The sequence below is a fragment of the Setaria viridis genome, chromosome 7, assembly GCF_005286985.2.
Source record: "Setaria viridis chromosome 7, Setaria_viridis_v4.0, whole genome shotgun sequence".
Classification (NCBI taxonomy): Eukaryota; Viridiplantae; Streptophyta; class Magnoliopsida; order Poales; family Poaceae; genus Setaria; species Setaria viridis.
The window spans coordinates 18,290,354-18,415,134 of record NC_048269.2 but is presented as its reverse complement, the minus strand read 5'-3'; the positions used below and the strand labels follow the sequence as shown (position 1 = coordinate 18,415,134).

At 49.8% G+C, this 124,781-nt stretch overlaps 11 protein-coding genes, 1 long non-coding RNA gene and 1 pseudogene across 19 annotated transcripts; 7 read left to right on the top strand and 6 right to left on the bottom strand.

The window, feature by feature from the left end:
- Positions 1–3,502: 3,502 nt before the first annotated feature.
- LOC117862827 (uncharacterized) lies at positions 3,503–4,902 on the top strand. Its single transcript, XM_034746347.2, has 4 exons — positions 3,503–3,983; positions 4,188–4,298; positions 4,472–4,552; positions 4,672–4,902. The coding sequence occupies exons 1-4, from the start codon at positions 3,741–3,743 to the stop codon at positions 4,744–4,746; spliced, it is 510 nt and encodes a 169-aa protein (XP_034602238.1). The 5' UTR covers positions 3,503–3,740; the 3' UTR covers positions 4,747–4,902.
- A 20,251-nt stretch (positions 4,903–25,153) lies between these two features.
- LOC117862709 (cytochrome P450 77A4) lies at positions 25,154–27,226 on the bottom strand. The gene has a single exon (XM_034746210.2). The coding sequence runs from the start codon at positions 27,152–27,154 to the stop codon at positions 25,550–25,552; it is 1,605 nt and encodes a 534-aa protein (XP_034602101.1). The 5' UTR covers positions 27,155–27,226; the 3' UTR covers positions 25,154–25,549.
- Positions 27,227–35,313: 8,087 nt separating this feature from the next.
- On the bottom strand, positions 35,314–37,156 carry LOC117862887 (uncharacterized). Its single transcript, XM_034746437.2, has one exon. It carries the CDS (start codon positions 36,655–36,657, stop codon positions 35,605–35,607), a length of 1,053 nt encoding a protein of 350 aa, XP_034602328.1. The 5' UTR covers positions 36,658–37,156; the 3' UTR covers positions 35,314–35,604.
- A 10,623-nt stretch (positions 37,157–47,779) lies between these two features.
- LOC117865254 (arogenate dehydratase/prephenate dehydratase 6, chloroplastic) lies at positions 47,780–49,354 on the bottom strand. The gene has a single exon (XM_034749411.2). It carries the CDS (start codon positions 49,241–49,243, stop codon positions 47,966–47,968), a length of 1,278 nt encoding a protein of 425 aa, XP_034605302.1. The 5' UTR covers positions 49,244–49,354; the 3' UTR covers positions 47,780–47,965.
- A 5,295-nt stretch (positions 49,355–54,649) lies between these two features.
- LOC117862892 (uncharacterized) lies at positions 54,650–57,048 on the bottom strand. The gene is made up of 4 exons (XR_004642082.2): positions 56,720–57,048; positions 56,485–56,627; positions 55,206–56,181; positions 54,650–55,096 (listed from the first exon to the last, which is right to left on the bottom strand). It is a non-coding gene; the product is annotated as an uncharacterized lncRNA (long non-coding RNA).
- A 4,251-nt stretch (positions 57,049–61,299) lies between these two features.
- LOC117864400 (uncharacterized) lies at positions 61,300–65,627 on the top strand. 2 transcript variants are annotated; one of them, XM_034748497.2, is made up of 4 exons: positions 61,300–61,552; positions 62,360–62,549; positions 64,630–64,766; positions 64,860–65,627. In XM_034748497.2, the coding sequence occupies exons 2-4, from the start codon at positions 62,373–62,375 to the stop codon at positions 65,332–65,334; spliced, it is 789 nt and encodes a 262-aa protein (XP_034604388.1). In that variant the 5' UTR covers positions 61,300–61,552; positions 62,360–62,372; the 3' UTR covers positions 65,335–65,627. The 2 variants fall into 2 exon arrangements, with proteins under 2 accessions (XP_034604388.1, XP_034604389.1); XM_034748498.2 differs by having other exon boundaries at positions 62,357–62,549.
- Positions 65,628–70,817: 5,190 nt separating this feature from the next.
- On the top strand, positions 70,818–73,424 carry LOC117863185 (uncharacterized). Its single transcript, XM_034746800.2, has 2 exons — positions 70,818–72,169; positions 72,884–73,424. Exons 1-2 carry the CDS (start codon positions 71,713–71,715, stop codon positions 73,066–73,068), a joined length of 642 nt encoding a protein of 213 aa, XP_034602691.1. The 5' UTR covers positions 70,818–71,712; the 3' UTR covers positions 73,069–73,424.
- Positions 73,425–74,181: 757 nt separating this feature from the next.
- On the bottom strand, positions 74,182–78,399 carry LOC117863184 (uncharacterized). 4 transcript variants are annotated; one of them, XM_034746796.2, is made up of 7 exons: positions 77,581–78,399; positions 77,364–77,493; positions 77,222–77,275; positions 77,049–77,140; positions 75,088–75,323; positions 74,775–74,948; positions 74,182–74,556 (listed from the first exon to the last, which is right to left on the bottom strand). In XM_034746796.2, exons 1-7 carry the CDS (start codon positions 78,339–78,341, stop codon positions 74,408–74,410), a joined length of 1,596 nt encoding a protein of 531 aa, XP_034602687.1. In that variant the 5' UTR covers positions 78,342–78,399; the 3' UTR covers positions 74,182–74,407. The 4 variants fall into 4 exon arrangements, with proteins under 4 accessions (XP_034602687.1, XP_034602686.1, XP_034602688.1 ...); XM_034746795.2 differs by having other exon boundaries at positions 77,364–77,508; positions 77,581–78,397; XM_034746797.2 differs by having other exon boundaries at positions 74,417–74,678; positions 77,364–77,508; positions 77,581–78,392.
- Positions 78,400–90,142: 11,743 nt separating this feature from the next.
- Positions 90,143–93,556, bottom strand: LOC117862531 (UPF0496 protein At3g19330). 3 transcript variants are annotated; one of them, XM_034746022.2, is made up of 2 exons: positions 92,202–93,556; positions 90,143–91,853 (listed from the first exon to the last, which is right to left on the bottom strand). In XM_034746022.2, exons 1-2 carry the CDS (start codon positions 93,398–93,400, stop codon positions 91,832–91,834), a joined length of 1,221 nt encoding a protein of 406 aa, XP_034601913.1. In that variant the 5' UTR covers positions 93,401–93,556; the 3' UTR covers positions 90,143–91,831. The 3 variants fall into 3 exon arrangements, with proteins under 3 accessions (XP_034601913.1, XP_034601911.1, XP_034601912.1); XM_034746020.2 differs by having other exon boundaries at positions 90,143–90,528; positions 90,805–93,555; XM_034746021.2 differs by having other exon boundaries at positions 91,975–93,555.
- A 202-nt stretch (positions 93,557–93,758) lies between these two features.
- LOC117862529 (uncharacterized) lies at positions 93,759–99,562 on the top strand. Of its 2 annotated transcripts, XR_004642009.2 has the most exons (11): positions 93,759–94,080; positions 94,181–94,250; positions 94,354–94,478; positions 94,943–95,051; positions 95,122–95,185; positions 95,302–95,357; positions 96,417–96,524; positions 97,400–97,549; positions 97,910–98,080; positions 98,184–98,481; positions 99,064–99,562. XR_004642009.2 is itself a non-coding variant. In XM_034746019.2 (10 exons), exons 1-10 carry the CDS (start codon positions 93,818–93,820, stop codon positions 98,415–98,417), a joined length of 1,350 nt encoding a protein of 449 aa, XP_034601910.1. In that variant the 5' UTR covers positions 93,759–93,817; the 3' UTR covers positions 98,418–98,643. The 2 variants fall into 2 exon arrangements, 1 of the variants encoding a protein (XP_034601910.1); XM_034746019.2 differs by lacking the exon at positions 99,064–99,562 and having other exon boundaries at positions 98,184–98,643.
- Positions 98,739–107,996, top strand: LOC117862532 (uncharacterized). The gene is made up of 3 exons (XM_072295122.1): positions 98,739–98,942; positions 99,040–99,154; positions 105,549–107,996. The coding sequence occupies exon 3, from the start codon at positions 106,543–106,545 to the stop codon at positions 107,671–107,673; it is 1,131 nt and encodes a 376-aa protein (XP_072151223.1). The 5' UTR covers positions 98,739–98,942; positions 99,040–99,154; positions 105,549–106,542; the 3' UTR covers positions 107,674–107,996.
- Positions 107,997–119,606: 11,610 nt separating this feature from the next.
- Positions 119,607–121,059, top strand: LOC117865076 (momilactone A synthase). The gene is made up of 2 exons (XM_034749158.2): positions 119,607–119,929; positions 120,101–121,059. Exons 1-2 carry the CDS (start codon positions 119,886–119,888, stop codon positions 120,882–120,884), a joined length of 828 nt encoding a protein of 275 aa, XP_034605049.1. The 5' UTR covers positions 119,607–119,885; the 3' UTR covers positions 120,885–121,059.
- A 553-nt stretch (positions 121,060–121,612) lies between these two features.
- On the top strand, positions 121,613–123,139 carry LOC140223463 (glutathione S-transferase T3-like; annotated as a pseudogene).
- Positions 123,140–124,781: the final 1,642 nt, after the last annotated feature.

The following is a 124,781-nucleotide window of genomic DNA, read 5'->3' as shown; positions in this document are numbered from 1 at the left end:
AGAAGTAATTCGGCCTCTCTTCTTTTCTGAATGTAAATGGCTGGTTCCTCTGGATCTGGAGGAAGATATGTGTTGAAGTGGTGCACATACTTCGCATAATATCTAAATATTTTGAACCGGCGAGCCATCTCGGCATGGTCACCCTTCATGTTGAAAGCCTTGCACCAGCGCTCATATAAGGCCCATACAGCTTCATCCGACTCAACGTCCTTGTCTGACAGGGACTTCGCATCATCTATGACAGTTTTGTAAGCGTTAGTAGTGTCAAAGCATGCACAACAAATTGCATGCAATTTGGTTTGTCACGAGCACAAAGAATATGAGATGGATGGATTCCTAATCCCTATCTATGAAACATGGGACCCTTCACCAGGAATAGGACGGGATTGGTTTGCCTGGCAAGCGCTCGTAATCAGCGCTGGAAAAGTACTCCAAGGAGCGGCTGGAAGCGTCATCACGGGGCTTCGTGGACGCATCGCCACGAGTTAGGCAGCTCATGAGGGGAGCTATGACGCCTAAGCCTGAGCAGGCGGCCGCACGCGATGAGCGGAAGGCCATCACGGCGGCCACACACGACGAGCGGGGGACCATCGCCGCGCTGCCGTAGCGATGTGAGATGCGAGGGATGCACCATGGGCGGCCTGCAGGAACTTTGTTGCCGCAGTTGGCATGGCGAGAGATGAGGGATCTGTTGGTGTTCCTCCTCGATGTTGCTGCAGATCTGAGAATAAGTAAACCCTAGACTGGCCGAGTGCTTTGTAACTAGCCTGCTAATGGGCTGGTAGCTTGGACTGACCGTTTTGGGTGGGTGTAGAGTAAAACACAAATGCACTAGCCTTGGGCAAATTTTATCGAGAACCGAACCGAAAAAATTAAGAACCGAACCGAATTTACCAAGAACCGAAATCTCGATTCCCTGTTCGGTTCTCATTTCCTAGGAACCGAACTTTGTTCGGTTAATTCGGTGCTTCCCCTCGGTTAACCGAACTAACCGAGGAACCGAGGCCCAATAAGCCCAATAAGGCCTACTAACTGCGTAACCCTAACTCCCTCTCCCTCCCCTTGGTCAATCCGTCACCCGCGCCGCCCTCTTCCTCCTGGATCCTCAGCCTCACCCACCTGCGCCTTACCCTCCCTCTCGGCTCCTCAGCCTTACCCACGCCGCCCCTCCCTCCCGGCCGTCGCTGCCCCCTCCTAGTCCCATCCCTCTCCCCGTCGGTCGCCGCCTCCCCAGCCGCGGCACATCCCCGGCGGCGGCGCGTCCCCAACCACGGTGAAGCGATAGCCGATGAGTCCCCACTCACGGGCCACGGCGCATCCCCCACAGTGGGCCAATGGCGGCTGGCGCGTCCCCAGCCGGCAGCCACGGCGCATCCCCGGCCCGGCGTCCTCCCATGGCGCCAGCGTCCTCTCGGCGGCCGGCGCGCCCTCCCGCCTCCCGGAGATCCGAAGTCCCAGCACCCCCCTGCGACCTCCCGTAGTGCCGCATCCTCGCCCAGAGTCCGGCGCGCCTTCCCGAGTTCCGGCGCGGCAGCCCCCTGCGTCGCTGATTTTTTTTGAAGCCGGAGTTGGTCGGTTAGTTCGGTTCGGAACCGGTACCGAACCGAACTAACAAAAACCGAACTTCGTCGGTACCCGATTTTTGGAAGAACCGATCGGTACCGACTTTTATGGGTACCGAAGTACCGAGGAACCAAGGAATCGGTTCGGTTCGGTTCAGTTCGATTCGGTAATACCGAATGCCCAAGGCTAGATGCACCCTCGATATTTTGGGCCTCAATATAAAACGGGCTGTTACCTTTTCCAAGGTACGCCTCAGACCATGAACCTTGCTTACGCGGGTGCAATTGTTAGTATTTCTTATAGCTTAAAAATTAATTCAAGATTAATTCGGTCCTTTAAAAAAAATTAATTCTGCAAGCCTACGAAATAACGGCATTAACATTTCATCCGGAAACATTTCAGAATGGGAACGACTATGCAATATCCGAGTGTTTTTTGCTTTTTGTCTCACTTGGTTTTTGAACCAATAAAAACATGCCACATATCAGCTTTCAGGTAATAAAAATTGAGTGAACAAGGACCATTTACTAAACCAACACGCAACAAAAAAGAATCGAGTGAAAAAGCAAACGGAAATCAACACGATACACACAATTGGAACAATAAAAAAGAAACTAAAACAACCCATAAATTGGAAAACAGAAATAATCGAGAGGAAACAGCATATAGAAACAATAAAAAATGGAAAACAGAAATAATCGAGAGGAAACAACATACAGAAACAATTTAAAAACACGTTGGGACTGGAAATAACATATGTACTGATTGTGTGGTGTGCAACGTAGTTCGTGCATTACACTAGGCCATATACGATTTGTGCTGGTAAACGGAAATTAACGTGCTAGCGGGTGCTAGCGGGCACATATGATTGTTCACACACTGAATAATTAAAGTTTCTAATTTTCTTGTTGAGGTATGGTTAAGTTATCAGATTTTTTAAACTAATTTTTTGACAATGGAAACATTTTCCATCAATTCCACTTGAATAGGTAGAAAAAAAATGAACTTGAGCATTCCATTTTATTAATTAACGCGAAATGCGTACTATCACTAATAAATTTAATTATCACATCTACCATTATTCCTATTGGATTAGAAACAATTGTCCAGCAATTGAGGTATCCTTATTAAAACAATCTATGCCCCGTCATTCTTTTTCTATATATACGCCTGGGAGAGTCAAGCCAGGCGGTTCCGGGCGTCCAGCTTCCGAGTTCAAGGGGCAGCAGGGTCATGAGAGATGTGCCGACTTCCGGTGGCGCCATCCGATTAGTTAGGGCATGAAGCCCATAAGATTGAGGGTCGGCTGGGTAACTAGCGATGCGCCTACTTCTGGTGCCACTAGCCAAGTGGTTTATGCCATCAAACCCCTGAGCTTGAGGGTCCCGCTTCCCGCGAGACACGATAAGGGCGGTACACAGTTCAACATCCACGGAATGAGTGTGTATTAAAGGTATGTTATTTACATGCTGAATGATTCAGGTTATTATTTTCTTGTTAATATATTTTATAAATTATTTTCTGCACATGCACTTTACAAGTGTACAGAAGAAAGCCATGTATTATAGGATCAGCTTCAGTTTCACTCCAGCTGTCTGATCCGGACGAGGCACCGGCACACCAACCCTCGGAAAGGATCGCCTCACCTCACCGGAGTGGCTTCCCCGGCACGGGCGAGCAGGGGAATACTCGACCTCTGATCACAGGCACGCTCACCAAACGACAAGTCGGCAACCATACAATACTACACGGCGCAGTGACCGCCATCGCCGTCGGCGGTGGTCTCCGGCAGAAGCAACCGTGCGGAACGGGGATGGAAATCATGCAGCTTTCGCCCTGCTTTTCTTGTGCGACACAGCAGCAGTCAGTCACCAATCACCATGCATGTCCGGCCATGCCTTTCCGTTCGGTCTCACTGAACCGACGGGATTGGCTCGCCGTCGCGGGCATGTTACTCGCCACCACTGTTTCCCGGTTGCTTAGACACCCAGCATCGCAAGAAAGAAACGGGTGCCACGACGCGTGACATCGTGACGGCTCGCACCGGCGCTATAATTGGCGGCGAGGTGGGAACAGAGGGAAGAGAGAATACGCCGCGCTGAACCGAGCGAGCGAGAGGTAGCTGCCGTGTGCTCGAGAGAGATAGAGAGCTGCGTGTAGGAAGAAGATCGGAGGAGATGCAGGGGGGAGGGGTTGAACAGCCGATGCAGATGGTGCTGCGGATGAAGCACCCGTCGTCGCTGGGCAGCAGCGTGGCCGGCGACGAGGAGGAAGGCGAGGGCTCGTCGAGGTCGGCGCTGTCGGTGTTCAAGGCCAAGGAGGAGCAGATCGAGAGGCGCAAGATGGAGGTCCGGGAGAAGGTGTTCGCGCACCTCGGACGCGTCGAGGAGGAGTCCAAGCGCCTCGCCTTCATCAGGCAGGTAGGTTGGTTCCGGTGCTTGCCTCCTGACATCGTCTTGAAATCTACTGGACCTTGACTGGATGTTTAGCAAATTCATTTAGCAACTACAGTTTTGCACCTTAGCATTTCGTACAGATGTTTGCTGATGCTAGATATTGCAGTTGCCAGACACCATTTTGCACCTTAGTATTTCGTAAAGATAGCCTAATAGTTTCGTTTGTAGGAACTGGAAGGCATGGCGGATCCGACGCGCAAGGAGGTGGAGTCGATACGGAAGCGGATTGACACGGTGAACCGTCAGCTCAAGCCTCTCAGCAAGAGCTGCATCAAGAAGGTAAGGACTTACAGTCCCACACGTATGTGTACGTGGCATATTGGCATGGATTAACTAGAACATGGTGTAATTGAGATGTCTATATGAACGAAAAGAAGCTTGGTACCCTCTGTTCACATAGTTTGCTCATGAGTTAACATGTGGGGTTTTTTTTTGGTCAACTAAAAATAAAGGAGAAGGAATACAAGGAGGTCCTGGAGGCGTACAACGAGAAGAGCAAAGAGAAAGCGCTGCTAGTCAACAGGCTAATCGAGGTAATCTCTCTGAACAAAGAACAAGTAATAGCTCATTGTAATCACCAGCTCATGATACTGTAACTTCTGAAACACTAAAAACTTCTCTTGCTCTGCAATCGCTGGAATTACTGATGCAGCTGGTAAGCGAGAGCGAGAGGATGCGTATGAAGAAGCTCGAGGAGCTCAACAAGACAGTCGACTCACTCTACTAGATGCCAAGCTGATGCTCACTTCGTACGTCCTCCACCGAGAGCCCACTCGCTCGCTCTCTCTGTAATCTCAGTGTGCCATAAGGATTCGTGACTTGTTCAGGGTGTTGCTTGTAACTGATAATGTTTCTCATCGAGTGATTCTTCCTCTTTCTTTTCCTTTCGTTTCTTTTGTTTCATCAGATGGTTGAGTCTTGTTGCGGCATCACTGTCGAGTAAGACTGACGTATTTAAGCAACAGAGAAGTACCAGGAACAAGGCTGAAAAAGCGGAGGGTGGCCTGTCGACCGTACTAGGACCTGTAATGTCTACTTGAGGTCCCGTTTGTTTCTTTAGGACCTCTTAAAATTTCTATCACATTAAATATTTAGATGCTAATTAGGAATATTAAGCATAAACTAATTACAAAACTAATAGCACAGATAGAGGCTAATTTACGAGACGAATCTATTAAGCCTAGTTAGTCCATAATTTGACAATATGGTGCTACAGTAAACATGTGCTAATGATGGATTAATTAAGCTTAATAGATTCGTCTCGGAAATTAGCCTCCATCTGTGTAATTAGTTTTATAATTAGCTCATGTTTAATCCTTCTAATTAACCTCCGAATATTCGATGTGACATAAATTTTAGTCGGGACTAAAGATCAAGCAACCCCTCGCTATCCCTCTCGTTTTTGTGTACTGGTGATGCAAAATAGCCACTCGGTTAGTGTTTTCCGTGCAGCTGCTGAGGTCACCTCTCACCTGATAACAGAGGCACTCTGCTCACCAGCGGTCAGGGCTAGATTCAGAGTTCTGATTCTGAACCAGTTCCATGCCACGATTGACAAGCCTTTCTTTCCATCTCTGAACATAATCATGGCATATTGGCATGGGCCTGATGGATCAACCATGAATGGAACCCTCCAATTGGGGTTAGACAGCAGCTCATGCTTGCTGTCTTCGTCCTCAACAAGAGTAGTAGATGACAGGCTGCATTTGTCGCTCTAGAGTACGCCCTGCTCTACTAACACCCAATTGAGCCCTTTGAAATGATACCAATTGCCGCTGGCTGCATTCAGGTAGGTATGGTTGGTCCTCGGCCATGATGCCGGAAGGTAGATGATGCTGGCACAGAGACCGCATGATGCTGATTGGATTGCAGTTAACTGATGAGCACGTACAGAGGTCTGGTCCAGGCCATGAGACGGTGTTTCCGTGCATGCCATGAGCGCCGGATCGTGGACCATGTAATGTACGTGCTACAAGGTGGATGGGGCTCGACACGTGAGAACAGACGAGTTGCTGGCCTTCCTACACTGTGCTGCCATAACAAAACAAGTGCATCCAAAGGATGTTGCTTGGTGACTGAAAAAAGGAAATCTCAATGCAATCATCTCACCAATTGCGTCACCTTGTTCAAAAAAGGCAAATTTTATTGAGAACGCAGCAGAAACGTGTTGCACACCCGTGACTTTGACGAGGCGGACATGTAGTACGAGGATTTTACAGCCGTAAATTTTTTTATTTTTAACCATTTTTTAAAGATATTTTGAAAAATAACCCGCACTAACTTTATTTGCACTAGGTGATCCTTTTGGTCGCGCCACGGGCCGTGGCGCAGCAGTGGCGCAGCAGTTAGCCGCTGCCGCACCACATGCACTGTCGTGGCAGTGCTGCCACGCTGGCGCGGCGAGGCGCCAGCACCGCGCTGATTGGGCGAGGCGCTGCCGTGCCAGACCGCCTGGTGCGGCAGTGCCAAGCCTTGACAGGCGCGTTGGCCCTTCCTCCTCTCTCCCTTCTCTCTTCCTCCTCTAGCTCGACCTGAGGCACCCTCTTTGCTCGCCGCCGGCTGCCCCCCTCCCCCTAAATCCCCCCAAATCTAGCAATTTAGGGTGGGAAAAGTGGGGGAATCAATCCTCGCGTCGTTGGGAAGATACCCCACACACACACACGTTTTACCTTCTTTTACCGTTCTATTTTGTAGATCGGAGGGTGTTTAGGTGAACTAGGTTTAGAATTTCATTTTGAAATTTTCATGATTTACAAGTTTGTTATGTAGTAATGGATGCTTAGTTCATAAGCAGTCGACTCTCCGCGCAGCGATTTTAACGTGTAGAAGTAGTTGCATGCATCGATTTATATAGTTGTTGATGTGTTGGTGTAGTGTACATGGCATATGTAGGTTTATTTGTCTAAAATATCTAATTAATGTAGTTTATTGTTGTTGTTCGTAGTAAAAGACCTATATTTTGTATTTTGTAGATGGATCGTTTAGTTTGAATGTTTCATTGTGGGATTGTGAAAGAGAACGGGGAGTTTGAGAATATGAATGAGGTAGTGAGCAAACATGAATTTAGATTTTTGAATAATACCATTGTGTTGCCAACGAATAGGTCTAACTATTGAAAGGATCTTGATGTCGCCTAGAGGGGGGTGAATAGGCGTAACCTGAAATCGTCGCCACTTAAAACAAGTTTATTAGCAACTTGCGGATCATTCCGAAAATACTCCCGGAGATTCCGTAGATAGGAAACACACGCCTTAAGCAGCGGACTAAAATTATCTGCTTGAAAACCGAAACTTCCGGTTTACAGAACCAGAACTTCCGGTTTTGGCTTGGGCAGAGAGAACCCCAAAACCTTATGCGTAGCAAGTGATGTAAAGATCAAACCAGGTTTAGAGAGTATGCTCAGATGGTGTACCTTAGTAGGATCATAAAGTTCTTGCACTTTACAAACACTAACACCCGAGAAGATCAACCAATATTATGAGATCAACAATGAAATGGAAGTGCAATGCAAATGTAAGCAAACAAGTGAGGAGACACAACAATTTGTTCACCGAAGTTCAGATTCACCCTAGGCGAATCCTACATCTCCGTTGGGTGCTTCCAAAGAAATCGGGTTGCACTCGACCCTTTCCCTAATATACTAGTTAGCTTCTTTCTTTTTAAAGGTGAAGTTCGACCTGCACAAACTGTCCCATGACTCACCACACCTTGGGAGCTCTTGGGCAATGCCTAGCCGTCTAGGAGGCACACCTCCAAGAGTAACAAATGCTTCACTTGAAACTTGACAAGGCAAACCAGTGCTCAAGCGTATGAGTGCTCTTCTAGTGCTCTCAAATGGCTCCTCTCTACAACCCAACTCACAAGATCTAGCAAAGACCACATCACCTCACAAAGAGGGGTTGGGGAGAGTTATTTGGCTTTAGTTCAGCTTAGAACAGGCAGAAAGCACACCAGCAACTGCAAAAACAGCCACCAGCCACTGAGGAGGTTGTGGGGTATAAATACTCCACCCCTCAAAAATAGCCGTTAGAGTTGTCAGATCAAAACTGGTTTTCTAAAACCAGAACCTCCGATTTTTCAAAAACTAGCCGTTAGTGGTTAAGTTCCGGAGTTTCCAGGGAGTTTTTTGGAACTTTCTCCGGAACCTCCGAAATCTTTCGGAACTTTCTCCGGAAACTCAGGAATCTCTGGAATATTCCAGAACTTCTGGTTTTGCCACTTCCTAACCTGTTAGTGTGTACGTATGACTTTTGTGACTCTCATCCCTCACATAGGATACTTGAACATTGAGACTTTGTCAAATGACCATGTGACGCATCCCTCTTGATAGTACAGCACACCTATACTCAAGATCAAAATATAAATACAATATTCATCCTCTTGAGCTTCATTACCATGAACTATGCCATACTTTTTCAACATATCTACTTGAGAGTTGCATCCAACTTTGTCTCTTTGGTTTGAGCACTTCAACCTTGAGTTAACGACTTGGATCAATATTCAATCACATATGAATGAAACCCAATTTTAGATCACAAGTCATTTCTTCATATGACTCAATAAACATTTGATGCATCCCATTGCTATACTCGGTAAGACCTGACTTGATACCGCAAAATCCTCCAAACACTAGCCGCTTCACCCTAGCAAAGCTCATGGCCCAAGTCACCACTTGACCAAACTTTGCTTAGTACTTCGTTTCTAATTGCTTGCTTGATTCCTTCATCCAATTGCTGTTGCATTGAGTCTAGCTTTGTTTTGACATCAAGAATGAAATCCACTTGAGATCATATCTTCTTTGACTTCTATATCCCATTTGTTCATGTTGGCGCTAGAAATCGGTCAACCGAATCCCAACGACCGACACACGACCCGGGAGAATCTGCTTAACTCCTGTTCGGGTGAATGCCCTGGTGCGGTTCGCGCGGCGTGCCAGCCAATCTGACCTGTTGATTGGCAAGGAAGAATACGTATTAGATTCAGTAACCGCGATCGGCTAAGTTTCCGATCGAGATAGCTTATCGGCAGATCGGCCGATTTACTGTGATGATGAAATCGGCTATAAGATGGCACGATCCCTGCAGCCTCGTAGACAGATAAATACTAAAGTAATCGGTACAAAGCTCATGAAAACAGTACTAGGAAAAGATCTAATCGGCAACGAACGAATCTAACAACAGAAAATAATGAAAGCCGATACTGCCGATTCCTAGCAGGATAACTGGTGATAAAAACTAGAAAAACAGGTAAAAACCTATGAATCTAGTCAATATCGATAACTGATGAATAAATCTAAACGAAACAACAGCGATGCGCCGGAAGTTAAAGCTTAGATATTACTCGATAAACGGAACTTACAGAATCGGCCGGAGATCAAGATGATGCAGCCCCGCCAACCCGCACGAACTCGTGAGAAGGAAAAATGATGACGAAGTCGCCTGCTCGAAAGTAAGTATGAAGAATAAAGTAACTTGTTGTATTGATTGATTGTTGTGTTTACAGATTTACAAAGGTAGCTATTTATAGCCCCGTACAAATAATCTTCTTAACCGACTAGAACTCTATCTCTAATTCAAACAGGAAACAAATATCTACAAACACGATCCGTGCTTAACTAATTACCCCACGCTTCGTGGGCTGAACTCCACCTTATCCTTCCATCTTTCCAAGCCCATACAGGCCCACCTTAGCCCACTTTCCTGATCGGCCGATCCCTCATCAGCAAAGGTTTGCCGATTGAGAACCTGGCGCATTCACCCGGAAACGGAGTAAAAGCTACTGACCGATTCCGTACTGTAGCACCTTTTGGCCGATTTCCATCCGTACTTCCTCGCCTTTTTCCTTCTTTGGTACCGATTCTACTGATGACGAAATCCGGCGTCAACACATGCCCCCCAGTTTCGGAGTAAAACATAGTCTTTACTTCGAAATTCTTTACAACCTCCTCTTCGAAACGGCCGCAGTGAAAATATCCTTCCGTTTCGCGGTCTCCCGGCTGATCATTGCAATTTTTTGAAACGGGCGCCCACGACAGCCAATACCCCGAAAAACTCGACGCGCTGGTGCAGTGAAAATTCCATTTTTACCCTTTCCTCAGGCACCCTATAAATATCACTCCACCGCAACTCATCTTCAAGCTCACATCACTTTTCCAGCGCGCGCACTTCCTTCTTTCTTCAATCTTGCCATCGAAGTCTTCCAGTTTCAGCTCCAATCACTTCTTCCCCTTTTCCCTTCAATGGCGACTCCCTCTGGCAACTCCCCAGCACGCAATGCTCCAGGGACAATACCCCCGGTGGAGGTAGCGACGGCCGTCACTTCTTCAACAGATGCAAGGGCTTCATCAGAAATCCCAATGGCGGTTCCCTTCACAGCCCCATCATCTGCGCCAACGTCGGCGGCCACGCCGATTACTCAGAACTTTATTCCGGAGGTAAATACCGAATCCCCTCCTTATCGGCAATATTTTAGATCTACTCCTTACATTCCTATGCCCTCTTTTCCTTTTTAGGCGGTTAGAGATAGAATTACCATTCACCTCACGGATAGTCCCGGCCTTGTTTGTCTCGGTCCCATGGGAAATCCAGATCCGGCGATTCTTATAGATTCGGAAACCGACCGGATACCTTTCAAACGGTCCGACATGAACTTAAATCAATGGGCAAGTACTTTTAGATCCTGGCCGAATGAAACCCCTGGTTGGAGGGAATGGTACCAACGGGTGGCCGCATCAAGGAGCGTTTCATGGGATGAGCTTAAAATCGGCCAATGCATCAACCTTTCTCTGTCGCAAATGGAGAAAAATGAGCCGCTAGTGATGGCAGCTTCCTATTTCTGGTCTGACGCCCTTAATGCATTTCTATTTGGTCATGGCCCTATGACCCCCACTCTGGCCGATGTGGTCCTCTTGACTGGTTTAGACGTATCCTCCCCTGACACGCCTTTCCAACTTTTGACTGTTCCGTCGCATCGGCTGGACACAAGAGGAATCGGTGGCTGGAAGGGCTTTATTAGTGATAACAAGAAGACCGGTACTGTTGATAATAGGGAGCACACCGCTTTCCTGATAATGTGGCTCGAGAAACACTTCTTCTGTGGAAGAGCCGCTGGCCCAACAACCAACACTCAATCTTTAGCTGAAGCACTGTCGAAAGGAGACCGCGTTCCTCTCGGGAAACATCTTCTGGGTGCAGTATACCACATGCTCCACCAAATCGGCACAAAACTTTCCAAGGGAGAACCAATCGGCAACCCAGGTGGGCCGTGGTGGTTTGTTAATCTATGGTTGAACCTCTATATGAGCAGGATCACTCGGCAGCCAGTGGACCGCATGACATTTCCCAATATTGAATCAGCAGAAGACCCTACCGAGCGTCGCCGATGCATGTCTTATGGCGAAGCAGCGTCAGCTTTTCCAGGTTGTGCATATTCTGCTACAAAAGTAGCCGAGTACTTTCGGTGCTTCTACAATGGATTCAATGAGGACGCTACCATCTGGTTCCCATACCAGCGAGACATCCCGGTCTTCGAGCTCCCCTCCTGCTTTGACTCGACTTCTGGCCGGTTTGATGAGGGTCTTTATGAAGAATTGATCAAACCAGGACTTTTACCGGCCAACTTCTTCTCGGGGAAAAATGCCCCCACATATGAGTTCTACAACCCATCTACTGCTGCTCGACAATTCGGCATGGGTCAGCTGCCGATACGGGTGTATTTTGCTGGCCGAATCAAGTTCAGAGAAGCGCTTAAAACCGGCCTGGATTATTGTCGGTTGCGAGACCGAATTCCGGATTCCAGTACGATCAATTTGAATGAGTGGCTATTATATCCATTTGCGATCCAGCCTTTCAAGCTTTGGTGGGCCGAATGGAAGCAGTTCTTATTCTGCAATTCAGCATCGGCGTACTGTAACCTTCTAGATCCATCCAACATTGATCCTAAAGCCGAGGTATTTCTGGTTACCGACTGTATTCTTTTCACCTTAATTGAGCACTAACGATTTCATTTCTTCTTTAGGCTGGGAATCAAGCTCCTCCTACGCACAGCCGCAGTGGTAGGCTAATAGAGAGTTATCCGTACACCACTTACCCTCTCCTCGGCTATGACGCCCCATCAGTCGATATGATTGCTGGCCGATCGAAGAGAGTTCAGAAGAAGGTCGTCAAGAAAACCAGTCGCCGAGTTCGAGCTCGTACGGAATCGGCGGACCCTCCTGTGCCCGCATCGGCAGAGGTCTTGACGGCACCGCCCCCGGCCACACAAAGTGCTGATACTCAGGCCATTACACAAGCCGGAGCGGCTGCCGCCTCACTATTGCTGGAAGCTTTACAGGTGAGTTCAAGCCTTACCACTTCCGATTTGTCAACTCAGTATTAACTCTTGTTGACTTTGTGCTTCTTAGGGTTCTTCTATGGAAACACAATCAGTGACAACTCGACCGGATGCCAACACGCCCATGCCTTCATCCATTGAGGTACGGTACTTGTCTTATGGACTCCCTTCGGGTATTTGCATAGCATATTTAACCAATCCCTCGACGTAGACCATCGGCACACCAAGCGTTCCTCAACAACCGATTCCTTCCCAGGGAGCCGGTCCAAGCACCGTGCCGATTGTCGTAGAGTCTTCTTCATCGGATGAACCCATGACTCAGGCCACTGAACAAGATACAACGGCTCTACGAGCGCAGCATGAGGAAATCCGTTTTAAGATGGTAAGTTCTTGAACCAGCCTCACCAGCCGATTTACTCTGCCCCCCTGCCGATTTACCCTTTTTTCTTTATTCTTTTCAGGAACAGGACTCTCCCAACAACAGTCTCTTCTCTTTCGCAGTCGCTCTCTCTGATGATGAGGAGACATCTTCTCGCCAAGTTGCCTTAAGTTCCGTTCCTGACGACGTCCGGGCTAAGCTTACCAATATCCGATCCCTCCTTCAAGGGGATATCGGCCGATTGGTAGAAGATGCTTCGCCGATTCGGAAGCTTTTTAGTGACGTCAGCGGACGGGTACCAGAGGAAGCAGAAGAGGCGTTGGCGCCGGCAGCTTTTATTGAGTCCATGAGGATTCCCGTTTTTAGAGCTCTTCGCCATATGGCCGATCGCGCGAAACTGGCCAAGATCCGTGAAGATGAAAATGCTTTCAAGCACCAGGCTCAAGAAGCGAATCGGCGGATCCATATCTTGGAAGATTCACGGCCGGCGATCATTAGTGAAATAGATCGCCTCAAACGACGGAGGGCGGACCTTGCCAAAGAGATGGAACAAGTGACCAGGGCCATCAGCGCCGAAGAGAGCAGGCTTCAAGAATTACCTTCGGCTATTGCCGATTTGACACGGGAGAGACAGCGTCTTGCTCAGGAGGCTCTGAGACTCCACCGCACCGCATCGGAAGTCCCTGGATCGGCGGAAGAAGACCAACGAGTTCTTGATTCTGCCGATCAGATCCGGCGTCGGGCCATCACGGCTATCGATACCCTTTTGGGTAATCTGTAAAACACTGACCGTTTTGTACGAACATTTACTGCCGTCTTTGATTGACCTTTCGTGATGCCTTCTATTTACTGCCTCCCTTATTACCGATGGGACGTGGCCTCATCACATTTCACTGTATTTCCCCATAAATATCGACCCCGGCGCTTCCTCCCGATAACACTGATTTGGCTCCCATCTCATTTTTCCTCTTCCTCTCATCGGCGCAACCACTTTGTTATGGCTTCATCATCGTCCTCTTCCGTCAACCAGGTGACGCTTCGCCTTCTCCTTCCAGATCTTAGGAAATGAATGCGCCAACTTATTCCCTCTCTGTTTCAGCCTCAACGCCTTAGTTCGGAGCTTGTACGCGCTATCGAGTGCATACATTCTGAGGACCCTCTGACCCCGGAGGACAAAGTTCTGATTTTAGCTCATCAGGCGGAGCTCCAAGACCATGTCACCGCAGATGCTCGAGTAGTCCTGGACGCCGTGGTGAACGAACACCGCCATACGCCTCGAGCCATGAGGGGTCATCGCCGCAACGTTCCTGGTGGTGACATCACTTCGTCAACCTGCACGATCCTCGATTTCCTGGAAGGGAACGGCAACTCGCGGCTTCCTGCCGATAGGGCTCGTCCGCTTCTTCGGAACCTGCGGCCCTCCACTGATGGGGTCCGCATGCTTCCTCGGCCCGTCATTCTGGCGGCGGCGGAGGCTTCGCGCCTTCCCGTAGATCTCCCCCGTCAAGTCGAAGCGGAGAGTTCAATGAAGGCCATAGAAGAAGAATACGTTCGACTCATGATAGAGTTAGGTCGGGCTGAGAGGGAGCGTAAAAAGGAATGATTAGTTGCTGTATTTTTTATTCTAAGGGCGACTTAGTGTTTTGTCGGCCATGTAATCGGTCGCCCGTACCGAACGAATGTAATCGGCCCGAACAAATGTGACCGGCCATTATGAATGTAATCGGCCGTTCCGGTCGATTTCATATGCGTCTTAAAACCGAGTCGTGTCGGTCATTCTTGACTGTGTTTATCCCTTTAGGCCCCGACCCATATACTCGGGTAGTATCTTTTTAAGTACCTCCCATTCAGAGCCCTAGTGAATTCTTCCCCCTCTGTTGTTTCTAAAATATACGCATTCCCTGGAGCGCATCTGCCGATTTTATACGGCCCTTCCCAGGTAGGAGACCATTTGCCGAATTTGGGATCTTTCGACCCGATCGGTAATACCAACTTCCATACCAAATCTCCAGGGGAGAACTGCTTGACTTTGACCTTTTTATCGTACCACCTGGCTACTCTCTTTTTATTCTCTTCGATGCTTATTAGAGCTCTCAGTCGTTGGCCGGCCAAGTCATCAAGTTCTTCCTTCATTAGAGCTGAGTAGTCATCGGCCGACAACTGGTCTTGCAGTGAAATGCGCCTTGATCCTGCCCTTGACTCCCATGGAAGTACTGCATCGTGACCGTATACCAATTGATAGGGGGATAACTTGGTCGCCCCATGACAGGCCATTCTGTATGCCCACAGGGCTTCGGTCAAACATAGGTGCCACTTCTTCGGGCATTCTTCAATCTTCCTTTTGATCAACTTGATTATTCCTTTGTTGGAGGATTCTGCTTGACCATTGGCCTGAGCGTAATATGGAGAAGAATTTAGCAATTTGATGCCCATATCGGTCGTGAATTCCTCAAATTCTCCCGATGTGAACATTGTTCCTTGATCGGTTGTTATGGTTTGAGGGATACCGAATCGGTAGACGATATGATCCCTTACGAAATTGGCCATGATAGCCGAAGTCACAGTTCTTAGCGGGATTGCCTCCACCCATTTGGTGAAATAATCGGTGGCGACCAGGATAAACTTGTGCCCCTTGCTCGATGGTGGATAAATTTGGCCGATGAGGTCTATTCCCCACCCTCTGAATGGCCATGGTTTGATGATGGGATTCATGGCCGATGCGGGTGCGCGCTGGACATTTCCAAACTTTTGACATTCTTGACAACCCTTATAATATTTGAAACAATCTTCGAGGATCGTAGGCCAATAGTACCCGTTGTTTCTGATCATCCACTTCATTTTATGTGCCGATTGGTGAGCTCCGCACACCCCTTCATGGATTTCTCCCATTAGAGTCTTGGCTTCTTCTGTCCCAAGGCATTTAAGAAGAACACCATCGATCGTTCGGTAGAACAGATCATCTTCGAGCAACACGTACTTGGTAGCATGAAAGCGCACTCGTCGCTCCACCTTTTTGGACGGATCTTTTAGGTAGTCGGCAATTTCCTTACGCCAATCATCAGCTGCAAGTTCTAAGGCCATGGCGCCCGGAATCGGCCGATACCCAGATGCGTGTTGAGCGAGTTTGTTTGCTGCCTCGTTGCGGTCTCTTGGGACGTGCTCGATTACTGCCGATCTGAATTCTTTCAAAAGCTGTAAGCAATCTTCGTGATGGATTCGCAATATGTCATCTTTGCACTCAGCTCTTCCGGTTAGTTGATCCACAATTAGCATCGAATCTCCGAAGACCTCGACAGAATCGGCCTTGACTTCTCTCAATAATCGTAAGCCTTTTAATACAGCTCTGTATTCCGCTTGATTGTTTGTGGCGGCGGTTTCTATCGGCAGAGAAAAATCATATCTTGCCCCCCGAGGCGATATGAGAACAATGCCGATTCCCGATCCGACTCCGCATGATGACCCATCAAAAAATAACTGCCAAGGCGCTAGCTCCACGAAGGCGATCTCCGGCCCACAGTGCTGTGCGACGAAATCGGCCATGACTTGACCTTTGACGGCTTTTGCCGATTCATACCGTAAGTCAAATTCTGATAAAGCTAAAATCCATTTACCGATTCGCCCTTTCAATATCGGCAGTGACAGCATGTATTTCACTACATCATCTTTGCATACGACTATACACTCTGCCGACAGTAGATAGTGTCTGAGTTTGGTGCACGAGAAGTAAAGACACAAACACAAACGCTCTACTGGAGGATATCTTGTTTCGGCATCCAGGAGTCTTCTACTAACGTAATAAATCACCCGTTCTTTGCCTTCAAACTCTTGGACTAGAGCCGACCCAATAGCTTTTTCATCGGCTGATAAATATAGTTTAAACGGCTTACCCGTTTGAGGGGGAACCAGAACTGGGGGCGAGACCAAGTATCGCTTGATGTCTTCTAACGCCTTGCGCTGTTCTTCTCCCCAAATAAATTCTTGGTCTGGCTTCAACTTCAGAAGTGGTGTGAACGCTTGGATTCGCCCAGATAGATTAGATATAAATCTTCTGATGAAGTTTACCTTGCCGATCAGAGACTGTAGCTCAGTTTTGTTCTGCGGGGCGACGACTTTGTTGATAGCCGCTATAGTCTTCTGATTGACTTCAATGCCTCGTTCGTGCACCATGAATCCTAAGAACTGTCCGGCGGAGACGCCGAAAGCACATTTGTTGGGATTCATCTTAAGACCATGTTTTTTGGTACACTCTAGGACCCTTCGCAAATCGGCTAGGTGTTCCTCGTGGCTTTTGGACTTGACCACAACGTCGTCGATGTAGATCTCCACCAGGAGGCCGATGAGTTTGTGGAAAATGTAGTTCATGGCCCTCTGATATGTAGCACCAGCATTCTTCAAACCGAAAGTCATCACCACCCACTCGAATAGACCAAGATGGCCTGGACATCTGAAAGCCGTTTTGGGTATGTCCTCTTCGGCCATAAGTATTTGATTGTATCCGGCGTTCCCATCCATGAAGCTAATAATTTTGTGCCCCGCGGCAGCGTCGATCAGTACATCGGCCGTAGGCATGGGGTAGCCATCCATTGGTGTGGCCAAAGTATCGGCTTTTATGTCTGGTAAAATTTTAGGATTGCATCGCCGTGCGGGTTGTTGGTACGGCCGATACTCTGGTTTTATGGGTAGCCGATGTTCAACAATAGATCGATCTAATCCGGGCATCTCGTGATACTCCCACGCAAAACAATCCTTGAATTCTCTTAATAAATTTGTCAATTTACACTTGTACTCTGGATCTAAACTTGCACTAATAAAAGTCGGCCTTGGTCTGGTTCCGTCACCTAAGTCTACCATCTCCAATGAATCGGCCGACGTGAATCCGTGTCCCAGCTTCCCGTCTTCTCGGGCGAACTGATCCATTTATTGCGCTTCTTCGGAGCCGACTGCTCGGATCGGCTGTAGGCCAAAATCGGTGACCTTTAGGAAATCGGTTTCCCATACCCTACCTGATATGCACCTGACGGTTTCGCAGCTCCATTGCTGTGCGTCGGCTGCTGCGATGCTGTACGCGGAATCGGCTTTGACCACTTCGATGTTATCGCCGACCCACTGTACAAGGCATTGATGCATAGTTGACGGGATGCAGCAGTTTGCGTATATCCAATCTCGGCCAAGAAGCATATTATAGGACCCTTTGCCATTAATGACGAAAAATGTGGTAGGAAGGGTCTTACTGCCGATGGTGAGGTCGACGCAGAGGGCACCGCGAGCGTTTGACACCTTGCCTTCGAAGTCCTTGAGCATCATGTCCGTCCTGGTTAGGTCGTCGTCGCTCTTTCCCAGCTTTCGGAGCACGGCATATGGCATGATGTTGACGGCAGCTCCCCCGTCGACCATCAATTTAGTGAGAGGGCGACCATCAACATGCCCTTTAAGGAACAACGCCTTCATATGTTGTCGTTCGTCGTCTTCGGGCTTTTCGAACGTGGCCATCATTGGTTCTAAAGCCAACCGTGCTGTTTGTTCCTCTATTGCCGACACGTTCTGTTGATCGGCAGGGGTCATAAACTCCATCGGCAATATGAAAACCATACCGATCTCAGCTGCCGATTCATCACCCGCCGATCCGTCGTTGCCCTTGTCGTTTCTTTTGGGGCGCCAAACCTGAGGCCTCCCTTCCTTCTTGTCCATCGCGCTCTCTTCTTCCTGTTGTTCCCATTGGCGGAGGCGTTGGACTCTCCGTTTTTGTGATTTGGTTAAACCATCGGGACACCATCTGGGGTTTATTGGCCTCCCTTCTTTCCTGGCGCGTTCCCATTCTGGCTCGCGTCCTAACGGGTTCTCGTCTGTTACCCGAGCATCGGCCATGTCTTGGAGCCGACTGTGAACGCTGGCTTTGCTACTTGATTGATCATGTCGATCGGTCCTGCCCCCCCCCCCCCGCCTATTATAGCTTCCACCTTCTGACCGATCATATCGGTCACTTCTGCCCCCCAGCCGATCACGCAAGGAAGGGCGCTGATCATCTGGGTTGCGCCGACTCTTGCTGATCGGCTCTGGCCTTCCATCCCTGGAACGAGACCTGGTGAACGGCCGATTGCCTCGATAGGGACCGTTGCACTCTGGGCAAGTATCGGCTGATGGTAGTCTGAGGTTATTTTCCCAGCAATGGATGAAGAATGGGCACCTCCAGTGCTCCTCATGCCGACGCATCGCTTCCTCTCGGGACCTCGAACGTTCTTGTTGGCGTCGGTACTTTTGGAGCAGGAACTGGGAAGTAATACGTGGTCTATCAGACTCACCATCGTCGTCCTCCATTCGTCGTTTCCCTTTGACGTCTTCGGGCGTAACTTGATTTCTGGGATCGACAGAGCCACTCCTTTTTGCCGACTCGGACGTCAGCACTTTTGTTTGGAGGGGATTCTTACCCGTATCCACCATGTTGGTAGGAAAAGGGTGTTGATCAATCTTCATTGGTTTGGCCGGTTTTGCCGGCACTTCAAATTTGAGTCTGCCTTGTTCAATGGCCGACTGTATTTGTTGCCTGAAGATTTTGCACTCGTTGGTATCATGTGATGTGGCATTGTGCCACTTGCAATATTTCATCTTCTTCAATTGTTCGGCAGAGGGTATTGTGTGGTAAGGTGAAAGTTTGATCTGTCCTTCTTGGAGTAAAAGATCGAAGATTTTGTCAGCTTTAGTTGTATCGAAACCAAATGCTTCTGGCTCCTTTTTGCCGAACGGGCATGATATCGGTTTCTTTCCTTTAATCCACTCTGCAAGTCCGATGTCGGCGTCTCCCTCGTCTTCTAATTCTTCCAGGAACGCCACTTTCTTCTGGAAATTCCTTCTTGGATCGAATGGACGCACCTCCTGTCCGGACAATCGGTGGACAATCTGGCTCAGGCTCTCGAACTCCTGTGAAGCATATTTCTCCTTAATGTGTGGCAGCAGGCCTTGGAAAGCTATATCGGCCAACTGCGCATCGGTTAGAGCCAAGGAGTAGCATTTGTTTCTGATTTCCCGAAACCTCTGTATGTACGAGGGTATCGGCTCATCACTTCGTTGCCGGAGGCTAGTTAAATCAGACAACTTCATTTCGTGGACTCCAGCATAGAAGTACTTGTGGAACTGCTTCTCTAGATCGGCCCATGTGATAATCGAGTTTGGTGGCAAAGTGGTGAACCATTGGAAAGCCGATCCAGATAAGGATGACGAGAACAACCGTACCCGCAGGGCATCTTGCGTAGCTGCCTCCCCGCATTGGATGATGAATCTATTCACATGTTCCACGGTAGAAGTATCATCCATTCCGGAAAATTTAGTGAAATCCGGAACTTTGTACCGATGGGGAAACGGCAACAAGTCGTATGTAGATGGGTATGGTGTCCTGTAGGTATAAGTTTGCACCTTCGGCTTCAGGCCGAATTGTTCTTGCATTACCTCCGCGATTTGCGCCGTCCAATCCGGTTGTTGTTGGGGAATAATTGGCGGCGGAATCGGCACATGTTGATAAATCGGAGGTTGAATAAAAGGGGTTTGATGAAAAGGTGGTATCTGAGTATAAACCGGCGGTGTAGTGAAGGACGGCTGCTTGTAGGCACCACTCGTTTCATCATATAGCATGAGCTCTGACGTTTTGTTGACCTCCGGAACAATAGGCTGGTATGGTGGTATGATCGGCCGAGTGGCCGTTTGGGAAGGTGTCTGGAACGGAGGATTTCCTTGGCTGACCGATTGATTCAAACCGGTCGTGTTTAAAGGTGCCCCCCAGGGTAAAGGGGTGACTGGAGGGAGTGGTGCAGTGGACGGCTGGGTGGAGCCGTATCCCAAAGGAATTGATGACGTGGAAGCACCAGATCCCCCGACAGAGGATTGGATCGGCTGTGAAGCCTGATAAGCCTGATTTGGTGGGATCGGCTGAAAATACGTAGGCCCCCTGTACCCCTGTGGTATACCTCCGGCGAAGGAGTTGACAACAGCATTGTGCACCATGTTTGAAAGTACCGAGGATTGGTTGATGAAGGCGTGATGAAGAGATTGCTGAATCATATCGGACATTTTGTCCGAATCCTCTGAAATTGTGATCTGGCGAGGAGTAGGGAAAGGAGACTTTTTAACAGTTTCCCCGCTCCTGGAACGACTGAAGGATTTCAAGCAAGTTTTACGGACTTGCTCCAAATATTGATTCAAATCTTCTTTTTGGTCGTCCTTTAGATCTGCCTCCGTCACGTCGATGATGTTATCTTCAGAGACGTCAGCAGCTTTCGACATGACAGTGGTTGTATTGGTCCCACTGGGCGTGCCAAAAGTGTGTTGGCGCTAGAAATCGGTCAACCGAATCCCAACGACCGACACACGACCCGGGAGAATCTGCTTAACTCCTGTTCGGGTGAATGCCCTGGTGCGGTTCGCACGGCGTGCCAGCCAATCTGACCTGTTGATTGGCAAGGAAGAATACGTATTAGATTCAGTAACCGCGATCGGCTAAGTTTCCGATCGAGATAGCTTATCGGCAGATCGGCCGATTTACTGTGATGATGAAATCGGCTATAAGATGGCACGATCCCTGCAGCCTCGTAGACAGATAAATACTAAAGTAATCGGTACAAAGCTCATGAAAACAGTACTAGGAAAAGATCTAATCGGCAACGAACGAATCTAACAACAGAAAATAATGAAAGCCGATACTGCCGATTCCTAGCAGGATAACTGGTGATAAAAACTAGAAAAACAGGTAAAAACCTATGAATCTAGTCAATATCGATAACTGATGAATAAATCTAAACGAAACAACAGCGATGCGCCGGAAGTTAAAGCTTAGATATTACTCGATAAACGGAACTTACAGAATCGGCCGGAGATCAAGATGATGCAGCCCCGCCAACCCGCACGAACTCGTGAGAAGGAAAAATGATGACGAAGTCGCCTGCTCGAAAGTAAGTATGAAGAATAAAGTAACTTGTTGTATTGATTGATTGTTGTGTTTACAGATTTACAAAGGTAGCTATTTATAGCCCCGTACAAATAATCTTCTTAACCGACTAGAACTCTATCTCTAATTCAAACAGGAAACAAATATCTACAAACACGATCCGTGCTTAACTAATTACCCCACGCTTCGTGGGCTGAACTCCACCTTATCCTTCCATCTTTCCAAGCCCATACAGGCCCACCTTAGCCCACTTTCCCGATCGGCCGATCCCTCATCAGCAAAGGTTTGCCGATTGAGAACCTGGCGCATTCACCCGGAAACGGAGTAAAAGCTACTGACCGATTCCGTACTGTAGCACCTTTTGGCCGATTTCCATCCGTACTTCCTCGCCTTTTTCCTTCTTTGGTACCGATTCTACTGATGACGAAATCCGGCGTCAACACATGCCCCCCAGTTTCGGAGTAAAACATAGTCTTTACTTCGAAATTCTTTACAACCTCCTCTTCGAAACGGCCGCAGTGAAAATATCCTTCCGTTTCGCGGTCTCCCGGCTGATCATTGCAATTTTTTGAAACGGGCGCCCACGACAGCCAATACCCCGAAAAACTCGACGCGCTGGTGCAGTGAAAATTCCATTTTTACCCTTTCCTCAGGCACCCTATAAATATCACTCCACCGCAACTCATCTTCAAGCTCACATCACTTTTCCAGCGCGCGCACTTCCTTCTTTCTTCAATCTTGCCATCGAAGTCTTCCAGTTTCAGCTCCAATCACTTCTTCCCCTTTTCCCTTCAATGGCGACTCCCTCTGGCAACTCCCCAGCACGCAATGCTCCAGGGACAATACCCCCGGTGGAGGTAGCGACGGCCGTCACTTCTTCAACAGATGCAAGGGCTTCATCAGAAATCCCAATGGCGGTTCCCTTCACAGCCCCATCATCTGCGCCAACGTCGGCGGCCACGCCGATTACTCAGAACTTTATTCCGGAGGTAAATACCGAATCCCCTCCTTATCGGCAATATTTTAGATCTACTCCTTACATTCCTATGCCCTCTTTTCCTTTTTAGGCGGTTAGAGATAGAATTACCATTCACCTCACGGATAGTCCCGGCCTTGTTAATTACTTTTTAATTTCATCTACATTTAGTACTCCATGCATGTACCGCAAGTTTGATGTGATGGGGAATCTTCTTTTTGCATAGTGTCAAAGTTGGAAGTTGGGAGTAACTAAACATGGCCTTGATCATCTTGTGGATGGAACAATTTTTGGGTGCATTCATGCCCAACCACTCCTGGCGCACCGGCCGGCTCCAGAGCGCACGCAAATAATACCAGAACACACAAAGGGCGTGGACCTGGGTGTTCGTGTGGCGTAGGCGCCTAGCTGGATGCCTGGATGGCGAATGCTGCTCTGTTCTGTTCTGTCAGCGTCTGAATGGGTCTCGGCGATCTAGATTCTTTCCTACCACTTTGGTTGGCCGACGTTGGCTCATGATTGATCTGTTAAGAGTACCGGCGAACCTACCTCTACCCGCACCTGAAACTACAGCATCTATTCACTGCTTGCTCCAGTTTACTACTGTCCTACATTCCTACTGCAGGCAGAGTCTCTGCCACTGCCAGCACGAATGCTCACATCGCTAGCGGAGTACTACGTTAGTCGATAGCCATAGGCCCACCATTCAAACACAAAATGTGGAGTCGAATTACGCCATGTTCCGGATTACTGTTCAGTTTCGTTGCAATGTACTTCAAAACTGCACAGTTGTCGTCACTGCACACCACATGCTGTCAAGCTCTAAACTCACGGACACTCGAACTGCGCCGTGGGTTCTTGTTGCCGACAACTGCTCGAAATTCATTCGCCGTCCAATGTCCACGCAACAGATTTCAGGTAGTACGTCTGCTAGCTGCCGAGGCTGCAGGACACGAGGCCCCGGGCGTGATCCGGTATTCGGATCAGAGCTAGCCGTGCAAATGGACTGCGGTACTTGCTGCTGCACATGCATGTGTTGTTGCACGAGGACTATCACGAGTGCGAATTATGACCGCGGCAGTTTCCACCTCCGATGATCTCGGACAAACGACACTCCTCAACTCACGCTGATGCCTTGGCCATCTTATTTAAGAGGGGCCCGGGGCACACCGCAAGTGCACGGCGTCCTAATGTGATGCTACTGTTCTGAATTTCTTCAGGTCGCTGTGGTTGCATGAAAATATGGTTGGCACGTAGTAGAGGGGATGGCTGGCATTATTGTGGAGAGATGGCGATCTCACCAAGCTTTGCGACCTAGCTATGCTACGACGACGACGACGGTGATGATAGCGATGATACACGCATGATAGTACTTCCTCCTTTCAAATTGTAAGGCATTCCAACTTTCTTAGAAAGTCAAAGTATCTCAAGTTTGACCAAATATATACAATAAAGTACTAATATTTATGATACCAAATAAGTACAGCTAGATTCTTCACTAAATATATTTTTATAGTATATCTATTCGGTGCTATAAATTTTTAGAATCATATCTATAATTTTGGTCAAATATAAAATGGTTTGACTCTCAAGAAATCTAGAATGACCTATAATTTGGAGGAACGGACCGAGTAGCCTGCAAATTATGGGCTGAAGTCTTGAAGCAACCATATGCATTCATATGGAAGGTCGTCGACTGCTGTAGTGGATGTGTAGTAGCTTGCTCGTGATAACAGCTGGTGGTCGATCAAGTAGCTACTTCTACAACAAGCTTAGATGAATGATGCAGCTGGTAACACAGTGCGAAGCCTAGGAGGAAGAGGAAAGAGGTCATCTTCCATTCCCAACACTTCCAAACATGCATGTAGAACGTGCTACTGTGCAGCTCTGTGGGGATTACTACTAATTTGGTGAGCGGCACAAGTACTAAACAGCTCGATCTTGTGGGTTGTTCGTGTAAGGTTCAGTTGCCTGAAAACGGATAAATTGTTGGTCAACTTTCTTAGTCCCTACTCAAATAATGGCTCTCAAGCATATGTCCTCCATTCAACAGAGCGTTGTCTGAAACAGGATACGGTCCTACAGTGCCTGCCTGCTTTCCCTCTGTCAGCAACCACCATGTTACTTGGAACCCACACTTCTCCTTCCCCATCTACGATGGCTTTGATGCTACTGGGTCTACTGCTTTTGCCGTATAATCGTATCCTCACGCCTCCGCCACCACGCTAAGAGACGATGCTATCATTAATTGCTGCGTCGTGGACGTACAAGAACAAAAGAATTATGTGCCATCTGCTCCAATGCATTGGACTCGCCCGGGGCACATACAGGAGGACATGTACCCTCACCCTGGAGGTGTGGTAGACTTGAATTACGAACTGATTGAAACGAGTAGCCGAAAGTACACGTCACAAAAAAATGCTTATGCTCCTGCATGCGATGCACGGCCACGAAGCACGAGCCATGTTGGTGGTTCCGGACAGTGATGGCATCACGAAAACAATCAGAAACGCCCATGGTGCTCAACTGTTGCATATATTTGGAAATAGAGAGAAACAAAATATTCATTCTTATACGTTCGTTAACTACTACAGCTACTACCAACATGGCAACATGTAGCATTTTTTCGCGTATATATGCTACATCGCTCGTACATCATACGACACACGACAAGCAGAGACCCGCACACCTGAAGGCGTTCACAGCTCATGATTCATGAACGACAACTACTTGTAGGAGGGAGAGCAGCTAGCTACCCAAGTACCCATACGCATACGCCACGTCTGCCTGCGTCCTCAAGGGAGATCAAGGCAGCATGCAGCCCACGGCCACGGCCATGCATGTCCAGCTGCGCGCGTGCACACGTACGCCAACGACGTCGTGGTGACATGCGCACGCGTCCGACCCGATCATCAGAACGCGAGGCTCCGGGGCTTCACGGCGGCGAGCAGCGGCCGGTCCATGACCACCGTGAACTCCACCTTGTCCTTGAAGTCCGGCGGCGGCTGCGACGGGTGCGCGCGCCACTCGAACGCCTGCACCATCCGGGCCACCATCAGCGCGATGTGCGTCGTCCCCATGGCCAGCCCGGGGCAGATCCTCCGCCCGGCCCCGAACGGGATCATCCGGATCCCCGCCGACCCCGTCATGTCCGCCGCCTCGCCGCCGGACAGGAACCTCTCCGGGTCGAACTCCGCCGGCCGCTCCCACAGCTTCGGGTCCTCGGAGATGGTCGGCAGGAAGATGTCCAGGTTCGCGTCCGCCGGCACGTCGTACCCGGCGAGCTTGCTCCCCGGCCGCACGGCGGCGTGGGTCAGCGAGAAGTACGTGGGCGGGTGCTTCCGGAGGAGCTCCTTCACGAACGCCTGCAGGTAGGGCATGGCGTCGGTGTCCTTTTCGTCCACGGGCCGCGCGTCGCCGACCTGCCGCGCGATCTCCTCGTGGAGCCGGGCCTGGATGGACGGGTTGTCCACGATGCGCGCCATGCCCCACTCGATCGCGGTCGCCGTGGTGTCGGTCCCGCCGTTTATGAGCTCCGCGCAGAGCGTCACCAGCTCGTCGTCGCTGGGCGCGCCGTCGCGGCCCTCGACGCGGAGGTCAAGCAGGGAGTCGAGGTACGAGAAGGGCGCGGCGACGCTGGGGTCCGGCGGCGGTGACGAACCCTGCATCTCGCGGAGAATGGCGCGGCGCCGGTTGATGAGCGGGAGCAGCGTGACGACCTGCTCTGCGCGAACGGCGAGGGCGCGGCGCTGGTGCCGCCAGAAGAAGGGGCGGAGGAACGGGAGGTAGTCGTCCATGCGCACGCCGACGGCGAGCAGCACGCGCTTCATGACGGCGTCGATGCGCACGATGTGCTCCTCGTCGAGGTCCAGCAGCCCGAAGGTCATGTCGAGGAGGATGCAGAACACCGCGAAGCGCGCGTTCCGGAGCACCCAAACGGACGCGCCGTCCGGGGACGCCGCGGCCTCGGCGCGCATCCGCGCCACGAACCGGTCCATGGCGCGCCGCCTCGCGCGCCCGAACTCCCTGAGCCGGGACGCGCTCAGCATCCCGGACACCATGTTCCGGCGCAGGGACCGCCACTCGGGCCCGTACACCGCCGAGTTGACGGTGAACTTGTTGGAGGAGAAGATGTTGCGCGTGGTGTTCTCCCGGGGCCGGCTGGCGAACTCGGCGCCCTTCTCGACGAGCGCCTCGTGCGCGACCTCGGCGCCGCTGATGATCACCAGCGTGCGCTGCCCCATGCGCAGCGTCAGGATGGGCCCGTACTCCCGCCGCAGGTCGCGGATGTAGTGGATGAAGAGCTTCCCGGAGAAGGCCACCTGGAAGAGGTTCCCGACGACGGGCCACCCGGGCGGGCCGGGGGGCAGCCGCAGGCCCCTGTACCGCCGGTTGTACCTCGCCACGGCCACGGCGGCGGCCAGCGCGGCGGTCGCCACCGCCGCCGTGAAGGCGAGCTGCAGGAGCGAGAGCGACGACGCCGCCGCTTCTTCCATCGTCGGCTGTTGCATGGACATGGACGTGGCGATAAATGCAAGGACCCGACGAGATGATCTATCAAGCACGAGTTGGTTGGAGAAGCCGGTGCCGCGCTGCCGGCACTAGATATAGCGCTCCGGTGACGCGGAGCGGAGTAAATGGGAGGTGGAAAATGTGGTTGGAGCATTCAATGGCGATCGCCGGCCGGCGCAGCTGACCGACCACACTCTAGCTACTCGATCGACATGCTGCACCGGCACACACCGTTTTGGCCAGGCCGGGCCAGTGCAAGAAGCTAAACGGTGAACGCTAAGCTAGCTGCTCTGGTTTACAACTGCTCACGGTACACTATACCAGTTGTGTCGACAATCGTACCATGCACACAGGAAGGATGGCCGAAACCGCACCGTCGAGCAAAAGAGCGCAAAATGATTTGAGTTCTACTCCTCATCCACTGGTTGAGATATTGCTTCTCCACCAATCACCGAAAATCTTTACTGTAAATTGAACTGAGGATGGAAATTGCAGTTACGGTTTGAGGGTTTGGTGTTACCTATAGCTCACGGGTCTAGACATAGCTCGCAACAATAGAGGCGGGAGAGATGGTGAGAGCATCGCTAGAACTAGGTTGGGGGGGGGGGGGGGGGGGGGGGGGGGGGGGGGGGGGGGGGGGGGGGGGATTCCTAGTGGATGGGTGGAGGACTGGAGGGGGCAAGGCCATCTTGTCTCTTGACGGGTTAGGATCGGGCAGTGGAGGAGGACAGAGCTAAGCAGAAGCGGGGGCGATAGGGGAGCTCAGGTGTCCACCATGGTGTTGGATGGGGTACAAAGCACAGGTGTCGGGAGGAGAGAGGGTGAATGGATCCGGACCATTGATTCAAGATCTAAGGGTTGGGAATGGCGATTGATAGATAACAACAAAAACCAATCATGTCTTATCATGAGATAGACTCGTATGATTTCTATTTTTAAAGGAAGTTGCTATATATTTTAGGTATCTTAAATTTAACATGAAAACCCAACTTTTGAAACATATAAAAAAACAACAAATGCAACATTATGTTTGATATCCATGTACGCCATCGAGAACACATCTACATTTATAGAGAACATCATCTGCAATATTAGACAACAACGTTGGAACATACAATACATCGCCTAAAACAATCTACAATATCATACACCTAAAGTATAAGAGGTGTTTTTTTTTCTATAAACAAAAAAGCAAAGTGTCTCGTTTTGTAAATTACTAAGTTGCTTATCCCAAAAATTTGATGTGAAATCAGCAAGAACTACAACAGCCGATGGTAATGCAAAACTTTACTCGCTGTTCCTACAGAGGTGTAACTAACTAGTAGGTTCCAAGGTTATAGCATTGGAAGGAGGAACATCAACATCAACTATCCGTCTATCCCTAATGTTTTAGAGAGAAAAAGGGGGCAGGTGTCAAGCGGGATTCGGAAAGGTTGATAAGCGCCACACTCTTATAAATTGCAAAGCTTCAACGTCTATTTATCAATCCAAAGCGATGTAGCTCCCGACATCTACTTCAAATGCATTTATCTAATGTTTGGATGCATGTTGTAAGAGTATAAAGGCCACGAGGAAGAAGTCTATTTCCATTATTATACCTTACCTACATGCATGAGTAGCTAGTTTTCTTGAATCACTCACATATTCCCATCGCTTTTCGACTTTCGACCTCTATTAAGTTCTCTTGCGTCCTAGTTCATTCCCCCGTCAAGAGAGATGAGGCATTATTAGGTTAAGGAGAACCATATGCATGCACCCATGAGGCCATTATCCTCCCTGACCTACACTTTCCTCATCCAACGGGATTCACCACAACCTAAGTATTTTAGCACCAAGCTCCCGATGATTGTCCCCTAAGGCCCTAAGCATGTGTTTGGTTCTGAGGATGGGACGGGACAGGACGATCCCACTTTTAGAGCTGTTTGGATGAGAGTCAAGTGGGATGGAGTCATCCTCTTAGAGGAATTCCTCTAATACCTGGGATGACCCCGTCTCTCCAAATCGAGAGGACAGGGTCATCCCCCTTGGACGTTGTTGCTTTCCATCGCTAGCAAGTGGGAGCTGGAGGAGGAAGGAGAGAGCAGAGGCTGGAGGACCGGCAAGATGGAGCTTGAGCGGCCCTCTCCGACAACCTGGGCTTCTTCCTCACGGTCACCGGCAGGGAAAATAGTGGGGACAAGTTGCGTGGGCGAGCTCGGGCGGCCACTAGCTGGGGCAAGCAACGGCCACGGGCGGGGACAAATGGCTGGGGCAAGCTCTTGAGGCCACTGGCCGCGACGAGTGGCAGGATGAGCTCGGGCAGCCCCCGACGAGAACGAGCGGTAGGACTGTGATCAGGCAGCCACCGGGCGAGGCGAGCTCGGGCGGCCCCCGACTGCGACAAGCTATGACGGCCATCGAAGGGGAGGGTGGCAGGGGTAAGCTTGGGCGGCCCCCGGCGGAGATGAGGAGCAAGAACGAGCTCGGGCGCCGCCTCCTCCTTTGCAAGGGGAACTGCTCAGGTGGAAGAAGATATGGTGGGAAAAAAAAGAGGAGGATGACATGTGGGGCCACGAGTGATAGATGGCCCCCACCGATTACTATAGTTAACGGTGTGAAATTGACATCCATCCCGTCCCTTTCAATCCCTCGTACAAAAAATTAGGATGGACCCATTCTGTGAACCAAACATGAGGTGGGATAGTCCGGTCCCAAAAAACTATAGGATCATCTCATCCTACATCGTCTCCAAACCAAACACACGCTAACTCTAATATCGCACTTGTAGAGGTCATATCAGCCTTGGTGGCTTCCACTCCCCTATCATTTTTCCTAGGTGCAAACGGCAATGATGTGGCACAGTTGCGTCAACAATAGTGATGCTAGGTATGTAGAACTTATGAAGCTCCAACGTGTAAGAAGCTAAAACAACGTGCATTTTGGAACGGACCTAAATTTGGAAACGGAAGGAGTAAACAATTGCAGTTTCATCAGAGACGAAGAAGAAAATGATTTACGATGATGTTACGACGCGGATGAAATATTTTCTTATGCAACTCTTGCTGTGCGTCGTCCATTTTGTCACTGCGCGGAGTCGAGCCGACGCGCGGCCTGTTGTTGCGGGCTCCGGCTGCTTGGTGCCTTGAGCGGCAGCTGCCGAGGAGACGAGGACAAGCCCGACGGCCGCAGCAGGCCGGCCGCGATTGCCCCCCGGCCCCGGCGGGTCACTCGGAACGTGCGTGCCATTTCCCTCGCTTTTGGCCCGAAAACGAGGCAGCACATTAAACCCAACCAACTTCGCACAGTGAAGCGATCGGCGCGGGTACTGGGCGTTACAGTACCCCGCAAGGACTTGCGATCATAGAGGCTGGCACTACTCGCTGGTGGATGCCGATGGGGACGGGCGGCGCGGCCGGCCGGGGCTCGGTTTTGTCGACGGGGCTAGCTGTGCCGTGCCCCGCGCTGTAGCACAGCGGCGCGGCGGGCCATGCTGTCCCCGTTAACTCTCGCTCGCTGGCCCGGCCGACGCGGTGTGAAAGCCGAGATGGAAGCGGTTCTAGAAGCTGGCCAATGCTGCTGGCCCCGGAGGCCAGAGCAAGGTCGTAATGGGCGCCGCCGTACACGGGGCAGGGCATTCAACGATCGATCATCGATTCACCCCGGGAAGACGCCAAGACGGAACAGCTTTGTTTACTCACCCTGTCATCCATCATGGTTACAAACTGGGGAGCCTGGACCAGCTTGTTTTTGGCGAGCGTGGAGGGAATTGAGTAGCGAGCAGAACCGCCGGCTGGCGTCCGTCGCTGGTCCATCATCCATGTTCCATCACTCCTCTCACAGTCTCACTCCCCTGTCCTGTGTGTGCACCTGAGTGAGCGACTTTGCGTCCGGTTCCATCCAATTCGACCGACGTACGAGCAGGCCCATCTCCACTCCAGGGTTCAAGCCTTTTGGGCCGTGCGTAACGAAGGCCGTTTGGGCATGTGCTGATTTCTCCCTTTTTCTAACCTTAAATTTTATCATGGACTAATTCCTTTATCTAAACAAAATCATGGAGTAATTGCTATAATTTTTCATGTACTCTTTTTTTTTTGCGAAATAATTTTTCATGTACTCATTTAGGTGGCACATGATCCATGTGGCCTGCAAGTTGGGCTAAGCCCATTCCAGCTTATAGCCCAATACCGAGATACAGATTCTGGACCTGACAAAAAGGCCAATGCATGTCTCAATATGCAATAGTGAACTATGCTCTGCCGAAAGGTGATACAGGCTTTCCCCTGCACATACCTTGGTTTACCACTACATATCAGAGCCTTGAGAAGGATAGATGTACAACCACTCATTGATAAAGTTGCTGTCAGATTGCCAACATGGAAGGGGAGACTGATGAATAAATCTGAAAGAGTAGTACTGCTCAACAAGCTGCTCTCATCCATACCAGTATATTTCTTATCAGTAATTCCCCTAAAGAGGTGGGCAATAAAGAAGATCGACAAGGTGAGGAGAAATTTTCTATGGAAGGGGGAAATTGAAGCAAATGGGGGTCATTGCTTAGTAAAATGGACAAATGTACAGAAGCCAAAAGACTATGGAGGGCTGGGCACATTGGAACTCGAAAAATTTGGCAGAGCTCTCAGGCTTAGATGGATTTGGTAACAATGGGTTGATCCAAACCGACCTTGGGAAGGAAGTGAAGCACCAGTAAATGAAGTAGATCTTCAGCTTTTCAGAGCAAGTACACATGTGCATATTGGCAATGGCCAAAGGGCTGAATTTTGGAATGCATCATGGCTAAATGGACAGGCCCCAAGAGATATAGCTCCCAATCTGTTCAAGTTGGCTTGGAGAAAACACAACAAAGTTGAGGAAGAACTAACAGCCAACAATTGGACTAGAGGTCTGACGAGAATGTCCACACACAATGAAATTGCTGAATTCATATATTTATGGGAATCGCTGCAGGATATCAACTTAACTGACCAACCTGATCAGATAGTTTGGAGATGGACACAAGATGGGACCTATACAGCAAAGTCAGCTTACAGAATTCAGTTTCAGGGATCCTACTGCAAGTTTCAGCCACAAACAATTTGGAGAGCACAAGCTGAAGGGAAATATAGACTATTTACATGGCTGCTGCTCCAAAGAAAAGTATTAACTGCAGACAAACTTCAACTCAGAAACTGGCCATGCAATCCGGTCTATTCTCTCTGCCAAGGAGCTCCTGAAACAGCCACACACATGTGTCTCCATTGCTCTTATACTATGCAGGTATGGCAACACGTTCATTTCTGGGCACCAAACCTAGTGACACTACCAGAACCACATGAAGGAATCCAAAGATGGTGGAGGAGGTCCATGCAATCGGCCCCTAAAGACAAAAGGAGAACGATAGCAGCATTACTGATGTATACGTGTTGGAATATCTGGAATGAGAGGAATCGTAGAATTTTCCAAGGCAAATTGGCTTCCCCATTCGTGGTTTTCAGTTTCATTAAGGAAGAAATCAGCTGGAGACAAAGAGCTTGTGGCGCGCTAATGATTACTTAGTTTCCATGTTAAGTGGCTCATGCAACCCGAGTACTGAGCTTGATCTTTTCATGTAATAAAACTATTGTAACATTGTACTTCCTTTCTCTACTTATATGATATGGCAGAGCTCCTGCCCTTAAACGTTCAAAAAAAAAAGGTGATACAGGCTCGTCCTGTCAAATTCTGCTGACTAGTTGATGTCATAACAGAGTCGATGCTATTGGCAACAATTGACACCGTGCTCACTTGCTTTTGCTTTATTCGTTAATTTTGTTGAATGCAGCTGAGTCGTTGCAGATTCAATTGTACTCTGAACCCTTGTACCTTCTGCCAAAATTGACTTGGCCTATTCGCTTCAGCTTATCAGCCGGCTTATCAGCCACCGAACAGTGTTTTTCTCTCACAACAAATCAGCCGTTTCAGCTTTTCAGCCGGTTTATAAGTCCAGCCGAACGGGGCTTGTTGTAGCTGTCGGTGTTCCTCGGCCTTGCAAAATGCCTGTGCACAAGATGCGTGCTTAGGCCATACTGTCTCTGCTTCGTGTCATGCTGCCTGAGCAGCCGTCCGAATGTGGCCTTGCTTTGGCGACCTACCGTATCGTCTCCGGGTCCAGGGGTCGTGTTGATCACGAACTGTAGAATATATGCCTCATCATCCAGTTCCTTTAGCTGGAGTTAGAGCATTTCGACGTGCAAGCCGTGTGTGCTCAAGATTACTTACGTACGAAGAACATTGGATGCTGCACGTGAATCAATGCACCTGAATTACAGCTTTATTGTGCGCATGCATTTGCGATTGCTGTTCAGGCCACACAAAGAAGGAAAAAAAGGCTGCATTTGCTCCCATGTTGTAATGGTAATACTCCAACCTGGGACACCTTTCTGCAGTTGCAAATTGCCATGGACGAAACATAAAGGCTGCGTGCCATGAATGGCCGAGCATATCGGATGGCTACTTCTCACTGAACCTAACATACCTGACAGAAAAGTGACATGGAGTCATGGAGTATGTAGCATCGTAAAGCAGGTAGTATTGCATAAAGTTTTTGTCCACGGCTTTGGATTGGTTGGTAAATTGCATGGGAAAGCTGCCACGAACAGGAAACGCCAGCGAGAGGGAGTTGTAGCTATTCTGACTTCTGAGTTCTGACCGCCCTCAAGTCTGCACACTTGGCAAGCACCTCACGAATCATGAAACTGGAAGGGCCATGAATTTGATTTCTACGTCACACCTTTGCGAAACATAAAAAAATGATTCACTCTGTCCCCTCTCTTATCCTCACAGTAATCCCTCCTCTCCGTCGACCTTCACGCCGGCGGGGGACGACTGCTGGATGGCAGCGCCGCCCGCGGCGGCCTCGGCGCGGCGTCCGGCCAGCGGCGCCCCGCGCGTGGGAGCGGCGCGGCGGCCCCCATGAGGGTGCGGCGAGCGGCGGCCCCGGCCCGTCCCTGCGAGGGAGCGGCGGCCCCCTGGCAGCGGAGGTGGAGCTGTCGCGTCTCCCGGCGGTGGAGGAGGTGGTGCGGGCGGTGGAGGCGCGGCGCCCGGCGACGACGAGGGAGGGGGCGCGCCGCGGGCGTCGGGTCCCCATGGCGCGGCCCGGCCGCCACACGGGAGAAGCCTCGCCGGAGGGAGAGAGAGAGAGAGAAAGAGAGAGAGAGGTGGGAGTGCGGGCCGCACGGGAGACTGAGGAGGGGTATTTTGGTCTTTGGTGGTTTAGCCAGCTTTAGCCGGGTTCAACCCGCTAAAGAAATGTTAGCCAGCTAACATTTGGAAATCAGAATTTTATCTTGCATACACCATTTCAACTCAATAGGCCTAGAGAAAGTAGGCCGAGATGGTTGTTGGAACCATGATGGAGTTTCAGATTGTTGGAACCACGATGGAGTTTACTTCAGACTGGCACTTCTTTAATTATCTGAGAATTGGCATCTGGCAGCAACAAGCAAACGCGTGGCGATTTTTATCCTTGTCTTATGAGACGCCAGCGGCCGTGGCAATTCTGCGAGAAGCAGTCCGTGTAGCCAAGCGCATTTCTTAAAGTAGCGACTAGAGATAATGTGGCGAAGGTTGTATGGCACACGGGAGCTGATCGACCAAACATAAATTACGCTCTTACAAAAGGGGCAATCAACATCTGCGATGGCTATGGATGTGGGCAGTTTCCTCAAGAAAATGACTGCAATCGTGCGGCACTTACAGAAAGTTATTTCATCGCTATCTCCACACCCCACTAGCAAGTACATAATGCCCATCCTTACAAAATGGAAACATGTTAATACTGTTTCTTAAGCTTTCCATGTTCATATAAGTCCCGGTGCAGTAAATGCCACTGACATGTGGGCCCACGCACTCCGTTAAGCCAAGGGTAGAGGGGCATAATTCCCCCCAAAGCTTGATGCTGGCCAGTACCCTTGACTCGACATATAGATTAATAAAAGAAGTTTAGTTCATTTGCTATAATTTGCTCCCCGTATGTTGTTACTTGGGCACCAAACACTATGATGTTTAGCTGATGCAGCACCTCCACGCAGAGTACTATTCTTCAAGCCTTCTATTCTAAGAGCCTAACAACTCCATGGCATGCTAATCGAGGTAGCAACCTAGTCAAGAACGATTAAAATCAAACCATCTGATGAAAGAGGGTAACAAATATCCAATCTTTGGTATATTTCTGAAAAGGCACTAGCAGAACACTGTTACAGGCATGTCATGTGTTGTTAAATCAGCACAGCGACGTAGCAAACTGAAACGAAAGCATCTCTTTCCGTATGTCAGCCTCTTTCCTATCCTACCAATTCACAATCACATCCTTGTCAAGCATCGGATTAATCAACAAGAGTCAACCAGCAGCATGTCGATCCTAATCCATTCTTCCAAGCACACAAATCAAGAAGAGGAAATGAAAAAATGGCGATATAAAATTTCTAACGGCATGTACAGGTTAAGTGCTCTTGGAAAAGCCTCTGAAGCCTTGGATCAGCAGGCAGAACCCCTGCCCCGATGCTCCTACGCCTCCGGGCTTCTGTCGCCCACCGCTCGACGGTGCCGGCGGCTTCTCCTGCTCCTCGCCGGCGTCGGCATCGTCGTCCTCCGTCCACAGCCTCGTCTCCGACGCGCCGCGCACCTGGAACGTGAACACGGCGCAGGAGGAGGAGGAGGACGCGTGGGGCGGCCCGGCGCCGGCGTGGAACAGCCAGCCGTGCAGGTCCCACGTCATGTCCACCGGCGCGCCGCCGTCGAGGAAGATGGTGTGGCTGCCGCGGAAGTTCCACCGCAGCCGGCGGAGCTGCACCACCTTGCGTCCGTCCACGGTGACCCACGCCTCGGCGTCGCCGTCCAGCAGCACGACGCCGATCTCGTGCTCCGCGCCGGCCTCCAAGAACCGGGCTTTCGTGGACCAGCAGCCGCACCCGACGAACCGCTCCCGCCGCCGCGCCATCCGGGACCCGGCAATCGGTATCCCGCCGTGCAGCCGCTCGACGTACCCGCGGCTCAGGTCCCCCAGCAGGAGCACGAACTCGGCGTCCGCCACGACGGCGACGTAGAACCCGGAGGCCGGCTCGGGCCCGGCCCCGCCGGCGGCGTACCGCGCCGCGGCGTAGTCCCAGAAGACGCCGACCACGCAGCTGCCCGCCGTGAACGTCCCGCTCCCCTTCTTCCTGTGCAGATGCCGCGGCGCCGCGTTGCCGGCGCCGCGGTGGCGCGAGGCGGCGGCGGCCTCGTGGACGGCGACGGAGAGCGCGGGCCCGTCGGGCGCCCGCGACCACGTGACCTCGAGGAGCAGCTCCTTCCCCGACGCCGAGAGCCGGGACCGGTACACGGTGGTGACCGCGCTGACCGCCACCGCCCTGCCTCCTCCTCCTCCTCCTCCTCCTCCTCCTCCTCCTCCCCCGGCGGCCTCCGGGGCGCCCGCCGCCGCATTGGCGGCGCCGGAGCAGGCGACGTCGGAGATCCGGACGGCGTGCTCGCTGAAGCACGACACCAGGTCCTTCATGAAAGCCTCGATCGATCTCCTCTCCCCTCCCGTCCGTCCCTCTCCTCTTCTTGGCTGGAACGGACTCTTCCCCACGCGGAATTCTTCGGCCGCCTACCACTCACCACCGGGCCAGGGGGGCGTGCTGGGATGGCTTTCCCGATAGCAACGGCCGCACCGGCATTATGCTGAATTGGTGATGGCGACGGGCATTAGGACAGAGAGACAGGAGACGAAGGAGGGGCGAGTGGTTCGGTAATCGCAGGAGGAAGGTATCTCTTGATCGGGAAGCCTGCCAGGCAATAGGCCGGGGCTTACAAGGTAGGTATAATCTCTCCCGTCTCCGACCCAACCCATGCGCCTCTTCTGTTACCACTGTGCGCGCCACCACGGCGAACAGTTTCTTCTTCCCTGCCGTGCTCCTTTAATTCCCTTCATTCAAATCACCAGCGGGATGGGACGGGACGGGAGCACAAATTCCTCCGGCGCACCCGAGGCAAATCTCGTTTTCGCCTCCCAAGGCCTCCGCTAAACTACGCCCTTCAGTCTCCTTTCAGCTTTGTTTACGCATCTCTTTATATGCCGCCCTTTACTCATGCGTAATGCTCCACTGAGGTAAGGACTTCTTGAGTGGCTTCTCCACAGGTTTCTCGCGAAGCCCTACCAATCGGGGTAACATGAAACGTTTTTACCGGAGAAACCCTGCAATTGCCGCCTAGAGGAGCTAGTTGAGGGAGGAGAAGCCAAAAAAAATAGCTTGCCATGGCTTCATCCCCTTTGTGGAGCCAAAATCCCCACCATACCCCTTGGCGCGGGGCACGGAGGACACCATCGTCTTGGTGCGCTGTCGCCCTAGTGCGGGAAGGTCGGAGGGCGGCGACACCGGGGGCCGAAGCCCGGAGGCCATCTCGGCCTTGGCGATGAGGGCAGGACGGCGACGGCGCGCACGCGGGCAGGGATGGTGGGAGGCGAGCCACGGGGATGGCGGAACACGGGGGCTAGCCGGCGGCGGGGGGCGGGCCGGTGCCGGCAGGAGTCGGAGGTCGAGCGATCCGTGGGAGGAAGAGAAAGAAGACCGGTAGCAGGATAAGGAAGAGAGAAGGGGAAGGAGAGAAAAATAAAGAAAAATTTTGGCAAGAAAAAAATAAATAGGATGAAAAAGGGGAAAGAATATTATAGGTATTTCATCTTATTTTTTTATTTTTGGAAGTTGTTTGCATCGAAGAGGCCACAACTATACCTCTACAGAAGCTCTGAAACTTTCCGAACGAAAAGGGCGGCGGCACCTGCAGCCAAAAAAGGAAGTTCCTCATCGTCCTCGGTTCTTCTTCACCCACGGACATGTAGAGTCTAGGGATGGCTCTCTACGCCGAGGGAGTCTGGGCCACGTACGGGCGGCACTGAATTGAGTGAAAGAAAGCAATCACGTCGCGGCAGCACCAGATGGTACAGCACCACCAGTGGGAACCGTCCGATCAGAAGGCGACGTCTCGGATCTTCCCCCTGGCTGGAAGCGATCTGCAATAGGCTACTAATTAAAGGCTACAGTTCAGTAACGGCTGCGTTTTGCGTTGCATGGCAAGCATTAGTGTGGTACTGAGTGCTACTGTGGCGGTTCAAGGTGCCATGGCGTAATGAACGCCTTGATGACGGTAACAGTAAGCCACAGATATGTTTGGTCATACCCATACGGCTAGCGTGAAATGTACCAGCACGTATTGATACTTGCGCACAGGGGAATTCTACACGCGGAGTAGACCAGAACTGCGAGTGGCCGAGTGGGTTTCCAAAGATTTGTAGTCGATCCCTACGAAATTCATTGGCTGTTCCGAACAACAGGAACGCTAGGTCCAGGATCCGCACGTGATCCAAGTCCAGGGGCACACGTTTCCAGCGGACCTGCACCTGCCAAACCGCCCGTCCCCCGCCACCCCCCGCGCGGCCGACACGTTTCGGCCAGGGCCTGGCGCGCAGCCGCAGCCGGTTCCCGCGCGCGCGGCGCGGCCCCCGCCGAAGCGCGAACCCAACCCGGCCACGTCCCCTCCCGCGCGCACGGGCGCACGCAGCTCCCCCGCGCCAAGCCGTTAGCCGTGGCGTGCGCCCACCCGGCATCGGCCGCAGGGTTTCAGCGCCGAACCTTCCGTTCCGGCTCCCACGGGCGGCCGGGTCGCGTCGCGCATGTGCGCCCGCTTTATGGATCGGGAACCGTGCTCTGCTGCAGCAGATCTCGTTCTCGTCCCGCCCGTCGCGCGGGGCGCCCTCCCGCGCGCTCGAGATGCGTTTGATGCATGCCGCTTACGTTACGTTCGTGGCAGCTCAGAAATTGGACGGCAGGCTGGCCTTCGCTAAGGACCATCGAATCTCCGACGAAACGTGCCGGCTTTCAATGCCACGAACGTTGTTTGCGCCGAAGACGGGCACGATCGGTCCTGGCTTTCCATGCTCACAAGGGCTTCCACCTACAGATGCAGGACACTGGGCACGCACACACACAACTAGGAGCATCTGTACTGCAAAGCGTGCAGGAGTGAGGAGTGAAGCATTCTCAGACGGGAATGGCCTGAACCCGGCCTTCCGCCCCAACCGTAAAGAAGAGCCCTCGTTTCGGCATTCCATCTCTCGCTGCACTTCGGCGCCACGAGTCTGGTGGTTGGCCGGCACGACCTACTTTCCCCCCTGCCGGAGCACGAACCCTGTACGCATCGGCTTCCCCGCGCGTTTCTAGTAGTAAACAAACACGGCGGCGAAACACCCTTTGCGCGCCAACCCATGTGGCTGGAGCGTTGGAGCAAGCAAGATTGATGCGTCGTCAACTAGCAGGAAATTATACTAAAACTCATGCGTACTGGTGGTTTCAGTTCCGAGTACATGTCGTTATACTTCTTGTCCTGTGCTGCTGCGCGATAGATCTACCATAATCATTGACTAGTGACTACCGACGCCAGTTTAAAAACCCTGAACTGCAATACTGCGCTCGTAAGCAGAAAACGGATGCATGTTCTTGTCCGCATGTGCTACCACCTCAACCACCGGGGCCAGTACCTGACTGATTCTGATTGTGCATGTCATCTCAGCTCCTTCTCTGTATCGTTCGTGGTACTTGTTTTCCTTTGTCTCATTCTCGCGAGAGAAAATTATGATGCTCAACATCACACTATGTAAGGCATCTTTACAGGAGCCGCGGGTAAAGAGTCGAAGGAGACGTGGTTTTTTCTCGTCTCTAAATTTTTATCCCTGATGACCTGTCATCAGAGAGACAAAAAATCTTTACGAAAGATAAAGGACACTTGGGTTAACCGTATCTCCAAAATCCTTTAACTAGCGTCTCCTCGAAAAATCTTTGCGAAAGACAAAGGAGACCTGGGTTAACCGTATCTCCGAAATCCTTTAACCAGCGTCTCCTATGAGTATCATAGGAGATGTTGGTTAAGAACTGCGTCTCCTTTGACAGTGATGCAGGATTAACCAACGTCTCATATGGTACTCTTAGAGGAGACATGTGTTTACATCACGCGTCTTCGATTACAATGTTATAGGTTTCAAATACAGGTTCCGTCCAAGAACATCGACCGAATAGATTCATCAATAGGCACATCAACAGAAGGTAACAGATTCATAGTATCGCATGCAGAACAGATTCATCAACGGCACATCAACATACTCATCACAGTAACAGATTCATAGTCATTACAACTTAACAAGTTCCATAGGTAACAACTTAACACATGTCCACATATCAAAGAAACATGTTCGCAGACCTGAGCAATTAAATGTCAATCCCTGGGTTCCTGTAGTGAAATTCTCCTTTCCCTAAGATCACTTGGTTGACGATGAATGAGGCAATTTTTCACGAAGGCCAGCCAACACATTGTTGTCGAGGGGGGTTGTCATCACCTCAAAATCCTGATGGGAAAACATAACAAAGTCAGCACATGTGTGAAAATATAACGCATGCATGTTTCCAGGTTACGCCTAGAAAAATGCTACAAATTTGTATGCATTCTGGCTGGCATCCTAGGCCTCACATGTGTGCAACGGGTTCATTCCACTACAAAAACTGATTGAATTCTCAAGCTCATCAAAAAATCATGGATCACACATTTGCACTCAGCAGTCAACTTTTCCCAACCCAGAAAAATTCTAAAAATAAAAACTATTGTTGGATCAAGCAATCAGGAACACCAAAACCAGGCCATCTTAATCAATCAGGAACATTAGAGTGCCCTACACCATCATCTTCAATTGCTAAGCAACCAAAAGAAAAAGAAAAACTCTACAACCATTCACGAAACAAGGAAAAGCTTCCATAGCCAATCAACTAGCGCTGGCCGGAGCCATATAATGAGGAACATACATCTATCATGCCGCAGATGGTTCGACACATCATTAACTATGAAGCATGAGTATCTAAGATTGAGTACCATCCAACAAAACCAGGCCAAGGCTGTGTTGCATAGCTAGCACCTCTTGCAAATTAATCTCAGTACACGCAATCAAAAGAAAGTACCTTAGCATCATCATCCATAGCTAGTAATCCCATTGCTTCCACCATGTGATAGGCGGCATAGAGGTCGCAGGTGTTTCTAGGAGGTTGCTTGGCACTGCAAAAAAATATATAAAGAAAAAAGTGGTGAGAAGAAAGCAACTCAAGCTTCAGTACTAGCTTTCACAGCCAGCTACCATACCGGGAACTTTATGACATGTTCCAAGTTACTACTGTCCAACTTCTTCATGGTGCAGTAAGAAATAAAAAGCTCTACAACAAACCATGGAACATTGGTTAGATCACTGTCAATAAACTGCAGAGTTTGTTGAGGAAAAAGTTGGAGGTTAGAAGAGAACTTACTCATTAAGCACATCTTTCAACTTGCTATGATCATGCCCTCTGCCCCAGAGTAAATCAAAATAGAAGACGTTGTTCCACTTTGGAATAACTACCACTGAAATCCAGTGACCACATGTGTTATGCGCAAACATGACCATTTTCTTTTTAACATAGTGTTGGAAGGCCTTTGTAACATATCCCACCACATAAGATTTGTTAGAACTTATAGTAGACAAAGACATCAACTCAGGATCAAGGAAGCCCACAGGCACAACCTTTGCCTTAGTTTCTACAACCATGGACCTAAGGTTAAGAAAAACAAAGTGTGAGGCAAACTACATGGTATAGACGAACCGAAGTAAAAGCACATTTAGATAGCAAATGATTAGTGAGAAGCAGATTAAAGTTTCAAGCAACTTACAGTGTGAAGCAACGGAGAAGTGACACATCCAAACCATAGATCTTGAAGAGGTCATATAAGTCATTGAAACCCATAAAGAAACACTTGTTGTCCAATAATCTCAGATGATGGGAACGCTCGTACCTGACCACTATCCCATTCTTCTTCTCAGAAGATGGGAACGCTTGTACCAGTCCATTCTCAGAAGATGGTCTTTAGCTCGAGGAGTTTAAGTGATGTGAATAGTTTTGTCCATTTTTGCTTGCAGCCCGAATAGAGTGGGGTCTTCATATCTACCACCAGCTTTTTTAGTTTCTCCAATTCTGAACTATTATACCCAGCATACCCTAGGGCGTCACGCACCATCTCCTTCAATTTGTCTACTATATTGACATAATTGTTACCGATACCAACTAGGTCCTCTTCACTAAGATCATGGCCTGCAGTCTGCTACCACAGTTTGCTTCACCAGTTTGCTACCAAAGTTCTCAAGTTCAATGCATGTGCATGCTCATCTCATCATCCGGGGGTTTATGGATGACTACAAATGCTGGAACATGCATGGCGAGGGTGGAGTTAATGACCGAGACCTCCAGGCTGGTCGTATGGGTCAAGATGACATCTCTGAAAATCAGCAGAACACTAGTGATGATGGTGAGGAAGGGCTCCCTGACATTCTCACAATCAACACATGGACAACACATGGCAGACTTGCTCTTATTCGACTTGTCCGCCTCTACCACGATTATGAATAACTTCAGACCATTAAGTACTCTCCACAAGTCTGGTTCTGAAGATACATCCAGCTCCGATCCGCCATCTACACAGTCATGCAAGAAAATAATAAATATCCAAGCAAATACTTATGACACGATCAATAGAAATAATGCTAACTAGTTTAAAATACATATTTTGCATGAAGAAGTAAGCCATGCAAAGAATTTTATTGGGCCTCTTCCTATGCATGTTCCAATCAGTAGCAAGGAGTGTGCTACCACGTAGTAAAGAAATTGACTATCTACTACCATATGATAATCATAAAGGCAAGATTATTGCTTCCTACAAACACACACACACTAGCTATCATGATGGAAAATGTGGCATTGGGAGCAGGGCGAGCGGCCTCACCTTCTAGGCACCTTGGATCCAATTGCCGAGTGCATGCAAGAGCTTGCAAGCAAGCAAGAGGTAGCCTTCAACAAGCCAGGGATGGAGAGCTAAGGATGATGGAGATGACAAAAGGGCCCTTGCAATGGGTGCGGGGTAGGGCGCAGTGTGGTCTGGCCCTTGGCGCCTCGGCCTGTGAAGGGAGCGCGGCCGGCGGCTAGCCTGTAGGGAGCTCGCGGTGGCAGTTGTGGCGACAATCGGCTAGGGGGTGGCGAGGCAGTGAGTACAGGCGGTGCAACACGAGCAGCTGGCCAGACCGGACGGTGCAGCGTGGTGGTGGCAAGCGGCACAACACGGTGGCGGCCAACGAGCTAGCGACGAGAGCGAGGGAGCGCGGCTGGCGCTTGCAGGGAGCTCGCGACGGCGGCTGTGGCGATAGGGGGCTAGGGGCCGGCGAGTACAAGCAACACGGTGCGACATGAGCAGCCGGCCGGATCGGCGGCAAGCGGCACGGCACGATGGTGGCTAGAGGCGCGGCACGGTGCGGCAGCGGCTAGAGGCGGAGCGCGGCGGCCGACACCAGCAGCAATAATTGGAGCCACTGCACGGTTAGAGATAGAACTACTATTGTCGTAGACGCCAAGGCAGACGCGGCTATTCCGGTGCGCGTCTCCAATGTGCCGGACGATAGGAGACGCGTTTTTTTAAAACATGCGTCTGCTATGGTCTCACCATCATAGGAGACGCGCTTTTAAAAAACACGTCTCCTTTTATGCCCCACAAAGGAGACGCGTATTTAGTACCCGTGTCTCTTATGATTGACGAACTCAATGGAGACGCAGGTTTATAATACATGTCTCCTATATAGGCACATAATGGGAGCTTTCAGCAGACTCATAGGAGATGCGGGTTGTTAACACGCATCTCCTGTGATGGTGTCTTCTTTTACAGTTCCTTACACAGTATCGCTTGCTGCAGGAACGCAGGCTTGCAGGGGCATGTGCTGGCCCACGAGGAATCCACCGGGATATGAATTATGATAAATAGTTACGTGTCATCGGGAATTTTCTTTAAAAAAATAATGACGAACAAGTACTACGTCGAAGAAGTCGTCCAGGAATGGTAGGGAGATTATACAAGGAACTTCGTAGCCATCGGCAGCATCCAGACAACGATCCAGAAAAATAGTACTCCCTCCGTTCCAAATTGTAAGTCATTCCAAGAATCTTGGAGAGTCAAAGTATCTCAAGTTTGACCAAATTTATATGATAATATAATAACATTTATGATGCCAACTAAGTATCATTAGATTCTTTATCAATTATATTTTCATAGTATATCTATTTGATGTCATAAATCTTTATATTTTTCTCTATAATTTTGGTCAAACTTGAGATGCTTTGACTCTCCAAGATTCTTGGAATGACTTGCAATTTTGAACGGAGGGAGTACTTGTTTATATGCGTATGTAATGAAAACGTGTGAGGCAATGAGGTCCAGAACAATGTCAGCGTGTTCGATCAGTACTTGTGCATATGCATATGGTTGTACTTTGTCCATTTGCACGGCTAGCTCGATGCTATTTCAAAATACTGAAACAATAATGCTGAACTGCTGATAGATCTCGCAACCACTGGCCCACTATGCTCTTTTGGAAGATGATGGCCCGACGTGACTATGTCTTTAATGGCGAAACCGCACTGTTGATTTCACAGGATGGATGGATGCTGGATGCGTAAGATGCCGCTGCGACAGCGCGGCGACGGCGACCAGGCAGGGACCAGCCCAACAGGAGGAGTAGGCCGAGCTCGCTCGTGCTGCACACATGAGCCCATCATGAGGCCATGACATGCCGGAACAGTGACCAAACCTTAGATATATGGGTTCGTGTCTTCGTGAGGGTTCGTAACGTGCTGGTGCCTCGAGAGATCATCTCGACTATAAAGCTCGCGGCGTGAACAAGGCATACTGCTTGATTGGTGTGTTTACGAGTGCTTCATCAGGAAAGAAATCATCATCATCATGATAACCTCTCTCAGAGGCCGAAACGAAGCAAACACCACGTTGGGCTACCTGATAACTTGGGCCTAATCGTTATCGCGCAGTCAAGGAGCCAGCCCACCAGCCCAGCCCCAGCATAGGAACTCCAAGGCCGCCGTTCCTCTGCGACTCCTGCGAGCCTTCACAGTTTGAGGACATCTTTGATTTGAGGAGATTTTCATCTTTCATGCTCCCAATTCTGGCCGAGTAACCCTGTTCACTAGGATTTGACGCACTTGCAATGGTTAAAATGAAAAAGAAGTTATTTCATTTCACTGCTTGAACTTAACCTTTGAATTACAATTGGAATTCCATCATTCGCTTTTCTATTGATTTATACAGGAAAAACATACTGACAGGACGGTCATTCTGCTTGGAGAGCAACTCCAACGGAGTTGCTATCTGACTCTCTAAATCAAAAATTGGTAAATCAACATGAAAATCATGGTCCAACAAAGTTGTTATCTGACTCTCCGTTCTATGAGATTTGCTAAACTTCCTCTCACATTTGTCAAACTTAACTCTCCATTCCATCCGACTGCCAAACTTCCCCTCACACTTGCCAAACATGGCAAGCCAATTTACCTTGCCAAAATGTGGGTCCCACGTGTAGTAATTGCTAGAATGGAGAGTACAAAATGGAGAAGCATACAAAATAGAGAGGCTGTTGGAGTGGATAGAGAGTGCGAATTTTTAGAGACAAAACTATCTATTGTGATTTGTAGAGTGGGAAATAGATGGTATGTTGGAATGAGCAACTCAATATATAGAGAGGAATCTTTTTGCCAAGTTGGATAGAGAGTCAAATAGAGAGCTAAAAATAGATGGTTGGAGATGCTCTTAGAAATATAGAGAGAAAATCTTTTTGCCAACTTGGATAGAGAGTCAAATATAGAGCTAAAAACGGATAGCCTGTTGAAGTGCTCTTAAAAATATATAGAGAGAAATCTTTTTAGCAACTTAGATAGAGAGTCAGAGAGAGAAATGGATGCTCTATTGATATCTTAGAATATACGGCGCACATCAACGGTGGCTATTTGAACTGCTGGTCTCGCCACCTACCCAAACATTTGGTAGATGAAATAGGAAGCTTGGTATTGCTCAAGTACAGGCTTGCAGCGTAAGAATGGGGAACAGTAAAGCGATTTTTAGGAGAACAAGCAGCACAAGAATGGGAAGAGAAAATAATGATCTAGTTGGACCGGGAAACGGAGAAACTTTCAAAAAAAAAAAATTCATCACACAGCTCCAATTCTAAACTGAGTACTCTAGGGCAGCCACAATATTGCAAAAAGTTAGCATTAGGCAATAAATGCAGCACTGTTTGAAAGCAACATACATTGTGGGATTGCACCATAGGAAAAGATTCCTTAAGATGCGTTGTAAGCTTGAGTCTGAACATAAGCAATAAAAAAAATATCTTCTCTCTCTTCTTCTCTCCCTCTCCCTCTCCCTCCATCTCGTGCGCGGTTGTTGTATTCGCGCCACTACCTGGAGCTCGCCGCGTTTGCCCCTACGCCATGGCGAGCTCAATGGAGAGCTGTTCTGGCGGCCGGAACACGATGCCCATGCGGGGATGAGGACTTACCCGACGACACGAGCTTTGGAAGGGCTTGCGACCTTCGAGCTCCAAGATACCCAAACGCAGACGAGGCGGCACGCGGAGCTGGCTGAGCAAACCTCTTCGCGAGCGCCTGGCGCGTGCCCAGCTCGGCCATGCCCACGCCTATGGCCCTACCAGTCTCTGCTCTACTCGCTCCCTCCTCTGAATCTCCTCCACCTAGTAGAGAGAAGAAAGTGACGCTTGATTCAGCAGGAGGGCAACTCGATCCAATAGTTGAAGCTCCGATTCCAGCAAACAATATAGCTATGTGTCTTGTTGTGGAGAGAGGATCTGGATGATTTGGCTTCGGATGGAGGGGAACGAGCGTCAGAGCGTGCGCGAGAGATGGAGGGGACGATGGGAGAGGATAGGGACGGTTGGGAAGGTTGCTGTTTTTTTATTGTAGCGTGGGTCCCGTGTTAAGACTCACACATTGTGTCACGGGCATAGACTATTACCGATTTTGTCTAGGATCCACCTTAAGGTGCAGTTGGGCCATTACCATTGCCCTTGCCCTTAGCATCATCGATTGGAACTCTTCTCTTTGGAATATATAATCGATTATTCGAGCACTGATACCCTCTCTTTTGTACTCCGCTCTTTAAGGGGAGCTGCATCTATCTATGGTGCCCGTTTCTGTTGTCGCTGGACAGCCTGTGGCTGCTGTTGGGCTGCGTGGGCGGCCGTGGCGTGGCGTAGGTGCGACGTCGCTGCGCTGGGGTCCGGCGGCCTCCGGCTTGGTTACTGAATTATGTGTGCCTCGTCAATGTCTCACCACAAACATGTGTGCAATGAGGCCGCATGCTGATAAAAAAATGTTTGCAGCGAGGAGTAGTTCACCTCCCTTTCTTTGAAAAAGGAGCCAACGCGCATGCCCTCTCTGACCGCATCAACGCATTTTTCACTTCTTTTCCCTGACAAGTCCATTCCGCTTCGAGGAAATGGGCGCGACATGACGCCTAGCGGCATAGCGGCGTGGGATGATGCGGCCAAGTGAGCAAGAATACGCAGCCAGATCTACCAAAGGTTGCCAGGGTAGGAAAAGGGAAGAATATACTATTGCCAGTGGCCACCTACCCATTTGGGAGATTTTTACTTCTATGTTTGAAGGTTTTTCCTTTGATCTACTAATAGCAAAGTGCTCGTAGTTTCAGACAACACGTGAACATGAAGGGCATCTATCTCACAGGTATATTCACCGCAGATGAGTTTGGAACAATTACACGTATTACCACGATAAAAAGTGAAAACAAAATTAATCGCTCCCGTCAGCAGCGAGGGACGAGTAGGACGACATGGCCACAATCGAACGTCCCTACTCGGCGACTTCGCCTCCGGGGAGCTCCAGGAGCAATCAGGATGACGGCGAGGAATCGGATGAGGAAATGGTGGAGGATCCGGCGGTCATGGGGGTCATGTCCATGGGGTAGCTCCCGAGCACCCGGAGGAAGGAGGTGTACTCCTGCACCTCGGCCAGCGCGTTCTGCGCGCGGGGCTCGGCGAGGGACGCCTGGAAGTCGACGTAGAACATGTACTCGAAGTGCTTGGCGGTGCCGACGTTGGCGTCGTCGACGAGGCGGATGGGCCGGTGCCGGTGCGGCCGGCTCTCGATCTTGGTGAGGGAGATGTCGCGGAAGGCGAAGGCCGAGAGCACCTTGAAGAGGACGGAGGTTCCTTCCTTGTCGTGCGCGAAGACGATGCTGGTCTTGAAGGGGCGGTCGGTGCGCGGCACGATGGGCTCCCTGGCCAGCATCACGAAGCGGGTGACGTTGCCGGAGTCGTCCTGGATGCCGTCGGCCAGCACCTCCATCCCGTACAGCTCGGCGGCGCGGGAGGACGCGATGGCGGCGGTGTCGCGGAGGCCGTTGGCGGCGACGTACTCGGCGGCGCCGGCCGTGTCGTCGAAGGCCTCGCGGACGACGTTGAGGCCCATGGCGGTGAGCGTGTGCTCGCACTGCGCCAGCGCCTGCGGGTGGCTGATGACGCGGGTGAGGCGCTCCTTGCGCACCCCCGGGAGCGCCAGCAGGCAGTGGTGCACGGGGAGCTGCACCTCGCCCACGATGTGGAGCCGGTGCCGGAGCAGCAGGTCGTAGTTGCGGTGGATGCTGCCGCCCAGGGAGTTCTCCACGGGGAGCACGGCGCGGTCCGCGATCCAGAGCTCCACGGCCTGGAACGCCACCTCGAACTGGTCGCAGGGGATGGCGTCGCTGCCCGGGTACGCCTTCCCGGCCGCCTTCTCGCTGTACGCGCCCGGCACGCCCTGGTACGCCACGCGAAGCTGCGACCCATGCATCGGCGCCGGGGACAGGTCCGAGATGCGCAGCGGCTGCGGCAGGTTCTTGCTGGCGGCGCCGCCGTTGATGCTGCTCACGGGGACCAGGTCCAGCACCGCCGCCCCGTTCTGCGTCGGCGCGGGGGCCGCCGCGGGCGCGGCGTGGACGTTGATGGAGTGCGCGCCGAGCGCGGCCACTTTGCTGGACAGCACCGCGCAGCTGCTCTGCCACTCTGTCCGGCCGCCGACGACCGCGCCCTGCAACGAGCACCGGACCACGCCGCCGCCCCTCCCCTGGGCGTGGCACGCGAGCCTCGGATTCTGACCGACCGGCGCCCTGATCATACTCGCTGCAGCCATTGCCACACCAATCTGCTCAGCTCAGCTAGCTACCTCTCCGATTGTGGTTTGGTGCTCTGTTCGGTGGAAGGAGGGAACCGCGCCGGGGGGGGGGGGGGGGGGGGGGGGGGGGGCGGTGGTAACTGGGTTAGTTGAAGCTTCAGAGCGAGAAGCTGAGGAGTTACGGGCGGGTGGGACGGGATATATAGGTGGCGCCGGCGATTGGTGATTTGGTTTGGTCTGAGGCTCGGAGCGAACGGGGTTGGTGGCGCGGTGGGGATGCGTGGATGGAGGCCGGGCGGGGGCGGGGTTGGTTGGGTCAGCGTCAAAATATATCTCCGCCACGCCACTACACCAACCAACTAACCCCGGCTCGCTGCGGAACGGGACGGAACGTGCAGGGCATTCCCCCTTGCTTTGCCTCGCCATTTTCCTGCGCCCGCTTCCCCTTTTCGCCGTCGCTTCGTAGAACGGCCGCAAGACTCTGCGCCCTCCTCATGAGCGTCCGGAGCGTGCAATTAACTCCAGGAAAATTGTACTCTCTGCGTTAACGTCAGTGCAAGGTAAAAGCCAAAGCGTGCCCGTTTCAGGGGACTGCAGACTTCCAAATTGAGCTAAGCGAAGTGATGATCGGCACGCAGGCCCATCTGGGAATCTCCCAATTATTCTGCTAGCAAACACCTTGCTATGAGCCCTAACCCCTAAAATCCTATCCCATTCCTGCTGCCATTGATGGTGTTCTTCAGTCATCGAATGAAATTTTCAGTTAGCAAAAGCAAAAGAGGTGTGCAGTAAGGGAAAATTCGACCGGGACAAAAACAAGCAAAAACTGCTAACAGGCTTTTGGATTCTACTCCTTCCGGTCACAATTAATTATCATTTTAGGTAGCGACATGTTCGTCAAGATATAGCAAAATATAGTAATTTATAATGTATTGAGTGCACAAATTCCAAAACCGAGGGATCAATATGTCGTTTTAGCTTTTTCTAACCTTTGGCCATTATTTTTTTCAAAAAGTATAGTTGATATTGTTAGATTTATATTTTTTTTAGATTTACCATAAGAAATACTTTCATAATGTAAAATTTACTAAATGTTATAAGATCTTTTTTAGAAATTGATGGTCAAAGTTAGAATTTTTTGTTTAGGACAAAGCTAGAACAATAACTATTGTTAAACGGATGGCATATTCTTTTTCTCAAACGCGAACTCACGGGGCCTACCATGATACAAAGGAAATTTGGATTCTAAAAATGTGTGGTGGAGAAGCCACCTCCGCGCGGTATTTAGTTTTATTTGTACGTTGAATCCGATGCTTTACAAGCTCCGTGGAGACCAGATGTGGAAGTCAATAAATTCTATTCCAAGTTTGTATATTTAATTTTGATTCAAAATCATGGAGGCCATCCATAGTGGATGTTTTGGAAGCAATTTTGCAGGCTGAGACTTGGCTCATGCATGGAGAAAGTTCTACTCCACTGCTTGCTTCGATGCCAGTTGAACCAGAAAGTGTAGGGCCGTAGGGGTCTGCAAAGTGAAAGTGAATGGAATAGAGAAAATGTATGGTATTTGTTTCAACTATGGATTCACTCCAAAGTTCATTACATCTGAGTGGGATGGAATTATTTCTAGCTTTCTCTACTATTGGGGCACTTAGCTACATAACCTAATAATAAACTCGTACGAACGGGCAACACTGATTCGCACATCAGCTTAATTAACAACTGTTCGTGCACGCTTGGTATAAGATACAGTTTTGATAATGGGAAAATGCCGGGAAATATCTGTCCTGTCGAGGTTAAAACAGAGCAAAAAAATGATTCATCTGTTTCCTGAAAAAGAAACGGTTGCCATGATTGATCTCGCCGATATTTTTTGCAAAGTAGGAGTTTCCGGACGGGTTTGCGGGGCATTTCTCACATGGCTGGATGGCTCCTCTTCGTCACGTCACAGGAGACAACTATCATTTCCGCTGCGCACAAACGGCCAGACCGGACTCGTGCACAGTTGGCCGGATCCTATCTAACCAGCCCCGTCCTTGTATGAGGTACTGTTGCATCGCTGTCAGTCTGCCACCTAGTACCGCACCTGATGATCGAGCGAGCAAATATCGTGTGTACTCATCACTCGTGTTCTGAGGTGGCACATTAAGGGGTGTTTGGATCCATAGACTAATTTTAGTTCGGGGCATAAATATTTAAATACCAATTAGAAAGACTAAACGTGAACTAATTATAAAACTAATTGCATAAGCCGTGGCTAATTTACGAATCTATTAAGCCTAATTAATTCATAATTAGCACATATTTACTGTAGCATCACATGGTCATGATTAATTAAGCTTAAAAGATTCGTCTTGCAAATTAACCTTCATTTATACAATTAGTTTTGTAATTAACTTATATTTAATACTCCTAATTAGTATGTAAATATTCGATGTGATAGGATAGCTGAACCAAACATAACCACTCGCGTTTTGTCGCCATGGAATTAAGGAAGCCCGGCCCGTCGCAAACCTGTGGAGTCAAGGCGGCACGTACGTTAGCCGGGTGCGAACGCACCAGACCGGTGGCAATGCAGACAGGAGGACCGACCGAAGAGGCGAAGACGGAAGACCCGACCGGCGACAGCCAGGTCTCCGCGCGCGGGGACAACGACGAACGAGGAGTAGGACGGCCCAACAGAAGCCGTCGGGCGCGCTCGGCTCGCAGCGGTTGCAGCCGCAGCCCCAAGGATCGGAGCCGGTTGCTAGCCGCCGGCGTCCGGAGAGGCCGGCCGGGACCCGGCGCACGTGCTGCCCGTGCCAGGTCCTGCCACTACCAGGTACCAGCCACAGCGGCGAGCGCTCGTACGGCCGGATCGGAACGCCATGTGACCGACGGGACCCGCCTGCTGGCCGGCCGGCCTGGACCCAGGCCAGACGGCCAGGCCCCAGGCTCGATCGCGTGTGGCGGTTCCCTTTCCCTTCTTCCGCCGCCGCCCCAGCCACACAGTACGACGCGGCCCTCCCATGGCTCCATCCTTCCGTCAATCTCCCCGGTCCCGGGTCACGGCCGGTACAGTACGTCTTTCTTTTTCGATAAATAACACGAGTCCTCTCGTCGTGGTCGTCTCACTCCTCACTGAATTTCCTCTGTACTCCACTGAAAGTGGACGGCGAGACCGGAGAGGCAGAGAAAGCTATCCCTCAAGCGTCAAGTATACAGGTGTTTGCTCGTTTGTGGCTGCCTTGGTTAAAGAAACCATGGCGCAATTATTTAGCAACTACTCCAGTACTACGTCCATATTGTTATGAAACTGAATATTAGTGGGCTTATACCGAATTGACTGTTGGAAGCTAAAGGGTCGCGTATGAAGGTCAAGGGTTATCTTCTTTTCTATGTAAGGAACCTATGTACAGACTCAACAAATAAGAGAAGAAAGATTGGCTCCACATATATACATTGTCTACTATGTGCTCCTAATTTATAACACATATAAACAATATGTGGCTTCTTCGTGAACTTTGGTCACCACCTAATCATCTCTCATTGGTGTTAATTGTAGAAAGTACAACCTACACAAATATACAATGAGCTTCCTGGGGCCGAGGCTCATCTTGTGGCCGGAAAATTAGTCAGTACGTACTTCGCTCTCGTTCATGCATTTCCCAGTGCGGCCGGCGCGTTACGCGATAAGGAGTACGTACTAAACTATCTGGCCCAGCTGAGAAGGATGCGCGGATGGGTTAACTGGCCGTACGACGGACCACGTACGATAATCAGCGGAGGATCACACACACATGACACGTATATATACCGGCCGGCCGAGCTTCGAAGAATAAAGTCGCGACGACATGCGTTCGGCTCTGACCTGTGACCTGTCACCTGTGGCTGTGGCTAGCTACTTTCTACTTGATGATTACGGCGTCCATCTCTGCTCTTTAACTAGCCCGGAGAGGAAAATTAAAGCCGGCGGACGGGACGAGTGATCGCGGAGGCCTACGCGCCTCCGGATATGTGCGGCCTGCAAACCCCGGGCGCTAGACGGGCACATAGTATGGACGTGCGCCGTGCGCGCACATCATGAATTCATGACTCGGTCCCAGATCGGGGCTGATCAGATTCTGCTGATAGGCGATAGCCGGCTTGAAAAAACAGAGGACACGAATTGTTTGTACATATTTTTTTTTGTGATTAAATAAAACTAGAATTATATAAAACGGCGGCGGTTGGATACCTGGATCGAGGTGAGCAGCTGATCGCATCTTGCATGCACATGTTGCAAACAAAACACATGCCGGGATGCGGACATATAAAACGGATATCGGAACCGCAACCGTGTGTTTTTTGCATTGTATGATGATGAAGCCCCGTGGAAGACGTTGAAGTCGAACACGTGCGCGCACGTGGGGCTATTACGCGTTCTTCGAGGGGGCAGGAAAGGAACGTGATGCTGACAAATCCTGTCGCGTAGTACTCGACTGGCCTTCTTGTGCTATTGCTACATTTTTAGCTTATGGTATGGAGCATACTGTCCAAGGGCAGCTCAACCAGTGACTAAACAAATCGCTCCATTATGCAGCTGCTCAGAGGAGGAGGAAGCGTGGAAGCCGCCGCGTCTCCGTCTTCCTCACAGTCACATGTGACACGGGGCCTATATGAAGCGGACTATTTTCATGGGAAAGAATGAAAGCGACTGTTCGTTCGCGCGGGTTCTGTGAAGCCCACGCCATTATCTCATGGGCTATGTTCCAGACCGTTGCTCTTGGGCCATTTTATGGTGGGCTAGGATTGCACCCTTTACGCTTTTTCGGTGGACGAACTCATTTTTGATAACGCACATTTTAATTAGGTGCCGTTGCTGTTGTAGTTCATTTTGCTGAATTTTGGACGAAATGTTCTATCATGGGGCTGTTCTACCATGGGGCTGATGACACAAAATACGGCCTTGGTCAGCCCCTACTGAGTAAAGTAGGGGCCTGAAGTAAGGGCTAATGCTTGAGTTGCTCTAAGGACATGTTTGAATAAAAATAAAGATTATCAAATTAATTAAATTGTGAGCAATTATTCACTAGCCCATTTTCGTGACTGGCGTGTTACCAAGATTGGAGTTCTTGTGCAACGGCCATATCCCTTTTAATTTCTCAGCCTAGAATAGTCAATCAAACTGGCTCTTGGTCTAAGGCCCCGTTTGGGTCCAAGGAATTGGAATCTATTTATGGAGTAGGCTAATTTATGTTGGAATGTGGCATTCCACAACTTTCCAAAGTTTAGATATAAGCCTATCTTAAATTCATGGGGTGGGAGATGGAAATTGATTCTATAGATTATGGTTATTAGAATGGAATTCAATTCTTATAGCACGCTCTTAGACTCGCTTCTCTATAGTAGAAGTGCAGCATACAAGTATCTCTCCCATATCACCAACTATAATATACAACTATATTCCACATACAATTATATTAGCTTAATTAATTTGTGTCTAAATTATAATTATTAGGATGGAATTCAATTCCAATGATCCAAACGGGACCTAAGGGAAAACGACAAACAAAACATATGCAATGAAGTTGCATATCATATTGCCATCTAATTTATTTTTAAGGAACATGCTGCTGTTCCTAAATGGCCAGCACCTGAATGACCATTACAATTTCTTAAGTAGAAATCGTAAAATTTTGGCAGAGCGTGCAATTGCATCCTCTAGAATTACATTCGACATCAAGCTTGCCAGGGCCCACAAGGTTGGACTTGCAAAAACTGGTGCATGACGCGATGTCACATGAACCAGACAGTGTTGCTATACGACACAACTGGTCCTGGGGTACAGATGATCCATTTTGCATTGTCGCCAAAGTTACCGTCTCTGAGCCTGCTCCTAAGTTACCGTATCTGAGAGAGTTGGTTTATCTGTTACATTTTTTTCATGTACATAATAGCTGGGATAACTCAACAAAAAGTAGTATACATGTTTGGGAAATAAAATATGTACAATTCGTACCTGAGGATAGGGCAAGCAGGGCTAGAGCAAATATCATTATGCGGCCGGTCGTCATTCTTGGATTTGAAAAACCTTGCGATGAAGATTGTTGGGTTGTATGCCCAAGAATGATTTCAGCTTAACAATTGGTGGTGATAAAATAGACTGAAAGCATCAATTTATATACTAGAGATGGAGCCTAGCAGTTTTAGGTATTAATTAAATAATGCATCATCTCTACATATTTGCATTTATTATGTATTTATGTCTGCTCCAAATGTCATCATGGCTACTTCTCTACATATTTAACTACATATTTATTGTCGTGATGCTGGGACGGTCTTCTGAAAATAAGGCCAGTCTCAATAGGAGTTTCATTAGCACTAAATTTGTTGCCACATCAACAAAATTGCTAACTTGGCAAGATCATTATGAGGGGAGTTTCATCAGGAGAGGGAGGAGTTTTAAGGTATGTTCAATAGTTTAGACAGTTGTTATCCGCAAGTGCTTTGAAGAATGTACACAGATAACAGAATAGATAACTTGTACAATGGCTTCTCTATTAGACTGTCTATGTACTATTTAATTCATACAATGGCACATAGATAATGGTGATGAAGTATACATTTGATCTTTATATGCTATTTTGTTGCTTGTACGAGAGAATGCATAGGGGATTCAATTAGTCATATGAATTTCTTTGAGAAGCGCAAGTATGATATATATTTATATTAATAAATACTCGGAATATATAACATGATTTCATAAATACAACAATACAAATTCAGTTAAACTAGACGCAATAGAGAATAACTACACCATGACACTGATGAGTATAACTAGTTATAAGAGATCAAAGGTACGTATGACTTCCAGAGAGCATTAGCTAACACCATACAAATTCAGTTAAATTAGATATAATAGAGAGAGTTTGCTGCTGCCAGGCAGAGATAATTTGAAGTTGCCATCCAGAGCCTTAGCTAATACCCTCCAGCACCTGACAAAGCAACAATGAAAAAGATTGACAGGTTAGAAAACATTTAGTAAACAGCTAGTCAACAATGAGAAACAATTCATGGATGTAATCAGACTAGAAATTAGAATGTAACCATAGAGAACCTATGGTCCAGACTAGAAACAGCTGCAATCTACTTCACAAGAATTTGATGACAATGCAAGAAAAGAAAGCAAGTTAGGTGTCCAATCAGTCGTAGATATTGTAGATAGTGCCAGTTCCATATCCAATCAGTGGTGTGATGAATCTTACGATAATGGGAAACAAGTGTAAAGCAGCAAATACCTTTCAGGCAATACAGCGAACACCTTGTGTGCGTAATGAACAGAAAGCATATTCAATCGATCCACGCATCCCCATTGTCATCGATTAAGACCCCAACTGATGTACACACCAAGAAAAAGATCCAATTGATCCTGCAGTTGCAGCTATTCACGAAAATCAACACACCTTCAGGCAATCACAACACATGAGCATCCTCGATGAGGAACAGGCTCGTCCAAACTGCTCTCGTGCTCACCTGGCCTTCGGGGAAAAAGCTGACGAGGCCGACGAGATGCTCCTACACCGCCGGCAGTGGACGCGAGGTGGCCTACCTCAAGTCACTCATCGGAGTGGACGATGCTGCGCGGCCTATTATTTGTCGATGCCCAAGTTCGTGTTCCTCCGCCGAGGAGCTTGTGGCTCAGAGGTGGATTCGATGGATTTTACCCGCCAAAATCGAAGATGGCCGCAGCAGATCTGGGGAGGCGACGACTCCACATACAACGGGCGCTGGGGCGGCGTTTTGCTCGGGGAGCACGAGCCCTCTCCGTCGCCTCGCGAGGTGACCAGGCTCTCTAATCTCATTTAATCCTGTCCACGTAGGAAAAACTCGATGACGTGGAGCTACATAAACGACCTAATAAATGACGTTGTGCCCTCATCCCCTGACACTTCTAACACTTGACTGGCACAGTTACTAAATTTCTCGATCTTGATAACCGTACAATGAAACTGTGCGCTAAGATTGGCCTAATAGATCAGTAATCGTCTAAAGATTCTGTTTGTTTCCGCTTATAAGCGGCTTAGAGCAACTCCAAAAGTCTAAAAAATCTCCACCAAAACTATATATTGGGGGTTTTACTAAAAAAATTTCTCCCAAAATCATATCATCACATAGCAGATCATTAATAATAAATTCCCCAATACTTCAAAACTGACCACGTCAGCATGTGGACCCCCTCTGTGAGCTCCACCATCTTCCTCACCTTTACTGCGTCAGCCTCCTAGCGCCGCCGCCGCCCATAAAGTAAATTTCCTGCGCTCTCTCGTCCTTTCTCTCCCGATTTCTGTCTCATCTCTCTGGTTCTCTCGGTGGTCCACCTCCGTTCTTTCTCTCCTGCCGTCTTGAATTGGATGAACAATCATACAACAATAGCGTGCTGTCAGGTTACCTGTTCTCAATCCAATCCTTGACTCGCAAGAGTTCGTTCGGTTAGGAGAATTTGCGCATTGATGAAGATCAATAGTAACTAGTAATTTTTATCAGTTGCACGAGAATCATTCAAAAATCAATGTGTGGGTGAGGATATCAAGTAGCTCAGCCGGCCGGTAGAAAATCAGAGGCGAACAGTACTGACAAGATGAGATGGGTTTCGAAGGACGATGGACCTGTATCTTGCGACGCTGCGTCTCGACCTGTAGCCCTGCTAACGGGGATAAACCCGCCTCAAACCCCACCCCTAGCCACAGCAAATGACATGACGTAAATTAGGGCCTGTTTGGATACAGGTTCGTAAACTTTAGTACCTGTCACATCGGATGTTTGATACTAATTAGGAGTATTAAATATAGTTTAATTACAAAACTAATTACACAGATGGAGTCTAATTCGCGAGACGAATCTATTAAGCCTAATTAGTTCATGATTTGACAATGTGGTGCTACAGTAACTATTTGCTAATGATGGATTAATTAGGCTTAATAGATTCGTCTCGCGAATTAGTATAGGGGTTCTGCAGTTAGTTTTATAATTAGCTCATGTTTAGTCCTCCTAATTAGAGTCCGAACATCCGATGTGACCCCTCCTAAAATTTAGTACCCCACATCCAAACACCCACTTAGTCAACCCGCCCCACCCCGCAAACGTACCAACTCATCCCACCCCGTCCCATTTATGCAGGTTAACCATAGCAAATACTGTCTGTCACATGGCAGGACGCAGACACGCAGCATAATAAATCAAACTGGCGGCCTAGCGAGATCCTCACCCGCAATGCCGAGACAGAGTACCTCACCGGCACCACCGACCGCGCTAGCAATGTGTCTGGGCTTGACGAGGGGTGTGGCCTGATGAGCTTGTTCAAGAGCGAGGCATTCCAGAAGCTCCCTCCCGACGCCCTCACGAGCCCCGTGGCGGCCATCCTCTGCCTGGACGCATTCCAGAGCATGTACGCGCAGGTGCTCTATGCGATGTGCCAGCACCACCGCGAGGTGCGCATCGGCGCTGTGGTCGCCTACGGCGTCCTCTGGGCTGTCCGCTTCTTCCAGCAAAACTGGGAGCAGCTCGCTGCCAACATCGAGGCCGGCGAGCTCACCGACCGCGTCACTGACCCGTCGGTGCGCGAGGCGGTCGCCAACGTCCTCCGGTCGCACCCCGAGCTCGCCCAGTTCGTCCGCACCAAGGGCTTGGGGTGCAATGGCGACAGCAGGGCCAGGATTATCGCACGCATCTGGCCCAACACCAAGTACCTCGACACCATCATCACCGGCTCCATGGCGCAGTATGCCCCCGCAGATCTGGCAAGAAGAAGAGGTGAAGGGATGATGCCGAGGAGATTGAGGAGGAGGGAGATGCAACAGGCGTACCTGGATCTGTGGCCGTCGGAGGAGGGGCGGTGGTGCCGACGGCCTGACGCAAGGTGCACGTGCCCCCGTGAGCCGCTGCGCAGGTCAATCCGTTCTAACCTGCCCCAGACCCATAACCCACCCCGCCTCGACCCGCTCGCCTCTAAACACACAGCTACCCATACAAATAGACCCCCACGCAAGAACCCGATCCGAAATCCCCATTTGCCCCCGCCCCACTACCAGGCCTATCGACCTGGGAGTGCTTGTCGAGGTCGGGGACCATGCGGAAGCAGTAGCGTTGGTTCTTGACGAGTGTGTTGACGGCCTCCCGCCACTGGCGCTGCGCGTCCTCCGACGGGTTCTTCGTCCGCATCTCGAACCTCTTAAGGAACTCCATTGACTTGTTCCAAAGGTACACCGTACTGATCTCCCCTCCTCTCCTCTCCTCCTCTGATCAACAGCCAATCTCAGCTATTGCTCGGGTATTTAAGGAGGATCAGGTCTGCAACTCCATAGCCATCTCGATCTCCTCCCCCGGTGCTCAGTGGACTTGCGCATGTCGATCTCCTCTGCTTTGTTTCGTAGGCAATGGTGTTGGATGGCCTTCTGGTTTTTGGGAGCGTGGGCTACCGACCCACCTGTCGCGGAGTCCCGGGTTGGCAGGGAGCTCTCGCTGCAGCTTTTGACGGGAACTTCGCGATCGGGGAAGGACCGAACTCGCAGATGTACGCTGGGTGACGTAGGTGTTTTTCGCGTCCGCGCATTTCTACGGGAAGTACGGGGAGCTGTTAGAGGTACATTTTTTTTCTCTAAATAAGATTTTGGAACAATTTTAAGGGAGTTTTTGGAATTACTCTTAGAGCAACTTCAAAAGACTGGTAATCTTACCCCAATACCTTCTTTAGGGAAAAAGAACTCCAAGAGTCCACGTAAAACTCCCCAAGAAAAAAACCACCTCTCACCCCTCAAATATTCGCGACACCTGATCTTCCCCCAATCCGCCTCTTTCCCACCGCTGTTTTTTCCCCGGGCGTCCTTCTACAGTGGCTCGGGGGCAGCCACCAGCGGCGTCGAGGATGAGGAGGGCTCCGCCTCGGGGTTTGGCGCAGGGTTGGGCCTCAACAGCGGCAGGCTCAGGATGTCGGCCGTGGAGGCGGCGCTGGCTCTGGAGGAGCGGGAGAGGCCGCCCTGCCCGCCAGGTCGGCGCCAGTACCAGTGCGAGGCGACGATGCGTGGGGGCGGCGGCCGGGGGCGGGGCGCGGCGTGGGGCGACTGGTGCACGGGGCGGCCGATGTCGTTGCCGGACTGTGGATGGGGGGCAGGCAGCCTCGTGAACGAAACCCACGATTCGCTCCTTCTTCCTCTTCTAGCATTTTTCCTCTTTGATTCGAGCACTATCGTTTCTATTAGAGATTCTCTGCTCGATTATTGATTTCATGAATCAGAACAATCTTGCTTTGATCTGAGGATTCATGGATCCTTGATTCATAATTTCTCTATATTACAACTTATCTTAACACCTCTTGCTCGACTAAATGCCTATGTGACGCCGAACTCATGGCCAACACGATTAACCATGCAGGCATGTCGTCAAGGTCGCCAGGACGTGTTCCCGGAGCGGATTGCTGGATCAACGCCCTACCCGACGGCATCCTCCTTCGCGCCATCTCCTTCTTGGACGCCCGCTAGCTCATGTAGATTTGCGTGCTGTCGCGGCGGTGATGCCACCTCTGGCGCTCCATGCCTCGCATCAATGCCACGTGCCATGAGTTCCGGCTTTGCTACTACATGCCCGATCGAGTCAGCGAACCCTGATGCAGACTCGGAAGATGCTAACATGTGGATCCACCATGCTTTACAGAGTAATGCTCGGTCCATTAAGGTTGAGATATTGGGAGATAGGTGGAGGCGGAGACCGGGGGATGACGTGGACTATTTTGAATTATTAAGGGATAGATTTAGCGTTCTGCTGTGGATTAATATATTTTTTGGGAAAAAAGTTTTAGCATAGCTCCCAATACTCGTTTTGGGGGAGAATTTTTTGAAAACTCTTGCTCCTAATACGCGAAAATAAGCACCCAAGCTCGCCGCTTATTTCTCGCTTGGCACGTAATCTGGTAGTCCAAAGCAAGCAAACTGTGCTGCCGATTATGCGATCCAATTACAAGGTTGCCCCTGGAGTTGACAAAATATTACCCGCACTCTGCCATCGCGTATAAACACTGTTAGGGTTGGCCACTCCCCACCCCCAGACTCGGCCGCCGCACCAGGCACGCGACGGCCGCGCCCGTCGCCCCCTACGCGCACTCCGCCCCACTCCTTAGGCCCGCGCAGCTCCCCTCCGGCCGCTGCTCCGTTCGCCCGCCGCCCCGCCCCGCCCCGCCCGACGCGCGAGGCTCCCCTCCGTCCGGTCGAGTACAGAGACGCCGGCGTGCTGCCCCGAGGACATCGACGACGGCGAGCCGCGGATCCGCTTCCAGCCCTTCCCCTACGGCCGCATCGATCTGCTCGCCGATCTGAGGTGAATCGATTTACTCTTCCCATCCCGCCCCTGCTCTCCCCCCTCCCCTTGCGCTGCGTGTTAGGCACTGGTTTAATCACCCGGTGATCCTAGTCCAGCGGTTTCACTAGATATGAGAGATTTTCTATAGCGTGTCAAGAGTTTATGGTTTTAGCAATTTTAGCAATGATTTAGCATCTTTTTGTACTTTCTACAAAATGGGATTCCTAGCACCTTACAAGGGTCAAGCGTACCATGTGTCTGAATTGTAACATCGTCATCACCCAGTGGGATCCAAGGAGGTGTTCAACCATGCACGGTCATTCCTCCAGAATGTGATTGAGTGATGCTTCAGAGTTCTAAAGATGAAGTGGCTTATTCTCTTGGATTGCTTACCTATCCAATGAAGAAGCAATCCAAAATCATAATTGCAGTAATGGCTCTTCATAGTAATGCAGACTTTGAAAACTATGTTGATGATAATGGTGGTCATGGTCACACACGTACTATGGATGGTGGGAGTGTTTCAACCGATGATAGTGATATGTGTTCTGTCCGTGATTCCTTTGCTGTGGCTTTGGAGCATGATTATTGGTGTAGTTTCCTTTGTTATTTTGTCATTATGCCATCAGTACAGACAATCGCCCAACACAAAATCAGGTTGCCAAACTCTCGGCTTCTCAGAAAGTTATTGCACAGAAAAGCTGTTCCAAACAGGGCCATAGCATCTCCACTCTGTTATTTGTTCTTTCTGTTGGTCTCTCTTATTCTTCTCAGATCTGAAATATTTTGGCTTAACTTCTTCTATTCTTATTGTGTCTGAAGTAGGAGATCGAGGACAATGGCCATCTTCTCATCCGCCCACCTCGCCCTCCGCCGGTCGCTAGCGGCGGCGCCACGAGCTGCATCTCTTGGGGAGGGCCTTCGGCAAGCCTCAGATGGATATGTCACCCGAAGGCTGCTCCACGGCCAGCTCCTCCCGCGCTGCTTCACCTCGGATGCATTTGGACCGAACAAGGTATTTCTACCTCATCCTAATTCTCTTCATCAATCTCATCCTCGATGTGTTAGGTTAATCAAGCCCCAGGCATTGTGCAAATCTCCGGTTTGCGATAAAAGAAAGGCTCCACACATCAAGCCCCATTTCCGTTTTGAATGGGGTGCAGTAGCAATGCTCATCTTCTGAATTCAGCTTATGAGTCAACAGTCATCCGTGCAGTTTAACCTTGAATCATTTTAACTCCCTGTAGTGCCAATATTCTTGGCAGAAATAACTTAGTCATGCTACACATTTTTCCCAAGCAACCCTTTTCTTTATATGAATGACCTCATGATTGATACAACTAAATTGAAAAAAATGCTGCTATGTTTGATATCTCATATCAATTTATTGCAATTGAGAAAGGCAGGAATAGTAGGTGCAATGTGGAGTGGGCCAAATTGCCTTAGTAGCACTATTTTGAACTCTGTTTGCAGATGTACCATCAATTCCACCCAGAGTACTAGTTTAGAACTACTTAGTTCCCAGTTTTACTCTGTGTAGCGCTGACCCACATGATAGACAATGAATGGTTCGGTTCGCACATAGATCCTCTGCACCATTTTGCTCCATTACTGGTTCTTCTCCTGCGGTCCTCCCATCCGGCAGCCAGCAAGAAGTCTTGGCTGCAACTCCTCTCCCCTCCTGCTTTACACCGCAGCTGTCCGGGACGGCGGATGTGCTAGAGCTTTGTGTGGCTGCAGAGGGCCGCTCTTCCATGCTGCCGGGATCTTACAGCTTGACCTGGATTTGGTGGTGCTGCTCCTCCGCCTGACATGGGAGCCCAGCCCAATCTTGCCCAACAACTGGAAGCAGCCAGCGAGGAAGGGATGGGAGGTGCTGGGCTTGGAGTGAGGAAGGAGGTGGCACATGGGCATGGCGGCTGGCGAGGACATGAAGGCTGGCTGTGCTGGAGTAACAGCTGGGGTTGCTGAGGTGGGAAGAGCCGCCACTGGCATGAGGGGAGGTGGCAGCGGCAGTGCGGCGATGGTGCTGGACAACAATGGAGAAAGAGAGAAGCTAACGTTAGGGAGGACCAGATCTTATCGGAGCCGTGGGTTTTGAGTCATGTGGCATAGTGCTGTAATGGAGCAAAGATGAGGAATGAATCAGTGGTAAAACATTAATCTGGAGCTAGGCAGTGGTATGTTTGCAAAATGGTTCATGAAGAGTACCATACAGGCAATTTGGCCTTAGGAGTGGGTCCAAAGTGTTTAAGAATATGCCATTGCAGGTTGGGGCGTGTTTGTACTGTGTAAAACAGGCGCAAATGTGATTTATATCTAGGGGTGTGTATGTTTGTCCGACTCTTTTCTTCTATTAATGCAGTGCTACACAGCTCTCCTGCATGTTGGAGAAACAAAATCCTTCTAGATGGAGTACACCTTCACCCTTGCAATTTCATATTTTCAAAGTAAAGTTTGTCAATCTTAGGTTTTTTGTGGGTTGTTTTTTTTTGTTTTGGCGTCCACTTTTTGATGAAAAACATGTTTAATTTTTCGATTCCTTGCGTAATATAGATCCCAGTCTGTTCACCAGAACATATAAATTTGCTGCTAATATGGCCAATTTTCATCAAGCTACAGCTTTTGTGATGGCAGTGATAAATGTTCAATCCCTCGCTTAATATCACATATAGGTGTAGGTTTCTCATCTCCAAGCCTACACAAGTGCTGATAAATACTTGGGTGTATGTGACATGAATATAGTAACTTGAAAGTTTTGCGTTGGAGCTTGAAATTTAGATGTTAATACCAGCGAGTCAGCTACATTTTCACATGAGTTTCTAATTCTAAAATTATACAGCTTTTCTTTTCTTTATTTTCTGTAAAGAATGAATACTTTGCATATTTCTTTGTAAAATTACGCCTTTGTTACTATTGTTAGCCATATGTGAAGTGCTGTATGAGACTTTGCTTAACTCAGATGCTCTATCTCATTTCCCATTCTCCACGTGGAGTATTAATATTATGCCTTGTTTGTTGATGATAGAATACCGAGATCACATTGCATCAATCACTACTTACCAGAATTATGACAACCAGTTTTGTTTCTCCAGAATTTCCCGCCTTCTGGGCGTGACTTTGCTGCAGAATGGAAGCCACATCAGAATTTGAACGAATTCAATTTTGTGCGTCAGAATCTACGTTCTAATACACAGGTCAACTTCAATAATGCAGATAATGGTGGGACAATGTAAGTAGGCAACTGATATATCCATGTACACATATTTCTCTATTCCATGCCTCGCTGATTGCTCATTATGCATAATTCTGACTTGACATATAGGTCGAAGACAGCTGGTGGAGAGAAACCTTCCAACCTTGGGGGGCGCTTTCAATTTCCTGCTTCACGTATGTTTAGTGAACGTGAACAATATTCACAGAAGAAGAGAGATTTTATCCATGTCTTACTGAAGAAAAATAAGACCTTTGTGACGGTGACAGATGCTAGTGGCAATAAAAAGACTGGAGCCTCTGCTGGTTGTTTGGAGGACAGAAAAGGGCGGTCTCGTCTCTCTCGATATGCTGCTGAAGCAACCGCCGAACATGTCGGGCGGTCTGCCAGGAAGATGGGTTTAAGGTCCGTTGTCATGAAAGTGAAAGGAATTTCTTTTTTCAAGAAGAAGAAGAAGGTGATCTTGGGCTTTAGGGAAGGCTTCCGAGGGGAAAGAGTTAGAGATCAATCTCCTATCATGTACATCCACGATGTCACCCAACTTCCACATAATGGCTGCCGACTCCCAAAACAACGCCGGGTTTAGCTCTCTGTGAACTGAAATTAAATTTGAGTAGGAATAAATCGAATTTTTGAAGGTGATCTGGAAAGGCTTTTGTAAGCTGCGCTGTGCAAGTCTATTTGACTTAGCACGGACATGTATTATGTCTCTTGGCTCTCTGACTTGTTGGGCTATACATCCTGGTTTCTTTCTGACTTGTGCTAGTTATCAATAATTCTTTTTCTATGGGTCGAATGTTGATACACAACTGAAATCTGAACTGTTGTATCCATAAGGTCTGATTTGATAGTTTGGAATGAGACCCACTCAGGTTTCAATTTTTGTTTTTTTTTAATTTTTTGAGGAAGCAGTGAAGGGTAATTGTTCCGTATGAACATCTTCATTTCTTTGTTTCTCGTGAAGGTGCCGAGAAGCCAGAATGTGGAAGAACTTCAAGATTTTGTCACCAGTTCTTGAGCTGTTTTCTATGAGGGAGTCTGCTGGAGGTACTTTCTAACCGTGCTAATTGCCTCGTTAACTGTTCTCGGTTGGATCGCTGGTTAGAATAAACGAGGCAACAGTATCTTAAACCTCAGTAGAAGGCAGTTGGGATATACTCCCTCCTCAGTAGAAGGCAGTTGGGATATACTCCCTCTATCGCAAATTATAAGTAGTTTTGTTTTTTCTAGATGCATTTATTATGCATCTAGACATTATCTAAGATATACCTAAGTGCATAACAAAATCTACGAATCTAAAAAAGCCAAAACAACTTATAATTTGAGACAAAGGGAGTAGAATAATTCAGTCCGAAAACCAGTTTGAAGACATCTAACATATGTTAGTGCGCACCGCATTGTGCACAGCCGAATGCAGAGACGAGACATGAGAAACAATCCGTACGAGCACGCGATACCTAATGAAAAAATAGGAACCAAATTCCTCACAAAATAGCACCTCTTGTTGAAGCAAGCAAACAAGGGTTTGCATTCAATCAGTTGTAATTGTTCAAGCTTGTTCGTCATCCTAGCCACTTGTATTGCCAGCCGACTGTCAAATGCAAATCCAAAAGTTAAAAACAAACAAAAGCAATGCTTTTTAGACAAAGAAAATGTAGAACCGAAGCTTTGATGGGGTCCTTTTTCATCTGTGTACAAATCTGTACTTTGATGCCAAGTTATTCTTGTAACCAAAGATTTCCTGGAGCCTGTGAAGTATTGGAGTATCTTTAGCATTGGAATTTCTTTAGCTCTTACGTCAGAGCCTGTGAAGTTTCTGGAGATCAGTTCGTGTTGTTCGCCGTAGATCTTACTCTTCTAAGCTACAAACCACACCTCCCCAAATTTCTACAGATCGTGTACCAAGTCGTTGCTTGCAGGCTGCAGCTGCGATGTGCGGTAAGCATCGGAGAAAAAGAGAAACGAAAGCCGCCACGTTGCACGCCCAAGCCTTTGACGCCACGGCCTTCACCTGGTGAGCGGCCCAGCTACTCAACAACAGGAGATTACAGGCCTATAGGGTGTTTGGATCTTTAGTCCGCACTAATCATGTCACATCGAATATTTGGAGGCTAATTAGAAGGACTAAACATGAGCTAATTATAAAACTAATTACGCAGATGGAGGCTAATTCATGAGACGAATCTATTAAGCCTAGTTAATCCATCATTAGTACATATATACTGTAGCATCATATTGTCAAATTATGGACTAATTGGGCTTAATAGATTCATCTCGCAAATTAGTCTCCATCTGTGCAATTGATTTTGTAATTAGCCTATATTTAATACTTCTAATTAATATCTAAACATTCGATGTGATAGGAATTTTAGGAGGTACTAAAGAAACAAACACCCCCTATGCATGCGTAGCTTCTGGAGGGGGAAGAAAAATAGTAAAATACATTAATGGCTATGGTACTTGTCTCCATGTTTCAGTTTGACTATCATACTCAGAAAAGTGTAGATCGTGGCCACTAAACTCGCTTAACTACACTAATATGGTCATTAGCACGGGTGGGTCCAGAGGTGGGTAAAGATCATTCCAATGGAACGAAGATATACTTTATAAAATCAAGAAAGTCCTTATTTTCATCTTAATGATCCAGATATGGATCAAGATAAAGGCATTCTAAAATCCAAATGGAAGCAAGCCCTCCCTAGCTTGGTAGAATATGTTTCCAGCTGAGGAATTGGAATTAGCACATCGAAAGAGTGAGGCCAAATTGGAGTTCTTAAGGCAGCTTTCAAGTAGTCAAAATAAAGAGCTAGGCCTTCATGCATCCATCAAAGGGATGCTCGCTTGTCAAGCTATGTGCTTTCTTTCCTTCGTACCAGCACACGATGTTTTGATTTCCTTTCCATATTTCGCTTGAGTGGCATTTTCAGTTTCTTCGATTCCTTTCTCATTTTCTGTTGGTGCTGAGACCGAAACAAAATGGAATAAAGAGATTTTTTTGGGGGGGAGGGTGGGCTCGAACCCCCCCCACCACCGTGAATTCCATGGAGCTCCCCCAAGCTCTTCCTACAAATTTGAGGAGGGAGAAGAAGGAAAGGAGAGCCCCCCAAACTTCAATCCTGCCTTCGCTACTGGTCATTAGATCCTTAATTGTACGTATCTGGATGGTCTAGATTATGGTCTAGATTAAATTTAGATACATTTGCTCATCCAATATGACCCTTAATAGTTTTTTTTAATTTTTTCCAACACGTATAATTAACCAAATGGTTTACATATTCAAAGATCCTAAGCACGCTAGAAGCTAGATGGAGAGCTAATTTCATTGCTCATGTTTCATGGACCTTCAATATTGTTGGTAACTTCAGACCCAGTCGGAGAATAATAGGGATTTTGTGATCGTCAAGGGTGACAACATGCTGAAGCAAGGGTCGCTCGCACGCAAGGATTTAGTTAGGTTCACGCCCCTGAGTAGGTGAGCATCACCGAAAAAGCAAGGTTGAGCTGCATGCATGTGGCGACATGAACAAGCTAGAGTTGATTATTAGGGTATATTGCATTGGAAGTGCTAGGAAATTAAACAACATCTTGGTTCATCCATCGTCTTGTTAAAATCAAAAAAAATGTCACAATGCAATCGGTAAAAAGAAATGGTGAGATGTGTATCATTTGTTCATATTCTAAGCATGCGAAGATAAGATCTCGCTGATTCAACCATAGTATGAAATTGCCTTAGGTCTCCTTGTCATACGCATAGTCGAGGCATTGCTCTCTCTTCATAATATATAAAAGGGGCTATAAATGATTGTTATAGGTGGAAGAGCCAGCATCAGAGAGGGATGTAATTACAAAAGAGAAAGTAAAGAGAAATATGTTGTGTCTTGACCACCATCAATCATACATACAGAACATCATACTAGTACAAATACATAAAATTATGGGAGCCCATGGCTGTATAAATCAACACAGTCGAGCAAGTTTAATGACTGCGATTTACACTTTTGTAAGGGGGTGTTTGGGAAATACCTCCTAAACTTTAGGACATGTCACATCGGTTGTTTGGATACTAATTAGAAGTATTAAATATAGTCTAATTATAAAATTAATTGCACAGATGGAGTCTAATTCGCGAGACGAATCTATTAAGTCTAATTAGTCCATGATTTGATAATGTGGTGCTACAGTAACCGGTTACTAATGATAGATTAATTAGGTTTAATAGATTCGTCTCGCGAATTAGTATAGGGGTTCTGCAGTTAGTTTTATAATTAGCTCATGTTTAGTCCTCCTAATTAGCGTCCAAACATCCGATGTGACACTCCTAAACCTTAGTACTTCGTATCCAAACACCCCCTAAGTATGATGGCCAAACAGAAACATTTATAATGGTTACCCATGCATTTTACTCGAAGAAAAGAGACGTGCCCGCCGACGTACGACGAAAAGCCGGAGCCGCAGGGGCCGTGCAGGTTACGATTGATTGGATGACATGCATGGGGCGGCGAAGCGACAGAGCGAGAAAGGGATAGCCGAAACCAATCGAGGCGACGGGCGAGAGAGGGAGAGAGGTTGAGGACGAGACGCCTCACCTTGCTTGCGACTCGCGTTGCGTCCTGCCCTCAGCATCAGTGGCCTAGTCTAGCTAGCTACGACCGGTCGAGCAGCAAGCCGGCCATCCTGGGTTAGGGCGTAGGATGGACGATGGCAGCAACCAGCAGCCAGCGCCCAGCAGGTGAGGGCTAGCCACGAGATTCTTCGTTAGATCGTACTAGCCATGAGTTGGGTACAGACCTACAGTGGCGACCGTGGGCGCACGCACACGAGTGACGGCAGGCGGGCAACTGGCGTGTTCCACGAGCGTACGCGCGTTCTGGACCATCCGATCCGTAGCTGCCAGGGCCCAGGGGGTGGGGGTTCTCATCCAGTCCAGCAGTCCGCACGTGCGCGCCGGAGCAGCACTGCAGCACGAGCCGACGAGCGGGGGAGTACGCAGATGGCTAGATGCCGATCGAGACCGAGACCGGCGCATTATTTGGGCTCGTTGTCATCGGCCGCAGCAATCAGGCAGGCAAGGCCGCGCCCGCCCTCCCCCAGTAGCGAGCTCCACCGCGCCCGCGGCCCGCGTCGCTGTCCGCCTGTCCCGGGCGGGCATCTTCCCAAGTCCCAACCCGTTCTTTTCCGCCACCGCCAATTAGGACAATCATGCCTGTACTGACACCGAGAGGAGGGGATCAAGCACGCTGCATTAGCGCGCGACAAACCACGACTAGTATAAGCGGATCACCACCCCGCGGTGGAATTTTCGACGCCTGCCGATTGGAACACGCGAACGGGCGGCGGGCAGGGCCTGCGCCGCGCGGCGTCGCGGGCTCTCACCGGTCGCCGTCCGCTGCCATCCCCGGGCGTGTTCAACGAGGCGACAGCAACCACATCGTCCTAGGCGTAGCTCGATTAGGGCAGCTCCCGTGCGATTTTAGGAGGTGCCAAGAAGAGAGAGAAAATGTCTGAGGAGGTGCGATACGTTGGAGCGTTTTACTTCGGAGGGAAAATTGGTTCTATAGCACCGAAAGAACGCCGTTTCCGAAAAATACCACCGAAAAATCTCCGTCGCGTAAACATAGAAAGAATGGACCGTTACTTGAAAATAGCGTTCCGTTGTGTTTCAAGCTAACGCCGTGAATCTCCTTGCCGTCCAGACATTTTGCGCAGGGTCACGGACCAGCAACCTGTCGATGGCGTTGGACACTTGGACTCCTCCGCTCCGTCCCTGCATCCTCATCTCTTGCTTGTAATCGATTGCTCTTGGCACAGCCGTCGCAGCACCCAGCACTGATGTTGGTAGGAATGGAGTCAACGAAGATTAGAGAGGAATTAGCAATTTGGTGACCGGTGAGGCACCAGCTGCCGCCACCATCGTTCTCGGCCTACAACAGCAGGCAGCAGCTGCGATGCCGCGTGCCTCCGCCACCCGTCTCCGGCGCTCCGCAGCCGTCACGGCCTCGTCCACCGCTCGCCACGCTCAACAGCAGGCGGCCCCATCCCTGTTGAAGGATTGCTCTGCCGATGCCGCCGGCACGTCGCAGACGAGCTGGGGCAGCAAGCGGCCTTGGAGTTCAGCGCGTACGAGTGTCCACACGACTGCATCGAGAGTTGCCGCATGCTGCTCATGCTCGGCCACAATGGCATCAAATTTGACATCGCTATGCCGCGACTGCAGTCGAGGTCCTCTTCGAGCTCCATGGCCCGGCCGCTCGCGCCATGCTCCAGGACCTCGAGAGGCAAAACCGCCCAGGTCGGTCAGAGGCCCTGCGGCACTGCCGCCTCCAACTCACGCCACTGCAAGGGTCCGCCGCGCCCCCAGCCCCACCGACGAGGAATCGAGATTTTCTGCCGGAGCTCAGCGTGGGAAAGAGAAGGGGAGGAGATGGACAGCGTTCACGGCGTCAGCTTGACCTGCTGACCTGTCTAGCTTTACACCCTGCCTAAAGGATATACGTTAAAGTTGCCCTTAGTGGTTCCCAGGACATGGGCTAATTCTACGCATTGTCTCAAGAGATTCCTGTGTAATTTTCCTAGTACAGCGCGCTGATGGAGGTAGAGGTGGGTCGGAGCTCTGAAGCTAATCCAATTATTGATGGGAGTCCCGTCTCTATATACGCGCGTCGTGCCGTCGTCCTTGGCTCCTTGCCCGTCTCAGCTTTGTCCCAGCCAGGACAAGTCGCTGCCTCGCTGATCGCTACTTGTAGCCTCTCCGACCCTGGTCCCTCCTCACGGACGGAACTCGGAAGGCTCCTCCGCTCCTGCATGGTGACCGCAGCCGCCGCGGCCCGCGGCATGTCCTTCTTCGCATTGGCCCCGTCGTCGTCCGGCCGCCCCGCGTCCTGCCGCCACCGACCGTAACTCGCCCGCTCGTCACCACCGACCGGTCGCCTCGACGACGTTCGCAGCTGTCCCTGCGACCCGCGCGATGCCTCCTCTGGCGCCGGCGCCGCACGGCGACAAGAGCGGCTCCGGTGGCAGGCAGCGCCAGGAGACGGCGGCGGCGGTGGCCCGGCAGCGGTCGGCGTCGTTCCACGGCCGCGGGCCGGCGGAGCAGCGGCACCAGCTGCAGCAGAAGCAGAGGCCCAAGACGCTGCCGGACCTGCTCGCCGGCGTGAGGAGGGCCAGCTTCCGCTCCGTCTCCCCGCCTCGTGGTGGCGGCGGTGGCGGCGAGACCGGGAGGAGGACGCCGAGCAAGGTGCTGGTGAGCGTCGCGGTGCAGCGGAGCATGTGGCCGCTGCACGTCATGGCGTCGGCGGAGTGGACCGTAGCCGACCTGGTGGCGGCCGCCGTGGCGCTCTACGTCAAGGAAGGCCGGCGGCCGCTGCTGCCGTCCGCCGACCCGGCCGCCTTTGGCCTCCACTACTCCCAGTTCAGCTTGGAGAGTACGTTTCCGATCTCTGATTCTCCTCTGCATCACGCTACTCTTTTCTAGTCCGTCCTTGTGGTTAGTGCTTGTTTATTGTGCCTGAAGCCCTGAATTGCACTGCACTCTCCCTCTATGCTTTCGTCTCACACCAAAGTTCCTACACATCAAACCAGCTGAGCTAGCAGATCATCAGAAGTAACAAGTCAAGTATCAAGCTGATGCAATAAAAAATCATTTCATCTAAATTCCACTTGATGCATCGAGTACATCATGTACAGGCCCACTAGCCCAGAGTTCAATGACTTATTTGTTGACTTGTGGCCCTCCCCATCAGTGACAAGTGGGGGACCCATGAACTTATCAGATACTCTATGGTCTATCATCTGAAACTACCAAGCAGAACGGTTTCCACAGTACCAAGTTCATACTAGCTCAAACCTATGTTGTAAATGGCTACTCTATTATAACATGATTTTTGTCATCCAAGATTGATGTTATTAGATTCGTATTCAAAAGTACTTGTGATTATGATTACGTGTATAACATAAATGACATAATGATAGCAGCTGTATGTCAAAGTCTTGTCCTAACAAACAGATGAAGCACTATTTTTTCAACTTACACAGCTAGTAAGACAAGAGTCAGCTAGATATTTGGACGGGGCTTTTGGTTGTCTCCACATTTCTATTCATCCACCAACCATTTTATTTGGTTTAATAATGCTGCTTAGGTCTGGACCCAAAGGAGAAGGTCATGGAACTGGGCTCCAGGAGCTTCTTCCTATGCCCAAAATCTTCAGCTGCCGGCCAGGCTGCTTCGTCGTCGTCCTCTGATGGAGTAAGCGGGGTCAGCACGGTGGCGTCAGGGAAAGCACCGGCTTGGCTGAACTACATGCAGTTCTGGCCGATGATGTAGTTCACAGCTACCAAATCATCTACTGCTATGTCTGCGTCCGGTGCTTTCAGGAGTCAGGCCCCCAAAGAACCTCCAAGTTTTGCATTTGTGAGACAAGTGACAACAAGAACATTGTAAATTTGTTATATATATAAGCTTCAGAGGATGAGATTGTAGTGACTAGTGAGTGTGTTAGCATCTTGTAAGGTGCTGGTGCGATTGTGCAAACCGCCTGTGCCCCATGTTACATCTCTGATTCAGAAAATACCAAATGTTTATGTAATTAGAACAGTTTCAATGGCAAAAATTTGCTGTGAACATTGTGTAAATATTGTACCTTCAAACAGTCAAGAAAGCAGAGGCATGGACGAGCAAAATGACTTGCTGACCTTTTAAGGGCCTTGCAAATGGCAAGGAAATATCTTAAATATCTATGCTACCGCTGACGTTCTTCTTATCTGCTAGATTCCATAAGCCTCCCTGCTCTGAGTGCACCCAATGTTTTACCTGTAGCACAGGAAGTTTCATAAGATGAGATCCTGGCAATGAAGTGTCAGACATCTTGTTTGGCGCAAGTGCAAACCGTCTGCTTCACACCAGATTCTGAAATATCTAACGTTCGTGTAGTTTGAGCAGTTCCCATGGAAAATCGATACAGTAATCGAATTAATAGTTGTACCTGAGTCAAGAAAGCAATGGCACAGATAAGGAAAAGGATTATTCTTGTATGGATCCTGAAAGCGGCAAGGAAATATCTAAATATCCACACTGCCCTTGCTTTTCTTCATTCTATCCTTGTTTTGTCTTGTTCTTTGATGAAGATAGACCACGCGCCAGATGTTTATCTGCAGAAAAGAACATCTGAAATCATTGTTGTAGCAGTTTCCTTTTCCATCTAGAGAAACAATGGATGATATGCAGGGCTAACTTAGAAGCTGACGAGGTGGGTGAAGAGACAGTCAAGTCATGTTGGTTATTCTAATTCATGTCATTCAGAAAACCAGATTGGTATTCAAACACTAGAAGAGCTCTTCATTAAAGTCCGACGCTATCCAGCTCTCAGTATCATCAGGCATGAAAGAAGTAAAACAAGTATCGACAAAGTCTAGGACTGTAGCATATAATTTCTCATCATTGAACAGTAAAAAAAGGATTGATTTCTGGAAGGCCACAGGCATGTTTATCGTGTGAGAGGTGATATCTCAAACACTACAACTCAAACAATAGAGTTACAACTTACAACACTACATTCTGATCTGGGTACCCGTGAACCACTTTACATAAGCCCTTCCGACTAATCTACATACCACATTACAAACAGATATTACAAGATAAATATTCTTTTCGATGTGGACAATTGCTACCACAACACATAATACACAAGCATCCCAGGGCATGTAAGTGTGCAGGCTTCCGTCTGATGAACATGCTTCACCTCTCCTATCCAGAAAATTCCATGCAAGCAAAGAATGCATGATGTCCCCCATAGTATTGACATGTCCTGAAGCTCTGCTACAGAGAATCATCATAATTTTAAGTGATCCTTCCAGACTGGTCAACTAAGGTGCCTATTTGATCTCCACAAATCGCTCTGGAGATGTTACCAGGCTCTAACATGTTAAAGATGACAACTGCAGGAAATGTACAACACAAATGTCATTTTACCTAAATTGCTAATACAGCAGCAAAACAACTCTATAAATGATTAGTCGATAAGATGTACTAACCAGGAATGTTGTTCTCCTCGCAACACGTTACTGCTGTCATGTCCATTCTGCTGAACCCTCTTGCCGCGAACTCCCTGAAGGAGATGTGCTCAAATGGTGCATTATTATTGCTCCTAGGAGGGCAACCATATTCCTCATCACCAACAATACCTTTAAGGACAACATCTGCACTGACTGATTGACAAGTACATCTAGTCAGACTTCCTCTCCATATCAGCTGAAGGTTTCATAGAAACAAAATTAAAGCACTTGAGAATGGGAAGCTGAATGCGCAAGTCCAATGAACAAATCATAATAATGACTAAAAACATACTTTCAGAAGCTCTTAAGGCAGCAGCTGTATCTGTTGTGAAAAGTGGATTCCCTATGCCAGCACCAATCCCACCAAAGATAACGACCCTCCCTTTTTCAAGGTGGCGTATGGCCCGCCGTCTAACATATGGTTCTGCGACTTCTTGAATCATCAGTGCGGTCTGGACTCGTGTCTCCACACCTATTTTTTCTAGCGATGCTTGAAGAAGTACCGAATTCATCACTGATGCCATCATTCTGACAATTAAAACAGACAGGCGTAAGTATATACGCGTCACTGAAGTAGCAGTTCACAAGAAGCCCTTGACTAGTATAGAAGGAAAGCTAGAAAAAGTAACAGCATAATGCAAGATGAATAGATGGGATTTTTGTAGCTAAAGATGTACAAAAGAAGACTACGAACACTGAGCTCCATTTGTCATTATTCAATTATTAAGAGCAGAAGGTATGTCTGCCTACTGAAACCACACAGGCAGACAAGTTACCGATTTAGAAGTTCAAATGCTCATGCTCAGCAGTACCGTGCACTAGTGAGTATCGTATCCCCTTGCTGGCATGCTATCCTGGCTTAACGGCCTTGCCTAGTCATGACTAGTCATCTAAGTTGACAAATTGGTTTACCGGCTACTCAACTTGACTTTACAACTCAAAAATCTTAAGTACTACATTACATAGCATTTTTGTCCCCATTCAGGCCTCCATCACAGACCCAACAGCATATAGCCCACTTTACCCTAGTGTTTGAGCCTTTGAAGCTTAACTACGGCACCGCCAAAGACCTCATAGCATCAGAGCTTAAATGTCTTCATTGTTGCAACTTGTCAACAATTTGAAAGGATATTCAAGAGGATAATGCTGTTGAACTACACAACATAGTTCACCAGTGATAGTACAAAGCTCTTGTGGTTCTTAAAACTCAGTGACTCACTACACAAGCATTAAATTTGGACTCTACGTTAAGTGCATATGGCTTCAAAGAAACTATGACTTCAACTGCCACTTACCAATATAAATGCCTATTTAGCATAATACACAAAAAATAAGCATAAACAAACTTCTAACAGATTCTAATTAATAAGCAGATCCAACCAGTAGGTCGATCAATCTGTCCACTGGAATAGTCCTATAGTCCTATACTTACATTACAAAGTAAAATGACGACTTCCTTTAATCTTTCTCTAGGAGACTAGAACCCATCCAAATACTTTTGTTGCATGCCCATCATCTATGTTGCACGGATAAGTGGATCAGGTAGCGTATCAAGTATCAGATACATATCATATATGGATATATGACAAATACGTATCCACCAAGTATCCGATTTTAAAATAAATAAATGAATAATAGATACGTAGGCCAATACGTATTGGCCCGTTAGGATACATCCCAGTGACACAGATTGGCCCATTAAGTATGACCCCTGGAACACTAGGTGATGCACATCAACGACTCCCAGAAGTTCAAACCACTGCTTGCCCGACCGTGCACCCGTCCGCCCGCTGCCTGTGAGTAGATCTGCCCGACAAGCTCAAGAAGGCAGCAGCTGCCAGCAACACACGGTGACCATTCGTTCCCTTTCCCCATCCCCTCCCATAGTCCTATCATTCACTGTTCCCACTTTATTAGCTATTTTGTTTTTGTCAAACACTACTGTTAGTACTTTATAACTTTGAGACTGCTATGTTATGCAATCTAATTTAAGCAGATTGCTATCTGCATGCAGTGAACAGTTCATGTTTTATTGTTGAGAATAAAAATATGCTTTATCATCTATTTATTTTTTAAAAAAATACAAAAACATATGTGGTGGTGAATTGGAAAAAAACATCGCATTGTATCCGTATCCTGATGACAAGGATATGTGTGCTGCTTAGCTCATCATCATCCTCACTAGGATAAAATGTAAAAGCAGAAGGAGAAGGACAAAGATAAAAAAAGGAAATAATAATGGCAGAAAATTACCCGATTGGGTATGTTGAAGCTCGATCGGTGCCAGTTGCAGCTACCCAATTGTCACCGCAGAATATATTCCGTCCTCCTACCACAATTGCCACCTGATAGGATTGAAGGCAATATTGACAAGTGTTGCCTCATATCAGAAAAACAAACCTCTCGTATGGATGCTCTCTATTTACCTCCACACCATGATGACATGCCACTTGAACTTCTCTAGCAATCAGCATAATGATCTGACAAGATGACAAGTTTTAGTATGAAACAATCAGGATTCAGGACAGCATCAAACCAGATGTAGTACCAGCAGCTAATTTATACTACCTTGGGGTCAACGTTTTGAGGAGCTGGTCCTGCCAAGGCAGTGCCCCCAATCTTCAGAAGCACCCTCTTCCATCTTGGATTTGAAAGAGGGTTCGCTCTGGAGCTACCAACCACCGTAATAGGGCCAGCGCTGGAAAGAGGATACCTACAGTGATAAACATTAGCCGAGACCAGTGGATCTCCAAATTAATCAAACAAAGATGTGAAAATGGACCACCTTTTGCTGCCATGCTGCTGCTGCTGCTGCTGACTCGGTTTTTCATCCTCGGCTGTGGCAAGCGGCTTGGAGGAGGCAGGAGACGCAGAGTTTCCGACGATCTGCTCCATCTTTTTGAACCAGGGCCAGTGGCTGACAGCGCCGCCGCTGGAGCTGGCGAGCCGCTGGCACTCCACCTTGTAGCGCTTCTTAAGGTTGTCGATCTTGTTCTTACATTGCTCCACGCTCTTGCCCCCGGTAGTCTTGCCCTGCCCGTCGGTCACGGCGCCGGCCACGTCCTCCCAGTCCCGACCCCGCAGGTTCCCCCGGTTGAGCTGCTCGAATCGGTCCGTGTAGGCGTCGAGGAGGCTGCTGATGGCGCCGTCCGTCCACTCCTCCCGATCCTTACGGTAGTCCGACGCGCCCGAGCTCCCTCCGCCGCGGCCCTTCTTCCCCCCGCCGCCGCTGCCGCCGCTGTTGATGTAGGAGCAGTACTCGCCCCCATCGCTGCTGAACTCGTCGGCGCGCTCCCTGGTCCGCTTGGCGTGGTGCGCGGCCTTGCCGCGCTCGGCGTGGTGGTTGCTCTCCTCCGGGACCTGCGCGAAGGAGCCGGCGCCGGCGCCGGCGCCCGGCGCCACGGCCGCGTCCGCGAAGCAGAAGGCCTGGGCAGGCTGCGGCGGCGGCGCGGGCTGCTGGGCGGTGGTGGGGGCCTGGGGCGGGGGAGCTGCCGGCTGGTGGGCGTCGTCACCGAGGAGGCCGAAGTCGTCGTCGCAGGAGGCCATGGATGGCCGCGCGTGGCGGCGTTAGGGTTACGCCGCGGGCTCCGCTCCCGGCCACGGCGGCGGCGTTAGGGTGACGACGTTACCCCCCGGGGTGGCGCGGGTTAATGGGGCGGGCGGGCGGGCGCGACCCACGGAGCCGTTACGGATGGCTCACGGCTCCGTCACCGCGGGCGCGTTACACGATGCGGGCGTCGGCGAGAGCACCGCGGAGGAAATGGAACGGGTCCCATTAGCCGGCTGGTCAAACGGGAACAGGATGAATGGGCCGGCAGGACAGAACCAATGAATCACTGACTGGCTTGCGTGCAAGCAAATTTGGAGAAAAATTTGGTAAGTAAATAAAAGAATTTGCCGTGGAAAACATGGCCCCACACTCACCTTCATGAAATCTTCAAACAAAATACCTCAATTTTGCTTTTGGCACGAGGCACTCCTTTGGACCTTAATAAAATACTCATATTTGAATTTTTCTTTCCTCTCAGATCCAAGTTGCCAACGGAAATAAAGGTGATTGGCATGAGTTCCCACGAGCTCTCGGTTACGATCCTAGATTCACCCGTCTAAACTTTAGCCAGCTGGGGTATTTGGATCCACCGATCCTACCCTTGCCATTCCCTCCCTCTCCTCGTCAAGCTAGACCCACTCCGAGCTACTGCTCCCTCAGGCTCGTCACTAGCTAATTCCCTTCCTCTTGTTATGGACACACAGCAAGCAGCCAACCAAGAACCATCACGATATGGATCTCTGCTTCTTCTCTGTTTCCGATTGAAGCAGCAATAGCTACCTCCTTCCTCTCTGCTTCCGTCCCCACCAAGCTAGAAGCAACAGCATCTCACGCCATCCTTGCCTTCACCGCGTCCTGCAGCTCTCTCTGATTTCTAACTCCAATCAGCAGCGGCGTTGCGCCAAATACAACACTACACAAGTTGCTCCATCTCCAAAAATCAAAGAATCAGAACCATCAACAGCCTCCTACACCTACAGGACATGAAGGCCTGAGCATCGATGCCCACGGGCTGCACATACGTATGGTGCCTACGAGGCCACCAGCCAGGAATCGCCTCTTCATTCTCCTCTCAGCGCAAGCTCTCAGTGCCGCCGCTGCCTTGGCTCTGTTCAAGCTCCGCAGCGCCGCTGCTGGCGCGAAGCTCCGGGACCTCGACGAGGCGCGCCACTACCCAGCTCGGCCGGACCCGCCTTGCTCCCACCGCGGGGAGCAGCGGCGCTGGAGGCCGCGGGCCCCCTCCCCATGCATACCCAGCGATGGAGCCCGCGGCGGTGGCCCCCTGCGAGGAAGCAGACGGCGGAGTCTTGGCGAGCGGCGGTCGAGGCTGGATGGGGAGGAGAGCGGCAGAGCCTCGTCGGTCGTCGGCGGCACCCCTCCTCCACCCTCCCCCCCCCCCCCCCCCCCCCCCCCCCGGCGAGGGAGCCACGCGGGCGTCCTCGCACTTGGCCGTGAGCCCTGGCTAAAGGCACGAGGCCGGCCCCCACGGCGCCAGTCGCGGAAGGCGATGCCCGCGCAGGGGAGGCGTCGCCGGAGGGGAGGGGGCGCGGGGAGGCGTCCAGCTGCTCGTCTTCGTCCTCCTCCTAGCACTCCTCGGGGTCCAGCAAGCCGGCCGCGAGGTCCAACGCGGGCGGGCAAGCTGAGGCGGCGCCTCCCCCCAGCGAGGGTGCCCGCGGCGTCCTTGTAGAGAGATAGCAGGGAGGGAAAACATCAGCGGGTGTATGCTACCTATCTTATCGGATATTTGATACTAATTAAGAGTATTAAATATAGTTTAATTATAAAATTAATTGCACAGATAAAATTTAATTCGCAAGACGAATCTATTAAGCCTAATTAGTTCATGATTTGACAATGTGGTGCTACAGTAACCATTTGCTAATGATGGATTAATTAGGTTTAATAGATTCATCTCGCGAACTAGTATAGGGGTTCTGCAGTTAGTTTTATAATTAGCTTATGTTTAGTCCTCCTAATTAGCATCCGAACATCCGATGTGACCCTCCTAAAGTTTAGCACCTCGTATCCAAACACCCCCTTGGTGCACAAGAAATAGGTACAACACAATATGACTATATATATATATTATATATATATATATTCTAACACCCGCCCGCAGTCGCAGCGGGAGTTGACGAACGCAAAGATTGAACCTAAAATCAATAAACAACTGTCCTTTTTTCATGATGTCTGCGCGTACTAGTGGCTCAAGGCACATGAAGGACCCAAACTTCACTGAGAGCGAGATTGTTGATCTCAATATGCTTCGTACGGCGGTGGTGGATGGGGTTAGCGGTCATATAGACAGCACTCACATTGTCACAGTAGACCAATGTTGTTGAAGCTAGAGGGATGTGAAGTTCCTGTGGAAGCTGCTGGAGCCAGTAGCATTCGGCCACAGCATAAGCGACAGCTCGGTATTCTGCTTCAGCACTGGAGCGGGAAACTGTGGTATGATGTTTGGAGGACCAAAACACCATATTATCGTTAAGGTAGACGCAGTAGTCAGAAGTGGAGCGGCGAGAGTCAGGGCAGCCTGCCCAGTCGGCTTCAGAGTAGGCTGTGAGTTTGTCAACTGAACCGGTGCCAATATGAAGACCAACAAAGTCCCTTTCGGTGCCAATATGAAGACCAACAAACAAAGTCCCTTCACAGAGTGTTTGTCAACAGAGCCGGTGCCAATATGAAGACCAGCAGACAAAGTTCCTTTCGGTGCCAATATGAAGACCAACAAACAAAGTCCCTTTACATAGTGCAAGATGCACTTGATTAGCGCAAGGTGAGGCTCTCTCGGATTGTGCATGAATAAGCAAACTTGCTGAACAGTATATGCGAGATTCGAGCGAGTTAGTGTGAGATATTGAAGAGCACCAATGAGGCTCCTGTACTCAAATGCGTTCTTAAGTGGAGCTCCATCCACAATAGACAACTTGGCCTTCGAGTTCACCGGTGTCGCAAGAGAGTGACAGAAACAGGCCGTCGGAGGAGCGAATGATGGAGACGCCAAGAAGTGGTGGAGAGCACCAAGGTCAGTCATGGAGAACTCAAAGTGAAGGCGATCAATAATGTGTTGAAGTAGGGATGGAGTCGAAGCAGTGAGGACAATGTCATCGACATATAACAACAGAATGGCAATGTGTGAGCCATCCTTGTAAACAAACCACGATGAATCTGACGATGAAGAAACAAATCCCAACTGTCGGATGTATGTGGCAAAACGTTGGTACCAAGCTCGAGAGGCCTGTTTCCGGCCGTACAGTGACTTGCGCAGAAGGCAGACATGATCAGGCGCAGAGGTGTTGACAAACCCAGGTGGCTGTTGGCAATAGACCATCTCATTCAAATGACCATGGAGAAATGCATTCTTGACATCCAGCTGATGGATCGGCTAGGAATGAGAAACGGCAACGCTGAGGACGGTGCGGATGGTCGCTGGCTTGACCACAGGACTGAAGGTCTCGTTGTAGTCTATCCCATGCTGCTGAGAAAACCCGCGGACAACCCATTGAGCCTTGTGACGAGCCAAGGAACCATCGGAGTGGTATTTATGCTTGTAAATCCATTTGCTGGACACCACATTAGCTCCTGGAGGTCGGGGAACCAACTGCCAAGTGTCGTTGTCAATGAGTGCCTGATACTCTTCAGCCATGGTAGCACGCCAGCTGGGATCAGCTAGAGCACTTCGATAGTTGGCAGGAATCGGAGATGTCGTCGCACCGGTGGCAATAAGGTTCATTGGACGCGACTGCGTCAAGGAACCGGTCATCGAGCGAGTGACCATCAGATGGGAACCGGCCATCGGTGGCACAGCAACCTAAGAAGGCGCCGGCAGAGGATGAGCACCTGGGAGTGGAGATGGAGCCGGTGGCGCTGGTTGCCTGTGATGGCGCATAGGGACATGCAAATGACAGGTGTAGAAGTGTCGGTGAGGAGGGACGAGGTCATCGATAGGAGGTCAAACGGGACCGATGTCCCGTGCGGCCACGCGCGGCGGACCAAAAGGGTCGGTGTCCGAAGAGGGCCCGGCGGCGTTCTGGATAGGAGAGCCGGGCGGGGGTACGGGACCACGCCCACCCGGTCGAGCAGAGAGCTGCCGTGTCACCGTAGCAGCAGGGCCTGATAGGGGTACTGGACCATGCCTGCTTGGCGTGGAGGGAGCTGTCGGGTGCTGATGAGCCCCGGCAGGAGAGGCAGGCGATGCAGCCAGACCTGGCGGGGGCATGAGACCATACCCGCCAGATCCAGAATTCGCTGAGGGTAGGGACGGCTGCTCAACGTCCATGGAGGAGGGAGCTACCATGACGGAGCGCTCGGAGCCGAAGAGTGGAGTAGTTGCAGGGTTAGTAGGTGAAAGTGCATTTGGCCCCCTAAGTGGGTTTTGGTGTTGATAACATGCATGGTTAGGGGACTAATAATTTTATCAAGTGATTAACATGTTTTAATTCTAAAGAAGTGCAGAGGTTATGAAAGGAATCTCAACAACCTCCAAATTTAAAAGAAAGAACAGTGTTGAGCTCAAAAGAAGACTTTTCTATTATTTTTAATTTTAAATCTGAGTATAGAAACGCCATACTATTAAGGGGGATGTGGATGGATAGCTTGAAGATGCTAAAGTGTTCAATTGAGATGCTAACCACCCATTGAGAGACACAACTCACTCACTTGCACACATGTTTTCTCACATTTTCTGTGAGTGTCGGAAGTTCTGATAGGGGGTTGGAAGTTCCAACACCGATGGAAGTATTCAAAAATTTCTGACCGGGGCTGATCAGCCGTTTTTATCTGGCAGTGTTGGAAGTTCCGACACTATATCGGAAGGTCTGATAAAGGCCACTAGAAGTTTCAAGAAACTTCCAAGGATAAGCTCTTAGTTGTTTTAATTTAACTTCGTCGAAAGTTCCGACCCTGTGTCGGAAGTTACGAAGGGCATATAAATATACTATAACAGCTAGTTTTGGGGGCTCGGATATAAATATCCCCTCAGCACCTCCCCCTCGATTCATTGCTGCTGAACAACTCGAGCTAAAATAGCCCCCAAGCATTGAATACTCCTCCCCCACTCCCCTTTGAGCTAAATCCTTGAGAGTTTGAGCTAGGGATTGGGTGAGAACAAGGTTGAAGGTGTGAGTCTTGAGGATTTGAGTGTGAGGTCCAACAAATTCATCTCAAGAGCACTCCAAGCATCTTCGGCCATCGATTCGCATTTGTTACTCTTGAAGCTTGCTTCTAGACGGCTAGGCGTCGCCCGTTTGAGCGCCCTCTTTGTGTGGTGCGCCCAGGAATGTTTGTATTACCCATCCTTCATGGATTCATAGTAAGTGACTCAATCCTCCTTTATGGTTGATTAAGGGAGGTAAATGGTTAGTGAAGACCTGGCTCTTTGTGAGCTCTTCAACGGAGACGTAGCTTCCTTTGTGGAAGTGAACTTCGGTAAACAAATCCTTATCTCTTGTGCTTATTGTGTTCTTCGTGTTCATATTGACCTAGAAGCTTGATTTAAGACGATCTATAAATTTGTGTGGTTCTTTGCATATCTATCTTACACTTCTTTTATAATCTTTTGATTCAAACAGAATGGCAAATTCAGGTTTCATTTTGAATTTCATTCAACTCACTTTCGACTGTCGGAAGTTCCGACCCATCAAAAGTTTCGGCATAGTGTCGGAAGTTTCGACATATCTAATACCGCTGCGAAGTTTTTTTTGGAAAATTTGAAGTGAGCCTATTCACCCCCCCCCCTCTAGGCATCACAAGATCTTTTCAGTAGGGCAAGGCACAATATCCACTTCATCATCGAGAAGAAAATCAAGGGATGATGTGCGTGGAGAGGAGGGGGTGGTCACGAAGGGGAAACGGGACTCGTCGAAGACGACGTGCTGTGAAATAATGATGTGCCGAGTGGTCAGGTTGGGGCACCTGTACCCCTTGTGTGAAGAGGGATGCCCGAGAAATACGCAGGCCGCTGAGCGAGGCGAGAACTTGTGAGGGGCTGTAGCTTGCAGGTTAGGATAACATAAACACTCAAAAACATGCAGGTGACTGTAGGAGGTAGGGCTACGGTGGAGATGGGTGTAAGGGACCTCATGACGAATCGAGGAAGATGGGTGCCTATTCATCAAGTATGTGGCAGCAACGAGTCCCTCAGCCCAGTAGGAGAGCGGCATGGATGCATGGAGCAGGAGACTGTGCACAGAGTTGTTGAGTGTACAAATCACACGTTCGGCTTTAACATTTTACGGAGAGGTGTAAGGGCAATAAAGGCGCAACAGGATGCCACGGGAGGCCAGGGGCGTCGTGGTGGCATTGTTAACAAATTCAGTACCGTTATCAGCCTGAAAACACTTCACTGGAAGACCGAATTGTTTATGAGCGTAGGAAATAAAATCAACTATGTGTTGATGCACATCAGACTTGCGCCTGAGAGGGAAGGTCCAGTAAAAATGCGTGTAATCATCGAAAATCACCAAATAATAAGAGAAGCCCGAGATGCTTGTAACGGGAGAGGTCCAGACATCACAATGAACAAGTTCAAAAGGTGCAGTAGTATGAGAAACCGAAGTACTAAAAGGTAGATGTGTGATTGCCTAGCTAAGAATGGCAAAGGGGCTTGTCTACTTTATTACATGGAATGAGGTCTTGCTTATTGAGGGCATTGAGAACTACTGGACACGGGTGACCAAGGCACTGGTGCCATAGGGAAGACAACGCAGCAAGCAAGGCATGGTGGGTGGCGGGGGGCGACCGACGGAAGGATGTAGAGATCTCCATCGCAGCGAAGAATCACATGTCGCGTCTGGAGGTCCTTATCAGAGAAATTGTCCTTAATAGAGAAACCCAAGGTGTCAAATTCGATCGAACAACGATTATCGCGAGTAAATTGGCGAACTGAAAGTAAATTGCTAATGATAGATGGAACGATAAGAACGTTGTTGAGAGCAAAATTAGACATTGCAGTGGGTAGGATGGAGTGACCTCAAGACGTAACGGGAATACTCAGCAGGTTGAGGATGAGGGTAGGCTCACTGACTGGATGGCCAAAGTCGCGAAGAGAGTTGGCGGCGGTCTTCATGCGGTGGCAGTAGTCATTGATGGAGAGATCTCCTTGAGTCATCGAATGAAATTCGTGGCTCAATTAGATGGCGCGAGGGGCTTTGTTTGCCTGGAAGAGGTTGTTGATGGCGACCTAGAGCTCGTGGGCTGTCGAATTGGTGGCATTCATGGCGAGGTCAAGGACGGCATCCTGCGGACGTAGCAGTCTGCCTACTCCTAGGCCGGGTCGGTGCGCCGGTGTGACGACCGACCCCAAATCTTTCGAGTTAATCTAATCCGAGTCCCTGATCCCCTATCTCAGCTTCCCCGAGTTGAGTGCTCAACCTCCAGTCCTGGTCCCGACCCCTGAGAACCCGACCCCTCTCTGCCAGTTCCAAGCTCCGACCCCTGCCGACCCCCAACTCACCCCGCTGGATCCTTCGAAGTCTTCCCAACAGTGTCTCCCTTCAATCTGAGTAGTGGACCAACCGAGACTGACCGGTGGACCTGCAAAATCTTTCCCCGATCTCCTGGTGCAGACGCACTCGAGTGGCATGCCCGCTTCAGAGCTTCTTCGCCGCGTGGCTCAATTCCTCCGACCCCTGCCGCTCCGCCCCGTCGCCGGCCGCGACCGGATGGATTCCCGCGCCCTCTTCCCCAATCGCAGCGGAAGCTCCTCTGCTACCCTTTCTGCAGCGCCTCGCAGCTCGCGCCCATCATCACCTCGCCGAACCCCCGGCTGCAAGGCCCGATGCCTCAAGGCTTTTCCGCCGTCTCTCCACAGTCGCGCCGCCCCAGATGCGCTACGCGACGATTCCTCCTCCGCCAACCCCGACCCCGGCCGCGATAGCTCCTTTTCCGCCTTGCCAGATCTGCGCCCCGACAGACCGCTGCTTCGCGCTAGCCCGCGCAGCCGCAGCCCACCTGTCTTCTCCCCTGTGCAACCTCGCTTCTAGTGCCGTTTCCCCTGTCACACCCATCAGATCGGCCGCACGACGACGCCCGCCTCCGCCAAATCTCAACCACCGGCAAAACCGCGCCTGCGCCGCCCTATCTCCAGTGCCCAATGGCCGAAGGTGTCATCCCCGAAGTCCTATTCCGCTGGCCCGCTGCTCAATCACCGCCATGGCAGCGCACTCCATCGCTTCTTCCCAGTCTTCGTGCTGCTCCAACTCTCTCTCTTCCGCGCAACTATAAAAGGGAATGCCAGAGTCCCGCCGGAGTCCCCTTCGCCATCGCTGCCTTACCGCCGTTCCTCTGTTTCGTGCTCAAGCGCTGCCACCTAAGTTCATGAGGAACTCTCCTCTCCGCTCAACATCGCCTTTCCCAATCCACCCCGCCGCTTGCTCCTCCGCGCTGTGCTAGAGCTTGCTTCTTGTCCACAAGAAGCACCGCCGCCGCCGGAGCACCGCCGGGCATCGCCGCTGCCCAAGTCTTAGTGCTTCAGTCCTTCCGCCCAAGTCTGCTCCTTCCCGACCCCGAGCTTCACCTTTAAACCAAAGGTAGGTTACCGACCCCTTTTCCGCCTCGCCCGACCCTTCTGTTCGTCCGACCCCTTTTCCGTCTCGCCCGACCCCTTCTGTTCGTCCGACCCCTTTTCCGCCTCGCCCGAGGACTCGGTTGTATCCTTTTCCTTGACCCGAGGGTATATGTATAATAAATTGAGGACTTCTCTGCGCTAAGTCTGAGGACCCCCAGCACAACTATTCCTCTAGCCTAAGGGTCAGATCATAAGTTTCTTCCCATCCGACCCTTTTTATCTTGCTCTCCACCAACCCAAGTACACTTCCCCACCTTTTCTGTAGCTTTGCTACCAGTGTCCGAGCTTTAACTTGAAGGTGTTGCTGTTGAAATAACCGTCTAAGTGCTAACTCCTGCATTTGCATTTCGTGTAGAGTTGAATCTCGCTGACGGCGTCTACGAGCTGTACCCGGCGCCAGAAGACGGAGTTGTAGCCGAGCTACCGCTTCCAGAAGCCGAAGCCGCCCCATCAGAAGACCAGTTCCCTTCCTCCTTGCTTGAAGGCAAGCCCCGGAGCATGAACCCCAGTTTCCCAAACTTGCGCATGCCTTCTTCATCATGTTTGTGCATTTACGTATAGGAGTTGTTTGCAACCGTAGATGCATGGCATAGTCCCTTGATCTGAACACTAGCTGTTGGACCGAGTAGTTGCTATGCTTAAATAGGAAGCGGTAAAAGTCGAGTGATTTCCTGTCACTCGCGAGTTGTAGGAGTTGGTTGTTCTCCTTCTGTCACAACTATAAGGACGATGGACGGGGCAGGGTTCTGGTTAACTTTTGGTGGTCGGCTGATCGCCCCGTCTGTCTATGAAATCTATTAAGGCTCGACAGTGGTGGTGTTCGTGATCAAGTGTTTGAAAGTACTAACCTCATACTCAGTATGGGATGAGGAAGCCTAGTACCGGATTGAACCTAGACATGAGCGGTCGCCCCATTGTCCTTGGAACGGAGTTCCCCTGCGGCCGCACGTGGTGGCAAGTGTGGTCACAGAACGGCAGAGGCCGGATCTGTGGAACCTTGCACCAAAAGAAATGGGCCCGACACGGGTTAGGGAATTGATGGGGAAGGCCGACACAGGAAGCGACCTCGGTGGTGTGCGGATGTCGTTAGGTTAGGTTCACCATGCATGGTTAAAGAACTCGAATCGATTCGTCTGCCTCTCACAGTTTGAGACTGCTTGATCGCTATGCTACACTGAGTAATAATGAAATCTGATGATGACATGGTCTTGATGATGCTTATATACCCCTCTTGGTTGGATCTATGTTTGTTTAGAGTAAGTTGCCAACTTAGACCGGTTAATGAACTTAGAATCTGAACTAAAACTTTGATCATAAGGTTATACATAGTGCTTTTGGCAAACAAAACCCCAGCCAAAGAGCCTTGCATGTCTAGAAGTGGTGGAGTAGTTTACTCCTGGTCGGTTAAGTCTTGTTGAGCTTAGTAGCTCAGCCTTGTTGTGGCTTTTCTTTTTCAGGTGAAGTCGCAGCTCCTGAGTCCGCTCCTGTTGGCACTTGGCCGCCCAACTCCCTCCGGGTTGGACGGTTAAGTGGGATCCCTACTCGGACGACGAGGACAGGGATCACTGATGTCTTGGCTGGCCTCACCAAGGACGTCCGACCCCCACGTTTAGCTTCCGCTTATTTACCTTCTGTTGTTTTCTTTTGAACCTTGTAAAACTCTGATGTTTGTTTTGTTGTTGAACTAAATGGTCAAGTTGTTTAACTTAGTGGACTTGTTGTATTCTCTGCAATCGCTCACCTTCGTGTGAGTTTGCTAATTCGGTCCTGTTAAGTGGTCAAATCGGATGAAATCCGACGGCACTTCGTGTTAGCTTGACTAAGGCATGAGTGTCGCATGTTAGGCGACTTAACCGTGCCTTAATTAGGCTAATCCGAGGTGGATCCGCCACAGCCGGGTAGGGACCGTGCCGTCGATGTGCGGAAGAAGGCTAAACTTGCCATACATGGCACAAAAGAAGGAGGACCACTTTGTGAAGTTGGAGTTCTGCAGATCAAGAGTCATGGGGACATGAGTCTTGATGGTGACGGTGGCGTAGGGTTGGACGAAGATGGGGCCGACAGAATCCCCTGAGGTGCCAGGCGAGGACATGGCGGAGGTTTGGCTCGTGGTCGAGGAGGAGATGTCCGACATGCTGCGGCAAAGATCCTTGGGTAGGAGCAGAAGGGACTAGCGGAGGCGGCGGCAGCAAAGTCAATTGCAGTAGATACGATCGAGAGGGGGCAGGGGAGTCGCTACCGATGGGAATTGGCAGTGACGGTTTGGTGGGTGGGGAGGGTTGCGCGGGCCAGGAGAGGCCGACGGCTAGGGTAGCAGAGAGGTGGGTGAATCAGGGTGGAACCCAAACTCATGATACCATGTAGAGAGATAAGAGATGGAAAAACACCACACACCTTAGGAGGGGGGGTGACCTTTCATATATATAGCTAAGGAGGCTTGGTGTACAAGAAATAGGTGCAACACAATATGACTATACATACCTAACAGTCCTCCTCGACGCACCGCCACCGGAGGAGGAGTCCCAGATCCCGTGGCAACGGGCACAACGGCGACGTGCGAAGGGGAGGGTAGGGGGCACGGGGACACGCGCGGGGAGGGGCAGCGCGAGGAGGCGTGCGTGAATGAATGAAGGGCATTTCAGTCTTTTGTTGGTTTAGCTGGTTTAGCTAGGTTGAACTAGCTAAAAATCTTTGAAGTTCAGGCAGGTCCTGTTTGGATTCAAAGTGACTAAGCTAAACTTTAGATGGAGGATCCGGAGCCTACGTAACAGTGAAAGAACATGGATTCAGCACCGGTTGATAAATAAAAGCATTCAATGTTTTAAATAATAAAGATTTGTTTGGTTCGACAAACACGTGAGATTAGTTTGCTATAATTCCTAATCATTATGTTTAGGCCCTTGTGCCATTTCAAGTGGTATGAATCGAATAAGTTTTGGCAATAAAACTACTCCCTATGTTTCATGTTTCAAATTGTAGGTCATTTTAGCTTTTCTATTTTTTATAAATTTATTTATATATCTAAACATACAATACATCTACGTGCATAGAAAAAATAAACCGACCTACAATTTGGGACGGAGGGAGTAATATACAATAGCATAAACTGACAAGATTTACACATTGATCGCATGAGTCTAAATTTTACAAAAAACAATGGTAAATATCGAAACCAATATTGGCACAGTAGCACAAATTTCCTCGGTGCTGCAAGCCTGAAATATATAATTGCAGGTATCCAGATGAACCTTAATCAAATTGTAAATACGAAATAGCAATAGCTGAAAGAACAAGGTGGCTAATTACAAATTTCCAGTCACCACTGGAACTCAATAATACACTGCGGCTATGGCAGCACAATATTACGACACCAAGGTGTATACATCAATATGTGAAGATTTGCCAAATTGTGTTAAATACAGTAACTATGAAGGCTAGAGAATTTCGGACAGGCTCATAAATTTCATACAGTTTTCATGTAACTCGGCTGGCTCCAAGCGATGGATTACAGTACAGGGTAGCACAAATATCAAAAGAGCATTCAAATGTACTCCCTTGTTCCAAAATATAAGGTGTTTTAGTTTTCTTCCAACTTTACAGGAAAATTGCATAATCTGCAACATCAAATTAGTTTCATTAAATCCACCATTAATTATGTCTTAATAGTGCATTTATTTGTTATTTTAGATGCTAATATATATTTTATAAACTTGATCGATAAGAGAAGTTTGACTTAGAACAAAAATAAACACCTCACATTTTGAAACGAAAGGTGTAGCAAACCGTATTGGCTGTAATATTTGGAAGTACCTAGTGAATAATAAACTTCTGATGAAGTGCAGATCAAAATCTATCTTTGGGTGTTGAATAAGAGATATGATCAAATGTACCTGCGGAGATGGAAACTCATACGAATTGAACTCTGTATATGTAGAGTTGGATAATAGTCATGTTCAAACTGAACTGTCAGGTCCCAGGAGGCCATAACCATATCAGCCTACTCACTGCAGATAGTTGCTTCGGCAACATCAGATTCTAAGTTGCAATTGCAAGGTTTTCCCCTTACTTGTCCTCAGAAAGAATCACCACACCATCAATGTTTGGAACACAAGAAAAACAAGCCATCAAGCTTCTCTACGCAATAGAATTTGACAATTCAAGGTCCAAAACATAGGAAGTTCTAAGCATCATTTAGAATGTACAAGCAGGCAAATACAATGATTTACTTAGAATGCCAGCTACTATCATCGTGTAACAAAACTCTGCACCTAACCAAATGTTTCCACCAAAGGTCATATTCAATGCAAACTGTACAGTAGTATTTTCAGGACCATTCCTTGTATAGGTAAGAACAAAATCCATGAGATTGCAAAGAAAACTATAGATATGAACTCAACAACTTGTGAAGCGTAGAACCAAGTGCCTGGTAGAAATAAAGGACACAACAAAAGAATTTAAATTTGAAAAAGGAAAAACTATCACTGAAGATTGACAAATCATAATTTGTTTTTCCCTGCAAGCAAGAACATGCTTTCAAACCAAGCACATTGATCAATGCCTCTTGATTAACCTATATACTTAAAAATGAAACAATTTTTGCAAGCATTATCCTTGCAAAATTCGTTATCAACTAAGCAACATGGAATTTCTAAACTAAACTTGGCACCCAATATCAATACTGCAAGATAGTCTTACAAAAGAGCATTAGAAAAATACTGCAAGCACTTTCAAGTTTCAAAACCTCAATACAGATATAATGGCGATGCAAAGTTATAAGTATTTTGATGGCACCTCTGAATAGTACAAGCAACACATTGCTTGCAACATAAGTGCTATGCTGATATATGCAAGCAGCTGTCCAGATATCCGGTTCTTAGGAATCAGTGAATACTCTGAGTTTATTCAGGCATAGCATTGTTACAATGCTACAGTAATCATTCTGAAAGTAGAGAAGATGGAATGAATGGGATTACAAAAGGGTCCAAACTACTAAAAGAAATTTGGCAAGAGGCTGATAATAATGAATAGTACCATTCTAAAATAAGAAAATTGTGCATCACCTGGTGTGATAGATGAGGTCAAGACATCAACTAATTCTTTAAGGCAGGTATCCTTGTAGAGTAATAAAGTAATAAACTCATGATAATCATGGTGGCGCTATATGAGGTCTTGAGACATAGTTATTCTTGAAATCGTGTATTATTTTAGACTCATAAACTCGAGTCATGACACTGGAGACTCAGCGTCAGGATCAGATTGGGCATTCAGGTGGCGCACAAGGAGTAACCTGGCACGGTTGACAGCTGCAAAGTAGAGGCAGATGTGCTCCTCAAGGTCAGCAAGCTGTCGTAGCAGGCTGGGATGGTTCTTCCTGAGCTGCCGCACCACCTCCTCTATGGTGTGATGCTGCCCCCTCCCACGCTCCAGCCCAAGGCGGACAAGCATCTTGTCGCTCTCCACAGTGGCATGGAGCCTGCCCACCAGCCGCTCAATCGTGGCGACGTCATTGTTCAAGACGTAGGTGCCCCTGGCGGTGGCGTCCAGCCGGTCCATGTGCTTCTGCAGGCGTTTCATCGAAGCAGCCAGTGGGCAGCAGGAGGAACTGGATGCAGCACAGGCAGGGGCCGTCGCCAACAGCGCGGTGATGGCGTGTGTTGCAAGCACGAGGCCCGCGATGGCAGCGCCGGTGGCGCAGGCAATGAGGCAGATACCTGACCCGCGCTTGGCGCAGCGGAGCCAACGGCGCCTGCGTCGGACACTGAGGAGGCGAAGGTCGAGGTGTTCCTTGAGGCCAGCGAAGCTCTGGTGCATGCCCTGGAACCCGGCCGCGGGCGCCGGGAACGGGTTGGGCATTTGGTCGAACAGGAGGAAGGCGTCGAACGCGCAGTCGCAGTGCGCCACGGCGAGCTGCGGCGAGTGCGGGATGAGCGCGAGGAGGTCCGTGATGGGCCCGTAGAGCGCCCGCGCGCGGCGGAGCGCCCGGCGGAGCGAGAGGCAGAGCAGCGACGCGTGGTGCGTGCTGCGGAAGTAGTCCGCCGCGAGGCGGGTGAGCTCCGTGTCGGGCGCGTCCCCGAGCGCGCGCTCCACCTCCGCTTCCTCCGGACGGAGCACGCCGGCCAGGGTGATCCTGTTCTCCACCTCCTCCCCTTCCGCCTCCTCCTCTTTCTCCTCCTCCTCCTCCTCACCGCCGCCCTCCTCCCGTCGCCCGTCACCGTCTACGTGGATCTTACTCCAGATCTCCTGGTAGGACTCGGTGTGGATGGCGAGCCTGTACTCCTGGCTGAGGTTGATGGTGGCCGCCGACCTTGGGGTGCTCCCCCGCCCCTCCGCCGCGCCCCCGTCCCCGCTCCGCCTCGCGCCGCTGCTAGCAGCGGTGCTCGAGCTCGTGCTCGCATTCGCGCTGCTGGTGTTTCCGTCAGTGCTCAAAGAGCCCGCCTCCTCTCCTCCTCCCTCCGCTCCCGCGCCGCGCGGCGGCCACGGTCGCATCGCTCCGTCCACGTCCAGTGGTCCGCTCTGCGCGGCCGGTGAGCAGCAGCCTCAAGCAGCGGCACGCGTGGAAGCCAAATTATACGTGCGCGGCGGGGCGGGGTGGTGTGCGGCAGAAGCCAACGGCCGCCCCCAACGGGGGCACGAGGCAGAAGGCACTTTTGGGGCTTTTGACCCGTCCGACGACGAGTCGGGCCGCTACTGGGGACGGATCGGACGGCCCACGCGCCGGGCCGGGCGGCATCGTGCGGCTCTCGGGCCGCGTCGGTCGTTACGACGCGGGCTGGCCGCACGCGCTCCGCTCCGAGTGTTGCGCGGGCGCGTGCCGCGTGACAGCCGCAGTCGGCACTCCAGCTGGTGGTAGTTGAAGCGGAGACGCAACGAGGAAAATCCGTACGGCTACAGCGCGCGGGAGAGATGATAAGGATGGCGGCGGCGTCTCCGCCGCCCGCGTCAGCCGTGCGGGTGCGCGGGGGCGGCGGCGCGGCGGCCTCGTCGTCCGCGCGCCTCTTCACGGGGCCCCGGAGTAGAGTCGCGGCGCCAATTGGGAGGGGGAGGAGGAGGAGGTGCGCCATCTCGTGCTGCTCGTCTCAGGACGGTGATGGACCCCGCCCCGCCGCGCCGCCGACCTCTGCGTCGCCTTCCGACGGGTCGATACAGCTCTACTCCCAGATCGAGAGGTAGGCGGTGGATGACGATTCCGTGGTTCCCTTCTGTTCACCTGGCATGATATGGCTTTTCCCTAATTTATAACCTGTCGCTGTTGGGCCCGGAGCGTAGGGTGATCACGGAGGCGGCGAAGCAGTCCCGGGAAGGCTGGGGCTCGACCGGAGATTGGACCGAAGTGGAGGTGCGTTTCGGTAGCTCTCGCCTACTCGCCTGTACTGTTCTATTCTGTGTCTGTCGCGGTTGTATTGGTTAGTACTACTGATTTTTACTGATTTTTGTGCTAGGGAGCCTGGGTGTTGAGACCCAAGTCCTCGGAGCCCTCGTTTGTTGTCCACTTCGTTGGAGGGATTTTTGTCGGAGCCGCTCCCCAGATCACATACCGCTTTTTCCTTGAGCAGCTCGCGGACAGGTGTGTCTAAAGAAGTGTCTAACCTTTCCTATGAGCCATGTAATTGTTTCTGACGAAGGAGCTTTGTGATCCTCGTGTCATGTCTTTATGAAAAGTACGAATAGTTGGCTAAGTTTTTTGTACTTGGGATGAATTCATGTGTTTCGAGTTTATTTTGTCAAACAAAGGCCAAAACATTGCCACATATACGTCCTGGTATGAAGACCTTTAAAGCATGACCACCGACTTAATTTGCTCATGCGAGCTTTAAGAAGTATACGTGTTCATCCATGGGGAAAAAAACTAATACAGAGATATGGTAATTTTATAAGGCAGATAACTCTGTCATTACCTGACCTAAATTCCTTCCTGTTACGATTTTTTTTATAGTTGTTCATTCTATTATGATTTCCTGGTATAGCTAAATTTTTGCTAGGGCTCCCACTTCCGGTGCAAAAATGCTGACTTATCAATTTGAAATCTAGGGGAGCATTGGTGATTGCTACGCCGTATGCGAGCGGCTTCGATCATTTCTTCATTGCAGATGAAGTTCAGTTTAAGTTTGATAGGTGCTTGAGAAACTTGGATGAGCCTGTAAGTAGAACTGTCTGACTAATGACTTGGGATATTGTCCATTGTACTAATTATATGAAATTTGACACAGATAAATGATCTCCCAACATTTGGTGTTGGACATTCCTTGGGATCTGTTATCCACATGCTGATTGGTGAGAGTTTACCATGGATTGAATTTCAGTTATGTTTATGAAGTATTTTCTTTTGTCCTGCAAATTTATTTCAACCAATTAATTTTATATGTTGTTGATGATTTTTCATATTCCAGGGTCAAGATATGCTGTGCAGCGAAGTGGAAATGTACTGATGTCCTTTAACAACAAGGTATGTTTTGCATCTCTCCTTGTCGTATCTTTTTTTAGAGAAAGGTTATTCTGGTTTTATAGAAAGCATATATGCTTGGTACATCGGCTTTTGCTGGAGACTTCTGCTTGCAAAAAGGAAACGAGAGAATTCAACAGTAGTTTAACAATTAGAGCCAAGTTTTCTCCGATATTAAAAGGATCCAATTCTCGTGAAGCTCAAAAGATGATCACACCAGGTCTTCTTGTGACTACTCTCTTGGCAGCTTCACAAACTCGTCCATCCTAAATGTCACTTTCATCATCTGCTTGCTGACTCGTCTTTGATCTACTGTTTTGAGCAGCACGTGCCATTTATGCAGGGATGCAAGAATTTTGTGTAGTACATCAGTAGGTGAATGAGTGAACAGTTTCTCTATCATCAATTTTTTTCGACTAGTCCACAAAGACCACGTCAGCACCACAAACACAAACAGTTTTAAGTCAAAGCACACCCCTAAGGCACCCAACACTCGAAGGCCTGATGTGATCATCCACGTGTGGGTTAGGTTATCATTTCTTTTTAGCTGCATGTATCATTGCAACTGTAACTCATAGTTCTAGTCCCTTATCCCAACATACATGAGCTTGAGTTGGTCCTTGAAATTAGAATCTGAGTTTAGGACATCTAGCACTATTTCTAGAATTATTGGTGTTCTGTAGTACTTCAGATTTGTGGGTGAGAGACCACATATTCCAGATGTTTTCGCTTCACAAGCTGATATATTTCTTCCTATTTCAAATTCGGTTTTCATATATCATGGGATCAAATGCCAAAGCAAAGTAAGAAGTTGTAAACGAGTCCTTCCTTCATAAAACAGCATTATCATTTTTAACATGTGATGTGGCCTTTGAATGCGACTTGTAAATATTAGTTTTATGAACCATATATGCCTTTTATCAGATGGCATTGGCACCATCTTGATTTAAGTCAGAGAAGGTTGTGTTCAAGTAATTTTCTTCTTTTTGAGCTGCCTGTTCTAGAAAAATCTGCTTCTGGACAACTACAAGTAGTTTTGATATTGTATCTCTCTTTTTGCAGGAGGCAAGCTCTGCGATCCCACTATTTTCACCTGTAATTGTTCCCATGGCACAGAGTTTTGGCCCAATATTATCCCAGCTGACATCATATCCAACAATCCGTTTTGGGGTAAGATGTGTTTCTATAACTTTGGTGTCAAAACTGTTGCTTGAAATGTCTAACAACACAGGTTACCTTTTTTATGTTCACACTGTCAATGTTCACTTAGATATTTCCTTGTTTTGAATACGCACTGCCTTATTACTATATATCTCATATGCAAAAGTTTTGGAGACCATCTCGATTAACAGAAATATAGCTTGAAGCTTTTTTGTATTAACTAGAATATCTTATTTGTGTCCAACTGAACATTAAAGGCTTTACTTATTACCATAAAACTACTAGAATATTCACTTTTAGTTCAGTAGTCCTCTCTTTTTCATAACTCTGACTTTTAAACATTGGAATGGCATGGCTTTTTTTAAAAAATAAATGGAAGATTGCATGCAGATGTTTTTTCTGTTGTTACACTCCATGGTATGATGGCTACAAGCATACAAGACATTTTCTTTATTGCAAACTTATCTTCTTTACTTTTCTAGTTGGGAAAATCCTTTTCAATTTACTTATTGTGAATTGAGGACTTGCTACTCGTAAGAATGTCAATTGAGGCGGCACACATTCCATTGAAATTGAAAATTTACCACTCTTCCTATAGACTTCATGCTTTACCATTCTGGCCCTTTTATCCCATTTCCTGCCTTCATGTCTTCCATTTAGCTACATTACTGAGAAGTGCCAAACTCAATATTGAAGAAAATGCCTGAGTTTCATAGGATGTGAAATTAAGAATGACCATACATTGTTCTGCTTATTCACAATGACACTCTCCCAAACACATAACATTTATTGCTCTGTCACATGAAAAGTAGCTGCGTCCATGTATATTTCCTACTTGAAACCTTCAATCCACGTAGCTTTGTACCTTATATTCTTCATAACAGGCAGAAACGGCCATTAAGCAGCTTGAGAATCTAAGCCCTCCTGTTGTTAAGCAACTTCTGCCTTTACTTCAACAACTTCCTCCGTTGTATATGGACTTAATAAAAGGGCGAGAGGACTTCATTCCAAAACCAGAAGAGACACGTCGCCTGGTATGTTAGAGCTGTCCTTTTTAATATTAATACATATACATATGTTATCTCCCATGTGAGAATTGGTGTCAGTTATTGTAATATTTATGTGTTCTCTTACCACTAAATCACAGAGATAAATCTGTGAACGTCTTTTAAAATTGTCTCTAGTGTTGTACAGTGCTCGAGACATCTCTTTCAATACCTATCTATTAGATATTATCAGAATTTTCAGTTCAAAACTTCAGCCTATAACCAATCTTAGGTTTCTCATGTGTTTATGTTTCAATCTGTTTATGCTGAATAACCAAGATTCTCGTGTGAGCCATTTTATAATTTTCTATGCATGCTGCCTTACTGTTGCATCTCAATTTTCCGCAGATAAAATCCTACTACGGAATTTCTCGGAACCTCTTAATAAAGTTCAAAGATGATCAAATTGATGAAACCTCTATCCTTGCACAAGTACTAAGCTCTGAAGCAGCCATTAGCTCGTTGCTTGATATGTCGATTCGATCACTTCCCGGGGATCATAGCCTGCCATTACAGCAGGTACTGTTTCCTTTTCAGGCTTCCATGTTATGGAGTCACTGAAAAGCCATTGTGGGAACAAAGATTTTATAATTCTGGCAGATTAATTGTGTTTCTTCTTCAGGTTCTTCCTGATGTTCCACCAGCAATGGCTGATGCAGTGAACCGCGGAGGTGAACTTCTGGCAAATCTGACTGCAGGCACACCATGGGAGGCTGTTGCTAAGGAGGTTGGTACCACTTTGGGTACTGACTCAGGCATTCTACGAGCACAGATCTCAAAGGATGTCGAGACTCTTGTTGATGTAATTGTTTCGTGGATATCTTCAAATTCTGGTCCAAGACTACTTCGTCCATGATCACCCGTTCTGCGTACAGAAATGTCAATAACATTGAAGAGCATCAGGATTTCACTGACAAACTGTGAGTAATAAAAAAAATTGGATTGTGCTTCAGCATGACATGTTAGTACTTTAGATCCATGCTGTAATTCAAAAAAATGAAGATGGTGTGTATATAGATGGAATATTTTTTAACTAAGGAAACTTTATAAGGAATAGAAATAAAGTTGGTAGATTCTTTCTACGGTAAAACTCCTCAGTTGTACAAAGGAGTCCTGGCAAATCAATAAGGATCTGATTGGAACTAGGAACAGCCCTTTAACGGCAGGGATGGCGCAGGTGGGTAGATGGTGATGGGCGAGATTCAGCAACTGCTGAGGCCGACTTGACCTACCAGGCGGTTGCCTTGATGTCTTAACGCCTAGCCTCACAGCCTGTGACCTAATCATGGTGATTTCCCACTGGTGCCTAAATGTTTGCTTCTGTCATGGTTTTTCAAAGATCCTTTTGTAGCAATGGGAAGCGTATGCTTCTGTACTGAAGGTACACTGATTGAGTTGCATATTGTTGTCCGTCTTATAGTTTTTACCATGCATAATCTATTTTTTGTTGAGCGCATTGAGTTCTATTGTGCTGACAGCTGATCTGAGAAATTGACTAATAGAGCACTATGCTATCTCTGCGGGAAAACGAAGGATGCATCGCACTGGCAATAGGAGCTTTGGTGGACAAGTCATCTTAAGCCATTGGCAAAGGCAAGATCTCCTTGCTCTGATTATTTTTCTGTAATCAATAATAGATTGTTGGTAAACGATATAGTCTTATAAGGTGCTTAAGTAACGTTAGAATATTTCTCCTTGTTAAGTCCAAGATCTAATATTCAAGATGGATATATGCAAGGAATGTTAGATAAATTGCTCAGCTCTTAGCTTCTCTCTTCCTTTTGCAAAGTCAATGGAGCTGGTAGAGCTCCTGACATGCTACTGGCTCCTACCTGCTGTATATGGCAGCAATGCCATGAGTAGAAGGGAGAGCATGCCCTGTCTTGTATTGTACTAAGTAGTAGGTAGTTGGTAGAAGCACTCTAGTATGTACTCTAGTTTGACTTTAGACTCTATAAAGAGTAGAAGAGCAGCTGCAGCTCATCAGTTCAGCAGCACAAATTGAAACTGACGCTCTGTGCTCCTCTATCTCCTTCTTCTACCTCCAGTTCATGTGAGTGTGAGTGTGTGGCTGTGAGTTTGGGAAACTCACCTTGGCCATTGCCAACAAGGAAAACAGAAAATGGGCAATGAGATTACTCTTCAGTGTTGATTTGCTTGGTTCCCGGCCTCGTTTCGCCAAGCCGCAAGTGCGGCGCCGCCTAACCTTAGGTGCCAAAAATCCACGCCACAGGTTGGCGGAAGTTTACACTGCAAAATCATGTGGCTGCTGCAGTTTTGGTACAAACCAAGCAGCGCCTCTGCATTTGGTGGCGTGCCGTATGTTAGGCGTGGTAAGTTACAGCGGGGAACCAAGCACCACCGATACCTCTTCATTTACACGAAAACATTCTAGTGTTCTTCGCAGCATGTGGCCATTATTGATCAAAATGTCTGGCATGCGGTCGACATTCTAGCTCTTATTTGGAGTTTGTGCACATGCTACGTTGCTGAATCTAGAATGTGCACAATCTCCATATAGGAGATAGACATAAAATTGTCTTCCAGCATTTTTGCAATATCGCTAGTATATGCATCGTCCTTGAAAGACTTCCTTAGAGGGTGCACCTCGCTAAACTTTAGCAGCTAAGGTTTAGCAAAGTTTAGCAACAAATTTGCCAAACATCCTTGCTAAACTTTACTAAACTATGGTTGCTAAACTTTAGCCCTTTAGCAACTTTTTGTTGCTAAACCTTACTAAACTTGGGGCTGGACACTTTTTGCCCCTCATTATTGCTTGTCTGGACCCCCTCTCTCTCCCCCCTCGCATTAAATAAGGGCAAACAGGTCTTTCTACACCTCATTAAATGTTGTTTAGCCCATTCAAACAGCCATGGCTAAAGTTTAGCAACTCAAGTTTAGTGGCTAGAGTTTAGCAAACGGATCCAAACAGACCCTTAATCTAAAGAAAAATTAGAGTTTAGCAAACGAATCCAAACAGACCCTTAATCTAAAGAAAAATAGCTATTAAAATTTTTACGGACATGATTACATCAAATGTCTTTGACTTAGGGTTTAACATAGGGTCTGTTTGGTTTCAATCTCCTAAAATTTTAGCTCCTATAAGTTTTAGGAAACCTTCTAAAACCTCCTAAAAAACTGTTTGGTTCCACCTCCTAAAACTGAGTAAAGGCAATAATGTTATGGTAAAAGGATCATGGTACCCTCCCCCAATGCCCCTGCTCCTTCTCTGCCTCCCCTCACTTTCTCCCTCCAGTCGCATCCCACTCAGCTCCTCGAGCATCTTCATGTCGATGCCGAGGAACTTCTTGGTGGCCTCCTCCGGCTACGGTGCGCCGCAGGGCACGCCACCACTACCAGCGCCGGACCTCCTCTTCAGGAACACAGTCCCCAAGACCGCATCGCGGCCTGGGAGGAAGGGGCCCCTCGACGCGAGGAGGGGGGTGGAGGGCGGCGGTCTTCGCCACGGCGGAGGAGTAGGAGGCGGCGCGCGGGCGCAGGAGCGGGAGACGCAGCCCCCCGCGGGGAGGGAGCGTGGTGGGCCTGGTGTGGTGGAGGGCGAGCGACTCCATGGACGTCGAACCTTCGCGCGGCGGTCCGGTCGGTCGGGGCAGCCGCAGTGGGGATTCTCCGCCTCCGTCGGGTCGCGAATTTGGGGAAAGCAGGAGGGCAGGGTAGGTCGCGGCGCGGCGGGGGAGGAAGCGGGAGGGAGGCGGAGCCCCACGCCGGCCGACGGATGCGATGGCGCCGCCGCCGCCACAACCTTCGCGGGTGGTGTGGGGACGGGACGGAGCTCCGGGAGCGAGGTGGGGAGCGGCGGGCGGCGTCGAGGGGGAGCAAGCGGCCACCAGCGTCGGGGGAGCGGGAGGGCAGCCTGGGGCTCCGGGGCTACCGCGACGGCGACGCCCTCCTTCCGGAGCACGGGGCAATGGTCCGCATCGGAGTCGTAGGCGGCCTCGGAGTCGGATCCGGCCGCGGCTGACTCCTCCACTGGCGAGGGGTGGAGCTCCTAAAGTTCGTGGACCCTTCTAAAACTTTTTAGAAGCTTTTATGAGGTGTGTTTGGTTCTTTAGGCAGATTTTAGTCACTTTTTAGCTCCTAAAGTTTTTAATAACTACTAAATCAACAATTTAAAATGCTGCATTTAGTACCTGCTGTCTAGGGAATGCTAAAGTTGGCAATTAGATCCAATAAGGGAATTTACCCTGAATATTGTCAGATTACATGCAACTCCATGGCTTGAAAACTTTATTAGAAGTGACACCTTTTTTTTTGCATTAGAGTTGAACAATTTGTTTGCTGGTTTGTTGTCCACCGGAAAGCAAAATCCATATGAGTCCTATGGTCAGGATCTCCAGCAGAACGCTTTCACATATTGCTCCTCAGATCGGGGTGCTACCATGCAACTGCACAGAGAATCCACCTCTAAAAGTGCATAAAAAATTCCAAAGCACTTTTGGAGGTGCATTTCATAATTGGTAGCACGGTTGCTCCTAGACACAGCAGTAATAAATGAATAGAAAAGTCAACCATGCCCTTAGTTTTCTTAGTTTCTTTGTGTTGAACAATAAATATATTTTTGCCTATTGCTGCTTTAAATTTAGGAATTGGAGCTTCCTTTTCCTTTTGTTCCATCTTGTCCCTTTTTCACCAAGACTCCCATTTATATATGAGATAATTCCTTATTTGACACCAGACAAATGATTGGTTCTTTCCTTGGCCCTCAAAAAAATTTTAGTTTCCTATTTAACACCGAGTTCAACTTTCATTCCTTATATGACACTCTGTTAGATTTTTCGTCCGGGAACCGTTAAATGCTCTGCAAAAAGATGATTTTGCTCCTGTGGGCCCCACCACCCTTCTCCCTCCTCTCCTCCCCTCCTCCCTCTTTGCTCCACACCGCACGAGCCTTCTCCCTCCGCCCGGTCGCGCCTCTCCCGTTGCTCCACACCGCCGCCCTCCGTCCGGCCGTGCCTCCCCCGTTCTTCCTCGTTGCCGCAGGGGTCGGCCGCGCCCCTCCACGTCCAGGTCGCCTGCGGCGCACCTAGCCGGGACCTGAGCTCGAGGAAGCCGGGCGCCAGGCGCGGCCTCCGGTCACGCGCCGCGTAGGTGAGCAGCATGGTTGTCGGCAGCCCTCCCCACTGCCCCCAGCAGCCTGTGCCTCGCCTGGCCGTGCACCACCCGTCACCCGAGCGGCCCGTGCCTCCTGCTCTACCCGATTCCAAGCTCGATTCGTCAATTGGGAGCTCAAATTGGTCGATTTAGACATCAAATTGAAGGTTCGGAGGCATGGTGAAGCTTAAAGACGAGGTTGGGAAGGGATGGTGGGAGAGCTCCATGAGGAGCAGCCCAATTGCGCCGCTAGCCATGGCCGCACACCATCCTACCCTTACTTGCGCCCCGCCGTGCGCCATCCAGCCATTCTCGCCACCCCTACTACACCTTCCCCAGCTTCTGGAGGGTGAGGCCGACGGAGGAGCAAGAGGAGGCGAGGAAGAAGCCGTCGATTCGGGCCTCGCTGCTGCCGATTCACCATCCTTTGCTTCAATTGAGGCTGTTCACCACCGATTCGTCTTTCTCCCCTCCGATTCGTCGTCTTCTCGAGTTGGTGAGGGGGGAGCAGAGAGCGGCGGCGGGAGTAGTAGAGGGTGTCACCACGTCGGGGAAGGAAGGACCGATGATGCAGTGGGCACCGTCGGATCTGACTTGCCCGCGCGCGCGTTCCAGAGGCGCAGCCGCTTTGACGCCCACGAGGTGTTCCTGGACCCGCGAGGCGTGCCGAATAGGCGGCTGCCGACGCACACGGTGAGATCGTGCGGTGTGGAGCAGAGGAGGGAGAAGGGGATGAGAGGAGGGAGAAGGGTGGTGGGGCCTAAGAGGCAAAATCACCTTCTCGCAGGGCATTTAATGGTGGTTGGATGGAAAATTGAACAGAGTGTTAATTTGGCAACGAAAGTTGAAGTAGTTTAGTTATTTTTCAAAAGATACCGCTCTAGGAGTAAGCAATGGAGCGTGGCCGTGTGAAGCAGACACCTCTAGTGGCCGTGTGAAGCAGACACCTCTCTCTCGAGTTTAGTTCAGTGTCAAATAAGAGAGCTTAGTTCTGTTAAATAAGGAAGAAAAAATTTTTGAGGGCAAAAGAAGGAACGGGTTATTTATTTGATGTCAAATAAGAAATTATCTCTATATATATTTTGTTTGCGTCATCTGCTGGTTATGTTCCTGTTTTGTTAATTGGTGTATTTGTTGCTGTTTGTGATCGAGCGAACATGCTGCTTACACTCTTCTTCATAGGTAGTCCTTGTGTTGCTGCTCTGGTTCTCAAATTGCATATCAACCTTTTTTTCTTTAAAAAAAAAGAAAGAGGCATGCCAGCTTCATTGTTTTCTGCGTCTTCAGTAGTGCCGTTCAAACCTGGTCCGAACCTGGTGTTTCTACAAGTCCACTCTCTGTCTCTCTTCATCAGATGATGTACATACTAATTTGATAATTTATGGTTCATAAAAAATTATGTTTTAAATACTCAGTTTTGAGTTTTCACTGGGAGTTGGCTTTTCTTTATGAATTTCACGGCGAAGAAAAAAAAAATCTAACACTAGGCTTAACAAATGAGGGTGCTCTCTCTAATATCTGGTGCCAGAAGAGCACTGCCCGCAAAGTTCAGGTCCGATGTGGACGTGTGTGGTTTATCCGGTTAACCATCAAGCCACTGTCACCATATTGAAGGGTTAGCATACTGGAATGAGAGTGATGCTGAATCTGAATTGCTGCTGAGTGCTGCCTGGTGCCCTGCCGCTTACTTTTATGCAATTGTCACCTGGAACGGAGGCCGCACATGCAAGATCTCTGCCAGTATTGAAAGCGCACGCACAGCCGCGTAGGCATGCGGCATGCCCGATGCTCAGATGCCTGCCCTGGGGGTCTGGGTTCGGACTGGGGAGTATAATGGCTGAGGTACTCCGCAACTTCTGTAGCCAACACGCAGGAAAGCGAAGGAGCACCACAGACCTCTGTTTTTTTACTCGACGCACGCATGTGTGGCATCGGCAACGGAACTGACGGTGACGGTGATGCGCGCCGTAGAAACAAGGCCCTTGATTTGAGGGCCTGGGAGGTTCGCCGGACCCCATGTGAGTGTACATGTTACCTTCCATTCCTCCCTGCAGATCATCAAAGAGAAACGGCACTACGAAAATGCCAGTGCTCACACCCGGCGAGTCGCGTCCGGGATCCGTCCAAGGCTGGGGGCACGTTGGGCGTTACCACTTCACATCGGTTGGCTGGGTCGATGCGCCACCCTGGATCGCGCCACAACTAGCTAGCTTGCTATAGATTCGTTTGTGTCATCAGTAGCTGTAGTATGTTTGACCATGCAAGGGGGATTACGACATGATCGCGCGGCGCCTACTAGGCCCGGCAGACAGGCCAGCGCCGCTCGCCGCTGTCACGATATAGATGGGGATTTTCCGTGCTCGTGGCGACGGAAGATTTGTTCATCCTCCTACCACGACGGAGATCAACCACTGTTTATTTAGTAATCCACATCAGTATGTAGCATACTAACTAGATTACTAGTATATGCGGAGATTAATGGGTGAAATTAAACTGCCGCGCTAGTAGTCTCGTGGCGGCACATGCGGCAGCGGAGAGCGGAGGCCGCCGGGCCGCGGATCGATCGGCGTCGGCTCCTCCGACCACCACGCATGTGGCCGCTGGTGTCACACCAGTACCAGACTGTGGAGTCGTAGGGGACGTGGAGTGCGTGACATGTCTCCGGCCCGGTCGCGCCTCCTGCAATTTGCGAACGGTGATGGAAACACAACAGCCGCCGTTTTGGATCATCCGTTCTCGATGGCCCCGCTTGTGCGCACGTCACCGGAGAGGCGGAGATCATCTTGACCCGTGCATATTGTCTGTCGCACAGTGCAAGAATGGCACTCATATCAAACCTTGGAGTCCAATTTTTTTATGTTTTTAATTTTTTTAGGGGAGCTGAGTCGAATTTCACAAGTCACACCATGGAGGAACCCCTGGGCAACCCCTACATCATGGAGTATACTACATGTGACATGCTAGTGGCATCTGCCCATCCTACAAGAAGCTCTTGAAAGTCAAATCACGTCCCGTCCAGAGATTTCTTTCTATTCTATTTATTAAATCCCGTCCAGAGATTTCTCTTTTGTGTGAAATCCAGTTCAAAGATTGTACCCTGAAACGGAATTTTTATTTCAAGATAAACTGGCACTGTATGCAGGAAAGAAAAAGTTTTCGGCAAATTTTTATGCCCTCCAGGCACCCATTGACCGTCGCCATCCATCCCAAAACCCCAGGCTGCCCCGGTGCTCTCGACTCTCGCCGTCCAATGCTTACGGCCCAACCGTGCGATCAGCAACGGTAATTTCCGGGCTGCAAGCGTGGCTGTGCAGGGGATCCGTTGCCATCAGCCCATCAACGCCTCCTGCCTGCTGCCGGGGGCAAGGGCTGAGATGGGATGCGCCCCCACCCCCGCGTGCCCCGCCTGGAGGCGGAGCCTCGTCACGGCCCCCAGACTGTCCCCGACGAGCCAGGACAAAAAGAAACAGGCGGAAGTGGCGCTAAAATAAGGCGAAGCCGCAGGCGCGAGCGGAGCACAAGAGCGCACCACGCCACCCCGCCCTGCGCCCCTGCCTGCCTGCCAGCCGCCTCCCTGCTCGCTGCTCTCCGCATCCGCTTGTGCGCCCGTGCCGCTGGCCGCCGCACACCGGCTCCATTCCCGATCTCCCTGCCCCCCATCCTGCTCGTCTCCACGACCGCGGAAGCAGATCAGGGTGAAGACTGCTTCGGCAGGAGCTAAGCTGCCCAGGAGGAGCTAGCTCGCCGAGCCAAGAGCAAGCAGCGGCAGTGATGTGGAGTGTCCTCGCTGCGTAGCCAAGATCCGTTCGGCTGCAGCGCGGAGCTTGGCGGGATTCGAGCACGGTTGAGGGCGGCGAGCGGGTTCAAGAATGGAGGAGAAAGCGGCTGACGCGACGGCGGCGGCGGCGGCGGCGGCGGCAGTGGCGGCTGCGGCGGATCAGGACGGCGCGGTGTACTGCAGCGAACACCCCTACCCTCCCGGCGCGACGGCGGCTGCAGGGGCGGGCGCCGGCGGCATCTGCGCCTTCTGCCTGCAGGAGAAGCTCGGCATGCTGGTCTCCTCGTCCAAGTCCAGCCCCTTCCACCCGCCGCCGCCGGCGGCGTCCGCGTCGTCGTCCTCGACGCCGCCGCCGTCCAACCGCGCCTCCTCGGAGGCGCCGGTGCCGCTCTACCCTTCGGCGGCGGCGTCGCGCAAGGTGATGCCCGCGCAGGGAGGGGGCGGCGGCGGGCTCAAGCGGAGCAAGTCGGTCGCGCCGCGGCCGGAGGAGCCGCTGCCGCCGGCGCCCGCTCCCTCCGCGATCACCGCGGACAGCCCGCGCAAGAAGAGCTTCTGGTCCTTCCTCCACCTGTCCTCGTCGTCCGGCAGCCACAAGAACGCATCCTCGGCGGCCTCGGCCAACGGCGGCGGCGGCGGGGCCGCGGTGGCGAGGAGGAACTCCGTGTCCGTGGCGTCGGCGTCGTCGGCGGCGCTCGGGGGCCGGCTGGAGGCGATCGTGGAGCCCGAGAGCCCGGGCCGCCGGAGCGAGGGGTCCTCGTCCTCGTCGTTCGGGCGGAAGGTGGCGCGGTCGCGCTCCGTGGGGTGCGGCAGCCGCAGCTTCTCGGGGGACTTCCTGGAGCGCCTCTCCACCGGCTTCGGCGACTGCGCGCTCCGGCGCGTGGAGTCCCACCGCGAGCCGAAGCCCAAGGCCGCGGGTGCGCTGGGCCACCTGGGCGGCGCGCACGGCGACGACGGGGACCACGACCACGACCAGCACCACCGCATCAAGTGCGCGGGCTTCTTCGGCGGCGGCCTCGGCGCCGCGCCGCCTCCTTCGTCCTCCTACTGGCTCTCCGCGCCCGACGGCGCGAGCGGCGGCGGCGCCGGAGGAGGGAGCACGAGGGGCACCGGCACGCGGAGCCACCGGAGCTGGGGGTGGGCGCTGGCGAGCCCCATGAGGGCGCTGAGGCCGACCAGCTCCTCGTCCAGCAAGAGCATCATGGCCGCGCCGACAGCCGCGTAGACGACGTGCGTGCGCCGACCGGCGGCCGGTGAATCACATCCATCCATCCCTGAACCATACTACTGCTACATAAATTTCTCCATCTTTCTCAGTGTTCTCGTGTCCATGCCTTAAGATCGATTTCAAGAAGAACCTGGTCCTAGGTCGAGATGTTACTGTGGGATCTCTAGCTATAGCTGCCTTTGCATTTGGGACTGCCTCCAGTTGGCAAAAAAAACTGTGGAATTTGTCATCTGTTTAATCCCTATTTGTGTCTGCAATTCGTTGATCTGTTCTGTACTTTTCTTACTTATGATCATAGCTTATTAATCGGTTGATGTTAATCCTCTCCGGAAACCAATAGCTCCAGTCATGCAGTCATGCTCGACAGCAGCAGGTGATGGTATCTCTGATGATCTGATCTGGTGGATTGGACGGGGCATGTGGCGATCGCAATCGCGCGAGATTTGACGTACTCCATTCATTCCGGTGTCGCATTGCGCAGTTATCATATACTACAGTGCGAGTAACTATAGCCAGCAGCACCCAGGAATTTTACTGCTGGTTAGTGACAGTAAAAACCGGGAAGCATCCTGTCAGCGTGTCAGGTGAGAGCACACGAGCAGTTGCCGCCGTACTCCAGCAACGTGCGGTACGGCTCCGCCTCTGCTGCTGCTGCTCTGCTGGGATGCAATGCATGGAGAGTGACCAGTGACCACCCGCACCCGTCTTTTCCTCTGCCGCGCGCTGCGGCACTGCTGCCCACCCCACGCACGCCCTCGCGGCCTCGCCCCGCATGTCCGCAGCAGCCGACGCGCTGCGCTGCCGCTGCGGGTTCACGGGATCACGGGCCTCGGCACGGCGCGAACCGGCTGGTGCGCGTGCGCCGCGCCGCGCGCCCATTTGCTCTGCCGGACACCCGAGGCCCCGGCCGGAGTCGAACGAGGAGCAGAAGACAGAGCAACATCCACGGACGCTGTTGAGATCTGCTGCCCTGCTACGTGGTGCGGCGGCGAGGCACGCCGAGGGTGCAGCGCGAGCCGAGCGGCGGTGCGCACGAGCGATCGAGCGCCGGACACGAGGATCGCTTCCATTCCCCGTGTGCTGCATATTTCCTCCGCCGCTCTCCTCGAGCCCTGTGCGGTAGTATGATTGGTCCTTGGTGCCGCGGCATGGCGCCGGTGCATGCGCACGCTGCCGATCCGTCTCTGTCTCAGATGCGTGGGTCCGCCCCCAGCCGTATATATCGGTGGGCGATCGTGACAGACCTACCGCCGATGAGCAAAACTGGGCCGTGGCCGCGCACCCTCCCTCCTGCGTTGGTCCGCTTCACCGCTTGGCTGGGCGCGTCTCCTCCTCCGTCCTCCCTGCCGGATTCCTCGCGCCCGAGTACTGGAACGCGTCACGGTGTACGCACCTCAGCACCCGGCGCGCGCGGCCACCTGATGCGTGCGCGCACGGCGCGCCCATCTGGTGGTGGTGGCCGGGGGCTCCACGCATGTGCATGTGTGCACGTCCAATCATGGAGGATATGCCCGTGGCGCCCTGGTAACGCAGTTGGACTTGAGGTTGATCGTACATTCGCAACGCGCACTATTTTGTTTGGCATTTGAAACTGAGCGAACTACATGGTTCTCTCCCGAAGCCTTTTTGCAAGACTGCGTGCAAATCGCAAATAAGCCTTTTTTTGCAGGTGCCGAGCGAGTTCCGCGCCAGCGTGCATGTGCAACAACAGTGGAGCAATGTTGTGCGTTCACCGGCACAGTTACCGGTAGGTTGCGTGGAGCGAGCGAGCTCGAGGGTACAAGAGTACACACACAGTACACGCTCAAAGGGCACGATAAAGGGGTGTTTGATACCTATGCTAAACCTTAGCACATGTCACATCAGATATTTGGATACTAATTAGAAGTATTAAATATAGTCTAATTATAAAATTAATTGTACAGATGGAGTCTAATTCGCGAGATGAATCTATTAAGTCTAATTAGTCCATGATTTGACAATGTGTTGCTACATTAACCATTTACTAATGATGGATTAATTAACTTTAATATATTCATCTTGCGAATTAGATTCCATCTGTGCAATTAATTTTGTAATTAGCTCATATTTAGTTCTCCTAATTAATATCCGAACATTAGAGACGATCCTACGAAAGTTTAGCCTATCGTATCAGCGCCGAGGCATCAGGGGACAAGTACCGTCACCTGCAATGATGGTGCTCGACCACGAATCGGAACTCGGTCTCGGCGGCTGCTCAATCAGGAGGTTTGCTCAAGCGTAGCTGTCACGTACAGAGAGAGCATGCATCATGCATGCGTGTGTGCGTGCATCCGATCGGGTCGACTACAAATTGGTCGTCATTAGGTGTTGATACTACTTGTCTTGTGACAGTAATCAGATGGAGTGAGGGGATCGGAGACATGTACGGTACGGTGCACCTCGCCGGTCGCTTAGCTTGATAAGATTCGATCCGCATGCATGCTGAATGGACAGGCTCAGAGGCAGGCGATACTACCTGCTGTATTGCTCGGTCGGCGACCTGTCCACTCCGGCGACCCCATTGTCCTATCCAAATTAGAGTTCATTTGGTAAGGTTTCGTCTCTTTTAAAACGGATCCGATTCTGGTGGTGCGAATTCTCTAGTATAGATGGGTCATTTTGTAAAACGTTTGGTAAAATAGTTCCTCGTGTTTTGTCATGAGTTGATGAAGATGTCAAATGTTCATTACACCCCTGACAATTTTGTATTATGATTTTCATCAATTTATAGTGTGGTTTTAGTTGAAACGAAAATGATTAATCAATATAATATAGATTAACTAATAATTTTTATTTACAGTGTGGTTTCATCAATTGTTATAACAGCTACAGTATATACTGTATATAGTTTCTCTCTCTCCTCCCCTTTAATTTCTTTACCTTCCATATCCGGTGATTTCTTTTTTTTGTTCCTTATCCAAACGCACAGACCTCCGCTGGCCTTTCTTCCCCGATGCGTCGCTTTCACTGCAAGACCATGCGAGCGACGCGCTCCACCTCCGACCACCCTGGCCCCACCGCCTTGGTCCGACCCCGCGTGCTGCATCTCTGCTACCGCCGCACCCCATCCTAGCTGTGCACTGCACCATTGGCGCCGCTCATCCCGGCCACGCGAGCGCTGCCGCAGCTTCCCTTCACCGTCGTGCGCGTCTTCCCTTCACAGTGAGGCAAGGGTATTCTCACCAAGGATCATGGAGTGGAGGTGAAGCCGGTAGGAGCCATAGTTTTTGGCTCCTCCCTCCTCCTAGTGGAAGGCGGTGAGGGGCTTCTCCCCGGCTTCACCACCGAAGCCATTTTCTTTTTGCTCTTTGGTACAGCAGGAGCCATTCCTAGAGCCCTACCAAACTGGCTCTTAGTAGTCTTCTGACTCGATGATTCGCCTATATTTGACTCGATGATTCGTCTATATTTCGCTCGAAATCGTAACACGATGAAATGAAAACCACCAAAACTGTCAATCGTGCGGGTGTTTGCAGCGTGGGCCTATCCCCTCTCACTCCTCATAGGCCGTCTGGTGATAACACATAAAGGAAGAGTGCAAGAGCTGGCCCCGTCACAAGAGTCAATAAGCCTGGCAAAGCCCAAATACCCAAATTTTAAGCCCTAGAACATTGTTCATTTGCAACAACGGCCCATTCTAGAAAAAAAGAACAGTTAACCATGTTGGTCTACTCCGTCTCATGTTGATCCTCTTCATCCTACCTGGCAGATAGGGAGCTTCTCCACAACATTTGCCCCCGTTCCACGGTCATACTCTCGTCTCCCTCCACAACATTTGCCCCCGTTCCACGATCATACTCTCGTCTTTACGACTATGGATGATGGATCTATCACCTTGGCAGATGGCAGCTACCACACCAATGTGTTGCCTAATTTTCTACACCTTTACCTAACCCTGCTGTCAGCGTCAAGTGAATGGGATCCCCCAAGATGGCACTTACAAGTGGGGCCCACCTGCAGAAAGAGGTTTCCACCGCGCAGCCCAAGTAAGGAGATGGGCCTTACGAATCCGAAGCCCATGAAGGACCCGGGAAATACCGCCTCCACATTAAAGGACCCACTGAAGGCTCACACAAAGGAAACGGGATGCAGCCGAGGAGGCCTCCAGGGAAGCCGCGTGGGAAAGTTTGCCTCCAAGCTAAGCAAGCAATGGCGCATCCTAGCGCAAGAAAGGCGCGACAGTCGAGGTAAGTTGTCAGCAGGCATCCCATCCATGTAAAAACACCATCATTACGGTTGATGGGACGCGCCTGGATGCCTCGGGGACTAACGGCCTCACCTGTCCCATCCAACAAGCGGCAGACGCCACCCTCGTGTCGAGGGCACCCGCCTGGTCCAGGCTGCCTCTGCTAGAAGGGTAGGCCCACTACATGGACTCGGGAGGATGCAAAAGCCTCCCGGGAACTCTGCCAGGAGATAGGGCCACCTCGCAGACCTGGGAAGAGGTGAAAGCCTCCCGGGAAGGATCCCAGGAGCTAGGTTCATTGCCCCATGTCCCGGGATGGTGGGTCCGGACTGAGAGAAGCAAGAATTACCAAAGTAAGATGGTAAAATGTGATGATTGCCGTTTAGGGGGTGTTTGGGAGCACTCCACTCCACAAAAAATTGCTCCACTCCACCAACTCCGAAAATTTCACAGCCAAACGCGTCTAGCTCCAGCAACTCCGGCTCCAGGAAAAAGGTGGAGCAGGGGGGTAGATCCACGTTTTTCATGGAGTACCTCAAGAGGTGCTCCAAAAACCTCCTTTTCAGACCTCCTCATGGAGTTGGGATTATTTACCCACCATTGCCACTGGTTACACAGGTTACCGGTTCGGTTCTTATTTTTCTATCTCCTCCGTCATCTTCATTTCCTCTCCCATGGGGCGCAGGCTGGCAGGGGCGTCCGGCCGGGGGCGAGCTCCCCCGCGGCGGCGGCGCGGCCGGGGCGCAGGCCGGCCGGGGGCGAGCTCCCCCGTGGCGGCGGCGCGGCCGGGGCGGAGGCCGGCCGCGGTGAGCTCCCCCACGGCAGCAGCGCGGCCGGGGGCGAGCTCCCCCGCGGCGGCGGCGCGGCCGGCCGGGGGCGAGTTCCTTGCCAGGTGCCCACCGTCGTGGCGTCCGTGGGAAGAAGAGAAGAGGAGAGGAGAGAGAGGAAGAAGAGAGGAGAAAATAGAAGAGTATGACATGTGGGTCCGTTTACAAAGGGTAAAATAGAACATTCACAACAAGTGCTCGTATTTTTGGAGCTGAAGCACTGCCATTAGCCAAACACGTGCAGCAACTCTATGTTTTTTTGGAGTTGGTGGAGTGGAGCTAGGAAAGTGTGGAGCTGGTGGAGTGGAGCTGGTTTTTCTGAAGTGGAGTGCTCCCAAACAGGCCCTTAGAGGACTTGAACGGGGTGCTCCGGCGCCATGCGTACCAAGGCAAGAAGGCATTAGGGTAAGTGGATGGCACGTCTGAAGAACTATAGCAAGTTGGACGGCCATTAGGCCGTCGCATTCACACGCGCAATATAAAGGGATGGATTGGGATGCAAGGCTCGCCCCAACCACTCCCCACTTAGGCCTGGCCTATAAAAGGCCGGCTCTTGTACAAACAAGACAGATAACTTTAGCAACACAACACACAGGACGTATGGTATTACGCTTCCAAGCAGCTTGAATCTGTCTAAAAACCGTGACGACCGACCCCGAATCTCTCGAGTTAATCTTAATCTAAGTCCCTAATCACGTCTCAGCTTTACCGAGTTTAAATACTCAACCTCCAGTCCGGTCCCGACCCCTGCGATCCGACCCCTTGCCGTGGTCTCCCCAGTTCCGACCCCGCCAACCCCCAACCCACCGTCGGATCTTCCTAAGCCATCCCGCAGCATCGCCCTCTAGTTCGAGCAGTGGACCACCGAGACTGACCGGTGGGCCCACGAGATCTTTTCCCCCAGATCTCCCGTGACAGGCGCACTCGAGTTGCATGCTCGCTTCAGTTTTCACCTGCCGCGTGGCTCAACTCCTCCGACGCCCGCCGCTCCGTCTCGTCTTCGGCCCGCGACCGGATGGATTCTCGCGCCCCCGTCCCCAATCGCAGTGGAAGCTCCCCTGCTACCCTTTCTACAGCACCTCGCCGCCCGCGCCCATCATCACATCGCCAGATCCCGGCCGCAGAGCCCGATGCCACCCGTCTTTTCTGTCACCTCGCCACCGTCGCGCCGCCCGGTCTTCGCTACACGACGATTCCTCCTCCGCCAACCCAGACCGCGGCAGCGACAGCTCCTTTTCCCGCCCTGTCAGAAGCCGCCCCGACAATCTGTTGCTCCGCGCTCGCCCACGCGCCCGCAGCCGCCTGTCTTCTCACCTGTGCGCCCTTGTTCCTAGCGCCATTTTCCCGGTCACTTCCATCAGATCCACCGCACGACGACGCCCGCCTCCGCCAAATCTCAACCACTGGCAAACCCGCGCCTGCGCCGCCCTGACGCCAGTGCCCAATGACCGCCGACGTCATCCCCGAAGTCCTGCTCCACCGCCCTCGTCGCGCAATCGCCGCCCGGGCAGAGCACTCCATCGCTTCTTCCCCGGCCTTCGCGCCGCTCCCCCCTTCTCTCTTCCGCGTAGCTATAAAACGGGATGCGCAAGCCCCGCCGGAGTTTCCCTTGCCCTAGCTGCCATCTCTCTTGCTCCTTGTTCGAGCTCACAGCGCCACCACCTAAGTCTGAGGAACTCTCCTCTCTGCTCAAGCACCATCGCTTTTCCCCGATCCGCCAGCCACTGCTTTCAGTGCTGCCCAAGAGCTTGCTTGTGATCCACAAGAAGCACCGCCGCCGCCGGACATTCTCGCCGCCGTCCCAAGCCCTCAGTTCTTCCGCCCAAGCCTCCTCTGTAAGATGAAGGTAGGCTGCCGACCCTTGTTCGCTCCGCCCGACCCCGGTTCCGTCTCGCCTGACCCTGTCTGTTCCGCCGACCCTTCTCCGCCTCGCCCGAGGGCTCTAGCACACCAAATCCTCTAGATTAAGGGTCAGATCATAAGTTCCTTTCCTCCGACCCTTACCTCTTGATCTCCACCAACTCCATTGAACCTCCCCACCCTCCTGTAACTTGTCGCAAGTTTCTGGGCTCAGACTTGCAAGTGTCGCTGTTGAAATAACCGTCTATGCTAACCAATGCATTGCATTCGTGTAGAGCTGCGTCTCGCCGACGGCTACTACGAGCTGCACCCGGCGCCAGAAGACGACGGTGTAGCTGAGCTCCTGCCCCCAGAAGCCGAAGCTGCCCCAGAAGTCGAGCAGTTCCCTTCCTCTTTGCTCGAAGGCAAGCCCCGGATGCATGAAACCCCTATGTTTTCCAAACTTGCGCATGCCTTCTGCATCTTGTTTGTGCATTTACGTATAGGAGTTGTTTGCAACCCTAGATATATAACTTAGATCCCTTGATCTGAACACTAGCTGTTGGACCGAGTAGATGCTTTGCTTAAATAGGAAGCGGTAAAAGCTGAGTGATTTCCTGTCACTCGCGAGTTTATAGGAGTTGGTTGAGTTCTCTTCTGTTACAACTGTAAGGACGATGGACAGGGCAGGGTTTTGGGTAACTCTTTGGTGGTTGGCTGATCGCCCCCGTCTGTCTATGAAACTTGCTAAGGCCCGACAGTGGTGGTGTTCGTGATCAAGTGTTTGAAAGTACTAACCTCATACTTATTATGGGATGAGGAAGCCTAGTACCGGATTGAACCTAGACGTGAGCGGTCGCCCCATTGTCCTTGGAACGGAGTTTCCCCTGCGGCCGCACGTGGTGGCAAGTGTGGTCACAGAACGGCAGAGGCCGGGTCTGTGGAACCTTGCACCAATGGAAATGGGCCCGACACGGGTTAGGGAATTGATGGGGAAGGCCGACACAGGAAGCGACCCTCGGTGGTGCACGGATGTCGTGAGGTTAGGTTCACCATGCATGGTTAAAGAACTCGAATCGATTCGTCTGCCTCTCACAGTTTGAGACTGCTTGATCGCTATGCTACCCTGAGTAATGATGGAATCTGATGATAACTTGGTCTCGATGATGTTATATACCCTATGTTTGGTTCTATGGTTGCTTAGAGTAAGTTGCTAACCTAGACCGGATAATGAACTTAGAACCTGAGCTAAAACTTCGAAAATAAGGATCTACTTAGTGCTTCTTGGCAAACAAACCCCTCAGCCAAAAAGCCTTGCATGTCTAGAAGTGGTGGAGTAGCGTACTCCCTGGTGGTTAAGTCTTGTTGAGCTTAGTAGCTCAGCCTTGTTGTGGCTTTTTCTTTTTCAGGTGAAGTTGCTGCTCCCGAGTCTTCTTCTGTTGGCACTTGGCCGCCCCAACTCCCTCCGGGTTGGACGGTTGAGTGGGATCCCTCCTCGGACGGCGAGGAGAGGGATCACTGACGTCCTGGCTGGCCTCACTAGGGATGTCCGACCCCGACGAAGTAGCTTCCGCTTGCTGTTTTACCTTCTGTTGTTTCCTTTTGAACCTTGTAAAACTCTGATGTTGTTTTATAACCAAACTAATGGTTAAATTGCTTAACTTAGTGGACTTGTTGTATTCTCTGGAACCGCTCACCTTCGTGTGGGTTTGCTATTCAGGTCCTGTTCAAGTGGTTAAATCGGATGAAATCCGACGGCACTTCGTGTTTACTTGGTTAAGCATGAGTGTCGCATATCAGGCGGCGTAATCATGTTTAATCAAGCAAATCCGAAGTGGATCCGCCACAAAAACTCTCTTAGCAAAATCATATACTAACTCCCCTAAACGACTCTCAAATCCCTACGCATGAACTAACCCCAAGCCGGATCTCTAAAAGGAGGCCCCTCCGGATCCCTGCTCTCGGTGCTTGACCACCATCACCTGCCCATGGGTCAACTTCAACCACCATAACAGGTGGTGGCCCCATGAAGATCCTTGCTAATCATGTTGGTGAAGCTATCACCATCAATAACAAATTTAGTTTGCAGAGTTTATCCTTGATTTTACATTCAGATTGAAACACTCCATCAATGCCCCTATTTCTCAGCAGTAGCGTTAGCATTCTCATCCTTCTTGACCACCAGTAAGTTTAAGCCTTCCTTTTTGGAGCTTTTTCTTTCACTTCAGTGGCAATAGATAGTCTTCGGCCGTGCTGTTTTTGATGGGGGAAGGATTTTCAGAACCAACAATCTCAATCTCATCCTTTTTTATCTTGCTGGACCTTCTCTTTTTTGTGATGCAACTTCATCTTCACCAATTAACATTCCACCACATTAACACAAGAGTAAAATATATGTACGGTCCCTGAACTTGTCCCAAGGTGTCATCCAGATCCCTAGACTCTCAAAATGCATTTTTGGGTCCCCAAAATTGTTGTCTCAAGGTATCATCCCAGTCCATAAAAACTCAAAATTCACATTTAGGTTCCAAAACTTATCCTTAGGTGTCATCCCGGTCCCTAAACTCTCAAATTAAATTTTCAAATCTCAAAAAATGTGCCGCTGATGGTAGTGCTTCCTCCTCGCTTGCTACCTTCGCAACCACCTTATACTGTCGATCACACGTGTTGCTTGACACTTTATGGGGGGAGGATAGCAAGAAGGGGAGGCGTGACCAACATGAACGGACAAGATCAAGCACGAAAACATAAGCATCCCTCATTGTCCTAGTCCCGTGGTTTAGACGAGTGAATTCGGGAATTTTAAAATATAGACTAAAATACATGGCCGGTCCTTAAACTTGTCAGGCTGCGTCACTTAGATCCTTGTACTCTCAAATTGCATATCTAGCTCCCTAAACTTTAGCTCGGGTGTCACTTAGGTCCCTATACTCTCAAAATACATATCTTACTCCCTAAACTTAGCTTCGGGTGTCATATAGATCCCTAAACTCTTGAAATTCAGTGTCATCCCACTAATACAACATGATAAGATCAAAATTTATGCTTTCAAGCAAGCCGTTACTTTCATTGGCACATTTTCTGACTTGTTTTATACCCCCTTCAACTTCTCATACTATTCATCTAGTAATTTATCTTATAAACCCCTCATTTTAGTTTAGTAAGTGCAACTACGAGTTATTCAAATTTGAACAATCTTCCAAGAATAATAGAGCACGCTTGTCATGCGCACCTAGCATGTAAAAATATTGCCTCCAAGTAAAAGATCATCAGTCTTTCTGGATTCAGCACATCGATATTCTCCACACACGTTGAGTTAAAATTCACTTTATTTAACTATAATTAAATTATATCTGTGCAAAAATAAGTTTTTATCAATTTAATTGAGATGAGATGACAGATCCTTTCAGAGAGTATATGGACCTAGATGAGACCCAAAGCTAAGTTTAAGGGGCTAGATCTGCATTCTGAGAGTATAGGGACCTAAATGACATTGGAGTCCAAGTTTAGGGAGCCAGATATGCATTTTGAGAGTACGGGGACTAAGTGACACAGCCGGACAGGTTTAAGGACTGGCCATGCACTTTACTCTAAAATATATTTTAAGAGTTTAGTGACTTGGATGACACTCGAGGACAAGTTGAGAGATGTGAAAATGTTTTACGAGAGTTTATGAACTCGGATGACACCTTAAGATAAGTTCAGGTACCTGAAAAATGCATTTTAATAGTTTAGGGACTAGATGACATCCGTGACAAGTTTAGGAACTACACGCTGTATTTTACTCTTAGCACAATAAGAAGACAATACAACATGATGGTGTCAGGTGTAACTTTCCACCATTAGCACAATAAGAAGACAATGCAATTGCAGCACTCCCACTAATACCTTTCGACTGTGTAACATGTTTCTTTCTATGCTCTTTGTGTGGGAAAAAATATCATAAAGGGCACTAACATATTTCTCACGATGATGTTTAGGGAAGGAAAACGTAAAAGAAGTCTTCCTCTTTTCATAGCAGTCAACATTTGCTCGGAACAAGTCTCTCTTTTCATAGTAGTCAACATGTGCTCGGTGTTCTTGATCCATCGTGGAATATATATGAGCTCTTTTCCTTACCTTTTCCACAATCACGCCCCCTGGACGGAGATTGAATTTTTTGCTCCGAGCCTAGAAATTTGAGCGCCAACAATTGTCTTCTTCTGCGTGAAGTTGACTCTTGCACTGTATGGTTTCTGATGTGATTTAATTGTCCTAACCATATAAAAGAAAATTGAATACTCCATCCATCCTTAAAAACACTCTTTAATCTAATTTATCCTAAGTCAAACTGTCTTAAGATTTGCCAAATTTATAAATAAGAGTATCAACATTTGTAACACCAAATAGATATACTATGAAATATATTTTCATGATGAATCTAATGATACTTATCATAAGGATTTGTATAATTTTTTTATAAACTTAGTCAAACTTAAGATATTTCGATTTAGGATAAAATTAAAAGAGCACCCTTTTCAGGAAGAGGGGTACCATTGCAACATGATTCTCGCATCAAGTTATGCCTCTTCGCCCATGGTTTTCTTTTAAATCAATGAGTAAGCATTCATTTGCAGGGAACAATGCGTAGAGTTTTTTTTTTCTATAACCATTAGGCGATATAATCACAAGCCAGCTCAAGTTTTGGTTTAAACAAACCGAGCCACATTTACAAGCAGAGTCGGACCAGCTCATCAATATCTAAGTAAAGCCTTAACAATTGTTAGCCACATTTACACAAAACTTAGCCGGACGAGGAACAGGCAGCAGTGCAGTTTGCAGCTGACACCAATCGATGGGTGATCCGGCCACTCCAGTCGAGATGGCCAAGAGCAACTCTAAGAAGGAGAAAACTAACACGAGAAAACGGAGCTGCCTTACTGTAGCTCGACACGTATATGCGTCGAGCACGGATCGACGAGGACGACTAGCGAATAACCAAAGCATTATCGCCCTATCCACTGCCTTTAAAAAAACAGGAGCGCGCCGGCCGGCCGCGCAGGAAACGACGAGCAAGTGGTTTTCACCAGCGCTGAATCCTAGTGCCATGGCCACTCCGCAGCCCTTCACGACGCGAGACATGGCCCTTGCCCTTCGCGACCGAGGGGCATCTAAGCGCTAGGAGATGCCCGTCGACTAAACAATGGCGTCGCGGCACGCAACTTGTTAATTGTAAATGCCGACCCTGTTGGTCATCTGCACTGCAGCAGCAGTATAAGAAAGACGAACTCGTTCCCAAGTTCCTGCTGGCCGGTGCAAGGAAGTGGGAAGAACACTGACCTGCAGAGGCTGCTGCCATGGCAACCAGCTCCTCTGATCAAGTTCCTGCCGCTGCAAGGAAGTAAGAACACTAGTTGTTGCCTTCGGTTTTCTGCTGTGTTAATTCGATTATCGAGTTCTTTTTTTTTTCCATTTTGGAAGATTTTACTTTGTCAATCGCCAAAAAAAAAAAGATTTGCGATTTGTTACGGTCTGATCAATTTGTTACGTGCTGATTTACGCGCGCGCGCAGGCTGGAGGGGAAGGTGGTGGTGATCACCGGCGGGGCGAGCGGCATCGGCGAGTGCACGGCTCGTCTCTTCGTGAAGCACGGTGCGCGCGTCGTGGTGGCCGACATCCAGGACGAGCTCGGCGGGCGCCTCTGCGCGGAGCTGGGCGCCGCCGCCGCCAGCTACGTGCACTGCGACGTCACCGCCGAGGCCGACGTCGCGGCGGCCGTGGACCACGCCGTGGCGCGGTTCGGCGGGCTGGACATCATGTTCAACAACGCGGGAATCGGCGGCGCGGCGTGCCACAGCATCCGGGAGAGCACCAAGGAGGACTTCGAGCGCGTGCTGTCCGTGAACCTCGTGGGCCCCTTCCTCGGCACCAAGCACGCGGCGCGGGTCATGGTGCCCGCCGGCCGCGGCGGCTGCATCATCGGCACGTCGAGCCTGGCGTCGGCGGTCGCCGGCGCTGCGTCGCACGCATACACGTGCGCGAAGCGCGCGCTGGTGGGGCTCACGGAGAACGCGGCGGCGGAGCTGGGCAGGCACGGGATCCGGGTCAACTGCGTGTCGCCGGCCGCGGCCGCCACGCCGTTGGCCACGGGGTACGTCGGACTGGAGGGGGAGGCGTTCGAGGAGGCCATGGAGGCCGTGGCCAACCTCAAGGGCGTGCGCCTGCGGGTGGCGGACATCGCCACCGCCGTGCTCTTCCTCGCCAGCGACGACGCGCGGTACATCAGTGGGCACAACCTGCTCCTGGATGGAGGCTTCTCCATCGTCAACCCGTCGTTCGGGATCTTCAAAGACTGAGCTTGAGCTTGACCGAGCAATGCATGACTAGTCGTCGTAGTAGCAGTGTGTTGGTGCTCTGTGATTGCTCGGGGGAGAAGTGAGGCCCCTATATTGCGTGGTGCTAGAGTCCGCTCTGCACGCTAAGTGCTTCTTGCAAAATAAATTTGGGGGAAATGTTAGCAATTTGTCACAACGGCTACATCAATTAGTACAAATAAGACAAATAAGCACTAAACCTATACAATCCAATACAGCTGAGTGAGATAGAGTTCAGGGATGCAACAGAACAGGAGAAGTGATGATAGAGGATCAACAAGGTCAATTCCGACGTGCTCTCAAGCTGATAAAAGAAAACCTCCAAGATGCACCTAGCTTTTTGCCATGATACTAAACGATTATTAGTTTATCGCCCTTGAACTCCGTGAACCGGCTATAGCTGGCATGGTATTTTGTACCAACAACAACAAATGTCTTCTGAAGCTTATGATTGTTGCCTTGCGACAGTCACTTCAAGTAAAGTAGAAGTCCACATCTGAATAAAAGCATGCGGGGTTAAAACGATGAGAAAATATGACATGGTTCCACCTTGATCCCATGGAGAGACCTAGGTTCTCCAATGCTACCCAACAAAAGTTCTACTGCGAGGGTGACCGCAATGGGATGAAAAAGCAGTACATAGGGAATATAATATTTCATTCAACCCTCTTATCCTAAAGTAAGAAATAGCAAAAGCTACCCATTGCACTATGGGCGTGCCACAAGATAATAAAATAGTATATGTGTACAATGCGGCAATAAACAAAGAAGGTAGTGGGCAGCCAGGTAACCGTTGCAAGCCAGTAGGTTGCCGTTGACTTTCTGTGCTCCTAGACTACAAAAGTGAAGCACTACTAGTACATTCAAACATTCTTGCTTGAACACCACGGGCACGTTTGGTTTACTGCCAAAGTGCACCATGCCAATCACAGGCGTGCTGGCGAGAAATTGGCTGCCGCTTGGTTCAGTGCCTTCGCGTTGGCGTGCCGATGCGCCCACACCCGCAAAAATAGAGCCGTAGTAGGTTTTTTCGCTCGTGCGTCGGCGAAACCTGGGCAGAGGAATTGGCCGTCCGTGCATTGGCGCGCCCGCTGTTGGCAGGGCAGCGCTAGGCAAAAAGCAAACAGCCCCTACTAGTTCCAATAGACCCATTCTCCAAAAATTTTACAAACTTCATGGCTTAAGACTCCCCAAACTCTGAGAGTAGTGGTTAGATCTCACCTCCTACACCGTACACCCCAATCTTAGTTTCACTTTACATCACCCAATTTTATGCACAACTTCAATCTTTTTGGTCCTTCAGTCCACCAGCCACCATATGGTCACTCTCCTCCAAGATTTAAAGGCGTTCAAAACCAAGGCAGGCAGTTGGCGGCAATCTACTCCACCAAGCTTTCAAGGTTTTCATTTACAAGAAAGCTTCTGTCCCTCACCAACTATGCAATTTGGAGTTGCAATCAATAGATCACCATCTGCTTTGCAATTTAGCCAATCTACTGGAGCTGCAACCAATACTTCTTCCTATCGAACCGAGTCTAGTTCTCCATACCCTACAACATGAGAAAGATCCGGTTACCATTGAATACTCAAGCAATAGCAGCAAAGAAGCACCGAAGAGGTGTACATGCATAAATTATATTGAAGAAGAGAACCACGACTATACGACTACTTAGCTCTTGGATACACCATTCCACTGATCCTGTAAATGGCATTGACAGGAAAGGAGAGTACTACTGGAAAGATGTATATCAAGAGTTCAATAGCAACGCGCCAACAAATGCACACAAGAGGTCAGTCAAGCAACTAAAGTCACATTGGGCTCATGTGAAGAGAGATATCACAAAATTCAGTGCGGTATATGGTAGACTTAGAAGTACATGGAGTAGTGGGCAATCTGATGACATGTCCATGAACAAAGCCCATATGATCTTCCAAAAAGAAAATAAGGACATACCTTTCACCTTGGAGTATATGTGGAGAGTGATCAAGTATCTGCCTAAATGGCGTAGAGTTGTCCAACAAGAGAGCAAAAACAAGAGGACCAAGATTTCATCATCGGGAGCATACACTTCTTCATCCAACCAAGACACAAAGGAGGAAACCATGAGCAAAGAGAAGCGCCCAGAGGGGCCGAAGAAAGCAAAGGCAAGCTAAAATGAAAAGGGAAGGATGATGCACCATCTCCTTTGGGCAACCAACCAAGTAAGAACATGGTTCTATACACTAGTAGAGACTGACTTTCGATGCACCCCCTTTTAATCCCGGTTTAAAGTAGGCCCGGTATAAAAGGGGGTGCGAGGAGTTTTACTCCCGGTTGGTATTTACAACCGGAACTAAAAGTCACCTTTTGTCTCGGTTCAAAAATCAGCCACCCGTGGGGGACCCTTTAGTCCCGGGTGAAAAAATCAGCTACCCGTGGGGGACCCTTTTATCTCGGGTGGTAAGAATAACCCGGACTAAAGGTCACCCTTTTAATCCCAGTTGGTGTTACCACTCGGGACTAAAGCTCACGACACCAACCGGGATAAAATGGGGTCTTTTATCCCAGTTGGAAACTCCAATAACCAGGATAAAAGGGTCCCTCACGCGTGGCTGAAAAAGAGCTAAAGCTCTCGGACCCTTTTATCCTGGTTTGTAATACCAACCGGGATAAAAGGGGGTCTTTTATCCCGGTTGGTGTTTCCAACCGGGATAAATGTGGCTGGGGCAGAACTAAATTCTTCGGACCCTTTTATCCCGGTTTGTAATACCAACCGGGATAAAATGGGGTCTTTTATCCCGGTTGGTGTTTCCAACCGGGATAAAATGGTCCCCCACGAGTAAGTATAAAAGAATTGGATCCCCTATATAGTCAGATGTGGTGTGTAGGTGGGATGGCAAGGAAGCTACGCGCGAGGCTTGAGGTCGTGGGTTCGAATCCCATGAACCATTTATCCCGGTTTATCACGTCTGGCATGGCAGCCCATTTAGTCACGGTTGGTAATACCAACCGGGACTAAAGGGTGTCTTTAGTCCCGGTTACTAAAGGGTGTCTTTAGTCCCGGTTGAGGGACCCGGGATAAAAGACACCCCCCTTTTGTCCCGATTGCTTTATCCCGGATAGTTTTTCGAGAGATTTGCACCTTTCCAACCGGGACTAATACTCAGTTTTCTACTAGTGATATCATGAAGCTATGACTATTAAAGGACAAGAAATGAGAGCATCAGCAAAAGGGAAAAAGTACTAGACCTACTTAAAATTGTTGGAGAAATATACTTCAAACTACAATGAAGCACAACTGAAGAGGCATAAAGGTGTTTTAGACCAGTTGGCGAAAGAACTTGGTAAGGAGTAAATAAGCAGCGAGTATCCTAGTACCTAGTAAATAAGCAGCGAGTATCTGAATTTTTATGATCATTTGAATGCCATAGAATTCTTCTAAGTCTTTCTTTTTCTTCTCATTTTGATGGATTTGGAATTCATCCTTGGGACCTATAAAACACCTACAAAGGTATATCTTGCAAACACATTAGTCCCAATAACTATGTTGCCATTAATCACCAAAGTCATTATGGTCTAGGGCCATTTTCCTTACAGAGACCATGCAAATACTTAGAAACAAGGCAAATACTTAGAAACAAGCTCACTTTCTAGGCCATTGACGTTCATGTCCATGTTACAAAGCTCACACGAGTGAGTGAATGCATGTGGAGTAAGCGCCCACCTAAGCATGGCTTGATGATGTTGGCGGTGCCTGCACCCGTTGCATATGCCTAGCATTATCATGGTCCAAGATGAAAATGGGGTAAGCATGAAGGCATTGATGAGCATGGTCACATGGTCTTGTTGCTGCTGCAATTGGATGCAACTTCGCGACTTTGTATCAATTTGTAAAATAC

Coding starts and splice junctions, on each gene's coding strand:
- LOC117863184 (XM_034746795.2), bottom strand. CDS start 78,341: ATGGCCTCCTGCGACGACGACTTCGGCCTCCTCGGTGACGACGCCCAC. Junction 77,141..77,221: donor CATGTCATCATGGTGTGGAG/GTAAATAGAGAG, acceptor CAATCCTATCAG/GTGGCAATTGTGGTAGGAGG. Junction 75,324..77,048: donor GCTTCAACATACCCAATCGG/GTAATTTTCTGC, acceptor TTTAATTGTCAG/AATGATGGCATCAGTGATGA.
- LOC117862529 (XM_034746019.2), top strand. CDS start 93,818: ATGATAAGGATGGCGGCGGCGTCTCCGCCGCCCGCGTCAGCCGTGCGG. Junction 94,251..94,353: donor GAGATTGGACCGAAGTGGAG/GTGCGTTTCGGT, acceptor TTTTTGTGCTAG/GGAGCCTGGGTGTTGAGACC. Junction 94,479..94,942: donor CTTGAGCAGCTCGCGGACAG/GTGTGTCTAAAG, acceptor TTTGAAATCTAG/GGGAGCATTGGTGATTGCTA.
- LOC117862532 (XM_072295122.1), top strand. CDS start 106,543: ATGGAGGAGAAAGCGGCTGACGCGACGGCGGCGGCGGCGGCGGCGGCG.
- LOC117862887 (XM_034746437.2), bottom strand. CDS start 36,657: ATGAAGGACCTGGTGTCGTGCTTCAGCGAGCACGCCGTCCGGATCTCC.
- LOC117863185 (XM_034746800.2), top strand. CDS start 71,713: ATGCCTCCTCTGGCGCCGGCGCCGCACGGCGACAAGAGCGGCTCCGGT. Junction 72,170..72,883: donor CTCCCAGTTCAGCTTGGAGA/GTACGTTTCCGA, acceptor AATGCTGCTTAG/GTCTGGACCCAAAGGAGAAG.
- LOC117865254 (XM_034749411.2), bottom strand. CDS start 49,243: ATGGCTGCAGCGAGTATGATCAGGGCGCCGGTCGGTCAGAATCCGAGG.
- LOC117862827 (XM_034746347.2), top strand. CDS start 3,741: ATGCAGGGGGGAGGGGTTGAACAGCCGATGCAGATGGTGCTGCGGATG. Junction 4,299..4,471: donor GCAAGAGCTGCATCAAGAAG/GTAAGGACTTAC, acceptor CTAAAAATAAAG/GAGAAGGAATACAAGGAGGT. Junction 4,553..4,671: donor TAGTCAACAGGCTAATCGAG/GTAATCTCTCTG, acceptor TTACTGATGCAG/CTGGTAAGCGAGAGCGAGAG.
- LOC117865076 (XM_034749158.2), top strand. CDS start 119,886: ATGGCAACCAGCTCCTCTGATCAAGTTCCTGCCGCTGCAAGGAA. Junction 119,930..120,100: donor GTTCCTGCCGCTGCAAGGAA/GTAAGAACACTA, acceptor GCGCGCGCGCAG/GCTGGAGGGGAAGGTGGTGG.
- LOC117864400 (XM_034748497.2), top strand. CDS start 62,373: ATGGCCATCTTCTCATCCGCCCACCTCGCCCTCCGCCGGTCGCTAGCG. Junction 62,550..64,629: donor ATGCATTTGGACCGAACAAG/GTATTTCTACCT, acceptor TTGTTTCTCCAG/AATTTCCCGCCTTCTGGGCG. Junction 64,767..64,859: donor GCAGATAATGGTGGGACAAT/GTAAGTAGGCAA, acceptor CTTGACATATAG/GTCGAAGACAGCTGGTGGAG.
- LOC117862531 (XM_034746020.2), bottom strand. CDS start 93,400: ATGCGACCGTGGCCGCCGCGCGGCGCGGGAGCGGAGGGAGGAGGAGAG.
- LOC117862709 (XM_034746210.2), bottom strand. CDS start 27,154: ATGTCCATGCAACAGCCGACGATGGAAGAAGCGGCGGCGTCGTCGCTC.